A 144,179-nucleotide genomic window follows, 5' to 3' on the forward strand; every position below is an offset into this window, starting at 1 on the left:
ATGTTCGTGAATCCGATGTTAACACTTGTGCATGACGGTGGTTGGTGCCGCGATGGGAATACGGTAAGCCGAACTGATCGTCAGTTATTGATATGCGGAGAAGTAGCGCTAGTAGAACTGCTTTCGGGAGTGATTGCAGTGATCTGGGTGATATCTATCACGCTGTTAGAAATGGAGTCGAAAGCGTAACATTTGTCACCAACGTGAAGCTTGTCGAATCGAAGTTTGAAGGGGCATTTCTGTGGTCGGATAAACTGCAATAATTTTGAACGTGCCATCCGCGTGGGAGCCGCAAAGTCTTCCCTGATTGCAATTTTGCTGCCTTTTAGTTTAGTTCCACATGCAAGGATGTTTTCCTTAGTTTTGAAATGAGTGAATTTAACTATTATCGGGCGATGCTTCGATTCCGCGATATTACCTATGCGATGAGCACGCTCAATGGTTCTGGAATCAAGATGAAGATTCAGTTTGTCCGCACACAGTGTTATTATTTCTTGTTCTGAATCTTGCCATGTCTCGTCTTTGGTCTCATTTAAGCCAAGGAAAATAAGATTATTTCTGCGTAGCCTGTTGCTTGCATCAGTGCTTGCTGCTTTAAGAACGGCAATATCTTTCTTGATCTGAGCGGTAGCGCTATGTTCAGAGGTAGGTGTTGGGGAATGTGTTGCTTCTAGTGCCGCAACGCGGTTTGTTACGGACACTAGTAATTCGTTGTGGGAGGATTGTGCGGTTTTAAGCTGTTGAATTTCGTGCAGTATAGTTGACTGACTTTCTTGTAATTGTTTTATTGTTTCCATCAAAGATTCGAATTCGGCTGAACTGGGAGGGCCCGGATTAAGCTCGACATCACCAGAAATCAACAGCACCAGTTCAAGGAGTGCGGCGAGCATTTCTGCACCGCAACAAGCACGAGTAAACAACCTTCGCCACATCAAGCTGTCGGGGCACGACACCGAAATCAAGCAACGATTACTGCTGCGATATTCTTTAGAGAGGCTTAAATAACTAACCTGAAACGTGAGAAGGGCGTTCAACATTGTTCTTTGAGCGATGTCGCGCCCCAACTGGCCCATGTCGGCGAGTGGCTTAAGTAGGGAGCGCCTGCCGAGTCCCGTGACCGATGACGTAATTGAAGATTGTTGCCAGGAGAAGTGGGATCCGAGCGCCAGATCGGGAATGCAGTGCCACGGCAAGAAGTCGGATGCCGTTCGGGGAATATGGTGCGCCGGTTCGGAAGCGGGAAAGAGGCATGCGGGCGTTGATAGGTTCCGGGAAGGGCATGCGCTGACAGGTAGCCAGCATGACAGCGCCTGAAACGTGAGAAGGGCGTTCAACATTGTTCTTTGAGCGGTGTCGCGCCCCAACTGGCCCATGTCGGCGAGTGGCTTAAGTAGGGAGCGCCTGCCGAGTCCCGTGACCGATGACGTAATTGAATATTGTTGCCAGGAGAAGTGGGATCCGAGCGCCAGATCGGGAATGCAGTGCCACGGCAAGAAGTCGGATGCCGTTCGGGGAATATGGTGCGCCGGTTCGGAAGCGGGAACGAGGCATGCGGGCGTTGATAGGTTCCGGGAAGGGCATGCGCTGACAGGTAGCCAGCATGACAGCGCCTGAAACGTGAGAAGGGCGTTCAACATTGTTCTTTGAGCGGTGTCGCGCCCCCGAAGTCTTTCGAGGTGCTCTTCAAAGTTCCAGGCGAAGACAACGACGTCATCTAAATATACCAGACAAATTTTCCACTTCAGGCCTGCCAGCACTGTATCCATTACTCGCTGAAACGTCACTGGTGCGAAACAGAGACCAAATGGCATCACCTTGAACTCAGACAGCCCATCCGGAGTTATGAAGGCTGTCTTCTCGCGATCTCTTTCGTCGACCTCAATTTCCCAGTAGCCGCTCTTGAGGTCCATCGATGAGAAATATTTGGCGTTGCAGAGGCGGTCCAGTGTGTCGTCGATGCGGGGGAGGGGGTAGATGTCCATCTTTGTTATGTTGTTCAAGCGGCGGTAATCCACGCAGAAAAGAAGTACGCCGTCTTTCTTTCTCACTAGAACAACCGGTGCCGCCCATGGGTTGTTTGAAGGCTGGATGACGTCGTCGCGAAGCATTTCTTTGACTTGCTGCCGGATAGCTTGTCGTTCTCGCGGTGACACACGGTAGGGGCTTTGACGGAGAGGGCGGACGTGTTGATCCGTTATAATGCGATGCTTGGCAACTTGCGTCTGTCGCACCTTCGGCGATGTCGAAAAACACTAACTGTAGCTTTGAAGCAGATTGCGGATCTGGTCTTGTCGGTTCTGGTGCAGGGCTGGGTTGTTGTCGAAAGGGGGCAAGTACTTTTTGTCAAGCGAATCTTCTGCGGAGGGGTCGAAGAGGGCGAAGGAGTCTCGTACGTAAGATATTTCGTCGAGGAAAGCAGTCATCGTTCCTCTGTTAATGTGCCGATATTCTTCACTGAAGATAGTCACCAGTACTTCGGCCTGGCCATTGCGGAAATGTGCGATGCCTCTTGCGATGCTGATTCCTCGGTCTAGAAGCAACTGCATGTTCCCCTCGATGATGGCTTCAGCGTTAATGGCTTTCGTGGCGCCTACGGTCACGATAACGCTTGATCGGGGTGGGATGCTCACTTCTTCCTCCAGGACACTTAGGGCAACGTGATTTTCCCGAGTTCTCATCGAAGCGATGGCTTTGTCCGTCGAAAGCGTGATCTGCTTGGAGCGGAGGTCGATGATCGCCTGATGCTCATTAAGGAAATCCATACCCAATATCACTTCGCGGGAGCATTGCGGTAACATAACAAAGGTGGCAGGATAGGTATGTCTTTTGACAGTCACTCGCGCTGTGCATCGTCCTGATGGCGTAATGAGGTGGCCGTGGGCCGTCCCAAGCCGTTCTGACTTTTCTCAGCTGCGCAGCGAATGTACCATTCATCACAGAGTAATCGGCTCCTGTGTCGACTAGAGCGGTAACTTTCCAGCCGTCGACAGTCCCTTCAAAGTCGGAGGTCCTGGCTCTTGCATTGCACGTCGCTCTCGGCGTTGGGTCAAGGCTTCATCGCGTATGCGAATCGCGGGTGGGGCGTGTGGTAGAAGCTTTTCAGGGTGGCGGCGTCGTTTTGAGGGCAGTTTGCGTCGTGGTCGGGGTTGCCTATCGTGCGGCATCGGTGCAGCGAGTGTCGGTTCTTCATGCGGCGTAGCGGGTGCAGCGTCTTCATGGGGCGTGGTCGGTGGAGGATCTTCAGTGTTTCGCTCGTGAGCAACCTCACCTCCAGAGGTTGCTTCCTTTAGTTTCCCCTACGGAGGCTGGGAGACCTTCTTCGTACCGCGGCTGCGTAGCTGCGGCGTGGCGACGCAAAGCGCGAGGTTGACGGCGGTGGTGAGCGCGAAAAGCGGTTCGGCGTGTACTCCTCTCGACGCAGGTACTCGCCGATTTCCTGCGGACGTCTGCCGAAGCGTGGTCGTGGGGCGTTAACGGCAAATCCTCGAAGACCGATATGTCGGTACGGGCAGTGACGAAGAATATGGCCGGCCTCACCGCAATGAAAGCACAACAGCCGGTTGTCGGAAGTCCTCCAGGCGTCGCATTTCCTGGGGCTTGATCGTCGGTCATGGGCTAGGTGGGCGGGGGCTGGGAGGCGGCGTTGTGGAACAAGTGGCTCATTTCGGGGAAGACGTAGGGGTTGTCGTTGGGGCTGAGCAGTCCTTACTGCAGTGGCGTAGGTCATGGCCTGGGGTTCTGTGGCCGTCGTGGTTCCAAGTGCCTGTTGCACTTCTTCCCATACCACATCCATTGGATTCTCTGCTTGTGGCTGTGGGGAGGATAGCAGTAAGCGGCTTAGCTCCTCTCGGACAATTTCGCGGATAACTTCCCGCAAGCTGTCGCTGTTGGTGGCCGTCGTGTCCGATTGGATTGCACAGGCCGAGGAAGGGCGATTGTACTGCCGAGCTCGGACGTCAAGGGTCTTCTCAATCGTGCAGGCTTCTTTCATGAATTCCTCGACTGTTTTTGGCGGCTGGCGGACGAGGCTGCCAAGAGTTGTTCTTTTACGCCGTGCATTAAAAACTGAACTTTCTTTTCCTCAGTCATCCCGGGGTCGGCGCGGCGAAATAGGCGCTTCATCTCCTCGACGTAACCGCGGACGGGCTCATTCGGAAGCTGGATCCTGGACCCGAGGAGTCGTTCTCTCTTGAATAGCTCCCACGTCGTAAGGGACGACTCGTAATTTTCGTACCATGTGCGTGCGGAGCCATCCAATGATAAGAACACGTGTCCAATTTCTGCAGCATCATCCCACTTGTTGAATGACGCCACGCGCTCAAATTGATCCAACCATTCTTCAGGGTCTTTGCCTAGGGATCCATTGCAATTTGGCGGCACCGGCGGCTACTGTAGTATGATCGGTGTCGACATCTTCGGCGAGATTGCGCTGCTCGTAGCAGCGTCTTTTCGCTATCTGGTGTGGTCTGGCAGTTTCCGAACTCAGGCTCTTCTCCCTGGAGACGTCGGCTGGCTCGCTGAGCTGCTGTCTCGTCCTTGGGTGCGAAGCGCTGAGTGCTGGCTTCACGACTTGAAGGGGGCGCCCGGAACATGGAAGGCTACCCCGCATCTCCACCAGATGTCACGTAGTGGTGACGGCAGTCGAAGCAGCGATGAAGACGGACGAAAGGGTCTTCTGAAAGAGAACTGTTTTTTGGGCTGGCTTGCACCCAAAATGGACTGAATCACTCGGCGGCGGTGAAGCGACAAGCGTGCCCGGCAGTCGTCGAAGAGAATGCCCGCCGCTGTCGGCCGTGCTCAATTTAAAGCTGATAGCGAACTTTCGAGATAAAGCGTGCAAAGTTACTAGAACATTCCGGAACATAGTAGAATCAGCTCTGCCTGGCTGCAATCATTCGAGATAAACCTAGTCCCGTCTTGTGTCGCAAACAAAGCGATTAAGTGGGGTGGCGGCAGATTCGAAACACGAACAAGCACTGCAATATTCGCGGCAATATCCTCTCCTGCTCGTCCTATGCCTCCCCTTGGCCTTGCTGCTATACGCCCGTTGTTTGCGCCCTGCTTTCGACAACTTCGTCTCGCCGCCATGTGCGTGCTTTCCATTGTATCCGGTGAGCTGCTCCAGCCGTATCAGCGCTCCTTCCTTTCTCGGCTGCCCGGTCTGCCTACGTTCTATGCCAGGGACCCCGTTTTTAGACTGGCGCTGATGTACCGTACTTTCACGTTAACCACGTGTCTAGCCATGTTCTGCGCTACCAGCACGCCAGCCGCGAACTCCTACTAATGGCAAAAATTCGGTTGCCTCCTGGCGCAAGCATTTACGCCGAGCTCAAGAAGGGCCTGACCGCATACTTTAGCTACCGCCGCTTTCCTGCGCTCCTGTTCCGGACTCAGAAGCGGCGTCGCCACTCTACTCCCCACACCTGGACGAATTATCTAACCGAGCTGCTTCGGCAACGGACGCCCATCCACCAGCCCTGTGGCCAGCCAACTGTCGCGCCTACCCTTGGACCATCACCAGCAGAGCTCTCTCTCGACCCGGGCCCCAACTCGCTTACCGTCGCCTTTTCGCCTGGTACCTTATGCCCAACCACAGTGCGCCCATTAGGCCTTCCTCTCGTGAGGCATTCATGCACGCCACACCAGAGCCCTGTCGCGCATAATGCGTCACCCCAGCCACATGCCTTGGATCCCTGCCCACCTAGTGCCTTCACGAGGGACTGTGCCTCAGCGACACACGACACAGCCACCGAAGGTGGTGGCATGATTGCGACGCATTACAGCGTGCCCAATCCAACACCACCAATGGACTCAGCACTAGTGCTTCCTTCCCATTCCAACCCCTTCGTCACGAACCTGGGCCCTCTGTTCTCAGCAAGTGGTCCCACCGCCACAATGGGCTCGTTTTTGTAGACAGCCGGTAAAACCCGTCGCCCGCTTCGACTACTTGCCTACAAGGAAGCCCGTGCCCCAAGCAGCACACCGCAAGTCCAGTGGAGTCCGCCGTCGTTTCGCTGTCGCCAGCTTCCGAGGCATCGCCTTCACTTCTATTGCTGCGGCTTCCCACGCCATACCTTCGTCCGCACCGACTGGGCCAACGCACATAAGATATCGGCCGTAAATTCCCACGCGGCTGCATTTTCGGTCGTGGCATTTCCCGCCCAACTTCAAACCAACTGCCGGCCCCACCAATAGGCCATACAACTGGAGCACGCCCACCTTGCCTTCGATTCCTGGATCACTTTTCCCGCCTGTTCCTTCCGTCATCATTCTCATGTTTTGGCTGTTTTCGCCCTTTGCGAAGCAGCTAGGCTCGGCCGCCCGAGTTCGCTTACCTCGCCCGGTGGCTTTCACGAACTCTGACCTGAGCTTCACTGGCATGAAGAAACTTGTACATGGCGTTTTTTTTCCTTATTGCGCACCGCGCTACGGAGGGAGAACCTGTAGCGGCGCTGATGACGACGACGAAGCTTGGAGCGCGACGTCGTTCGCGAGGGAAGGAACGTCTCGGCAACCGGTCTAGACAGCAGCATCGACAGCCCGCACCGCCGGCTCACCAGGCGCGGCTACCGGGCCTCCTTCAATAAATGGGGATCACCTTCCACACGTCCACGTTCTGTACATCCAGAACCATGCTCAGTCTTCAGTAAACAGCCTGCTTGTAATGCAGTACCTGCTTTTTGCTATCAGCCAAATTGCAAGGGAGCCAACCTGAATTTTTCATGGCCAGACAAAGTCGTAAAGTAGCCAGTTAGGCCCAAAGCGGCTTCCAACAACAGCTCTGAACTAATGCAGGGACTTCTCGTCGGCGCTAAACGTCCTTCATTTATAGAACGCATCGATTCTGTTAGTCACTTCACGTGAATGGAAGCATGCGCAAACACGTAAGGTTGGCAAGACCACCGCACTGTCACGCTTCATCTCCGGCGTGTTTCGACATTGGTCATGGAAGCGCTCGTCCATGTCTGTTCCTTCTTTGTCCGTGTTCTTTTAGCGCTTGCGAAAAATGGTCATGGAAAGAACACATGTTCCAGAACCTTCGAGTTGTTATGCATGAAATGCGTTTATCTCCCGTTTTCCGCACGGCGCGGGTGCCCCTAGAGCCAGAGCGGAGGGAGAACACGTACCTGAAACTAAACAGACATTGGCAACAGCGTGCTGCGCTGTCACTGGAACAGCGCACGCGTCAGCAGCAGCGTCTTCGTATTACCGTGTGGGCGAAGCTAGTGTGCGGCGTGAGGGCGCCTAAGCCTTCAGCCCCAGAGGCGCACGCGCAGTCTTGGTGGCGCTTGATGAGTGAGCCATCATCGCGTAGTGCTCACACCGGTGGGCAACTAGTCCAGAACCTAAAGCACCATCCATCAGCTCTAATCTGTTTTTCGACGTGGCGGTTGACGGAGCGGCGGTGATGGCGGTGTTTAGCCGAGACGAAAATTCTAGCGTATACTGTTTAGTATACGAAGCCCTTTTTGGCACGTGGCCGCTCGAGTCACGGAGGTCACCTTATATAAAATGCGCACAGAAAGCCTGGCGCGCGGTCGGTTGTAATTAAACCTTACGTAGAAGCGAAAAGCCCATTTCGCAATCAGAAATGTTCGTGAGGAAAAGTGCTGATACGCAGTTTTTCTTTGCAGATCTTCTACATTTTATTTCTGGCTGTGCTGAGCATCGACGTTCTATGGCCTTCGTGCGGAAATAACAGGCTCGACGCGGTCTGCGTGGCGTGGATTTTCCTAATCGGCGCGGAAATCATTGACCGCGCCTACCGCTTGCATCTCGTAAGTTGTTCGCTACCGTAAACCGTATTCTCTCCAGCAGTAATTGCTCTCATTTTCTTTTTCAGACCAATGCGAATGTACCGCTCTTTTCCAAGTGTGTAGAGGCCTTTCTGATAACATTCTTCGGTGTTGCCTACATGTCTTCGAGACTGTTTGGACTCGGCCCCTTAAAAGACCCCTACAGCGGAAAAGTGCTTGTATGTGTAGCACTTCTTTACTTCTATTACCTCCAGACGCTGGTGTATTTGCCAATATCACCGCAGATTGGACCGCTTCTGTATACGATAAAGCTCATGGTAAGCTTTTTGTCGCTTTCGGGTGCCCCAAATATTTAGGCTTAATTTTTTATGGCGAGCTGTCCTCTTCTCAGAAAGTAAAGAAATGGGTGTCCTCCAGGCCTAAAAGCTGAGAACAGCGGACAGACTCTGTATACACCGACATCGTCCCTGTTCTCAGATACCTGAGGAAAACTAACAACCCGTCAGCACCAGATGCGACGAAGGTTCGCCCTTGCTGTGGCAACGCTCTCAGGCGCAGACCAACGGGGTTCGAAGCTAATGCAGAGAACCCCTTGCAAAATCGTAGTCAAATTCAAGGCCGCTGCATCAGTCACAGAATACATTTGTAATTTCTACTTGTGACGGCAAAACAATAAAACGCGCAGATAAATCCGTGCCGTCGCTAAGGAGACACGCATCTTTCGCAACATTGTGCAAAATGCAGCATGTGTCACCGAGCGGCAGGAGATTCGGCACAGAAAAAATTTTTTCACTGCAGAAAGTGCGAACCAAGGTTCGGGAACTAAAGATTCAAGCCAGGATCAGGGATATTAAGGAATCGAAGGTTTCGGAGGCTTTTGACATAAGAGAGAGAAGAAAAGGTTGTGTTAGCCATATATCTGTGATTCTTTTGAAGACCTAGATGTGGTATCTTGTTCCGTTTCAGTGATTGTGTGCGGTATTGCTTTCTGCGCATACCTTGCTTTTCGTTACATTTGCTGGTTTCTCAGTGAATAAGGTCAGATGAAGCTAGCGCTTGTCCTCCGTAGTTCTTCCGTTATGTATGCTTTTTGTAGGCGCTGTTTCTTGTCTCAACTGTGCACCATCTAGCCCACGTTGAAGTTGTTTCATTTCATTTCATTTATTTTTTCCCTTAAAGGCTCGAAGGCATTACATAAGGGGGGAGCAAAATCAAGGTCGAAAGAGAAAGAATAAATTGACAGAAGAGAACAATAACAAAACAAAAAAAGAGTATGTAACAGTTAAATGATCTTGTCACGCGTATACAATGCAAAGTAAAATTCACGGGTTTGAAACACGAGAAATATATATATATATATATATATATATATATATATATATATATATATATATATATATATATATATCGGTTCACTATATTTTTATCTGGTTTTAATTGAGGGTTTCATATATATTATATATATATATATATATATATATATATATATATATATATATATATATATATATATATATATATATATATATATATATTGTAATGGGACCGACAGGCGCAGCGCAGCGAAGAAGCGGACGAGTTCAAGCGGGACAACGAAGAAGCAGACGAAGTGCAGCTGGGTTTTTCGAACGACGCCTGTGAGTGTGCCCGTCGTGTCGCCGGTCAACCATGACCAACCGACCTGTGCTTCAAATAAACGCCTTGACACTTGGTGGAGGTGCCTCGGTTCCCGTCCCGGTCCTCATCCTGGGACTTCGAAGTGGAACGCTCCTCGTCTCCGCCACCATGCCGGAAGGTCCGAGTGAACCATCGCAGCCCATCCCTGCCACCGTACTCTGTCACGGGGTGCAGCGCCAGCGTGACCCTTCTCCATTTAGTGGCACCGATGACCAAGACGTCGACGATTGGCTGGCCTCCTATGAGCGCATCAGCACTTACAATCGGTGGGACGATTCCGTGAAACTTAGCAACGTCCTCTTCTACCTAACGGACGTTGCCAACCTATGGTTTCGCAACCATGAGGCCGATCTTCCCACCTGGTCGTCCTTTAAAACGAGCTTCGCCGACGTTTTCGGCCGCCCCGCCGTCCGGAAGCTTCGCGCCGAGCAACGTCTTCGTGCTCGATCTCAGCTCCCTTCCGAGACGTTCACAAGCTACATCGAGGACATCGTTGACCTGTGCAAGCGTGTCAATCCCTCCATGTCCGAAGGGGATAAAGTCAACCACATACTTAAAGGCATAGCCGATGACGCTTTCCAGATGCTGCTGGCGAAGAACCCCACCTCCGTCGCTACCGTCATCCAGCTGTGCCAAAGCTTCGACGAACTCCGAAAGCAACGCGCATCTACGCGGCAGTCCGGCGCGCCTGCGGGGGGTCTTGCTGGCTTGGCCCTTGGTGGCTCGTCTGCTGAGCAGTCCCTGTTCATGCAGCAGGTTAAAGACTTCATCCGCGAAGAGATCGCTCGCCAGCTTTCTCTGCTGCATCACATTCCCGACCCCGTCTGCCCTCCGCACGACCTGGCGCCATCTCTCACTCCCACTATCCGTCGTGCTATTCAGGAGCAGGTCGCTGCAGTTCTGCCATCCAGTCCCCAACCTCCTCCTGTGGCAGCGCCGCTCACCTATGCTGAAGCAGTCACCGGTACACGGCGCTCGCCCACCTCTGCCGCCTACCCTAGCAGCCTGGCCTTTTATGCTCCACCGCCGTCTATACCCCCGCCACAGGTCCCGGTTCGTCGACCCCGCCGAAACCCTACGAACCCCTGGCGTACCGAGGACAATCGACCGATATGCTATTCCTGCGGTCTTCCGGGCCATGTCGCACGCTTTTGCCGTCAGCGATCTCCTCGTTCTGGCGATTTCATGCGCAATTTCCGCTACGATTCCGGGCCGCCCTTGCCTAATGTCTCTTCTGCCTCCTCTACACATCGCTCCCAGTACCCTACTCGCCGCTCGCCTTCCCCTTGTCGACGTTCCATTTCTCCGATGCTTCGCCGCCCGGACCCTCTCCCAGAGGAAAACTGACTGCCGCAGTTCAGGAGGCAAGAACTGCGTGTTTTGCCAACTTTTTAAGTCCTCCGTGTTCTCCTGCTAACGTGATTGAGGTGTCTGTTGAAGGCGTCCCCGTTCTTGCGCTCGTCGACACGGGTGCTGCAGTGTCAGTAATTAGTGATGCTCTTCGCCGCAAACTTCATAAGGTGACAACGCCGCTGTCTGACTTTTCACTACGTACGGCCACCTCTCAGCGCATCCACCCCATCGCAGCCTGCACGGTCCGCGTTTCTATCAACGACGTCGCCTATACCATCGAGTTTGTTGTGCTGACCGCCTGCTCTCACGATGTCATCCTCGGCTGCGATTTCCTCTCGACCCACCGTGCGGTGATTGATTGTGCCCGTGCGGAACTTGAGCTTTCTCCCCTGTGTGATGTTTCGTTGTGTGACCTACCTGTGCGCTCCGCTAAGCTTCTTGTAGCTGCCGACACCGACATACCTCCCTCCTCTTCAGCCCTCGTTCCGCTCCTCCCCGACTCTTTCCTCAGCGGCCCTGTTCTTTTCAAACCTACCGCAGCAGCCACTCGCCATCAGCGCCTCCTCATTCTATTCGCCGTTGTCTCGATTTCCGATGGCCCCTGCGCCATCTATGTCACCAACCCATTTTCTTGCCCGTCGTTTGTTCTTCGCGGCGAATGCCTCGGCTCTATTGAAGAACTGGACCCTGCTCTTGCTTCCGAGTTCTCCGATACCCGTGCCTGTTCCCCAGTTACTGCCTTAGCCTGTTGTGCGACAGCGCCCGATCCGATTTCCGTCGACGTCTTTCGTCGTAACATCGCTCCCGACCTTCCGTCCGCTTACCGTGACCAAATCTTGGAACTTCTCTGCCGCTTCCGCAACTCTTTCGACCTTTCCCAGCCCTCCTTGGGGCGCGCATTGGCCGTCTCTTACACAATTGACACTGGTACCCACGCTCCCTTGCGTCAGCGACCGTACCGAGTCTCGCCGAGCGAGCGCCACGTCATCCGTGACAATGTTGACGACATGCTTCGGCGCGGCATAATAAAGCCTTCTCACAGCCCTTGGGCCTCTCCTGTTGTCTTGGTGACGAAAAAAGATGGCTCCATCAGGTTCTGTGTGGACTACCGCCGTCTTAACAAGATCACACGCAAGGATGTTTATCCTCTACCCCGAATCGACGACGCACTGGATTGCTTGCAGGGAGCGGAGTATTTTTCATCCCTCGACTTACGCTCCGGCTACTGGCAGGTCCCGATTTCAGCGAACGACCGTAAACCGCTTTCGTCACCCCAGACGGCTTGTATGAGTTCAATGTCATGCCATTCGGCCTCTGCAATGCTCCAGCCACATTCGAAAGGATGATGGACACTATTCTCAGTGGCCCCAAATGGGAAACTTGTCTGTGTTACCTAGATGACATTGTCGTTTTTTCCAAAGATTTTCCTTCCCATCTGCACCGCCTTCAGCGCGTACTCACTAGCCTTACTGACGCCGGCCTCCAACTAAACTTGAAAAAATGTTACTTCGGTGCAACGCAGCTCACAATATTAGGCCATGTCATCTCCAAAGACGGCGTTCTTCCTGACCCTGCCAAACTTCGCGCCGTCGCTGACTTCCCCAAACCAACCACCTTAAAAGAACTTCGCAGTTTTATAGGCTTATGCTCATATTTTCGCCGCTTCATCCGAAATGTTGCCAGTATCATCGCCCCTTTAACGCAGCTTCTTGCCGGCAGCCCGAACCTTTCGTCTTGGTCCCCCGCCTGCGATACCGCGTTCAGCACTTTACGTCGCCTGCTGGTCTCTCCCCCCATTCTTCGCCATTTTGATCACGCCTGTCCGACAGAAGTTCACACTGACGCGAGCGGTGTGGGCTTGGGCGCAGTTCTTGCCCAGCGAAAGCCTGGGTATCCGGAATACGTCGTCGCTTACGCCAGCCGCGCCCTCACCAAGGCGGAATCAAACTATTCTGTCACAGAAAAAGAATGTCCCGCCATCATTTGGGCAATTGTCATGTTCCGCCCTTACATTTACGGCCGGCCCTTCTATGTCGTCACAGACCACCACGCCCTATGCTGGCTATCCTCCCTCAATGATCCTTCTGGCCGACTCGCCCGCTGGGCTTTACGTCTCCAGGAGTTTAATATACACGTCATTTATCGCTCCGGCCGCAAGCACTCGGACGCCGACGCCCTTTCTCGTTCACCACTCCCATGCGAGTCAACCTCTCCCCTCGTCTGTGCCTACGAATTCTCTTCGTTCAACATCCCTGATATGCTCTCCGAACAACTGAAGGATCCTTGGATCACCTCGCTGCTAAACTTCCTGAACACTCCCTCGCCGCATCATTCGACCCGGACCCTTCGCCGCCAAGCCCACCACAGCGCCGTTCGTGATGGCCTCTTATACCGCCGTAATTACCTCCCCGACGGCCGGAAGTGGCTGTTGGTCATCCCTCGACACCTCCGTGCTACAATCTGTGCCTCTTTTCACGCCGCTCCACAATGCGGCCACGCCGGTGTACTGAAAACATATGCTCGCCTTCGTCAGCGATTCTACTGGCGAGGTATGTACCGCTACGTACGTCAGAACATTCGGTCATGCACCGCCTGCCAACGTCGCAAGAAACCTCCCCACTCCGCCGCCGCTCCTTTGCAGCCTTTACCTTGCCCTGGCCGTCCCTTTGACTGCGTCGGCATTGATCTTTATGGCCCGCTTCCAACTACTTCGGCTAATAATCGGTGGATCATCGTTGCCGTTGACCATCTCACCCGTTACGTCGAAACGTCGGCTCTCAAATCTGCTACCGCAAACGATGTCGCTCACTTCATTCTACACAGTCTTGTTCTTCGTCACGGCGCCCCGAAAGAACTTCTAAGTGACCGCGGCCGTGTTTTTCTCTCGGACGCCGTCGAGGCACTGCTCAAGCAATGCCAAATCGTTCATCGCTACACCAGCGCCTATCACCCCCAGACCAACGGCATGACTGAGCGGTTCAACCGCACTCTGAGTGACATGCTCGCCATGTACGTTGACACCGCCCACTCCAACTGGGATCAAGTGCTCCCGTTCGTCACGTACGCGTATAACACAGCTACTGAGACAACGGGGTTTTCTCCTTTCTTCCGCTTATATGGCCGGGAGCCTACATCCACCATGGACACCATCCTTCCTTATCACCCTGACCCTTCCGAGACCACCTTACTCTCCGAAGCTCACATGTATGCCGAAGAATGCCGGCAACTTGCCCGCTCTTTCACCACACAGCAACAATGGGATCAGAAGCACCGTCGGGAATCCCCGGGCCGTCCAGTGTCATACTTATCTGGCGCCCTCGTTTGGCTCTGGGTGCCTTCCTCCACTCCCGGCCTCGCCACGAAACTACTGTCTCGCTTTCACGGACCTTACCGGGTTGTCCACCAAACTTCTCCGGTGACTTATATCGTTGAGCCGCTCGTTCCCTCTTCGAACCACCGTCGCCGGGGGCGCGAAACTGTGCACGTTGAGCGCCTCAAGCCTTACTATGGCCCGCCCATCCTCTCCTCTCCGTAAGTCGCCAGGATGGCTCCTTTTTCGGAGGGAGAGTAATTGTAATGGGACCGACAGGCGCAGCGCAGCGAAGAAGCGGACGAGTTCAAGCGGGACAACGAAGAAGCAGACGAAGTGCAGCTGGGTTTTTCGAACGACGCCTGTGAGTGTGCCCGTCGTGTCGCGGTCAACCAAGACCAACCGACCTGTGCTTCAAATAAACGCCTTGACAATATATATATATATATATATATATATATATATATATATATATATATATATATATATATATATATATATATATATATATATATATATATATATATATATATGAAACCCTCAATTAAAACCAGATAAAAATATAGTGAAAAGGCGTCACACAGAAAAAAAGTAAAAATAAGTAAAAATAGTCAGCTGTTCAAAGTGCCGAATTGAATATGGCAGGAACCTTTTGCCCTCATGAAAAATAGTCGTTTAGTTTATCCTGGAATGATTTGCAGTTAGTGCATGATGCGATGGAATTTGGCAGGCCATTCCATAGAGCTATCGCGCCCGGAAAAAAATGACGACTTTAGAGATAAGGTGCGACATTTGATGCGTGCAATGCTATGGTCATGGCTTAGGCGGCTACACGTCCTGTGCGGGGGTTGCAGCTTTTCGTGTCTCGTGCGTGGGTGATAGTAGAAATGATGAAGACAGAGGCGAGATATAATGCGGCGTGACTCGAGTGATGGGATGTCCAGGGAGTCTTTCAGCGCGGTGATACTGGTTTTCCTTGAATAGCAAGATGATATAAATCGGACGGCGCGATTCTGTATGGCTTCAAGGTCAGCGGCGAGGTACGCTTGTGATGGGTGCCAAATGGATGAGGCATATTCTAGTTTTGGGCGAATGAATGTTATATATGCTAGTTTTTTTATGTTGGCGGATGCAGCATTCAAGTTACGGCGCAGGTATCCGAGTGTGAGAGAGGCTGCAGCGCAGATGTTTTGAACGTGAGTTACCCATGATAGCGATGGCGTTAGATGGAGGCCAAGATATCTGTAGGATAATGCGGGATCAATGGAAAATGAGCCAATACTGTATTGATGCAGATTCACGGTGCGTTTTCTGGTGAACGACATGGATTTGCGTTTGTTAATGTTTAAGGAGAGGAGGGATTTATCGTACCAAGAGGAAAGAGTGTCAAGATTGGACTGAAGCAAAGATGAATCGTTGGTTGCCCTAATCACTCTGTATATGTCGCAATTATCGGCAAAAAGCCGTAATTCTGATTTTATATTGCAAGGGAGGTCATTAATGCGAATTCGGAATAGTAGTGGTGACAGGCCGGCGCCCTGAGGGACTCCCGATGTCCCATTGGAAAGAGGAGACTTTCCCATTGGAAAGAGGAGAGTGGCTATCATTTGTAGAAGTGAACTGCTTGCGCCCTGAAAGAAAATTTTCGATCCAACGGATTAGGTTGACGGGTATTCCTAGTGATGAAAGTTTTTTTTTTATTTTTATTTACAGAAGACTGCTGGCTTTATTGCAAAGCCTTAAGCAGGAGTGGGTGTAAAATACACTTTGACAAAAAGAAAACCTCCCTGAGGTACACGAAACTCAGCACGCAATACCGAAAAAATTAACGACGAAAAGAAACAACATTATACAATATTAGACGACGCCTGGCGTCAAAATGAGCACTGGGGAAAAAAAAAAGGAAAATGTTGAATGCTGCAAAATTGTTACGAATTCCTAAGCGACTCCGTAAATGACTCCACAGTAGAAGCCTCTACAATATTCGCTTTGAGGACATTCCATTCCCGCACAGTAAGGGGGAAGAAAGAATTCTTGTATGTTTCAGTGCGGCATGAGTATTCCTTAAATGTAAATGATTGTGCGGGACCCGATCAAATGCTTTGGAGTAATCGAGGAATATAGCATCTATTTGGAGGTTGGCATCCATGGATTCGAGCCAATCGTGTATGAACTCAGCAAGCTGGGTTTCACAAGAAAGGTGTTTCCTAAAACCATGCTGGTGCAAATAACAAAAGTCGTTAGATTCAAGATGTGTCATTAGGTTCGTGGATATAATGTGCTCGAGTAATTTTGATGGCACACTGGTTAGAGAAATAGGACGGTAGTTGGAGGCTAATTTGCGGTCACCGGATTTCAAGACTGGGATGATTTGTGCAATTTTCCAATCATCCGGAACTTCCTCGGATTGTAAAGACTGAGTAAAGATTAATTGTATCTGAGCCGAAGTCGTTGATTTGTTTTTAGTAGTTTACTATTGATATGATCACAGCCTGCTGACGAAGACAGTTTTAGAGTAGCAATAAGGTTGCTGATACCGTTGGTATCAACCTGGATCATAGGCTTCGCCACTGATGAGGATTCTGGTGAAGTTATGGCGGTAGAGTTGCTTACAGAAGAAAACACCGAGACGAAATAGCTGTTCAAAATGCTGGCACACTGATCTGGTTCGACTGATTCTCCATCAGTTCCCATAAGCGCTTTTTGGTTCGGGCGAGACCTAGGGGATAGAATGCGTCAGAATTTGTTGGGGTTCGACTGTAGGATTCTATGTAGATCGATGGAAAAGAATTTATTTTTTTTGCAGCAGCTAAGCTTTCAATGTACGTTTTTATACATTGATAATATCGGTCCCATGTAATAGGGGAGTTAGATTTCTTTGCTGATCGATAGAGGCGCTTTTTCCTGTTTAGGAGGCGTTTCAGGCTTACGGTAAACCACTCATTGCTATGATCGGACCTACTATTTATTTTTAGAGTGTATTTGTTTCTGAGGTTTATCATTGCTGTTTTGTACAATTCCCAGTTATGATTAACTGTTCTTGATATATAAGACTCACAGAAATGTTCATAAAACCGTGTAAGTTCCGCGTTGATGGCATCGAAGTTCGCTTTATTGTAATTGAAGATTATCTTTTCAGCGGTTGATCTAACTTTCAGCAGTAGTGATATGAAAATGTATAGAAGTGCATGGTCACTGAGTCCAGGAAGAGCCGTTACACCTTTAATGTCTTCAGGACTGCTCGTCAGCAAGAGATCAAGGGTGTTATTTCCTCTCGTCGGAAGTGTTATGGCTTGATGGAGACTGAAATCAAGGGTTAGATCGAGGAATTGCTTGGGCTCACTGGTCTGCGATTTACCAGGTACGCTAAGTAGACGCCAGTTAATATGGGGGCAATTAAAATCGCGAAATAGAAAAATTGGTGATTTGGGAAAGTTATCCCTGATATACGATAAACTACGGTAGAGTGAGTTGATGAAAGATGGCCCATAATTGGGTGGCCGGTAACAATTGCCAATTATAGCTTTCACAGTTGAGGTATGAACACAAACCCATGATAATTCGAGTACGTCGTCGTGGTGCACTAAGGATGATGATAATGTATTTCTTACAGCTATTAGAACACCGCCCCCTCTACGGTTGCTGCGATCGCGACGATACGTGGTGAAGTTATAAGATTAGCTGGAAATACTTCGTTATCGAGGATATCTTCAGTTAACCAGGTTTCAGTTAGAATGATAATGTGCGCGTCAATGTCGTCGATGAAGCTAAGCTGGTCACGCTTTGGAATTGTGCTCCTTATGTTGATAAATGCGATATGGATGTCGAGGTAAGATGGAGGACGTCTGCTGTGAATATGATTCGTTGCGCGTGATTCACTACCATCAGCGTTGAGAACACGTGCCGTACATTCCATCACCGTGTCAGTAGTGGGGTTGTACGTAAAGCACGTTTTTCCAACATGCAGCTTATCAAGTCGCAGTTTGAAGGCACATTTTTGGGGGCTGATGAACTGCAGAAGTTTGGAACGAGCAAGGCGAGTTTCAGGGGCAAAGTCTTGTCTGATTGCGTAGACGGTGTCTTTCAGTTTGGGCCCACACGGCAATGTTTTCTTTAGTTTTAAAATGAGCTAATTTAATAATGATTGGGCGCTGTTTATCCGTACAGTATTTTCCTAGTCGATGCGCACGTTCTATACTACCTGTGTCTAGTTCCACACCGAGCTCAGTAGAGCAAAGGGCTCCTACCTGTTTTTAAGACTCTTCCCAACTTTCTTTCTCGCAGTCCTTAAGGCCAAAGAAAAGTAAGTTGTTTCTTCGCATACGATTGCTTGCGTCAATATTGGCGGCCTGAAGGACTGCAAGCTAACGTTTTATTTCGTTAGTTTTTTCTATTTTCGAATCTGCTAGTTCCTTTTTATGATCAAATTGTAACAAAGAAATGCGGTTGTTTAGTTCAGATATTAGCTTTTCGTGGTTGTCTTGCGTAGCCTTAAGTTCTTTTAGCTCATTTGACATGCTGACCTGTGTGTCCTCAAGGCGTTTGAGGGCTTCTAGAACGGATGAATTATCAAATAATGTCGGTGGTCCTGGGTTGAGATCCACGTCGCCTGATAGGTATAAAACCAGTTGGGATAACAGGTGGGATAATATACAGTCACAACAAATTTGCACAGCGCTACGCCACTTGATCACATAGGGGCAGGACACCGCTACAAGGCAGCGGTTGCTACTTTTGCATTCAATGGAATTGTTCAGGTAACCAACCTGTAACGTCAGCAGCGGGTTGAGCATGGTGCAGCGTGCGGTGTCGTGCCCCAGGTGATCTGCGGAGGGTCGCGGTATATATACTGCGTGGGCGGGTCCGGTGATTCATGACGTCGATGAAGGAATGGGTTGCCAGGCGAGCAGCGGTATGTGGGCTAGGTTTGGAGCGTCGTTGGGTACCGTGCCGAGCACACGGTCATTGACTGCGCACTCCGCACCGTGAACGGTTGACGGGACTTGAGGGAAGGGGCATTCAGCAGCAGACAGCCAGAACAGCAGAACCTGTAACGTCAGCAGCAGGTTGAGCATGGTGCAGCGTGCGGTGTCGTGCCCGCCAATGCATTTGTGCTTAAGCCATGAGCAATCTCAGCAAGGGACACATCTAGGGAAGGATTGGGCAGCAACCGCTCTTCGCTGTAGTTTTAGCTGCAGTGCACCTGCAGTTATCAAATAATAATGAAGAAGAGAAAGCTTAAGAAGGAATAAAATGCTTAGAACGTTATCTTTAGTACCTGGTGATGCAAACGAAAAACATTTAAAACTGGCCAATAATTAAAGGTTTTATGAAAGTCGGCTAGCTTCTGGAACCATCATATGCTGGGCAAAGCTGTCGAGGCTCCCAACTAGTCACATAAAAACCTCAGCCTTCTTCTCAGGAATGAGAGAGCGCCATAAGTCTGGTTTAAAAATGTGCTTGTTGTAATAAAAGTACTGTAATTTACTAAATCTACAATTTCTTGAAAACACCTGCTCTCTTTAAAAATTCAGGATCTTTGAAATGTGAACAAGTGCCATGTTCACCCGAGAGCACAGTTGAATGGAATGGTATGTAAATTATAAAAGAAATGGAGGACGCTTAAGCCTCGCCTTTAAGAGTGGAACGCTACAGCTTGTTGCAGCACTACCAGGGAGAACACGGAGCGCCATCACCCGTTCGGCGCGACGCTTTGCCCGTTAAATAAATCGTTCTGGTACGTGCGGTGAAACGGACGCGCGGAGCGGAAAACCACGTAGATGCGCTGCCAGGCGCCTTGCCGACACGCGCGGGACTCAAGTTGCAGTCGCCGAGCAAGGGGGGGGGGGGGGGGGGGGGGCATCTGCAGCTTGCAGGCGTTGGTGAGTGGCGACACCACAGGTTCCCGTGCATCCGCAGGGACATTCCCGCAAGGGGATTATGGTGAACGGTGCATCACCACGGACCCGAGCACCCGCGCCTAGCCGTGCGTGGCATCGCCGTGTCCGGGGAAAAGGGAACCCCTGGTGGTTGAGCCGATGCCGAGCGTTTGGACCTTTAAGGCCTCTCTGCGGAGGCAACAAACCACTTTGGCCCCAGCTTCCTGTAGACGGCACCTCCGGGCTGACCCGACCGGAGCAAATCGGCAGTCGCCTTTTCCTGCCCCTCCGTTAATCTTTCACTTTCCTATCTCTTTCTCACAACTCTCCTGTCTTCTCTCTTAATTGCTTTTTTCCTTCTTCCTGGCGGTGAGGGTTAACCCTGTGTGACCAACTACCCTTAGTTTTGTCATATTTGGTAATAGTTGAGGTGTACAGTTGGCGTGGGCAGGACTTGCTTGCAAGTTCCTGTCCCGTCCCCTCGTTGGGCTCCATGGTGAGCGGCTGGCATCATGACCGCACATGAAACACACTTTATGGCTCCACTTCCCTCACAAAATGATCACGCTCTAATAGGAGTGCGGACTGATGACGTAACTTCCCAATTCTTCCCAAAAACAAAAGAACATTTCCCTAGGTGTCATGTTGTACATAGTGAAGATGCAGAGCAAACAGCCAGAACAAGGTCTCCGTTCATTGTTTCTAAATCTCTTACTGACGTCCTAGGCATCGGCTACAAGAAGACGAAACTAGCGGGGGGACCTCCTTCTCCAAATCCGAGACAAAGCGCAATTCTCAAAACTCCCTATCTTAGAGTCCTTTGGAGACATCCGTGTATCCGTATAACTACCATCCGATCACTGAACACAGTCAAAGGAGCAATTATCTGAGCATGAGTTCCTGAACCACTCTGAAGGAGAGGTGTTAGAGGGTCTGAAAGACCAGAATGTCATCGCAGTCCATCGTATCAAAATCCGAAAAGACGACAAGGAAATCCCCGAAAAACACATAGTCCTGACCTTTGCCTACAGCCAACTTCCCGAAACCATAGAAGTAGGATATCTTAAAATAAATATAAGGCCATGCATTCAAAATCCGCGACGATGCTTCAAATTTCAAAGATTTGGCCGTGGCTCATAGACCTTTCGCGGCCGCCAAACATGAGCCAAATGTTCGCCAAACTATCATGAATCTGTGGAGTGCAACGTTGCACCACTGTGCGCGAACTGCGAAGGGTATCACTCCGCGTACTCGAGGTTGTGCCCGGCCTGGAAGAAAGAGAGGGAAATAATTACAATAAGAACAAAGAAAAACATAACATACCAAGAAGCACGAAAACGACTCCCATCAGCCTTCCAGTTCACAGTAAAAACAAATTTCGACGATATGGTGCACAGGGGCGGCACAGCACACCTAGCCTCAGCCACTGCCCAGGCAAAGCCTGAGGCAGGGCCACCCCTGCCCCCGGCAGACGCCGCGAAAGCTACCTTCCCAGCTGTGAAAAAGCGCCCGCAAGGCTGCCCCGAGTCGGGAGAGGCCCCCAAACCGCACACCCGCTGGTACACCGCAGGTGTCCCGGGCCTCTAGTGAGGCGATGGACATAACACAGATATCGCCTCCACTGGAGCAGAGGCACAGCTCCCTTGAGCGAAAAAGTAAAGAGAATACCCCAGTATTGACACTCACAAAAAGTAAAGAGAAAAATTAAAGAGAATACCCCAGTATTGACACTCACAAAAAACCGGTATCCTAAGTTATTTAACTACACTCGTCAAACGTGGCAATCCTTACACAGTGGAGCTGCCGAGGACTAATAATTAACTACGGTGACATAAAGGAGCTTTTAAACACGCTAGAAATTCTTTCCGTATATGTTGTTGCCGAGTATATAGGCTACTGTGAAACTGTGTAAGGGTAAAATCGCATATCACAGGAAAATTGTACCATGGAGGCAATGGATCTCGTCTGTGTGCAATGCTAGGTAATGTATCTAGTATGGCGAGATTGTGGTACATCTTATCCAAACGCAAGAGTAGTAGCCTGGTAGTGTGTGGTTTGTTGTTAAGGCGTGTTCTCGATGAGCGCTTTGTAACTATTTCATAACAGATATGTTTTGGTAGGGAACGAATTTTTAGAATGCATGAGCATGTAAGCATGCTTCTTCTATATGTAAGGACGGTTCGTTAGTTTCAACATAAAGACTGTTTATGGGTGACGTCCTGTATGCGCCAGTGGAAAGACGAAAACCCAAAATATGCACTGGATCTAGTCGTTTCAAGTAGGACGCGTTACTGAACCATACACTATGCAACCATAGTCTAAGCAGGATCGTAGCACAGAGCGATAAATTTGTAGAAGGCATACCCGATCGAGACCCCAGTCTTCGCGTGAAAGGACTTTCAGTATGTTGAAAGTCTGTGACGCTTTATCAGCCCGTTTATGTGAGGCAGGAAAGTAAGTTTTTTTGCCGAAAGTTGCGCCTAGGAATTTGTGTTCATTTTTTACAGGTAGTTCAGTATTGTTTAGGTTCAATGTGGGATCTGCTTGTAGGCTCCGTTTTAGAGAGAAAAGTAAGGCCACTGATTTCTGTGAAGAAAAACGGAAGCTATTTCTGTCGGCCCATGTTGCGTTTTTTTATTGTTAACTGTATTTGTCTTTCGCATGTAGATGTATTGGAGGATGTACATGCTATCTGAAGATCGTCAACATAGACAGAATGCATAATGCATAATAATAACTTTCCTAATAGAATCCATTTCAACAACGAACAGTGTTGGGCTTAAAATACATCCTTGCGGTACTCCAGTCTCTTGAATAAAATTTTTTGAAACAACTGAGCCTAGGCGTACCGGAATCGAGCGGCTAGACAAGAAGTCTTTTATGCAGTTCAACATCCTGCCACCGATGCCAAGCTCGGCAAGGTCTTGAAGTATCCCGAACCTCCATTTTGTGTCATAGGTTTTTTTCTAATAGTCTGCAAGACAGTGTTGTTTGTGCACAAAAGCTTCTCTAACAGTATTTTCTAGACGAACTAAGTGATCTGTAGTTGGGCATCCCTTTTTAAAACCACACTGGTTGATATCAAGAAGTTCACAAGCTTGAAGGACAAAAGTTACTCTTATATTGAGGACACTTTCAAAAGATTTGGCGAGGCCACTGGTAAGGGCTATGGGCCTGTAACTTCTGGGGGAGGTTGGTTCTTTCCCGGATTTAAGAAACTGTACAATATGAGCTTTTTTCCAGGCTTCAGGTATTTTCCCTGATATCCAAACTGTGTTAAAGAATCTTAAAGTGCTTCTACAGCAGGCTAAGAAAGATTGGGAAGCATTTCATAAGGTATTTAGTCGGGTCCTGGAGCAGTTTTTTTTCGGCAGACAGTACTCTATTTATTTCTTGCAGAGTAATCAAATTGTTGCATTGTTCTTTTCCACATCCACTTATAAGAAGCCTTTGATTTTCGGTTATATTTGTGTTTTTAAATGAATGCGTATTTTGTGATGAACTGGAAACTACAGCGAAGTGTTCACCCAAAATTTGTGCTTGTTCTCTTATGGTTGTTTCTGTGCCAAGTGTTGTCAGAAGAGGAACTGTGAACGGCAAGAAGTTGCCGTTTAATACCTGTGCTACACGGGCACGTTCGATTGACATCTGAGTCGAATGACATTCGGACTCGACGGACTTCCGCGGCCCTACACGACGCTTTCCAAACGCATTTGAAAATTCCTCAGCTCGTTTTAAGTGTACGATAACGACGGCGGCGGTGGTCACACTAGTGCGACAACGACAAGGTCAACAGCAGCATATATGATTGTAGTGGGACAAGTTTTTGAGGCCAACGACACCGACGAATCCGAACGGCGGACGGTCAGCCTTCATGTCCTCGGCAGGCCGGCCGCTGAGGGAAAACACGCTGATGAGGCGACGGTGTGAATATATTCGCCCTTCTACCTTATCAATATCGTTGACAAGCGAAACTAACGGGTATATTTCACATGTGCACACTCGAACAACACTCACCAGCTATAAGCGCTTGCCAATTTAATTTTAATCGATGGCGACTCCCTTCCCTTCCGCGGCGACTAGGCCTAGTGAGTCCGCAGGTTTACACCTGTGAATTTGGCGGTTGCGAAGAGCGAATTCACAAGTTTAAGCGAATGCAAATGATAAACGAGTGTAGTTTTGACAACAGTGACCAGAAATCAATTATTGCTCACATCGCAGGGCGCGCATACGATGAACGGGAAGCGCCGGTGTGACCCAGGCCGCCGAGCAGTACGGTCAGGAGCAGTCATCGCCGTTGCTATTTTGTGGACAACAAGTCATGCCTTTTCAATTACCGCCAACGGTCCCCAATCATACTTCTGAATAAAGCAGTTTAAAATAAACTACTGATCGTGTCGGAGGAAGTCGGGACAATTAGCGACAAGCGCCGGTCGTAGGCGATGTCAGCAGCCCGGCTGTCAAGTGTTTCTCAGGCGAGCGATAGTATCGGCGCTTCCTCCCAGATTGTCGCACTGCGTTAACAAGCACGGGTGAAACCGGTACACATGATATGAGCTTATTTAATAGAACTAAAGCGCGCAATGCGTTTTATGTCATGAAAACGAGTGCTAGCTGGTCGTAGGCAGCGATGTAAACAACAGTATGAGTGCAGCCGTCCTCATCGGCGCACTGCTGTAGAAATTTCATACCCATGCGGTAAATGTTCATTGGTGTACTATTACCTTCAAGCACTTACGTAGACAGAACACGAACTATTTTCTAAGCAAAGAGCAGGAAAAAGCGAGCAGTGGGTATCGATGGATGGAAAAACTTTATTTTCGTCAGAGAGCATGTGTGGACGATTCCGTGTCAGATGGCCATCAACCCATGGCTGACGGCGACCTGGGTGGCCCACTCCACGGCCCTGGTCTGGACGACCGGGTCTGAGCTGGCCAACACGGCCTCCCACTGCTCGAGGGAAGGATCACGCATAATGTCCGCCGGTGGCGGTGCTATGCTACAGCTCCATAATATGTGGTCATAGGTTGCCAATTCGTGGCACCATTTGCACTCCGGCTGAATGTCCGGGTAGATTTTGCTCAATACGTATGGGTTGAAGAAACATCTAGTCTGCAATCGTCGCCAGACGCATTCCTGCGCCTTCACCATTTGCTTGTCCGGGGGTGGGTAAATCCTCCGCTCAAGTCTGAAATGATTAGTAATGTCATGAAAGGATACCAGCCCATCTCTCGTGGACCTTCCCGGGACGTCCAGCTCACCTACTCGGCTGACGAAACCTCGAGCATTCATGTGAGCCGTCTCGTTCCCAGGGTTCCCAGAGTGTGCAGGTACCCAGACAATTTCCGTCTCCGTAATCCCTCGCTCCGTGGCCCGATTCAGCAACCGCGCCGCTGTGACAGATATTCTGCCCCTCGCCAAATTTCGGATGGCTGTTTTTGAATCGCTGAAGATCAGGTCAGCATTACTACTAGTCATAGCTAGTGCTATCGCCGCTTCCTCAGCAGTTTCTGGGGAGCGGGTTTTGACTGATCCAGAGGCGATCAAGCGTCCTCGCCCGTCCACCACCGCAATTGCAAATGCATCCTTGTCCTTATACTCGGCGACATCTACATAGACTGCCCCGTTGTACTTCCCGTACTTAGCATGTAAAGCTTTGGCTCTTGCCTTCCTGCGGTCCTTCACTTCACTTCACTTTATTACCTTAAAGACCCCACTTTGGGGGTGTTACATAAGGGGTGGGAGTACAAATATGGGTTGAATATGGTTGCTTACATGATATTTATGAAATGCATATTTAAATTGTTCACAAAACTTGATTGGCAGGTGATGGTATCAACGTCGTGGGGAAGGCCATTCCAGTCTTTAGCAGTGCGAAGAAAAAAGGATGTGGAGAAAGTGACGGTGCGGGGGCGTTGGCATGACACTTGCAGTGGATGGCCGGTGCGATGAGATATGCGAGCGGGCGGTGTGATGTAGGGTGGTTGTCCGAGGGAACTGTAAAAAAACTTATGAAACAGACTAAGAGAAGCAATGCGACGACGATGGGCAAGAGTTGATAAACCTGATTGTCGTTTAAGTGACGATACACTGATGTCGTATGAATAGGCAGAATGAATGAACCTCGTGGCGCGATTTTGGACAGATTCTAGTGAACTGATGAGATATGCTTGTTGCGGGCTCCAGATAGCAGATGCGTATTCTAGTTTTGGTCGAATGAGTGATTGGTAGGCGAGAAGTTTAATACTTTGAGGGGCGTGCCGTAGGTGACGTTTCAAAAAACCCAATGACCGGTTAGCTGATGCGACGATGTTCGTTACATGAGAGCGCCAGGAGAGATCCTGGCACAAGGTGACACCTAGGTACTTGTATGAGTATACAGATTCTAGTGGAACGTTAGCAACGGAGTAAGAGAAAATATGGGGGTTACGCCGGCGGTGAAAAGATACGAGTTTACATTTATTAGGATTAAGCGACATTAGCCAGTCATCGCACCAGGCATGCACTGTGTCAATGTCGTTTTGCAGCTGTGATTGGTCAAAGGTGTTGGAGATCGTGTGGTAAATAACGCAGTCGTCTGCAAACAGACGAACATTGCAAACCAGGTTTGAGGGTAAGTCGTTTATGTAGATTAAGAATAGGAGGGGAGCAAGTACAGAACCTTGGGGTACGCCTGATGTTACTGGAAGAGGGTTGGAACTCTGGCTATTAACGAGAACAAACTGGGAGCGCTTAGAAAGGAATTCTTCGATCCACAATAAGACGTTAGGATGCAGTTTTAGCATGGTTAGTTTTAGCATATTTAGTTTTAGCGTATTGCTTTAATTTTGCCGCACGGAAAAGGCGCTTCTTTTTATTGTCGAGTCTTTTTATCGTTTTGGTATACCATGGTTTCTGGCGGTCCGAGTGGAAGCTTATTTTGGGGATGTATCTATCGGTTAGTTCGCTAACCTTTTTCTTAAAACGGGACCAATTGTCATTTACTGAATTATCGTGAAAAGATGCTTCAAATGTTGTGAGATATTGGTTTAATTCAAGACTAAAGGCTTCATAGTTTCCTTTGTCGTAGAGGCGAATAGTTTTGTTTTGATTCTGGCGTCGTGATGGGTGGAACTCAAATGTGGCGTGGATTACTTTATGGTCGCTGATTTCGCGTAGATAAGTGATAGATGAGAGGGCTTCCGGGTGGGTAGTCAGGATTAGATCTAGGATGTTAGCACCGCGGGTCGGTTCAGATAATACTTGAGTTAAGTTAAAGTTTAGGCAGACCTCGATAAAATCATTCGCTTCCCTGTTGCCGACAGCTGTCTGTGTCTGCCAGTTGATTTCTGGAAAATTGAAGTCTCCAAAAAGAATGATATGCGCTTTTGGGTATTTCCTCGTTAATTGGCTGATCACGTCGTTAAGAATTCGAGAGAAATCGGAGTTGGTATTTGGCGCTCTATAACAAACGCCCAGCAGTACGGTTTGGGGCGCAGCGCGACAAAGTAGCCATACTATCTCAAGGTCTGATGGAATATTAATAACTGTACACGAGAACTGATTGCTAACTGCGATGAAAACGCCTCCACCTCGAGCGGATGTGCGATCTTTGCGAAGAAGGTTAAAATTCGGTAAGTCAGCAAGAACTTCAGTATCGGTGATGCCATTAGTGAGCCATGTTTCGGTAAGTATCAGCAAGTTACTAGCAGATGAACACACAAGATTGGAGATGATTTCACGTTTCGGAAGAAAACTACGTATGTTTGTGAAAATCGCCGAAAAGGAAAGATTAGGCTGGGGGGTGGTAGGTACATGAGCGGCTGGGGGCTGGCGGCGCAGCAACCGCTATGGTATCTCTTTTACAGATTGCGATGGTTCGTCGAAGATATATCGTCGGGAACCGATGAACAGGGTTTTGTATCGCAAAGAAAAACGGTTAGTCTTGCTTTTGGCAAATGTAACTAGATGTTTGCGCACATTGCGAACGCGGCGTGAAAAATCTTCACCGACGGAGTAGTCAGTGTTCTTGAATTTGCGGCCATTAGCTAGAATTTCGTCCTTCGTTTTGAAAAGTGCGAATTTGGCAATTAACGGACGGCAGCGATCAGGTTCGTGGCGCCCAAGACGGTGAGTGCGGTCTATTGTTTTGGGGTCGAGGGTGATGTCCAAAAATTCGGAGCAATGGCGAATTAGTAGCTTTTCAGAGTCGGCCCACGTTTCAGATGGGTCAGGGTCCGGAATGTTGTAGAATATGAGGTTGTTTCTTCGTGATTGGTTTTCTGCTTCGTCTATGCGATCCTCGAGATCACAGAGCTGGCGAGTTGCCTGGGTGGTGTGAGTGCTTAGGCCTTCTATCTCTGTGCGTAGTGACTGTATGGTTTGATAATGACCTTCAAGAGCGCTGATGCGCCTGCTTAGATCAGAAATAAGGTTGTCTGTTGTTAGTAACTGGTTTTTGATGTCTGTAACTTCCGCGATTAATGTCGACTGACCGGCGGACAATTTTTTAAGTTCCGTAACTACAGTTTCGAGTGAGGCAGGGCCGGGGTTAGTCTCTATGTCGCCGGACAACAAAAGCAAGGAAATAATGACATCAGAACACTCAGTGACAATGGCAAGGCAGCATTGCGGGCTCGGCAGCTGTATCAAAAAGTAATCACTAGATTTCTTAGCGTAAAGACAACATGGCTTACTAACCTGCATGGCGAAGCAGAACGGGTTAAGCGACCGCATCGTGGCACAGCCACCGAGCCCACAAAGCGACGCCGGTGGCCGAAGCTGCTTAAAAGCTGGAGCGGGAGAGGATGTTGATGGCGATGGTGTTTCCAACTGTCTGTCGAGGGTGCAGTGCACTGGTGAGGTCAGCGCACGATCGGGCGAAGCGGTGATGGCGCAAGGCTGGCACATATCGGTTCGGTTGAGAGCGGGCGTCCATTCCGGCGAGATGTCCGGTGGACAGGCAGCAAGAGGGGCGGGGAAAAGCGTGGTAATCCAGAGGGGAGCGATCACCTGCATGGCGAGGCAGAACGGGGTAAGCGACCGCATCGTGGCACAGCCACCGAGCCCACAAAGTGACGCCGGTGGCCGAAGCTGCTTAAAAGCTGGAGCGGGAGAGGATGTTGATGGCGATGGTGTTTCCAACTGTCTGTCGAGGGTGCAGTGCACTGGTGAGGTCAGCGCACGATCGGGCGAAGCGGTGATGGCGCAAGGCTGGCACATATCGGTTCGGTTGAGAGCGGGCGTCCATTCCGGCGAGATGTCCGGTGGACAGGCAGCAAGAGGAGCGGGGAAAAGCGTGGTAATCCAGAGGGGAGCGATCACCTGCATGGCGAGGCAGAACGGGGTAAGCGACCGCATCGTGGCACAGCCACCGAGCCCACCGAGCCCATGATGTATTGGATGCATGTTCTTGGGCAAAGGTTTTATGTACAAGCCCTTGTGCATTTCCCGCCTCATCTGAATTTTCGTGTCACCGGCTGGAACGTCAACTCCAATGCCGATCCTTTCCAATATGTCCCTTCCTGCTTTTGTTTTTGAAAGCCTACCGAGCTGCATCACCAAGTGCGCCTCCCGTAGTTCTTCTAGGGTGTTATGCACCCCTAATCCCAGCAGCCTTTCGGTAGACGCATTTTGAGGCAACCCAAGGGCCGCTTTATACGCCTGCCTAATCATAGCCTCCACCTTTCCTTTTTCCGCCGCGTCCAACTTCAAATAAGGCGTCGCATACACTATTCTACTGAGCACAAATGCCTGCACTAGCTTACACAAGTCTTTTTCCTTAACACCTCTCTTACGATTGGCGATTCTCCTCATTAGCCGCACGGTAGCATTGACCGTATTTTTAAGCCTTTGCAAGGACTCGCTATTCTTCCTGTTAGTCTGCAGATACATACCCAGGATCCTGATCGTTTGGACCTCAGCGACCGGTACTCCCCCCCCTTTCACCTCTAAAGGTGGTGGCGGCGTATAGTGCCTCGGATGTATCCCTCTTGGTTTATCCCTCAGAACAAAAAGCTCGGACTTGGGCTGAGAGCACGAGAGTCCTGCTTCCCCTGCTAGCTCCTCCACAATATCCACCGCCTGTTGTAGAGTTTCTTCCAACTGTGCGTCACTGCCTCTTGTTACCCATAGAATAATGTCATCCGCATAAAATGTATGTTTAAGTCCCGATATTCCTTGCAGCCTGGGTGGTATCTTGACCAAGGCGAGATTAAATAAGAAGGGCGATAATACCGACCCTTGCGGTGTCCCCCTGCCCCCCAATGGGAAGGGATCCGATTTCATTTCTCCGACTACAATCTCCGCAGTCCTACCCTCCAGAAACGATCTGATGTACCGGAAGGTTCTACCCCCCGGTCCTATGTCTGATAGGTTTCTCAATATTGCCTCATGGGTAACATTGTCAAAGGCCTTAGTGAGGTCGAGCCCCAAGATAGCCTTGGTGCCCGTGCCGTACCCAGGATCAACCACGTCTTTTTTGAGCTGTAACATGACGTCCTGCGTCGATAAATTAGCCCTGAAGCCAACCATTGTTTCAGGTATCAACTCATTGTCCTCTACATAACCCTGAAGCCTGTTCAAGACCACATGCTCCATCAATTTGGCCAAGCACGACGTTAGCGAGATGGGACGCAGATTCTCAATGCAGAGCTTCTTCCCTGGTTTAGGAATAAATGTAATCCTAGCATGTTTCCACTCTGGCGGAATCTCCCCGGCCGCCCAATATTTATTCATCAAATTCGTGAGTGCCCCCACTGACTTGAAATCCAGGTTCCGCAGCATTTTATTAGTAACCCCGTCCGGACCCGCTGCTGACGTGGTACGAAGCTGGCCCATTGCAAACTCCACTTCCGCCACCGTAAAGTCTGCATCCAATTCAAGGTTTTCCTCTCCCGAGTAATCCGGCAAGCAACCGCCCGCCTCTCTGTTTATGTAACGACTTCGGAGTTCATGTATGAATTCCCCAATCGTGCCTTGATACCGATGCACTAGCCTAGCCATTTGCCCCTTTTGCGCAGATTTGGTTGCGGCCGGGTCTAAAAGGTGCCTCAACAACTGCCATGTTTTTTTGCATCCGAATTGCCCATTCATCCGGCCACAAATCTGCCCCCACTGTTGACACTGCAACTCCAATGTGTAGGCTTCGATTTGTCGTTCTAGCTTGGCCATTTTCCTACGGAGGACACCATTATGCCTTTGTTTCCTCCACCTCCGAAGGAGACTCGCATGTGCTTCCCACATGTGTAACAATCTAGAGTCAGCCGTAAAGCCCTCCCCCTCCGTCGGAACCTCTTCTGTGGTACTCTTCACGGCCTGCTTGAGCGTGTCAATCCAGGCTCCTAAGTCCTCGATTTCCCCGTTCACTATGTCATTCCTGTATTGCCGAAATCGGTCCCAGTCCGTCACTCGAGTTCCTTTCACCGTGTCTTTGTGCTTAGCAGCACTAAATATCGTGGAAAGGATATAGTGATCACTTCCCAGTGGCTGTGCCGTGTCTACCCACTGTGCATCCCTGATACCATTCACAAATGTGAGGTCTGGAGAGGTGTCTATTCTTACGCTGTTGCCTATCCTGGTATGATCTAGCGGGTTGTTTAAGATCGTCCATCGCAGGTCCTGGGCAACCTGCCAAAGCTTATTTCCCTTCGGGCTGGCTCGGATGTAGCCCCAATCCGGATGAGGCGCATTGAAATCTCCCACCACGATGAGTTGAGACCTAGCCGCTAGCCGTTGCGTCTTTATCAGAAGGTCTGGCAGGCCCACCCCCTTATCTTTTGGAGAAGAGTATGCATTAAGAACAAATAGACTCTTATCGTCCTTTCTTTTGGGCAAAATCTCCAGCAGGACGTAGTCCTCCCTGCTGCTATCTATGGTATGCTGAATCACTGTGGTGTTGCGATGGACTAACACGGCCGTGAAGACGCTCAATACGCCCCCTCGATCAATCTCTGGTGGTGTAAATGTCTTAAATCCTGGTAATTTCACCGAGCCGCTAGCCTCCTGCAAAGCTATAATGTCCGGCTTACTATCCAGATTTTGTATGTGCAACTGCAGGTTCCCCCGCTTGCGACGGAAGCCCCTGCAGTTCCACTGCCAAACCTCAATTTGCTGGCGAGGGGCCATGGTGAAGCCCTAGGTTCACTAACATCGGTTCTTGGCCGACTACGGGAGGCAATCTAACCTCTAGCATAGCATTTAGCTGTTTAAACATGTCAATTACCTGGGTCTGGAAACCCCGCATGTCATTGGTGAAGGCGTCAAGACGCTCCTCAATGTTGCCTAGTCTAGCTTCTATCCTGTCGACCCGGCGATCCAGCCTATCCTGTCTTTCTTCCAGTTTTCTTACTCTCTCCGCAAGGGTAAGCATGTCTCTCTTAAGACAAGTGACTGTAAATACTGGCTGCGGCATGTCCGCCGCCGAAGTTTCTGCTACACTCTTTGCACGAGCTCCCTCATCTGCCGGAGGTGGCCTTTTGACCGTCCCCCGATTCTCCACTTTCTCCACTTCCATAGCTGTGTTATCGTCCACGCGAGAAGCGTTCGCCTGCGCCGCTTGCTGTGGGGCTTGGGCCAACGGCGTCTGTACCCTGTCTACTCTGCCGGTTTTAAGCGCGCGTTCCATCTCTGCTATCCTAGCTTCCATCTTTTTGATAGTTTCGGCTTGCTGCAGCACCTGCCTTTCTAGCTCCTTCTCTCGAGCAGTCTCATTTTGGGAGCCCGCGTTGGGCCAGCTCACCTTTTTCCTCGTGGCACTTGGGCTTCTTCGATGACCGGAACCTTGCCTTCCTCCTTTGCCAGGCTCGGGTCCGGGCAGTGGCGGGAAGGAAGCTGACCGGTCCCTGCTCTTGCTATCGCCTCTCGCACCGCTAGATGACCGCTTCCTGGGCCTCGAACGCCGCTCCTCCTTGCCCGTTTGGCTCTTGTCCTCGTTGCTCTGCTGCAGACCCGTCGGCTGCTGACGGGCTAGGCGAAACTTGCAGTTCCGACTTCCCGTGCTGTGCGCCCCATGACGCACGATGCAGTCCGGCGTGCAGGTCAGCGACTCTCCCTCCGGTGGTGCAGGATGTTCTTTCCCGCAGCGGCGACACAAATTAGTCTTCGGACGATAGCAAACGTCCGCCCGATGTCCCACTCGTCTGCAGTTATAGCAGGTCTCGACTAACTCTCTATATGGGATCACAGCGTACAGACAGTTCCAATAGATGACTTGCCGGGGAACGCGCTTCCCCCCGAACGTGATCTGAATCGCCTTTGACTTGCCCAAAGGTCTGGCATCCAAAATTTCCATGTCTTCATTCCTCTTCAAGAATCCTGCGCGAATTTCTGCCAGTGGGCATCCGTTGTACGCATTGTAAATTACTCCGCGCACAGAATTCTCCGGCGCCGCCACGTACGCCGAAACCGCAAGGTCACGACCGCCCAGCTTGAGCGTCTTGACATTCGCATATGCCCCACTACGATTCATACACGGCGTGCTCACCATTCATCGTGTTGTTTCTCTCATTGACCCGCACCAGGTCTTCTTCCACCGCAGTCGCGTTCGTCAGCTTCGCTGCCGCTCTCAGGGCATATCCGAGCTCCCTCGGCGTCACTATGCTCAAGTCCCAATTCTTGGGCCGGCACACAACCTTGAAATCCTTGGCTGGCATCTGAAGAAACGGTCCCCGTTTCTTCCACACCGGCGCTTTCCCCCGCTTGACTTGGGCTGCTCCGTGCGTCTGGCGCCCGTCGCTGCCCGCCTGTTTCTCGGTAGGCCTACTCTCGGTGTGGTCCCCGTACACAGTCTTCTTGAAGCGATCTTGCGCCTTCAAAACCCAGGCCCATTCTCCCGCCTCGAATTCTTCGGGCGTTATAGATTCTCCCTCAACGGAGTACTCCATCATCTTTAGCCTCGCAAAGGCCCACTACCACAAGGCACGGCCCTGGAGCCCGGCGCCGTAGGCGTCGGCTCGGCCTATAGATTAGGCCTAATTTTGCCGCACCGTGGTCGAGTACAAATCGTGAAGAAAACCGCTAAAAGGGGGAACACTTGCCAAAATATGGTGTCCACAGGTACAGGGAAACTTCCTGCAGACGATTCCACAAAAAGCAAGACCAAGGCACAGCGCGTTCCACCGAAAAACGGTCTCAAGGCGAGAGCTCATGCGGAACACGTCCGCTCAGCGTCCGCTCAGCGTCTCTCTCCCTTGTCCCAGCAGCGGGTATCGAAATGAGCAGCCACAGAGCAGAAATCAATCGCGCGGCTGTGGGCGGTGCGAAGCGATGGCGGCGGCAACGCCTATTGGCCGGTTCGTGCTGTGTTCGCGTTTCGAAGGCATTCCAAAATCTGGAATGTCTCCGCGGAGCTCCGTCGACTCGAATGGCATCTGAACCGAATGCCGCCGAAAAATTTCGTGTAGCAGCGTAAGTTCGGCAGTGGAGCCGAATGACATTAGGTTGGAAGGCATTCGAAGCGCCCGTGTAGCACGGGTATAATTTTCGAACCTGCTCCCACATTTTTTAGATGTTATTTGACTGTTTATAGATGATGCATAACTCGGCCAGGAGGCTTTCTCGGAACTGCGACGGATGTACCGAGCTTTAGTTCTTGCCTTTTTAAACTTTACGAGATTCTCATGTGTCGGATACCTGCGAAATTTACCCCAAGCTCTATTTGGTTCTTTTTTTGCTGCCTTGCAGTCTTTCGTCCACCACACTTTGTGGTTTTGTCGCACCACTCCGGAAGACTGCGGAATAGCCAATTCTGCCGCAGTTACGATACAATTGGTGACTTTTCGTTTATCTCGTCGATGCTGAGATTTTATGAGTCTATATTTTGTAAAGTGGCTTTTGCTCTAAAAAGTTGCCAGTCTGCTAGATGCAGGTTCCAGCTTCACGGTTTTGTTGATATTATTTTCGGTGGAGATGCTAAAGTGATCATCAGTATAGGGAGGTGATCGCTACCACAAGGGTTGTCAGTGATATTCCATTTAAAATCGTTAAATCAGAAATTGAACAAAAAGACCAATCTAAACAGGTCCTTTTCCCCGAGGTAGGGGAGCAAAATGTGGCCTTTTCAGTATTTAAAAGACAAAAAAATTGTGAGGATAAAATCTTCAATTATTTTGCCCCTAGAGTCACAAGGCTCGCTTCGACAAAAAGGGGAGTGAGCTTTAAAATCCCCAACTACTATCTATGGTTTTTGAAGTTCATCGATGAGTTCTTGTAGATCATGAACTGTTAATTTACAATCTAGAGGAATATATACAGAACAGATAGTAATTGTTTTATGGGTGATAATGTTGACCGCAACCGCTTAAAGATTTGTTTTGATTTTGATTTATCGATCAGGGACGCCGCTTTGAACGACAATCGCGACGCCTCTCGAGAGTATTTGCCTGCTCGGGATAGCGTCTAAAAGTGTTAGAATGTTTCAGGATATTCATATGTTGTGCACCTAGATTGGTTTCCTGAAGACATAAGGCTATGGGTAACTGTCACGGCTTCGGTGATCCCGCGAAGTTATCACCGAGTCATGGCAATAGGGGGGTTGGCCGTTCGATGCCAGGCGTAGCCGGTAAGCAAACGTAGTGAATGAGATAGAGACGTGTTGGGAGGTAACAACAACAAAACAACGTTTATCAGATCGATGATAGGAATACTACAGCTTTGACAAAAGAGTAATGAAGATTTTACAAAACAATTACCGCAGTCTTATGGAAAAAACACACATTGCAATAAGTACTATAAATTAAGTTACACATGGGATTAAGAAATAGTTAGAGATCACGGCGACAGTTGGAAAGAAAGTTCAGAAGGTGAGCGAATATACAGTCGACCGGGGAGCAGGGCGGCAGTTCATTAAGAAAGGCACAGGCTGGGCGACTTCAGGAATGCGGTGCCGCGGCTCGGGGTCCCGGGAGCACGTGTGGCAGCTTTCTCTCCGCGGAGCGCACTGAAGCTTGTCCCCATCCGACCCCTTCTTAAAGGCTTCGGTCGGTAGCGGATGAAGCACTCAGTGTTAAAAAAAAAAAGAGCACACACGAAAAACGCACCAAGTATTTCACACACAAAAAAAAAGTCACGTAGGCCCCCTGAGCGCGCCGAGGGCGCGCAGATGACGGGCGGTCAAGAATGCCAATCCTCAGATGCATTCGATCAAGAGCTGACCGCCGGACAATCAGTCCAAACGCGACCCCGGCGGGCGCGTCTGAAACACTAATCCCTTCAAACCGGGGGAGGTGAGTCAGCCCTCACTCCCTTGTAGCCATCCCAAGCATCCCGTACGCTCCCGCACCTGCAGTGCGAAGGAGTTGCACCACTACCAGAAACTACCACCGAAACGACGTGCACGTGCACGTGTTCTTTCGTAGACAGAGGCTGCATCGACATACATATTTGTAAAGAAACACGGACGCATCAATTTTATATAAACATAAGTGAAACCGATGCCGCCACTTCTGTGACAGTAACATTGATCATAAAATATTTGTTATGTCACTGTAATTTCTCAACAGGCCTCTACAGTTCCACTAAACTAAAAAAGCCATGTTTATGTTTTGGGCTGGGAACGATAAGAGGGTTACTTATGTTCTGGGCCCGTTATGAGGGCTCTGTCTATTTTTCGCTCGAGAGAGCTGTTCCGCCGATGTAAAGCAGGCGGGTAGCGGATCGGGCTAGTTGGTGCAGATTTGACATTTTCAGAAGCGCTAAAACACCGAGGACGCAGAGGGAACAGACAGGGACGAGCGCTACTTCCAACTGATTATTTCGTAAAACCGCAAGTGCTTTAAACAGTTCTCGAACGCTTTTATGACACGGCAGTAAACTACACGTGCGAGAATACACAGTATAGCTACCGAGACTAAAAGAACCAAGGAGATAAGTGCACGATTACGTTGATACCCTGAGGAAGGCAAGTTCTTTTTTTGACAATGAAATGGACGGTGAGCTTACACAAGTGTGACATTCCGTGTGTGCTACGAGGATCCACGTTCGACGGCGCGGCGTAGACGGAGACCCGTGACAGCGGCATCATCAATTACCCAGCCATGCTCTTTGAGTGACGACCAGAAAAACCGGTCCCGCCGCCGCCCCGGGGAAACAGGCTTTATCCTCCCCAATTTCCGGTTACATTCCAGGACAAGGGAGCTGTCAGCGGGCCAGAGCGCGCCGTACCACAGCCGACGCTATGCGAAACCGCGAAGACGACATTCTTTCCCTCCCCCCCCCCTTTGTCATGGGCTATCGCCGGGAAGGCACCCACAGCTTCCCAGAAGGGCCGCGACGGACACCTGTCATGGCGGACAGGCAGTACTCGCCAAGAATGTGGAAAGACAGGCGCTAGTGAATTAGCTCCGAAGAGAGAGCCTGTGTATACTCTCACTTGAGAGAGAGTGGTGGCGTTTTTGTTGTTTATTTAGTTTGTATTGTTAACAGACTCTGGGTTCGAGGCTAAGCCCAACCCAAAGGGGTGGTGCCCATCTCGCATGTTATTTTGGATTGGAGAATTGATGCTTTGGGCGGGCCACTGGAAATGACCGCCCTTAGTCCTTTGTTAATCAAGTGCTTAAAAGCACATGTAAACGGATGCAGTCCAGTCTGAGCTGGGGCTCCATGCTTAGCATGTAATGTGATGCTACTTAGGCACTAACCTGCCCGGTCGATGAGTAAAGAAGTGCAAAGTTTGTTCTGTTGTAAAATTATGCTCTGCTGTCATCATCTACAAGCTCGCCTCCTGTTCATCTTCCAAGCCGAACGACACTAGAGGAAGGGTTTGTGAACCATCCTCGAAGAAACGGACGACTATTGAAATTCTACTGCAAGCACGCTCAGGACGACATCGTTCGCCAAGAGGGCCTTCAGCGCCGAAGCCCGTCGGCGTGCAGCTTCTGCCAGCAACCGCTCGAGCCCAACTCCGGAGCCACTCCATCGCCCCCATGAAGTCGTCGGCACGTAAGCTCGGACGCCCCAGCCTCTGATGTATAATCCTAATCATGTGTAATTATTGAATATACCTGTTTGTTTAAACTGAGCCATACGGTGTCTCTTTGCCTCTCCGTCCCGTGTGGACCTGCGCATTATGGGGGTCATCGCACAAGTGCTACCCAGTGATGCTATGTTTTGTGCTTCTATAATCTCTCGGGTTAGTTGATCACGACTACGTCCGATGATGTGGCACTGATTTAACAATGGAGCACAATTGCGGCACTTACTGCAGTGAATGGCTAGGTTGCCTCCGAAGGAATTTTTAACATTGTTGTTGTGCTGGCGTAGCCGGTCATTGAGACAACAGCCCGTTTGCCCAACATACTTTTTGCCACAAGATAGAGGGATGCAGTACACAACACAGTCTACACAGTCCACGTACGCTGTTTGGTGTTTGATACCACATAATTGTTTGACAGAAGAGTAGGGTTTCGTCAGCTTGCAAAGCTTGTTTAGCTTGTTAGGGGCCGTGAAAACAACTCTAACATCTGCTTTCTGCGCTGAACGGTCGCGACGAAATCGCAAATAAGTCTAGTGAGAGAAAAAAGGTTGCTGTGCTCCCTTACGTGCACACTGTTTCACACAACCTAAAAAAGGTAGCGCAGAAAGCAGATGTTAGAGTTGTTTTCACGGCCCCTAACAAGCTAAACAAGCTTTGCAAGCTGACGAAACCCTACTCTTCTGTCAAACAATTATGTGGTATCAAACACCAAACAGCGTACGTGGACTTTGTAGACTGTGTTGTGTACTGCATCCCTCTATCTTGTGGCAAAAAGTATGTTGGGCAAACGGGCTGTTGTCTCAATGACCGGCTACGCCAGCACAACAACAATGTTAAAAATTCCTTCGGAAGCAACCTAGCCATTCACTGCAGTAAGTGCCGCAATTGTGCTCCATTGTTAAATCAGTGCCACATCATCGGACGTAGTCGTGATCAACTAACCCGAGAGATTATAGAAGCACAGAACATAGCATCACTGGGTAGCACTTGTGTAAGCTCACCGTCCATTTCATTGTCAAAAAAAGAACTCGCCTTCCTCAGGGTATCAACGTAATCGTGCACTTATCTCCTTGGTTCTTTTAGTCTCGGTAGCTATACTGTGTATTCTCGCACGTGTAGTTTACTGCCGTGTCATAAAAGCGTTCGAGAACTGTTTAAAGCACTTGCGGTTTTACGAAATAAACAGTTGGAAGTAGCGCTCGTCCCTGTCTGTTCCCTCTGCGTCCTCGGTGTTTTAGCGCTTCTGAAAATGTCAAAGCAGGCGGAGTTGTATCCATCACCTCACCAGAGGTGCTGGAGGACCGCGAAGCGGCGGATGTGTTTGTTTCAGGCCTTCCCTGGCGGGGGGGAAGTCCTGCAGGATGCCGACCCATGGGCCGGTGCTCCCTGCTTTGGAGATGGCAGAGCAGTATTCGCTGTCCCTGCCTAGGGCGCGGATGGCCCTGGCTGGGCAGATGCCGGAGTGTCCTGTGGTGCACTGCCCCTGCGCGCCACATAGGCACTGCTTGTTTTTGTAGAAACGTTGAAGCTGTTCTTTGCGTGGATGAGTCGTCGTGCTTCCTTAAATGTTATATTTTGTTTTGTCTTCATTGCGATGATCTCTTTTTTAGTTCTTCCAAGATGGGCATGGCCTTGAATAGGCTTGATGATTACCTTCGCAGTTTGTGTAGCAAAGTGCTGCTCCTTCACAGTTTTCGGAAGCATGTTTTTTTGAGGCACATTTAGCACAAGTTTTGTGGCCACGGCAGCTTTGCGACCCAGGACCGTACCGTTGGCATTTTCGGCATCGTCGCGGATTTGGTATGTAATGTCTCACGTTTATTTTGAGATAGTCGGCTTCTATAGACTCGGGGAGTGTGCTGGAGTTGAACGTCATAACCAGATGTTTTGTGGGTACCTCTTTCTCTCCCTTCCTCATTTTAATACGATGTGCATTGATGACATTTCCCTTCTTACAACACTTATTTGTTAAACCGAACCACCTCTCGGGGAGGAGGAGTGTCCTTGATGGTGAAGAATCGCCTTGTTTGTGACCAAGTGACAAATTCTTACTTGCGTTCATGAAGACTAAAAAGTTTGGTTGGTAGTTGAAAAAATATTTAATAGGCCTAGTATATCGCCCGCCAACTCGGAATGTTGAAAACTTTGTAGTGTTTCTGGAATCTTTGCTAACATTTTCAAGTGAAAATAAGCTACATGTAATCATTGGCGGTGATTTAAACATTAACATGCTTGGGGATTTGCCTATAAAACGGGAACTTGAACAATTGATAAGTGTTTACTGATGTAAGAATGATATTAAAGAACCAACAAGAGTGACTCTCACATCTTCTGCTTTGCTTGACATATAACCAACTTGCATGAAACTAATATAAAGGCCGGAACAATGTGCACACACATATATATATATATATATATATATATATATGCCGCACCGCGGTCGAAACGTTGATAAATAAAAGTGTCTTTGTAGAAGTGCCCACTTCTCTTAAATATATATATATATATATATATATATATATATATATATATATATATATATATATATATATATATATATATATATATATATATATATATATATATATATATATATATATATATATACCAAAAGTGATTTCTGGCAGCTGATTTGGTCAATATAATATAAAATCACCAAAAATTGAAGAAACATAACAGGATTTAATTCACGACGTTTGGGCTATATATATATATATATATGTGTGTGTTTAGAGAAATGAACTATGCCCAGGAAAAAGCTTGCCCCGCAATATCTTCAGGAATTTTGATGCACAGCCATGGACATGTTTAAACATCAAATTTCGTTTGTCGATTGGAGTGCTGTGCTTAACGAGACTGACGCTGAAAGTGCTTTTAATACATTTTTGCTGCAATTTCTAGAAATATACAATCAGTGTTTTCTCATTAAGATATTTTCGGAGTCAAAGAAGATACGTAAGCCGTGGGTGACGAGGGAACTTGTGCGAAAGATGGAAAGAAGGGATAAACTACATGCTAAATTTAGCGTCTCTCATAGTCTGAATCGCTTTGGGCCGTTAAACCCCCCATAAACCATAAACCCATATGCTAAATTTCTAGCTACTCGTGATTGAGATGTATTGAAAAGTTTCAAAAAATTTCGCAATAAACTGACAAAAGAGCTTAGATGTGCGAGAAATGATTACTTTTGCAATTTTTTGAGACCTCAACAGACAATACAGATGAAATTTGGAAAAAACTAAACGCACTCCTATGTCGCCGCACGACTCTAACCGTTGTTACGAAGATTAAGCGTGGCACGTAACAGATCTCGGGGGCACGTTTGGCGGACGAGTTCAATGGATATTTCGTCAATAATCCAGACAGTCCTAATGATGGCGCCCTCAGTTACATTAAAGTAGCACATCAGGAGTCACTTTTTTCGAGCCCTCTAATAGAGGCTGAAATTGTTTCAGTATTTTAAGAACTAAACAATAGTAAAAGCAGCGATGCAGACGGCATAAAAATTCAACCTGTGAAACATGTAATCGATATTATCTCACCGTGTTTGGCCTACATATTTAACCTTTGCTTATTGCGGGGAGTGTTTCCGAAACGATTACAGCTTGCGAAAGTCACAGTACTGTATAAAAAAGGTAATAAGAACGACATTGCTAATTATAGACCTGTGTCAATACTTCCAGTTTTCTCTAAGGGATTAGAAAAATTATTCTCGACAAAATAAATAACTTTTGCAACAAACACAACGTACTAACCAGGTCACAGTTTGGCTTCCGTAAACACCGAGCAGCAGAACAGGCTTTACTAGAACAAAAAGAATTCATTTTAAATGCTTTTGAGTAAAAAGAATTGTCCTTTGGTGTGTTTGTAGACTTCACAAAAGCATTCGACTTTCTTAACCATTCTCTCTTTCTTAGAAAATTAGAAGCATATGGAATACGTGGGAACGTTCTAACGCTGTTAAAATCTTATTTAAATGATCGTCAGCAGTATGTTTACCTCAATCGTTTCTCGTCGGTTGTAAAACCAATAAAATCAGGAGTACCACAGGGAAGTATACTTTGTCCCTTTTTATTTAATATCTATTTTGTTGTATCCCGTACCGTTGGGAACTGCCCGGTCCGACTGCCCGGAGCAGCCGGAGCACCACCACGTCAAGCACCCGCCACGTACAACTTCGACCAACTCCCTTTTATTCCAGTTCAATGATGATATATATACAGATGTGCGAGTCAGCTGACCAGATAGGGCGCATGCCTAGCGCCACCTAGTTTATACAAACATAACTACAGAATACAATACCACATTATTCCCCCTCAAAAGAGTTAGCAACTAACACTGGAAAAACACAATAAACACTCAATGTCTTTCATAGTCTTTAAACCATACTGGTGGTCTTCTTTGTCTCGTCGAATGCCTCAGTCCTGGAACGTCCCTTTCAACTGGCGTCTGAACAGATGGCTGCTGGGGTGGGTCGTGGTTCTCCTGCTGTGGTTCGCCAAGTGGTTTTGCTGATTCAGGCGAACAACTTTTCGGAACTGTAGGTGGTGGAACTGGTTGGGGGCAAGGTACCAGCCGACTCCGATTCCATGTGCGGCCATCATTGAGCTTGTAGGTATCTTGACCACATTGGTCCACAATGGTGAATGGACTCGAGTAGCTCAGAGCGCCCTTAGGCACGTGACCAGGCAACTTGACTCTCACCGGTTGACCTGTTGTTAATAGAGAGTACTTTGCAGCTCGTCGACGGTCAGTGTAAGTCTTACTTGCTTGTTGCCTTTGTGCTACTCTGCTGTGGATGGACTTCATCGCTGCCTGCGGATCTTGAAAAAACTCTTTACCTGGCGCTCCTACAAGATCAAGTTTTGTTCTGGGATGACGGCCGTGAAGAAGGACGGAAGGCTTCACTCCTGTGGTCGCATGCGGTGTGAAACGGTAGACTCCCAGGTATTCGGTGATAGCTTCCTTCAAAGGCCGATGTTCTTGTGCGCAGACTTGAACGTACTCTTTGAGTACTCGATTAAACCTCTCTACCTGCCCGTTAGCTTGCGGATGATAGACTGCCGAATACGTATGAGCGATGCCACGTTCTTTGAGGAAACTGTCAAACTCCAAGGCTGTAAACTGAGCACCATGATCACTCACAATCTCGTCTGGATATCCTTCCCTGCTGAAGATGCTTCGCAGAAAGGAGATGACTGTTGCAGTTGTCACCCTTGCTGAGAAACAAACCTCAGGCCACTTGCTGTAGTAATCGATGGCTGTAATGGCAAAACGGCAATCTGCCGGCACTTCGGAAAAAGGGCCCACAATATCGATGCCTAGCTTCTGCCATGGTGCAGATGGGAATGCAACTGGCTGCAGAGGTGGTGTCACGGGTTTTGCAGACTTGTCAACAGATTGGCATACCGCGCAGGATGCAATGAATTGTTCTACTTGCTTGCACATAGCAGGCCACCAGTATTGCTCACGTAGTCGCTGCTTTGTCCTCGTTATTCCCGGATGAGACTCGTGGGCTGCGTCAAGAAGCCGTGCTACGAGGGACGAAGGTACTACAAATTTGTCACCACGAAGCAGGAGGTCTCCAACGACTGAGAGCTCAGTTTGCACCCGGTAGAACGGAACTGCTTCGGCAGGCAACATCTTCACTGCGGGCCATGCCGATGTCACCCACTTTATAACCTGCTGCAGCAACGGGTCCTGCATCGTTTCAATGACAAACTCTTCATGAGTAATGCATGTTGAGACAACACAAACAGTCTCTTCTTCCTCTTCCTCCACACGACCTGGAAGGGGCATCCTTGAAAGAGCATCAGCAACAGTATTCTTGTCACCCTTGTGAAATTCAATCGTGAAGTTGTATGCCAACAGCCTGGCGTGCCACCTCGCAATCCGGAACGGTCGGCGACCTACTCCCTTTGTACTAAGGAGTGTGACCAGAGCCTGGTGATCGGTGCGTAATATGAATGAACGACCCCAAAGGTACACTCTCCAATATTCGCATGCCCACAAGCAAGCAAGGGCTTCCAATTCCCCTACAGAATACTTCTGTTCCTGTGAAGTAAGCCTGCGAGAAGCAAAAGCAATCGTCACCAGTTCATCATTCCTTGTCTGTTGCAACACTGCTCCCAAGCCAATGGATGAGGCATCCGTAGTGACAATAATGTCACCCGCAGGATCAAATAGCTGTAAACATCTTGTGGCCAGGGAACATTTCAGTTGCTCGAAACAAGCTTGTCTTGCAGGGTTCCATGTGAATGTGGCATTCTTACGTAGCAACTCTCGAAGAGGCTCGACAACCACCGCATAGTCAGGTATAAATTTGGCGTAGTAGCCTACCATGCCCAAGAATGAGCGCAGAGTACCGACATTTGTTGGGGCTGGCACAGCCTTGATGGCGTCAATGTTACTTTGTAAAGGGCGTATTCCCTTGTGACTGATCCTGTGACCAAGGAAGTCGACTTCTTGCACATTAAAAATGCATTTGTCATTCAACTTCAATCCAGCCTTTGCAATCAAGTGCAAAACTTGTTTCAAATTCTTGAAGTGCTCTTCACGTGTGCTTCCGTACACAATGACATCATCTATGTAGCACAAAGTGTTTTTGCAGTTCTGCAAAATAGTGGCCATCATTTTCTGAAACGCAGACGGTGCTGATGCAAGACCGAAACAGACGCGCTTGAATCTGTACAGTCCACTATCGGTTATGAAGGTAGTCAGTTCCCTGCTTTCAGGGCTTAGCAGAACTTGGTGATATGCAGCTGCTAAATCAATCTTTGAAAAGTAATTTGCGCCATGAAGTTTGTGCAATATTTCTTCCGTGTGCGGCAGTGGAAATTTGTCAACGACAATCGCTTTGTTTGGTTCGCGCAGATCGACACAAATTCTTATCTTGCCGTTTTTCTTTGCTACTACTACGATTGGAGACACCCATTCAGACGTGTCAATCTTTTCTATGACATCTTCTTGCTCAAGGCGCTGCAGCTCTTCGCGTACTCGGTCTCGCATTGAAAATGGCAAACGCCGCAACTTAGCAACAACAGGCGTGATTCCTTCTCTTATCTTGACCTTATGGACAAAATTTGTTGCAAGCCCTAACTTGCCATCAAACAAGTGCGGAAACTGGCAAAACAGTTCACGGTCAAGGCCTTCTGGCGCTTGCGTAATATGGGTGCATTGCAATGACGTACCGTTGATTTGCAGACGCAGCGTTTCGACAGCGTCGATGCCGAGAATGTCAGTACCGTCCTTGACGACGTAGAAGAGAATGTCGGCCTGCCGATCCTGGAAGATGACTGGCGCCGTGAAACACCCCTCGATGGTTATTCTGCGGCGAGAGAAATCGTAGAGTGACGCTGATGTTGGCTGCAAAGGGAAGCGTTTCAACCTTGAATACGTGGCGTTCGACAGAATGGAGACAGCAGAACCCGTGTCTACGAGGAAACGTATAGGAACATCTTGTACGAAGACTTCTGTGTGTATCCCTCCTTTGCACTGCCGGTCGAGAAGCAACACGTTGAGATCGCCGGATGCACTGCAGGTGTCGACTTCTCGGACAGCAAGGGCCCTTTCGTCAGGCATGCCGCTTCTACAGACACGCTGAAAATGTCCTCGTTTGCCACATTTGCTGCAAGTTTTACCCCGCGCCTTGCATGTCTTGGAATCTGCAAGATGCCCTGAAGACCCGCAACGGAAACAGGACTTCGGCTGCTGCGAACGCGGTAACTGCGTTTCTGAGCGGCATGGCATCCGATGTTTTTCGACCTTTTGAACGCTCGCAGCCGATGACTGCAGCTCAAGTGAGTATTTCGTGGCTTCTTCGATACTGTTTGCAATAGCCAATGCGCGTTCAAGAGTGAGCGAAGTGCCTTCAAGCAGTAAGCGTTCCCGAAGAACAGGGTTGCACGTTTTCGCTACAAGTTGGTCACGAATAAAATCGTCAGCCTGCTTACCGAAGTCGCAACTTAATGCCAGCTCACGCAACGCCGTGACGAACGCTGTTGCAGTCTCCCCGGGCAGTTGGGTGCGTTGTCCGAACCGATGCCGCTCCACGACGACGTTCGTTTTAGAAGTGAAGTAAGCGTCCAACGTAGCCACCGCTGCATCGTACTCGTCGCTCGTACCGCTTCCTTCCTTTCCTTCTGTAGGCGGCGTCGACGATTTCTCCTCCGGCAACGCGTAGTACAAGCGTTGGCCTTTCACACCCAAACAGTGCAGCAGCAAAGCTTTACGGCGCGCAGGTGGGTGAGCGTCGCTCCCGGACGCCAGGAGATAGTTCTTGAAAAGGCGGTGCCACTGCGTCCAAGGAATGGCGGGCTTCCCGGGCGTCGGCAGGAACTCGGGCGGTTGATGCAGGCTCATTGCTTCCGCGTTCGGTTACTTCACCACTCGTCGCCAACTGTTGTATCCCGTACCGTTGGGAACTGCCCGGTCCGACTGCCCGGAGCAGCCGGAGCACCACCACGTCAAGCACCCGCCACGTACAACTTCGACCAACTCCCTTTTATTCCAGTTCAATGATGATATATATACAGATGTGCGAGTCAGCTGACCAGATGGATGGATGGATGGATGGATGGATGGATACGGCTGAACCCTTTACATCGGGCGGTGGCTCAAGCCACCTAGCCATGTCTTGTGAAATTTTACTCCTGTCTTGCTTTTAGCCACCAATCAGATAACCTTCGCTTGGTTACTTCTAACCTCTTAAAATCCACTGGATGGATGGATGGATGGATACGGCTGAACCCTTTACATCGGGCGGTGACTCAAGCCACCTAGCCATGTCTTGTGAAATTTTACTCCTGTCTTGCTTTTAGCCACCAATCAGATAACCTTCGCTTGGTTACTTCTAACCTCTTAAAATCCACTTTCCCTTCACTATCCCTAAACCCCAATGCCTTGGGTAAGTCAGCCCCGCTGCCTTCCACTGTAGGGTGAAGCCCTTTACAGAAAAGTATCAAGTGTTCAGCCGTTTCCTCCTCCTCTCCGCACGCAATGCACAAAGTGTCTATCTCCTGGTACCTGACTCTATACTTCTTAGTCCGCAAAACTCCAGTCCTGGCCTCAAACAACAAAGAACTTCCCCTACAATTATCATAGATATTTTCTTTGACAATTTCCTGTTTAAAGGTCCGGTATGTTTCTAGTGCCGATTTCGTCAGCATCCCTGTTTTCCACAAAGCTCTCTCTGTTCCTTTAACCTTTTTCTTAACCGATAATTGCTGATTTGCCCCCTTACTGCTGTCCAGATATTTGCTTGTCAATTTTCTAGTTCGCTTTCTCCATTTCGTGTCAACATTCTTTATATACAGGTATCTGAAAACTTTCCTAGCCCACCGCTTTTCCTCCATCCTTCTCAATCGTTCCTCAAATGCTATCTTACTGCTAGCCTCTCTGCTCTCGAAAGACGCCCATCCCATATCACCCTGTACCCCCTGATTTGGTGTATTGCCATGTGCTCCCAAAGCTAACCTCCCTACTCCCCGTTGCCTAATTTCCAGCCTTGCTTGAACATCTGGCCTCATACACAGGACCGCATTCCCGAAGGTCAGGCTAGGGACCATCACCCCTTTCCAGATCCCTCTTACCACCTCATACCTATTGTAATTCCACAGTGCCCTATTTTTCATGACAGCTGCATTCCTACTAGCTTTATTCATTACATATTTTTCATGCTCTGTCAGATACTCAACACTGTTATTTATCCACACCCCAAGATACTTGTACTCATTCACTACCTTTAGCACGAACTCCTGTATTCTATGCTCGCCGCCCTCTTCATTAAATGTCATGACTGCAGATTTTTCCTTACTATACTTGAAGCCTACTCTATCTCCCTCTGTACTGCATATGTCTAACAACTTCTGCAGGTCTTCCTTGTTGTCAGCCATTATCACTATATCGTCCGCATATATTAGTCCCGGTAATGTCTGTTTAATCAATTCCCCTTGCTTGAAAAAAGATAGGTTGAAACCTAGTCCGCTCCCCTCTAGCTTGGCCTCCAAACCTTGCAGGTACTAGGGCGCATGCCTAGCGCCACCTAGTTTATACAAACATAACTACAGAATACAATACCACATATTTAAATAACATTGTCCATATCGACCCGGGCATTAAATATATAATTTATGCCGATGATACGACTAAGCTTTTTTCTGCTGCGTATCCTAATGATTTGATCACTAAAGCAAAGGACTCATTAGCACGGCTACATGATTGGGCAAAGGCTAACGCGTTAAAAATAAACACGTCTAAGACAAAGGCCATACTTTTTCGTCCCAGAAATAAGAACGTTTTTATTAATACAGATTTTTTGTTAGGTAACTCAAAAATAGAAAGGCTTCATGCTTTCAAGACTTTTGGTGTAGTTTTTAATGAAAATCTGTCTTAGGATAATCACGTCGAACATGTTGTTTCCAAGCTTTCAAGCATTGTAGGAGTTACATACATTAATAAAAAGTTGTTGCCATTGAAGGTTAAGGTCATTCTTTACAATGCATTATTTGACTCTCACATGAATTATGCTCACTTAGTTTGGGGGAGTACTACTGCTACAAGTTTAAGAAAAGTCCTTACATTGCAGAAACGAATGTTCCGACACATTTTTAATCTTCTACTGGATCACCCAATTTCGCCTTTATATGAACAATTAGGGATTATAAAAATTACTCAACTCTACCTTTACCACCTGTGCTTAATTTACAAAAAAAGATGTAAAACAAAACATAAACTTTCTTTCTTCCTTAGCTTTCTTATCAAAGAGAACACCTTCGCATGATACACGTTGTCCGGAAATTTGGAACATTGAAAGGTGCAGAACAAACTATGGAAAGCAAATAATTAAACAAAAACTGCCAGAATTATTGAATATTTGTTATACACACAACATACATCCGAAAAAGCATCAATGAAAAACCTAAAATTGTTTTTTTTAATTAAATCTTTTTTCTTGATGATCATTTACCTTTATCTTAATATACCTGAACTAATTTTTTTTATGCCTTTACAATGTTTCCTGTACTCTTCTTGTATGTAATGGCTTGTAATATATCCCTTTATACTTGTAAATATGGATTTGTAGTTTTTGTGTATGTCTAGATCCATGTGAATGCGACATATCTTCAATAGCACTACAATTGACTCAGTATGTACAAATAGGCCTGACTATTGATACTACGTTGTTTCTTTTGTTTCATGATAACTTGTTTTATTACGTGTTATTTTCATTTCTCATGATCGTTATGACTGCGCTTAGTTTTGAAATGTGTTCTGTCGTCCGCTTAGCTCTGCCTTTGTGGAAGCAGTTCTGTATTTTATATGGGAGGGCGGGAACCAGTCAAGCTGTCCAGCTTTTTTCCCCAACCTCCCCCATCATGTTGATGGAAATAGAGGATATTATTATTATTATTATTATTATTATTATTATTATTATTATTATTATTATTATTATTATTATTATTATTATTATTATTATTATTATTTTGTTCTTTTAGACCTTCAAGCATCTATTCCTCAGTGAGGTTGATGAAATCTGATTCAGAAATCACACCCCGGACGTTGTTTAGAGACTGGTCTGCCGTAATCGACACAGGAATTTCCCCAATGAACACTAGGTCGGGAAAGTTCCGTGTATTGGGCTACGCCTCTAAGTTCAAACAGCAGGACACCACTAGGCATTTTGAACAGTTTGTAGCCTGGACCCAAGGCTTCGGTTAGGTATTTTGACACTAGAAATGGAGACATTGTTTTTGCGGTTTTTTCTGTCTCTGCGCTATGAGGAACATGGTACTTTAATTTTTTTTTGTTTTTTCAAAAAACTGTGCTGTTCTACCGGTCCGCCCTGGTTTGTGAGGGCGATCGTTTTCTGGGAGGAGGGCGCCATAAAATGTATGTGTTGCTCGACTGTGGGGCCAGCCACCCACCAAGGAGCCCTACGAAGGGACGGGGCAGGAACATGCTGTAAGTCCTGCTCACGCCAACTGTACACCTCAACTATAACCCAATATGACACAACTCATGGTGATTGGCCGCAAAAGGTTAACCCTTGCCGTCAGGAAAAAAGGAAAACCAAGAAGCGAGTAGGAGACAAGAGAGTTGTGAGAAAGGGGTAGGAAAGTGAAAGATGGTGAAGGAACAGCGCTAAGTACGGGACAGGAGACAAACACGGGCGCTGTTATCGTTCTTTTACTATCGTTTCCATCAGTTTTAAACACTCAAAACGCTATTTTGCGCTATACTTTCGCATCCCGTTTAATCCTTCAGCTGTTCCCTCTTAGCGTGACGGCCCCCTACACCGTGCGGCCTTTATCGCTTTTATCCCCTTCACCCATCCGTGATTCTCAGCGTCAGGTTTTTATTGATTTTACTATTTGACGTGACTATCCACTGTTCCTCTGTGAATGCGCATGCCTCAAATGTACAGCCCCCCTTACTGCCACCTGATATATGTTTGCGCTCCGAAATAAAGACTCAGTTGACAGCGCCCGTGTTTGTGCTTCCATGTATGTCTACTGTCCCGTACTTAGCGCTATTCCTTCACCATGCAATACCAACTAGCCCGTCAACTCGCTCTTCTAAAGTGAAAGATAGAGAGGAGGATAGGAAAAGGCGACTGCCGATTTCTCCCGGTCGGGTCAAGCCGGAGGCGCTGCCTACAGGAAGCTGGGGCCAAAGTGGTGTGTTGCCTCCGCCGAGGGGCCTTCAAGTTCTAAACGCTCGACATCGGCTCAATGTCTCAAAACTCGGCGCATATTCGAAAAAAACGGCGCTGCGCGAAAGCAATCGCTAGGGAGCCTACATGTCGCGCCCCCTCCCGGCTTAGGGTGGTGACTTCCTTTGACACAGCACATGCCGCCTCCCGCTAAGACCCATGTTGCCAGCGCGTGTGTTGTCATGGTTACGGGAAGACGCCGCGCCATCTTGTTCTCCGCCGTGCATAGGCGCGCATTAGCTGCTGCAGCAGTTGCGTCTTCATCGCCGTTCATCGTTGAGTGGGACAGTCATATGTTGTCGGTTGTTGCACTAAGTGCGCCAGGAAGCTTACGCAGCAGCAATGCCCGGGTGTTGCGTTCCGCAGTGCTCGAACCACTGCAGGAAGGGCACACGGATGTTTCGTTTCCCGGCTGACTCCAACCGAAGAAAACGTTGGCTGGCACAAGTAAAGCGAGACTGCTGGGAACCCACTGCTGCTTCTCGCATATGTTCTGCGAGTACCGTACCTTTTTCTCTTTTGTTACCTGCTCGCTTGCCATGTTTGGTGTATTGTGCTTCACGTTTACGATAATTAAACCACGGCCGCCTCGAACGGCGTGCGCGGCGTGGGTTTGATAACAGGCTACGCATTGCGGGCGTGGGTGCAATCTTCTCGTTAGTTTTTAGATGCGCTGACGGCGTGTCTCGAGCACCAAGGGCGAGAAGCAACGGTTCGCATTCGCCCTCGCTGACTGTAATTCTCACGCGAGTGCACTCACGGTATATTGGCGCCCGCTTCCTTGTTTGCGCTGTAATACATGCGCCAAGACTCATGTCAGAGAACATGACTGAGGTAGTGAAGATAAATTTCTACATCTCTCTGACATTGTACGTGTTCGCTGTTTCGTGAGCGCTGTGGTCGGAGGATCTTATTTCCAGTCAGGTCTGGTTATCTAGGCACCGTTCTGCTGTACGACGCTATTCGGTAGAAAAAGATTGGAAACCCAAGATCAGACTAAAAGAACACATTTTGTATATGCTCGTTTACTGGCATGCATATGAAGCCTTTAGGAAGCCCTTATCCAGTTTTTTTAGCTTGGCACTATAGCCTGGTAAAAGACTGCATGTGAAAACATTACAGCAGGTAGAAACAGCTCTGTAGTTGTAACGCTAGTCATGTTCCGGTTTGCAGCATTTGTCACAGTTATGTGCAGGTATGAATATACTTCTTGAGGCTTATGAAGTACTTGCTGCCATTCATTTCAGGCACATTTTGAAGAAACAAGTTTCGAGCAAAACAGACAGGATGGCTTAAAGAAGCTAAGGCAAGATGCGGTTCCCACACTTTTTACTTATCGAGGTAAGCTTCTAATTTTGATCCATCTCTTAAATACAACTCTGCCTCATTCATATGAAATGTTTGCAAAGAAATTTGTCTACACGTATACGGTAGTGCTGTGGTTGCTTTGTGCAAGCTCAAAAATGTGCGCTCATCTGCTTTTAGAAGGCTGCAAAGAAAGGTTCATCACCATCAGCATTTCAAGGTCCATAGCAGGACGAAGCCTATCCTACTGACTTCCCTTTAACCGGTTCCTGTGCCATCTGTGGCCACATTATCCACACAAACTTCTTGGTCTATTGATATGGCTTTTATATCCAAGCATTCCTACAGCGCATGTTTGCATCAGCATCTAGATCCCTAGCTAGAAATTTGTTGGGATCCATGCAATTCATTTCTTGTGAAACTAAATCGCGGGCATAAAAACAATATGTATATTGCACGTTATTGTAGGATCATGCATTCGAACAGCACCTTCAAACATAAAATCACCTTAAGCCGTGTTTTAACGGCTTCTGCATTACCTCTGGCTCATTTTTCACTGTAGATTGAAAAAAATGAATGAATGACAATTGAAATCTTCCGTGTAAGCCATAAAGGTATAAAGTATGGCACTAAACAAAACTTTTGCCACCTAACTCTCTGCCTACCCCTACTATATTTGCTTTTCTTGAACACCCACTGCTTCTCTAAGGGACTACTGTTTATCTTCTCTACACATTACATGCACTCATATATATGATACTAAGATCCAAAACGTAACACACAGATATAGCCTTGTATTCAAAGAGCACAAGGCCACCTATAGTGTGTTTTATACTTTGTATAGCATCGTTTTTTCTTTATAATTCACCCGACGCCTGCGAGAAAGGGGGCGTCTAGAATCAAACAAATATCCTGTAGCAGACTGCATTCTGTGCTGTCTCATTTGTTCTATGTCACCTGGCACAGAAGCTAAAATGGCAAAATTCAGGACGATTAGTAATTCTAGTTGCATCAATGGTACCTCAGCTGCTAACACAACCTGCTGTTGAGCACAATTTTGCACGACTGAATCATTGCCAGTCGTAGCATGCTTTCCGACGCTGTTAAATATGCACTGGCGGTAAGAAATCTAAAGCCCCCCAGTACAGCTTTGGGATCTTAAAACCCAACTGATATTACTACCCCTGAAGTTTATTTGGAAGTTTTATGCAGGTACTAGGTTGCTCTTCTGTAAATGCAGAATTTCTGCAGTTCTTGAGTGTAGTGCTACCCTATTGACTGAATTTTTTATTTCAGCCATCCTGAAACACCGGAAGCCTCCGAAGAAGCGGTCTTGCTTTCGTCCGGCCACGCCAACGCAAATCCCAGTACTTGACCCCACTGGAAATGAACCATGTGGTAGTGCTGCTCTAGAGCCTGTCTTCGCATCAACAGCCGAACAAACACAAGACTCGGCTGTGAGTGACAGCATGAGTTCCCAGGACACTGTCAGTCCACTACAATGTGCTCAGGTACCAGGGTATGATCTACCTTTAACAACCACCTTGCTGCCGCCCAAAGCTGTCGACACTGTTATCTATGCAGACAGCGTTGCCCATTCCTTTCTGAGAACAGATAAAGCCAGTGGGGAAGATTCCACTGATGCAAGTCGACTTCTTCTGCCCGCAGCTTCACCCATGGAGGCCGAATCCTTAAGCGGTGAAAGGTCACAGCATAGTAATGAGTGATCAAGTAAAGAAATACCTCAAGCTGCATTCACACTTGGTTCAAGTACGCCTTCAACTGACTTGTCTCTTCAAAGACAGAATGCTGAGCTGAGAAAGAGAAGGACTTGGCCCAAAAGTACAGAAACCTACAGAGGCTTCACGAGCAAACAAAGAGAAAACTGCGCAGTCTTGTAAAGAAGTCACAGTCGCCACAACAAAAAATGATAACCTTGGAACAATTACCGTTACTCAAACACGACCAGAGAAGGGCTTTGACGGTCAAAACTACGAAGGGCCTTAAGTGGTCTGAGAAGACTATTCGAGAGGCCCTTCAAATAAAGCACGCATGTGGAACAGCATGCTATGAATTATTAAGATCATTATCATATCCACTGCCATGCAATAGGACATTAATACGAAGGCTTCAAAATAATAAATTTTTGCCTGGAGTTCTTCATGAAGTTTTTAATGTCCTGAAATCCAAAGTAGCCACAATGCAAGACATAGAAAAAGACTGTGTGCTCTTCATGGATGAGATGGAAATCTCCCAAGGATTTGACCACGATCGCTCGCTTGATTGCTTTTTTGGGAGCACTACATTGCCGGAGTCCGCTACAGATGTTGCCAACCATGCTCTTGTGTTCATGGTTGGTGGCGTGAACACGAGATGGAAACAGGTTATCGCCTATCACTTCACTGGAAGGTCGATAGATGGCTCTATTTGAAGGACATTGTGTTCCACTGGATTGAGCTTTGTTTTCAAATCTCGCTTAGAGTGCTTGTTGTCACAAGTGACATGGGAGCTGCCAACCGTGCAGTTTGGCGCCTGCTTGGCTTGTCCAACCACAGAAACTCACAGACTGTCTGCTGTATTCCGCACCCGCACCTCCGTGGCAGGCAACTATTCTTTATGGCTGACCCCACCCACGTCTTGAAGAACATCCGTGCCCAACTACTCCGAGTGGGAGAATTCACTCTGGGTGAAGAAACTGTTAAGGAACAAAGTCTTCCTTCTGGCACTGTCAAGGTGGAGCATGTTGAAGCAGTGTTGAAGTACGACTGTCAAAGTGAGCTGAAGATTGCAAATAGGCTGTCGGAAATCCACATCAGCAGTGGAAATTTCACTACCATGAAAGTGAACATTGCGGTGCAATTGTTCCGTGAGGCTCCTGCTGCTATCCGATATTTAATCCAACAAAAAATTTTGCCCCCCGAAGCAGAGGCTACAGCGTGGTTCTTTAACCTCGTGAGCAGGTGGTACACCCTTATGTCGGCAAGACATCCGGTTGTTGCTCTGAGCGATATAGATCCTTCAAAGCATAAAGAGGCCACTGCGCTTTTGGAACTGACGTGCAGCACTTTCCGTAAAATGAAAATGGGAGCAACGGCACATTGGAAGCCTTCACAAGCTGGCCTTCTGGCATCGACCACTGTTGCTCTCAGCCTGTCGCAAGACCTCTTGGACAACCAAAGCTACAAGTATGTGCTTCTTGGCCGGCTCGTACAAGATTGTCTCGAAAACATATTCTCTGTGTTGAGACTCAAGAAGCCGGTCCCTAGTGCATACGACGTTAAGTGTGCACTGAAGCTGATTTATGTTGGACAGTTCATGCACACACCTACAAATTCTAGCTACAAGGTTGATGACAGCTTGCATCTAGCTGACCTCCTTGACCCAACTATCCAGAGACATGAAGGACAAAACCAAGAGCCTGAAGAGCTAGAAAACCTGTTTGTGTGTGCTCTCACAGAAGCAGAATGTGACATTCTTGCTTATCTAGGAGGATTCCTGGTCAAGTCTGTCATGAAGTCCATTGGTAACTGTAGTGACTGCAAAAATGCCCTTGTTGGAGATGCTGCAAATCAATATAGCAATCTTATTAAGCTTAAAGAGTACGTGAAAAATTCTGAGAACCTCATTTATCCAACGCAAGCAGTGATTAATGTCCTTATAGAATGTGAGGAGCAGTTTAAGACTTTTGCAGATATGAAGGAAATCATGGTGCTCAAAACCCCATTTGCTAGCATTCTGAATGCCCTGTGCAAGGCTGTCAAGTTGAACTTAGGTTGCTGTGAAACACATCATGCTCAGGCAGGGAAGGTCCTCCTGACAAAATATGTGAGGACAAGACTGAGGATCCATCTACGACAGCAGCATGCACAGAGGGTGGATGGAATGTCTAGCAAAACATGTGCCGCAACAAACCTGGTCTGAACTCTGAGAAGGATGGTAACATCATATGCTTAGATGCTTGCAGTCAGCTAGTTAATGATTTGGCTTGCTTTCGTTGTTTTTCTATAGTTTGACACAACTCAAGAAAATAGGGGAGATGTTCTCAAAGAATTCTATCCAGCCAATGGCGCCAACCGATTTTCATGACATTATGTTTAATGCTGGGAAGTTGCATCGCTGGGAGTGGCAGATGAACGGCAGTTAACCGTGGCTTAATCGGATTGACCGCGTTGTCATGAAAATCGGTCACCGCTATTGGCTGGAGGGAAACGGTCGGGGGGCATCTGCCACTACTTCCTTGGGTTGTGTACTTTGCTCGCCTGTAAATTGTTCACGTCTTCCAGCATATTTTTATGTCACCTCTCTGTAGCAAGCTGTTGCTTGCAAATTGTGTGCACTAACCAATGAAGCTGCTTTGCTTCAGTCAGCGTTTGGAAATAGCAAACTGATTTACAGTGCGTGCCACTAGTGTGTTCATCAAAGGTGAAGTTTTTAGGAGCAAGTGTTGGAACTAGATGCAAATGTGTAAACCACTGTTTCAAGTCTTTTGTGAAGTGCGTAACAGTCTTATTTTTGTGGCTGGAGCATCACTACCATGCCTTGTATTATTTAGGGGCTGTAAAACATACGCTCCCACAGAGTCGCCGTGGTGTTTCTCATTATCATTTGGGTTGTTTGCATTACTAGTCCTGCTAATTTAGCACATTTATTGTGTCTTCTGTACTGCACTCATGCAATTTGTTCATGGCTATCAGTATATTTTGTTTTATGTAGAAGTGTTCATTGAGCAACGAAGCTGCTTTACTTCGGTCAATGTTTAAAAATAATAAGCCTGTTTGCAATTACACCATTAGTGTGCGCACCAGATATGTTTTACAGGAGTGACTGATATGTGTACAAAAATTTCACTGGTTTCACAGATGCTGATAATGGAAGAATGTAATTTCATATGCACTTTAGCTGGCTGCGGATGCTTATATATTCTGTCAGTTTGCTTGAGAAAGAATATGAGCACCTCCCCTTTAATTGACAGTTGCCAGAAGTGTGTCGGCAATAAAAGAAGCTTCTTGAATGTTTACACGAAGGCGTCTGAAAATGTCATTTGGTTTCTTGATTTTAGGTTTTCTCACTTGTCCCATTGTTTGTATTGCTCCTCTTTCTCTGATTCCATTCCAGCAAGTCTCATGTTACACTCTGAACATTTGAGCCTCCTACTGAACACCCTGTGTAAGTTAGTTTCTCAGCACACGTGGAAAAATGGTAGGCAATGTGAAATGAAGCACTGCTTTAATGTTAACTCAATGGCAATCTGTACAAAACTAAGACGCTTACAACACTCGATCTTAATTTGTTAACATCAGCCTCAAGATTCCCTAAATTTTTTTTAAGTATGTTTATACCTTTTGCTGAAGCTACAGTGTGCTAGTATGGGGTTCCATAGCTCATTGCGTAGAGCATGTGTAATTGCTCACAGAAGAGCAAAATGCACAAACTAATGGTACATTGCACACGCAAATGCCATTGTGATGTCGGTAATAGAACTACTGGGGCACTTAAGTCTCTTCCCGTGCTGGGAATGCATAAGCATTAGGTGCTACTGTTTTGCTTCTGTTGCGTGGTTTTATTTTGAACCTACATAGACCAGCGTTAGCTCGGTTTACCGTTCCATTTTCGATTCTACTCATCGAGACCTTTCAACGATATATGACGACGCTATAGCATTAGGTTCAATTTTAAATCAAATAACTAATTAATGGTAATTAAGACCTGCGATTACTCCGGTGGAATTATACTCGACATAAGCTATCCAACGATATATAGCTTGATGATGGAGCATAACGATTGATTTTTAATCACGGTTATCTAATTAATGGTCGGTAAGACAAGATTAGTTCAGTGCAATTGTACTCAACATAAGCTATCCAGCGACTTAGTGATGTAGCGTAAATATCAATTACATTACAATTAACTAATTACCGGTAATTAATTGAGACCTACAATTAGTCCGGTGCAATTATACTCGACATAAGCTATCCAACGATAGAACACTTGCGGCGATTATGCCCGACATAAGCTACACAGCCACTACGGCCACATTCTGTACAGGCCGCGCATGAACCAAGTAATTGATAAGCATTAAAAAGTGGGCCTGCGTAATCTTTTGATTACTGTCATAACATTAAATTCTGAACGCCCAACACCTAAGCTCGGTTAGTGCTCATCGTGAGGAGGAACCCTTTTTACGTAATTGATAAGCGCTGCCTTTTGGCGTGATGACGCGCGCAGAGGAGAGACCCGTGCGGAGTGTAATGCACCGTCGCTGAGAACTGCTCTATGTCGTCGGAACGGCGTCATCTGTTGGTACTAACTTCGAAAGAAACTCCGATAAACTAGAATATAAACTAATGTTGTAGATCGCCCCAGCGACCACGCCACTGAAAGCCGGGGATGCTCTCTTCAAGGGGAACAACATGGCTGCCCGTCATGTTTAGCGGCCGTTTTCGGCAACACTGGGAGAGATGTCACCACCCTAAGCCAGGCGGCATGTATGTAGGTTCCCTAGCAATCGCGCTCGCGCGCTCCTATATAAAACAAAAAAAGCGGAGAAAGATCCGCGGAGAGCGCGCAACTTTGCGTGTGCTGCTGTCCTTTCCACTCAGCTCGCCGGCGCGGCGCCCAAGGAAACATGGCCGCGCGCGCCGCCGATTTGTCTAGAATGTCTGTGTAGTTTCTACTCATCGTCGACGGAGTGGGCGTAACCTTGACCGCGTCTAAAGTCACTGGAACGGGAAAAGTACCGCAACCAGCCGCCATATTTGGTCCAGCGCCGCTGAAGCGACGGCCGCGCGCAGTGTCTACGCAGGCATGAATGTGCAAGCGTCACTGCTCGACTGGAAATGCTGTGCACGCTTATCTCGGCCCATAAGAGCAAGTGCTACGTAATGCTCCGGACGATCTGTGTGCCGGCGGCCGCGAGAAAGAAGCGAGCCGACCATTTATGGCGGGGAATGACCACGTCACCGCGGAGAACGAATCGGGAGCGCGCGCGCGCTGGCCCGCCGGCGCGGCGGCGAGCGAAAACGAATGCGGTACTTTTCCCGTTCCAGTGACTTCAACCGCGTCAGAGTGATACCCTCTTGCCGTCGCTCTTGCGTCGATGATTTCGCGTCGCGAAAAAGACTCAGATTCTTCTGGAAGGCATTCTCCGCGCTCGACAAATGGGGTCGCGCGCCCGGCGCGAGAAGGAGCTTGTGCAGTTGACGCTGTGTGTATGTGCGCGCCTGCCTTGGCGCGAAGAACAAACAGACGCGGACTGCGCCTATAAATGAGGGGCTTCAACCGCTGTCTGCTAGCACGAGCCGCCATCTAAGCTCCCGAGAAGCGCGCCCGCTCGACTCCCGGGAGAACACCACCGCCCAGCCACGGACCAGGGAGGCAACGTGCGCCGACCTACTGATCGGCCGCGTCGTGCTCCTCAGGTCGTCGGACTGTCGCAGTCCCCGGTGAACAAATTGTGTTTGTTTGCCGCTCTCCCTGTGTTAGTGCACTTTAGGTGCAAAGATTTTGTTCAATTGGTACCTCTCTCTATTGTTACTTTGCACGAGTTGCATTGTATTTGTAAATCACTGTGTACTCGTACGACTGATTGCGAAATCCTCTGTATCGTCTGTTCGCTGTATAAACTGTTTTGTTTGTTAACCTTCGGCTCAGACCCATTCTCTGGCTTACGACCGGCGAACGCTGGGCACTAAAAGACCAACCCCTTTGTCACTTGGTAGCTGGTCTCCGGCTGAGCTTGCAACGCCGAGTCGAGGGCATCTCCTTTGTGACCGAGACCGCTACCCGCACATGCTCTAAGGGTGTCTGGGAACGCGCGCAAAAGTGTGCGTAGTGTTGACACTCAACCACCAGGATCCCCCTTTCCTCGTACACGGCGATGCCACGCACGGCTAGGCGCGGGTACTCGGATCCGTGGTGATGCACTGCTCACCATCGTCCCCTTGCAGGGTTGTCTCTGCGGATGCTGTGGATCCCGTGGTGTCGCCACTCATCAACGTCTGCATGTAGCAGACGCCCCCCTGCAGGGATACTGCAGTGTAATATAGAATAATTCAATTATTTCCTTCAAATCAAACGCTCAAGAGGAGACGCTCACAGAGGAGGCATACATTGACATGCTTTGCAGTCGCGGAGATATTAACATCATTTATACATATATTGACGAGAAACGGCTCTAAATTGCTCACACTTAACCAAGCAGAAAAGAAGACACGGACAAGGTGAGGACAAGCACGGCTGCATACTCGCGACTGACTTTATTCAGAAAAGCACATATTTACACCTTCATGGCTTGAAAATCATTGCCTAAAGATCACATGCTAGCTATACAGTATGATTATACAGTATGATTGACATATCGCTTACGCAGTTATCCCCTGTACTGTCCATAAAGAAGACATCTGTCAGCTTACGTGCTGTCTGGTAACGACTGCGTCTGATGATTTTGGTTCTAACCAGCAAAGGCCGGCATGGCTTGCTAGGCGTCGCCAAAGTGCATGCGCCGCAATGGAAGGGCAAATTGGACCCTTGCCCATTCTTCATTCAAAGCTGGTGTTCCCCCTGTCGGTCGTTAATACAACGGCCCGTTTGGCATATGTATGTATGTATGTATGTATGTATGTATGTATGTATGTATGTATGTATGTATGTATGTATGTATGTATGTATGTATGTATGTATGTATGTATGTATGTATGTATGTATGTATGTATGGCGTTTGTCGAACGGCGACACGACGGACACACGCACAGGTGACAATCGAAATCCCAGCTCCACTTCGTCTACCTTGTCTACCTCTTCGCTGCCCTGCTTCAACTCCTGCCGGTCGGTCTCATTACAGTTACTTCCCCGCCGAAAAAGGAGCCATCCTGAAGACTTACGGGGAGGAAAGCATGGGCGGATCATAATAAGGCTTGAGGCGCTTGATTTGTACAGTTTCGCGCCCCCGGCGACGGTGTTCCTAAGGGGGAGCGAGCGACTCAAATGTAATTCACGGGAGAAGTTTGTTGCACAATGCAGTAAGGTCCGTGATAGCGAGAAAGCAGTTTCGTGGCGAGGCCGGGAGTGGAGGAAAGTACCCAGAGCCAAACCAGGGCGCCAGATGGGTATGACGCGGGAGGGTCCGAGGAATCCCGACGGTGCTTCTCATGCCACTGGATCTGTGTAGTGAAAGAGCGGGCAAGTTGCCGGCATTCTTCGGGATATACAAGTGAGCTTCGGAAAGTGATGTGGTCTCGGAAGGCTCGCGGCGATAGGGAAGGATGGTGTCCGTGGTTGACGTAGGCTCCCGGTCATATAAGAGAGGAAGGAGAAAACCCCGTCGTTGTCTGCGTAGCCGTATTATACGCGTACGTGACGAAAGTGAGCACTGGTGCAAGTTGCCAGTTGGAGTAGGCGTTGTCAACGTTCATGGCGAGCATGTCTATGAGTTTGCGGTTGAACCGCTGTCATGCCGTTGGTAGGGGGTGATAGGCGCTGGCGCAGCGATGAACGATTTGGCATTGCTTTAGCAGGGCCTCAACGGCGTCCGAGAGAAAAACACGTCCGCGGTCACTTAGCAGTTCTTTCGGCGCACGTGACGAAGAACAAGACTGTATAGAATGAAGCGAGCGACATCATTTGCGGGAGCAGATTTGAGAGCCGACGTTTCGACGTGACGTGCTAGGTGGTCAACAGCCACGATGACCCAGCGATTGTTAGCCGAAGTAGTTGGAAGCGGGCCATAAATAACAATGCCGACGCGGTCAAAGGGTCGGCCAGGGCAAGGTAACGGCTGCAAAGGAGCGATGGTGGAGCGGGGCGGCTTCTTACGACGTTTGCAGGCGGTGCGTTACCGAATGTACTGACGTATGTAGCGGTACATACCGCGCCAGTAATATCGCAGACGAAGGCGAGCTTATGTTTTCAGTACACCGGCATGGCCACATTGTGGATCGGCGTGGAAAGGGGCGCAGATGGCAGCACGGAGGTGTCGAGGCGTCACCAACAGCCTCTCCGCCCGTCGGAGAGGTAGTTACGGCGGTATAAGAGGCCACCACAAACGACGAAATGGTGGGCTTGGCACCGAAGGGTCCGGGACGAAGAATGCGGCGAGGGATTTTTCAGGAAGGTGAGCAGCGAGCTGATCCAAGAATTCTTTAGTTTTCCGAAGAGCGTATCAGGGACGTCGAATGAAGAGAAATCCTAGGCACAGACGAGGGCAGAGGGTGAATCGCCCGGGAGCGGTGAACTAGAAAGGGAGTCGGCGTCCGAGTGCTTCCGGCCAGAGCGATAAATAACGTGAGTATCAAACTCCAGGAGACGTACAGCCCAGCGGGCGAGTCGGCCAGAAGGATCTTTGAGGGAGGATAGCCAGCAGCAGGCGTCATGGTGTGTAACGTCACAGAAGGATCGTCCGTAAATGTAAGGTCGTAAGGGATATGTCAATCCAACTGTGTAAAAAATAAAAAAATTTCTTTGCATGTGTGGTTTAGGCAATGGTTTGGCGTTCATCAAGATATAAATATGTGTTTCTGAATAAAGTCAGTCGCGAGTATGCGCCCGTGCTTGTGCTCTTCTCGTCCGTGTCTTTTATTGCGCATTTCCCTTGCTTAAGTATGTGCCACCGGCTCGCCCAATAAGGTGCACTCTTAAACCTAAATTGCTCCGGTGTGACACCCCGCATATCAGGGACTTAATAATGAAAGCCTCTTTGTCTATCAGAACTATTGTTCTCTATGGAACAGCTATGAGTGAAATAGCTGCAGAGGCAGTCCACGGTTGCCATATTGTTGAAGGTTTTGGAGCAAGATGTTATGATTTATAAGGTCAAATGCCTTCGAGAAGTCCACAAACACACCAGCCACAAATGCCTTATTCTCGAAATGTGACAATATATTCCTCTAGCTTAAACAGTGCCAATTCTGTTGATTTATTTTTACAAAAACCATATTGGTATGGTGTGAGCAAGCTACAAGCATTAACGAATGCTGATGGTCTCAAATGCAGAATTTTCTTGGACACCTTTGTAAAATAGGCAAAATGGGCACAAGCATGTAGTTGCTGGAGTCCTTCCTGTCAACTTTTTTTTTTTTTTCAAAACACTAACCTTTCCAATTTGCATTTTATCTGGAAAATTTCCGGTAATCAAAAACGTGTTTAAATATCAGCAATAGTCAGTGCAATGACATTGGCTGTATACTTGACATGCCGCATCAGGATGCATCGATATCACAGGTGCTAAAATTGTTCACGTTTTTTAATAGGTCTATCGCTTCTTCAGCACTAGTAGGGTGAACGAAAAGCGACCTGTTGTACCTAATGTGCACGTATTTAATCGCTTCAGATAGTACTCCATTTGAAACTATATTTGTAAAGAAATCGCTAATGCATTAGCTAGTTGATTGCGACCAACAGGCATTCACGTGAAATTTCAGTGAGACAGTATGCGACTGAGCACGGCGTAACATCATGTTTAATCTAGACCACAATGCATCGTGTCGCCCATTTTTACCTGAAGGAATAATAAATGGTGGGCTGTTGGTTCAGAGCGCAGCTTTCGTGTTAATTTATTTTGAAACCGTTAAAAAATTTTTTTCAGGTCTCCAGGTTCACGCGCAAAAAAGGAATTCCTTATACGCACATTTTTTTTTCACATATTTCTTATACTACTCATGCCTATATTAAAACACCATCTGCGATTAGAGTGTATTTTTCATAACGCTATTTTTTAGCTCAAGGCACAAAAGTAGGTGGAAAGGTAGAATGAAAAACAAGCCGGGGTATTAAATGAATTAGGAAAGGTAGGGCGTTCTGATGAAGGCGAGGAGGGAGTGATGATGTGGCCCTTACGTCCAAGCAATATAGGAGGACGGGTTGTTCGGCGGAAGAACCGCTGCTTCCAGGGCTGAATTCTCTTCAGCGCGAGGCAAACCAACAACAAGTGTTAAATATCAGCCTCTGCATTTTGCGAGTTACAGACAGGACACCCTAGGCGGGAAAATAAGTTGCGAAAGTGAGGCCGCGCCCGAGTGACAATAGGGGTGAGAGCAACCCCTCCCGAACCTCGGAGGAATAGCCTCCTCTGCACGGGGGTTGTTTATTCTTTGTAATAAACTGGAAAATATGACACAAATATTAAGGAACGCCAGAACACTACCATGCGGTGGGCGGTAGCAAACAAATAGCGCTGCCTCAATAATAAACGAAATATGGTGTGGTTTATAGGGTTTTAACGTAACAAAGCGACTCAGGCTATGAGGGACGGCGTAGTGAAGAGGTCCGGAAATTTCGATCACCTGAGTTTCTGTAAAAGGGCTGTGAAAGGGGCCCTAGTAAAGTTGAGGCATGCCTGCGAGCCTAAAGGACGCCGCTTCACAAATATCCTGCTGGAAGATTTTTTTTTGATAGGCTTTGTAGAAGCTCGGCTCTCTGTATTCAAAATTTGAATTTCGGCGTTTTCGCGCTTTTTTCTCTCTTCTCGTCACATTTACACGCTGCAATTTCGGAGCTCCTCTGCCAGCACCACAGCCGGGAGTGAAGCGTCCTTTCCCGCCGGAGGTACGCCGCTTATTTGCTCCGGCCATGGTAGCTGCCTGACGTCTGATATAATCTAACCAATAGTCACTTCTCAACTTGTATATGCCGGTGCGAGCGGCGTAGGCGGGTGCGAGGACAGAAATTCGCCAGGGAGGGCTCTCCAACATTCGCGCGTGATTATGGGTTCTTTGCTGCGTCTAGAAGTGTGTTATTTGGCTCAGGTGTTGATGAGAACCCAATGAAGTGATGAAGCGAGTTGACGTGCTTTTCTGGGAATTGCTTCAGAGCTCCTTTAACGTCTATTGATATCGCACAGAACACGGGCCTCTAGAATTTCACCTGCATCGAAATTCGACCGCCGCGACCGGAATGGGACCCGCGTCTTTCGGGTCAGCAACCATAACCGCCGCGGTGGTGAATATACCGACAAATTATTTCATAGTCAGGGTAACTTTGCTAAAGCTTTCATGTAAATGGCGAGCAAAACTGTTATGAAGCAAAAGGACTGTTCCGCCTCCACGACTATTACATCGATTAAGGTAGAAAGAAATGAAACCGGGGTGCCTAAAAACGTCACGATCAGCCGTGCTCCAGGTCTCACTCACGCTGATGCAAGCAAATTGAAAAGAAAATCCAGTAAGCAATTTCTCTACCCAACACAATTTGTTCCTAACAGAACGTGTGTTTATATGAATGCATTTTAGAGACCAAGATGGAAGTTTATCAACAATTTGACTTAGTTGAGAAGGAAGCTAGTATTCCTTGGTCGTATCCGCGATAGTTGTTTACTATTAGGCCCCTACAACTTGGCAACGTCATCCTGGATTTTGATTGGCATGGCCTATGCCACTGCGCTTTTCGCACGAGGATTTTCTCATTAGTGTACCAAACTGGCATCCTTCAGGTTTAGCCCTACATTTTGTTTCCTCTGCATTTCACGGTTGCGCTTTGTGAGTTTCTCTTGAACAACGATGAGTTCTGAATAGTCCTTGGGATCGCATTTTTGTTTGAGCCATGTGTCTCTTGCCCGCTGACGTGTAAAGCGGGCTAGTATCTCGGGCACTTTGCCATCCTTAGCAGGCAGTCTGTGAACGTCTGGGATATCCGACTCTCTGAGATGGGGTACTTGCATCTAATCTGCCACCTGGTTTAAGCAGACAACGAGGACGTAATCGGGAATTACAGACATCCCGTGCACTTTGAGATATCGTCACCTGCTCCTAAATCGGAGGTCATTGACCTGCTGCTGGAGCTGGAACTGAACAGTTTTGCGTGCTGCATCCTTCTGGTGAAGCTCTGTCACAGTTTTTCTCAGTGACTTAATTTCTTTTTCCTGGGTCTCGATTTTACCCTCAATGTCGTCAAACTTCTTCGACAGAAACTAGAGAGATTTTTCTACGCTGCTAACTTTTTCGTTAAGGCTTGGCAAGTATCCCACTTCTTGATTGATTGAGGCGAGGATGAGTCTGATACACGCACTCGGTCCGCTCGGTTCACGGTAATCGACCAGTGCGACATGCTGCGCACCACAGCAATTTTTTTCCCGCCTTCATATTTTCCTCTAAAGGATTCTCTTGTTATGCCAGCGTAGTTTCCAAAATGATATTGTAGAGTATATTCACTGTATCTCACGCAACCCGCACCCGCATGGATGGATGATTTCCGTACTGCACAGTTCAAGGACATTGAGTTAAATAGCTTACAGTCAATAATGGTTCAAGGAACTGTCCTTAAAAAGCAATACGCGAGCGGTAGCAATTTAAACAAGGTCACAAAACAGAACAGGTAAAATCAGATGTCACCAACCTGTTATAATAGAGAAACTTCGGGTTGTCGTTGCGCGCTCCTTTTTCAGATTGCGCACACTAATGGGCAAGGTCCGTCAAGGCCACGGTCGCTGCGTGGACGGAAGCACCCGTCACCATAGAGCCGTCGTGACTTGAACATGTCCGTCAGAGAAGATATCGAGGTCCAGTTGCAGAGCGAAAGTAGTTTGTGCGGCAAGATTCTTGATGCGGACCTGCTGCCACCACAGTCAAATTGCCGGCGCACTGCCGCGCGTTATGTATAGCTCACAGTGCACGGGGCCACAAATTCGGAGAACCGAGAGTATTTTATTTTATTTTGTTCAATACTGGCAGCCGCCATTTGGTAGCCAAGGCAGGAATGGAACAAGCACACATCGTTGTACAACGCGATGCAACAAAGCAAACACACACAAAATAAAAATAAAAAGCGAGCACACAAGCAAGTACAAATACTCTGCGCTTCTCAAGAATACAAAAATGCAAAAAAATAAGAGCATGAGCAAACTCTGAGCCAGCGCCAGCGGAGCGTAAGTAAACGCCCGTTTCTGCAGAGCAGCCGAAGCGAAAACGGATCGGGAGCAAATTACGTCTCCCCGTCAGAGGTAATTTAATTTCCAGGATGGCAACTTCGCTCACGCCCCATCTCTACAAGAGATGCTTTAAGTTGATATTGGCGCCTTCGAATTCGCATACCGCTTACGTTGAGGGTTGCGACCTCAAATAACTGTCATCATTTATTGTAGCCTTAAGGACACTTTACAGGGTATTACATGAGGGGAGAGGGTTGACATACATCCTACAGTATATGAAACACAAAATCAAAGGTCTCGAAAAAAAAACATAAAAATCAATATAACAGTTTAAATATACAATGAGTACAATAAGTGCAATATCAATACAATACAATACAATACAATGAAATTAAAATCCACTAAACATAGAATAAAAAAGTGCAATTGAAAAGGAAGTTAAGATAGTTTTAATGCTGAAAAGAAGAGTAATCAAAGAAGAACCAAATGCGTTAGCAAAATGTAGCATTTTTCAATACCCAGATGACACGCTATTGTTGTCAACAAATGCCTCGCTGCCTCTGGCCATGGATTCTTTTGAACGGATGTGGTGCATGTTGTGGACTGGTTCTTAAATATTTCTATTTCAATTAATCAACAAAAAACTAAACTCATTTGTTTTAAAAATACCCATAAAAGCTTTACTTTGTTGAACCACTGTGTTTTTACATTCTTCGCATTGTATTTTTGTTCTTTCATTCTTATTATCTTTTCAAATAGTGTCAAGTACCATGGTATACGTTTTGAGAGAGATATGTCTTGGAATAGTCATCTTACCGTAGTATGTAACAAGCTTCGTTGTTTATCATGTGTACTATACATTGTTCGATATTTTTTACCTTTCCAGACTCGCATCCTTATTGCACATGCTCATGTTTATGGTATCCTCAGATATGGAGTCACTGTGTATTATCACTGCTCAAAGACTTGGCGAATGAAATTAAATGCTATACTAATGAACATCCTTCGAACCGCGGCATACAACGCGGATGTTTCACCTGACTGCAATTTATTTTCGTTTTTAGAACTGCCCTCTTTTGATGCCCTTTTTCATCATATAGTTATTCGTACTCACTTTTGGGAGAGTGAATTTTTGGTTTCCTTTCATTCCTGTTCGTCCTTTCCTCCAGCACCCCCAATTTACGGTACCTCGCTGCTGCACTCATTATAGCCACTTCGCTCGTAATTATTATACACCAAAAATTTTTAATTCTCTGCCTGATTCGATCTTTTCAGTTTCTTCGCTGTAACAATTAAAGCACTTCTTAAAAACCCGTATGTCGGTAACTTAAACTGTTTCTTTGTTCTTGTTTGCTTTTGGTATTAAGGCTTATCTTTGTTTGCTTGTTTTGTCACGCCTGTTTTTCAATATATTTTTCATTCACCGACTGACCTACAAGCATTCATGGCTTGGGCAGACCTGTCTTAAAGATTGTAAATATGTTTTCTGAAAATAAAGGTGTTTATTATTCTTAGCATTATTAAATTTAAAAGGGTAACGTTCTGAGGCAGCTATGAATCAGGTAATTCATTCCATTCCGGTATTGCTGTTGGTAGAAGTGATTTATTAAAAGTAGATGTTGGTCCGTGCAGACGCTGCGCACTTGAGCTGTTGAACAAACGTCGTGATGGACGCGGTGCTGGGCGAAGAAGAGACTGGCATAGAGATTGAAGACATGCTGCAACCCTTGCCATTCCTGCTGCTCACTCTGCTGAACTCCATCCGCCGGGGCGGGGATAACCGCCCGAGAGGCTTACCGGGCAATAGTCGCCCTCCATTCGAAACCACTCTTCCCGTCGCCTCAAAGTCAGATGCCATTTTCTGATCTCCGCTGTCACACGACAACTATATGCGGGACGCTTCAGTGGTGCGTTGTTGTCCATGAAGGTATCCAATGGAGTCAAGGCCTCCGCCCATGAAGTCGGGAGAACTACGTCGCCCACAGCCCCTGAGGCTGATTCCGCCAATGGCACGCCACTGCACTCCGACGGCACACCATCCACAGCCCCCTTGGGAGGAGCTTCTATTGTCTCCTTCTGGGCAAGCGCCGGCCGCAGTGCATCAGGCTCGCTATGGCCGGGATGTGGAGGTTAGAGATCAGGAGTCTTGAGTGGTGTATCTTCCGCTCTCTCGCAATGGGGAGGTACCAAAGTTTCGATGGTCGACACCCGGAACCTCATTGTTGACCTCACGAGAGGTATCCACAACCTACGAAATATCAGTGATGTGTCCAGTCACTGCATCTTCCTTTTTCCACCAATGTCCCTGCCACAACCTTACAGAGTGCGTCGTGACACAGTTGTCGACAGAGTGGCCAAAGCGACGGCATTGTGTGCATCGTGGCGTACGGCACAACCCTCAGACATGGCCAACCCTGCTGCACCGAAGACACAAAAGCGATCTGCCAGGGACAGCAATCAATGACTGGATGCGAAATACAGACAGCGCATGGCGGATACTAGAAGTTTAAACGTCATCCTTCAGCGTATGCGATACCTCACGATCCGTGACCTGACGCCGCCACTTTTCTCCTTCCAGTGAACGGACAGAGCCGTACGGCTCCAGAGCTTCCAGTATCCGGCGGTTCTCCATGCGGCGCAGAGGGCATAGAAGCTTTAACTTGATGTTCCTGGTCGCGGGTCCAACACTATATATTTCATGCCCTTGGCGAAGCTCAGCCGTGTCAAATAGCTTGTCCTCTGGAACTCTAGTTTTACATGTCAGCATCCACACGTGGCTCATCTGATATTGTCGTATACACAGAATATGCCGAAGTTCTGTAACAGTAGCAAGAGCATACCGGAAGCTCGGTACGGACTGTCCTTGAGGTCAGCATTCCAAAACACGGTGCTGAAGACAACGTTACCAGTTGGCAGGCGAAGCAGCACAATCTTATAGTCATGCATGTCATATCCAGAAGCGGCAATACCTCGGCCAGCGGCTAATGCGCTGTGTCCAGCTAAGAACATAGTTAAGCGTGGTCGTTTAGAACAGCCTCTTCTTCTTCCCTAGATAAACGCGGCAGCTGAACACGCCTCGTGTTAAGCTGCCCCACACTCGCACTGTGCACTACAGGCCGTCATCTTAATCAACTTCAATCTGCTCTGTCTGGCGGCCCTGCTCGCTGATCTTCGTCTTCAACGTAGCACAAATCCATGCATTCGCACGGATTCGAGTGTTGTAAACATTCTTTGTAGTATCCTTACAAGAACTTGGTTGGCGTTCGTTTCTCACTTAATGTGCATTACGAAGCAGACGGACCCATGTCTCAAGTTTTCGCTTGAATCATGGAGCTACGATTCGAGAAGAGACAGCAAATTATGTGAAAACGCGACACTGCAGTGACCAGCTTCGATGTTTGTTTGCTTCGGCGCGATGCACAAGGCCACGCACGGGGAGCAGGTTGTCTCGCCTGTACTCTGGTGGACGACACATGCTTGAGCCCCTAATAAATCTACCGCGGGAGATTCGCGTAAAGTGCGTGATTCGCGGAAAATCTCCTCGCATAGCTGGCACGAACTGCGGCACCACAGTGAGGTCTTCACAGCCCTCCTAGCTGAATAATCATCAGCGCCCTCCGCTGATGAGCACAGGGGTGTCCCCAGAAATGGAGTAGCACAAGTACACAGTGCCGCGTTGAAGCTATAAGTGCGGCCCATCGCAGGGCCGCTGTCTGTGGAGTGATCGCGGTGCCGCCTAAGGGAGGAGTTTTGTACCTGGTCGCTGCCACGAAAGTCATCCGAGCAGAGTACGATTGCTTTGCTCGGCTTGAACATGTCCTTCTTCACAGCAGGCACACACTGAGCTGCGAGATTTTGATCTTGCTCGAAGGTGGGGAAGACGGCATCTTGGCGGCCGTAGGTACCCGTGCACTCGAACACACAGAACGTCATGTTGGATCGGCTGCTCAAATCTCAGCTTACACGCTTTGTACGCTCACAACTCACAGAACGCGGAGAACAACGCGCGTTTAAGTCTCTGGTGGTTCGCAGTGCATCCGGCTCCTCAATGGTCGTCACATGAGCGGTAACAAATGAGGTTTCCCTCGCCGTTGTTCTCTTCTTCTGCGCTCACGGGGGACGCGGGGGATTTGAACGACGCACTGTCACGCGGCTATTTAGCCATAATCTTAAAAATAAATTCGGGGACAGATGTAATCAAATATTAGTAATTCAGAACAAACGTAGGATAGCAGATTGCAAAACCGCCTCATAACTCTTTTCAATCAATTTTAAGCGCCGCTCGACACCAAGGAACCATAACATATAAGCGGAGAACGACGACACAAAGAGCTGAACTTTTCATGCATACCTGAAAAGTGCGTAGATTTTCGCCAAATAAAAGATTTCCTAATACACGAAAATGTTGAACGCTGTGAAAAATATTTTGATCGCATTTTGCAAACTAAATTCTTGTGTCCTAAAAGGTTATATTTTGGAACCTAAATTCTCATAACCTAAGGGGTTTGAAAATCATACACATGGCAGGATATGCGAGTATATAAATTGCGGGGAGCTATCGGAAATTTTCGACTCACAAACGGCAAGCAAGAGACTTAAGATATCATCCATTAAGTGCATTTGCGATAATTATATGCCAACGCAGGACGCCTCAACTGACATGATCACCTTGGTTACATACTGGTGTCAAGCTTTCTACTGTTTATTTGCTCTGCTCAAAGCTCCCAGCACATCGCGTTATCACTGTTGGCATGAGATATGACCAGATTTATCTTGAATGACCGCTACAACCCCCAACTGCTTTTGTATAGTAGAAGATTGTTGTAGCTGCTATTCGCGCCACATCTCTAAGTACTGTTCCTGTTCTAAATTGAGCGCGGCCGAGAGCCTCGGTGATTTCATTCATCGACGACGGCAGAGCACGCGTGCTGCTGTTGCCACCGCGTATTTGTTCAGTTATTTGTGGACGCCAAACAGCCAGAGGAAAGAGTCCCTTTCAGAAGCCTTTCGGTGACTCGCTGACTGCAGTACGGCCGTCACCACTACGTATATAAGAACTTGGGTTACTGCCACGTGCAATGGTACCTGACCATAAGACCGCCACGCGGTGACAGTAAGTTGCGTTGTGCTCGCCTGTGTTTTAGAATAGTCTTTTCTGCCTCCAGGTCATCCGGGACTTCACAAACTTTATGCGCATGGCGCTACTGGCAATAATATGCGGCGGCATTGTCGTCCATGCAATACTTTACCCTGACTACCCCATCACCATAGAGCTCTTCCGGCGCATGTTTCACAAGGCATGGTTTTCCCTTTTCCTCACACCTATCGAGGACCTCGCAGGTGAGCCGAAAACCGATTTGTTCCTATTATTTTATAGAGCAAAAAATGCCCTGGGTGGTAAGGTGCCAAACAGTAATATCATACACATAATCTGAAACTAAATGCTGGGTATGTGTCCTGCACATTTTTTTTAAATTTTTCTTCGCGATTCGTTACTTTGAAGGACTCACTTTACGGACAGCTTTCCTTGGAAATGAAACTCTCACAATAACTCGGCACTGCAGGATAGGCCTTTCCACTTAAGACTTGCTGTTATTAGCGGTGTTCTGCATGAGAAAATGTAGCTAAGACGTATTAATTGGCAGACTGGCGAAGTAATTTGTACAGCGAACTTAATAACTTATAAGCTTTCCCTTCGCTTTTTTCTTTGTATTGGAAAGAAAACCAATAAACAACCACAATCACAACACAAAAGTGCTAAGTCACCTGTTATGCAGAAAATTAGTCATTGTCGGTGTTGACGTCATTGTCAATGAAAACGCAGGTGGCCTGTCTTCCACCTGCGTCATGTGACCTTGTCACGCCATCACAACCTAAACACCAGACTATGAGAAAGCTCCCGACCATGGCTGGTGGCGTCAAATTTATTTAATGTTGCTCACAGGCTCATCTTACATAGGAGGTTTATCTGAGTCGGGTAGTGCAAATGAATGTGGAAAACATTAGAGAAAAAAAACGATTGAAGAGAAACGTTATAAAATAATTAGCAGGGGATACTCAGCAGAATGCAGGTAAATTGTAAACAAAAAAGCATTACACGGGTTTCAAAATTTGACGAGATGGAAATTGAACATGATTTTTCACAGAAGTTAGCCAAAGTACAAATTCGTTCATATTATACAGGAGTAAAATTACCTTGTAGAAGCACATAAAACGAATATATTAGGCAATTATGGCCGTTATCATATCTCGAAACGTGGCAGGATTTCTGGTGTTAGTAACTTCGTCAGGAAGGCTTTTCCAAAGGCTTATCGCACGCGGTAAGGCACAGATGTTAAACGCTTTAGTACCACAAAAAGATGCCTCGAGTTGTTATGATTGCGGACACCATGTGCAGTACGACATAGCCGTGACAATGGCAGTGTCTGACTTTGAAGTCTGAAAACAATTTTACGAAATAAGCACAGGAGTGCAACTGTACGACGTGATTCTAAAGATTCAAGTGACAGCGATAACTTGATGTCGGTGACGCTGAAATGACGGTTACAATCGCGAGCGATGAATCGTGCGACACGGTTCTGTATGGATTCGAGACTACATGCTAGTTATACTTGGTGAGGTGACCAGATGGAGGAAGCATTTTAAAGTTGCGGAAGGACGTCGAATGTCAGATGGCGTACCATAAAGATTTTGTTTTAAGTATAACAGGGTTCGTGAAGCCTTAGATGCGACTATGTGCGCTGACAACTGAAGGTTTGTAGTAATGTAAATGCCGAGACATTAATATGAAGACACCGTTGTGATTTGGTGTCTTTAGAACAATAGGTGAAGGAGGAATGTCATAGTTTACGGCTGAATGTCACTAATTTACACTTATCAGTGTTCACCGTTATTTACCTTTACAGCGCCAGTTTGTTCTATGGTCCAGATCTTAGTGTGGAGCAAGATGATTGCATGGATTCAAAATTTTACGGTATATAATAGAGTCACCCGACAAACAGACGGAAGTTAGAGGTCATGTCTTTTGCCAGATTGTTAATATATATTAGAAATAGTAACGGACCGAGAACACTGCCCTGGGCAACACTAGACAAAACTTCCGAGAGGAAGGACGAGCAATTATTTACGCAGGTGAATTGCTTGGGAAATGTAAGAAAGTTTGTAATTTATAATAGTAATGACGAGTCAATCTTTAATGAGGAGAATTTGACGATTAAACAAAAATGTGCTACCCGATCGAACGCCTTCAAAGTCAATGAATACACAATCAGTCTGCCGGTTATCGTTCATGTTAGAGAGACCATAGTGAGTAAATTCCATAAAGTCTATCGCACTACCGTATTTTTTTGAAACCATATTGTCACTTAGTGGTGGCGGCAGTCGAAGCAGCGATGAAGACGGACGAAAGGGTCTTCTAAAAGAAAACTGTTTATTGGGCCGACTTGCACCCGAAATGGACTGAATCACTCGGCGGCGGCGAAGCGACAACCGTGCTCGGCGGTCGTCGAACAGAATGCCCGCCGCTGTCGGCCGTGCACAATTTAAAGCTGATAGCGAACTTTCGAGATAAAGCGTGGAAAGTTATTAGAACATTCCGGAACGACGTAGAATCAGCTCTGCCTGGTTGCGATCAATCGAGATAAATCTAGTCGCGTCTTGCATCGCAAACAAAGCGATAAAGTGGTGTGGAGGCAGATTTCAAAAACGAACAAATACTGCAAATATTCGCGGCATTACTCCCCTATCAAAGATGCATCGACCCGATGCATTAAAACAAATAATGCGACTAGTAAGAGAAAAACGCATCTTGCGAAAATAGAGCATAAAAATGCAGCGGCCTTTAGCGCGCATAATACGGCTTCAGATGGACTACATGGACAACTTCTGGTCGTGCGGGGCGTCGCTGGGATGCAGTCATTGCTTCAGGGATGACTTCATAATCCCGTTCACCTAGCCGACAAAGAACCTTGTACGGGCCGAAATAGCGGCGTAAAAGCTTTTCACTCAATCCACGGCGGCGAATGGGCGTCCACACCCAGACTTGGTCTCCTGGCTTGTATTCCGCGTTGCGTCTTCGTAGGTTGTAGCGTCTGGCGTCGGACCGCTGCTGATCTTTCATCCGTAATCGGGCAAGCCTCCAAGATTCTGCGCGCTGAAGGTAGGCGGCAACGTCGACGTTCTCTTCTTCTGTAACGTTGAGCAGCATGGCGTCTAGCGTGGTCGTGGCCTCCCTGCCATGGACGAGCCTAAAAGGCGTCATCTGTGTGGTCTCCTGCACTGCGGTGTTGTAGGCAAAGACGACGTAAGGCAGGATGACATCACAGGTTTCGTGTTCGGCATCGACATACATGGCGAGCATATCGGCGATGGTTTTGTTTAGGCGCTCGGTCAGTCCGTTGGTCTGCGGATGGTATGCAGTTGTCCTCCAGTGGCTGGTTTGGCTGTAACGCAGGATGGCTTGCGTTAGTTCCGCCGTGAATGCTGTTCCTCTGTCCGTGATGAGCACATCGGGGGCGCCGTGTTGAAGAAGAATGCACTAGCTTGGTTTGGGCTAGTTGGTAACAGTTCTTAGAAAACATAGCGCAAAAAGGACACGGACGGAATAGCGCCTGTCCCGTCCACTTCTGTGTCGTCCGTGTCCTTTTTGCGCTATGTTTTCTAAGAATGCACTCCACGAAAAATTTGGCGACTTCTGCTGCTGTTCCGTTCGGTAGGGCTTTCGCCTCGGCGTAGCGGGTCAGTTAGTCGGTCGCTATGATGATCCACTTATTTGCAGATGTTGACGTTGAAAAAGGGCCAAACAAGACCATGCCGATCTGCTGAAAGGGCCTTGAGGGAGGTTCAATGGGGTTCAGAAATCCTGCTGGTCGTGTGGGAGGGGTCTTTCGTCGCTGACAATGTCAGCAGGTTTTCACATAGTATGCGACATCGGCAGGCAGTTGGGGCCAGTATTATTTGCCTTGAATGCGGCGGAGGGTGCGAGTAAACCCGAGATGTCCGGCTGTCGGCTCGTCGTGTGAAGCCTGTAGAACTTCTTCGCAGACACAAGCAGGTACAACAATAATGTAGGCTGTTTTGCTCGCTGTAAGGACCTCATTCTGCACACAGAAGGAAGACAGTCCTCGCTTGAATGAAGCGGGGAGTGCACAAACCTTGCCTTCCAGGTACTCGACGAGGCCTTTTAGGTCGAGGTCCGAGCGTTGCTGCTGAGCAAAAGAGCTGGGGCTGATGGGTCCCAGGAAGGCGTCCTCATCGTCGTCCGGCGGCGGTGTATCTACAGGGGCTCGTGAGAGGCAATCGGCGTCAGAGTGCTTGCGTCCGGACTTGTAAACGACGGTGACGTCAAACTCCTGGAGACGCAGACTCCATCGAGCGAGTCGGCCAGAGGGGTCCTTTAAATTGGCCAACCAGCACAGTGCGTGGTGGTCGCTGACCACATTGAACGGTCGTCCGTAGACGTAGGGGCGGAATTTTGACGTAGCCCAGATGATCGCAAGGCACTCCTTCTCAGTTGTCGAATAGTTAGCCTCGGCCTTGGAATGGGAACGACTAGCGTATGCGATGACTTTCTCCAGCCTTTCGATTTTTTGAATGAGGACGGCGCCTAGGCCCACGCTGCTTGCGTCGGTATGAACTTCAGTATCGGCGTTTTCATCAAAATGCGCAAAGATCGGTGGGGACTGTAAACGACGCTGAAGTTCCATGAAGCCTTCTGCTTGCGGCGCTTCCCATTTAAACCGCACGTCTGCCTTCGTCAGTTGGGTCAGGGGCTCGGCGATGAGCGAAAAGTTTTTCACAAATCGTCGGTAATATGCGCACAGTCCGAGAAATCTGCGCACTGCTTTCTTACCGGCCGGCGGTGGAAACTGTTCAATAGCAGCTATTTTCTGCGGGTCTGGGCGTACTCCCTCCTTGCTAACGATGTGGCCTAGAAACAGCAGCTCTTCGTAGGCAAAGTGGCATTTCTCTGCTTTCAAGGTTAGGCCAGACGACTTGATTGCGTCTAGTACTGTTCGAAGTCTTTTGAGGTGCTCTTCAAAGTTCGAGGCGAAGACAACGACGTCATCTATATATACCAGACAAATTTACCACTGCAGGCCTGCCAGGACTATATCCATTACTCGCTGAAATGTCGCTGGTGTGGAACAGAGACCAAATGGCATCACCTTGAACTCAAACAGCCCATCCGGAGTGATGAATGCTGTCTTCTCGCGATATCTTTCGTCGACCTCAATTTGCAAGTAGCCGCTTCTGAGGTCTATCGATGAGAAATATTTGGCTTTGCAGAGGCGGTCCAGTGTGTCGTCGATGCGGGGGAGGGGGTAGACGTCCTTCTTTGTTGTGTTGTTCAAGCGGCGGTAATCCACGTATAATCGAAGAGTACCGTCTTTCTCACTAGAACAACCGGTGCCGCCCATGGGTGATTTGAAGGCAAGATGACGTCGTCGCGAAGCATTTCTTCGACTTGGTCCCGGATGGCTTGTTGTTCGCGCGGTGACACACTGTAGGGTCTTTGACGGAGAGGTCGGACCTGTTGATCTGTTATAATGCTATGCTTGGCAACTGGCGTTTTTCGCACCTTCGGCGATGTCGAAAAACACTCACGGTAGCTTTGAAGCAGGTTGCGGATCTGGTCTTGTCTGTTCCGGTGCAGGGCTGGGTTGATGTCGAAAGTGGGCGAGTTCTCTTCATCAAGCGAATCTTCTGCGGAGAGGTCGGAGAGGGTGAAGGAGTCTCGTCCTTCAGATATTTCGTCGAAGAAAGCAATCGTCGTTCCTCTGCTAATGTGCCGGTACTCTTCGCTGTAGTTACTAAGCAGTACTTCGGCCTGGCCATTGCGGAAAGGTGCGATGCCTCTTGCGATGCTCATTCTTCGGTCTAGAAGCAACTGCATGTTCCCCTCGATGATGGCTTCAGCGTTAATGGCTTTCGTGGCGCCTACGGTCACGATAACGCTTGATCGGGGTGGGGCGCTCACTTCTTCCTCCAGGACACTCAGGGCAACGTGATTTTCCCCAGTGCTCATCGAAGCGATGGCTTTGTCCGTCGAAAGCGTGATCTGCGTGGATCGGAGGTCGATGATCGCCTGATGCTCATTAAGGAAATCCATACCCAAGATCACTTCACGGAAGCATTGCAGTAGCACAACAATGGTGACAGGATATTTATGTCCTTTGACAGTCACTCGCGCTGTGCATCGTCCTGATGGCGTAATGAGGTGGCCCCACGCGGTGCGAATTTGTGGGCCGTCCCAAGCCGTTGTGACTTTTCTCAGATGCGCAGCTAATGTTTCATTCATCGCCTTGTAATCGGCTCCTGTGTCGACTAAAACGGTAACCTTCCGGCCGTCGATAGTCACTTCTAAGTCGGAAGTCCTGGCTCTTGCATTGCATGCCGCTCTCGGTTTCGGGTCACGGCTTCGTTGCGTATGCGAGTCGCGGGTGGGGCGTGTGGTAGAAGCTTTTCTGGGTGGCGGCGTCGTTTTGAGGGCAGTTTGCGTCGTGGTCGGTGTTGTCATTTCGTGTGGCGTCGGTGCAGCGAGTGTCGGTTCTTCATGCGGCGTCGCGGGTGCAGCGTCTTCATGGGGCGTGGTCGGTGGAGGATCTTCAGCGTTTCGCTCGTGAGCAACCTCATCTCCATAGGTTGCTGTGTTTAGTTTCCCCTACGGGGGCTGGGAGACCTTCCTCGTACCGCGTCTGCGTAGCTGCGGCGTGGCGACGCAAAGCGCGAGGTTGACGGCGATGGTGAGCGCGAAAAGCGGTTCGGCGTGTACTCCTCTCGACGCAGGTGCTCGTCGATTTCCTGCGGACGCTGTCCGAAGCGTGGTCGTGGGGCGTTAACGTCAAATCCTCGAAGACCGGATACGTCGCTACGGGCAGCTACGAAAAATATGGCCGGCCTCACCGCAATGGAAGCACAACGGCCGGTTGTCGGAAGTCCTCGAGGCGTCGCATTTCCTGGGGCTTGAGCGTCGGTCATAGGCTGGGCGGGCGGGGGCTGGGAGGCGGCGTTGTGGAACAATTGGCTCATCTCGGAGAGGACGTGGAGGTTGTCGTTGGGGCTGGGCACTCCTTACTGCAGCGGCGTAGGTCATGGCCTGGGGTTCTGTGGCCGTCGGGATGCCAAGTGCCTGTTGCACTTCTTCCCGTACCACGTCCACCAGAGTCGCGGCTTGTGGCTGTGGGGAGGATGGGAGTAATCAGCGTAGCTCCTCTCGGACGATTTCGCGGACAACTTCCCGCAAGCTGTCGCCGGTGGTGGCCGGCGTGTCCAAACGGATTGCAGAGGCAGAGGAAGGGCGGTTGTACTGCCGAGCTCGAACGTCGAGGGTCTTCTCAATCGTGCAGGCTTCTTGCATGAATTCCTCGACTGTTGTTGGCGGCTGGCGGACGCGGCTGCCAAAGAGTTGTTCTTTTACGCCGCACATTAAAAACTGAACTTTCTTTTCCTCGGTCATCCCGGGGTCGGCGCGGCGAAATAGGCGCTTCATCTCTTCGGCGTAACCATGGACGGGCTCATTGGGAAGCTGCATCCTGGACTCGAGGAGTCGTTCGGCGCTTTCTTTCCTCATGACACTGGTGAATACCTTCAATAGTTCTCTCTTGATTAGCTCCCATGTAGTAAGGGACGACTCGTAATTTTCGTACCACGCGCGTGCGGAGCCATCCAATGAGAACACATATCCAATTTTTGCCGCATCATCTCACTTGTTGAATGACGCTACGCACTCATATTGATCAAACCATTCTTCAGGTTCTTCGCCTAGGGATTTATTGAAAGTTGGCGGCACCCGCGGCTGCTGCAGTATGATCGGTGTCGACATCTTCGGCGAGGTTGCGGTGCTCGTAGCAGCGTCTTTTCGCTGTCTGGTGCGGTCCGGCAGTTTCCCGAACTCAGGCTCCTATCCCTGGAGACGTCGGCTGGCTCGCTGAGCTGCTGGCTCGTCCTCGGGTGCGAAACGCTGAGGGCTGGCTTCACGACGTGAAGGGGGCGTCCGGAACATGGAAGGCTACCCAGCAACTCCACCAGATGTCATGTAGTGGTATAATCTATAATAGTGATAACGAGTCAATCTTTAATGAGGAGAATATGACGATTAAACAACAATGTGCTACCCGATCAAACACCTTGAAAGTCAATGAATATACAATCAGTCTTCTGGTTATTTTTCATGTTAGAGATACGGTTAAGTGGAAGCCCACGGGGCCAATGCCCCCCCCCCCCCCGCACCTGTTACCAGGAGCGATCATGCCCGGGGAGGGGGGGAGTCGAGGAATGTACGTCGAGGCGTGACGCCCGCTTAGGGTGAGAGCTGCGCATTCCACTGGGCTCGCGACAGCCCACGAGGCCAATGCCCCCCCCCCCCCCGCACCTGTTACCAGGAGCGATCATGGCCGTGGCGGGCCCTGGGCCCCGCCCACTTGCACATACGGTGCCACTGCACTGCGGTTGGTTAAAATTGGGCAAGAGCTAGATTACTCAAGCTCCGCCCAATTATCGAAGGGGTTACAACCCGCGGGAAACGACGACTTGGGACGAGCGCGCCGAGTCTCAAGCTCGGCCGTTTTTAACAGCCTTTTTTAAACAGCCTTTTTTTAAACTGCCTTTTACTCACCTGCCTTTTTATGTCAGTGCCGTCTTTAATAAATAAGTTTTGCTTTGAGAAGTTGGAACTGCTGCCCCAACCGGCAACTTGTCGCCGGACGAAGACCTGAAGTACTCTTCGTACTGCTAAAAGCCGTCCCCATCCGAAGGAGGGCAGGAAAGTTTAACTGGTGCCGTGACCAGGATCGTCTGAGCGGCTTCCTGCAGAGCGGTTGAAGGCAGTACCTTCCTGAAGGTTGACGGGCACAAAATCTTGGTGAGAAGCCCCGGGGACCAAGGTCCAAGTGAGGCGATACCCTTGCGCGAGGCCTCGGAGTCAAGGCTCCACGTCAGCGCTGACAGCGAGGAAGCGGACCGACGGAGCGCCTGCGGCTGGCGACTTCTGCGGCACCCGCGGCTGGCGACTTTGAAGGCCGGGAGGATGTGAAGTGCCTGCTTCAAGCTACAGATTCCGGCCACACTTCTGCGCCTCAGGACGTGACCTGCTGCTGCCACGAAACAAGTGCCATGACCGACAGCCCGACAACGGAGTGAGTTTCCCCATTCTCACTTTACTTGCCTCGGGAGTGCTTGAGCCGTAAGGTTAGAATTACGCAAGGCACAATGGCTACATTTAGTTGGTGAAGTGGCTGTGGCTATGGGTATGAGTATGAGTATGGCGCTCAGCGCGCAGAAATGTCAGAGGCTGAGCGAGCCAGAGAAAAGGAGCGGGGCGACGCTATTATTCGAGAACTCAAGCGCCAGTTGGCGGTAGCCCAAGAGAAGCTCCGGCAGGAGAGGAAGAGAATTGAGGAGGAGGAACGCTCACGGAGAGCGGCGCGTGTACTGCCGAAGACGGCACAGGCACAGTCACACACTATCATCGCAAACGACGCTGATCAAACGCTGATCGTTGCGGCGATTAAACAGGATAGCGGCAGCGGCATTCATTCGGTGCCTATTGAGGACAGTCAGGAGGAGAACCAGGTTCCTCCAGACGGTGCAGTGATCAGTAGAGTCGAGGAGCCGCACGTTGTGCAGTCAACCACGGGTGTTGACCCACACAAACACCCCTTGATTCCCAGAGCGGAGGTGGGCTCTGCGCATGTGCCTGGGAAAAATTCGACCAGCAATCAGACCATACAGGCCGAATATTGCGAGGCAGCCGAGCATGTGGTTAGTGAGGCTAATGCCGCAGATGAGCGCAACGGCATGAACGGCTCAGCCCATGGGGTTGCCCACTCCGACCTTTTGTTACCAACGGAAGCAACAGCATGCCGGACAGGGCTTGGCGAAAGTGGAATGTGCGTTCAGACAGCATGCGCCGCACTCACAGCTGCGTTGGAGGAGCCAGCACCGCAGCTGGGTAGCCAGGGCTGTTCGGAGCCAGAAAACCCAGATTGGTGCACCGCGGTGAAAGGCTGGCCTGTATATGAGTGGAATTTGAGCCACGAAGACTGCGAGGTCCTTCCGTGCCCTGAGAAAAGCGAAGTAACAATGGCGCTTATAAGGGCGAACGGTGACGCATGCTGCGATATCCTGGCGGGTCTAGTCGACAGGCGGATCGCAAGCCTAGAGGTCGCTGGTGATGAATTGGTTCAGCGGAAGATTCCACATTCAACGAAGCCTTCTGGCTACGAGCAATTACAGCCTTTCGCGGAAGCTTGCGCCCCATATGCGCAGACTGTCGGCGGCTCCACCGAGGTAGAAGATGGGCAATGCGACCAGAGAGCAGGGCAAACGCCAGAATGGTGCACGCTGCATCAAGTAATCTTCACTTCTATGCGACCGGGCGGCGTATTCGATCCTGGTGGTTAGCGACGAACGCCTAATGAATGTATTTAGCCTTAACCCACTCTGCCACTGCCAGGCTGCGATAAGTGTGAAAACGACCTGTGGCTCGAGCACACGATGGGGCAGTGAGTGAGAGTGGGGGAACGTGAAGAGTGACTCTTAAAGTGATCGGACAGTCTCATGCCAGTGTGCTAATTATGTTCTGTGTGAACTATTTTCCGTTGCGGCGTATATGCCACTTCATGAGAACTGGAGTTGTATGTTTTCTTCATTCGATATTTAGTTCCAGTGTTGTTGCATGTATACTTTTTCTGATTTTAGCAGAGGGTTTCATTTGTGCTTGTCATCCTACAAATGAAATGTGTAAACTATGCTTGCGTCTGCATGCCTGAAGGAATCTTCCCTAGCATGTTTTTTTTTCTTCCCAATTGTTAGTAGGACGCAGAAACATTTTTTTTTGTTGGTACAGCGACCAGTGGAGGCCGGGTCCCCTGTGCTTTCGCGCGTTTTGTATGTTGTTGAAGGCCGGATTCTTTGTGCTATTGTGGGCTTCGGTATGTTGTTTGTACAGCAAGTGTCCCCCTAACATTCTTGGTGGGGAGGTGTTAAGTGGAAGCCCACGGGGCCGATGCCCCCCCCCCCACACACCTGTTACCAGGAGCGATCATGCCCGGGGAGGGGGGGGAATCGAGGAATGTACGTCGAGGCGTGACGACCGCGCTTAGGGTGAAAGGCGGCACTAATCCTTTCTGTCCCGACGCGTGGCAATCGGTGGATCGAATGCGCATGCAGCGAGCTGCGCGTTCCACTGGGCTCGGGACAGCCCACGGGGACAATGCCCCCCCCCCCCCCCCCCCCGCACCTGTTACCAGGAGCGATCATGGCCGGGGAGGGGGGGAGTCGAGGAATGTACGTCGAGGCGTGACGCCCGCTTAGGGTGAGAGCTGCGCATTCCACTGGGCTCGCGACAGCACACGGGGCCAATGCCCCCCCCCCCCCCCCCCCCGCACCTGTTACCAGGAGCGATCATGGCCGTGGCGGGCCCTGGGCCCCGCCCACTTGCACATAGGGTGCCACTGCACTGCGGTTGGTTAAAATTGGGCGAGAGCTAGATTACTCAAGCTCCGCCCAATTATCGAAGGGGTTAAAACCCGCGGGAAACGACGACTTGGGACGAGCGCGTTGAGTCTCAAGCTCGGCCGTTTTTAACAGCCTTTTTTAAACAGCCTTTTTTTAAACTGCCTTTTACTCACCTGCCTTTTTATGTCAGTGCCGTCTTTAATAAATAAGTTTTGCTTTGAGAAGTTGGAACTGCTGCCCCAACCGGCAACGTGTCGCCGGACGAAGACCTGAAGTACTCTTCGTACTGCTAAAAGCCGTTCCCATCCGAAGGAGAGCAGGGAAGTTTAACTGATACCATAGTGAGTAAATTCCTTGAGATGTCTATCACACTACCGTCCTTTTCTGAAACCATATTGTCAAGTAGTGGTGACGGCAGTCGAAGCAGCGATGAAGACGGACGAAAGGGTCTTTTAAAAGAAAACTGTTTATTGGGCTGACTTGCACCCAAAATGGACTGAATCACTCGGCGGCGGCGAAGCGACAAGCGTGCTCGGCGGTCGTCGAACAGAATGCCCGCCGCTGTCAGCCGTGCTCAATTTAAAACTGATAGCGAACTTTTGAGATATAGCGTGCAAAGTTACTAGAAAATTCCGGAAGAACGTAGAATCAGCTCTGCCTGGCTGCGATCAATCGGGATAAATCTAGTCGCGTCTTGCGTCGCAAACAAAGCGATAAACTGGTGTGGCGGCGGATTTGAAAAACGAACAAATACTGCAAATATTCGCGGCGATATTGATGAGAATAAAAAAAGCTGTTTTTTTAAGATTGCGCGCAACGTTTGAAGCAATGATATGTTTTAGTAGATTACATACAATACTTCTAGTATAAGGAAACGGCACCATGAAGGCAATGTCTAAGCCGATAATGATGCAAAAAAGACCTACAAGTGATTTCAAAGCAGCCTTGTGGTTGCCACATATCTCCATTGTTGACTAAACTCAAAATCGGGAAATTAAAGAAGTTGTATGAATTCAAGCTACTGTCAACTCTTAAATCTGAAATACGTAAAGGCGCACATACTTTGAAAACATTGCCAACTCTGGTAAGTAACACATCTTTACGCTCAATGAGGCACACAGAACTTTGGCATGTTCCAAGACCTCGCACAAATTATGAATTTAAAATGGTTCAGTCTGTAGCATTCCACGTGTTTTAAACAAATACCACTTCACTATGGGCTCCGTGCGCTGCAGTTTGGCGCGCGCGAGTGGCGCCACCTGGTTAACAGCGGTGGCGAAAGGCGGACGCTGCCAACGCAGCTCTCTGGTTCAGTTTGCAGTGAGCGAGGCGAGCGGTGAGGTGTTTCGTCCGAAGGCGAAAACAAACTTGGATAATTATGGGTGCTCTACCTACTGCTGTGTTTACTCAATGTCATAACAGCTACAAAAACACTGCAGTCAAGGTACCAATATATTTAACCGCTTTTCTTGGACATCGTGCATGCTCGCTCATGCAGAGAGGGTATGGTGGAAATGAGTGCACTGTGGAATTAAATTCATGAGAGTGAACTGGGAAAGGGTTTACATTGACTGAGGTGTTTCGAACGTGACATCATTGGTAGGAGCTGCTTTATGTCTTTATGTAGAGCGAATGAATGCGTTCAGTCAGTCACAGGAAATGGTCTACGGTGAAGTTCTTGGAGCTAGCATCTGAAGTTTAAGTCTTCGTTTGTTATGCTCATCTGTGGTTCAGCGTGTCAATTTTGTTTCTAGTTTTTTTTCGTGCGTGTGTGTATGCAATGGGAGCGACGTCGTGCTTCTGAGAGTGCTTATGTCGTTTTTCACACTGTTTCACCTAAGCTTTTGTGTATTTATTTGCATCATTTTAGTTCCTTCAGTGGTTTAAAATTTTGCGTCTTTATTTGTTGCATTTACGAGATCTCAAATTCTGTTCTAGACGAATAAAAAGAAAAAAAGACAGTGGTTCAAATTTCTCTCTATATATATTTCTTGGATTTCACAACATCACTAAACCCTTATTTCGGGAATTAATCTTTTGATTTTAACTAGGTTTACCGTCCCAATGCAATGAAGACTATAAGGGGCGCCATAGTGGAGGTTCCAGATAATTGCAACCACTTGGAGTTCTTTAACGTGCACTGACATCGCGCAGTACGCGGGCCTCTAAAATTTTGCCTTCATCGAAATGCGACCGCCGCAACCAGGATCGAACACGAGTCATTTGGGTCAGCAGCTGAGCACCATAACCACTGAGCCACCGCGGCGGCCTTTCTATAGTTAAGTATTAACCAAAAGAGAAATACGACCAAAATAATTCATGTAATTGGTGTCTTCATGAAATTCCTGAAATGAAAGTCCTTAGGAAGATACCTAGCAAGAAACCCATCGTCTTTTTGTATGCTTAGAGCTATGCTTCTCTGAGAGTGATACACAAAGTAAAGAAGTGTCGACCCTGCAGGATGTAGAGCACTATCATCTGATATATATATGTGTAGTAAGTTTGCGTTTTTCGCATTTCTAGCCGACCATTCACATAGTCGTTGCCACAGTGGATATAAATTACATAGCTGATATCGTTATTTGGGTCAGAGCCTTTTTTCTCAAACTGTAAAGGTACTTAATTAATCTCAATAAGTTCAACTGCGCTGCCAGATATTGCAGTGCCGTCAGGACTGCAACACAATCATGGTTGCTCGGAATCGGTGATCAGCCCAACCTGAAAGCAATTGAAACGAAATGCAGCAGTGGTGGCGTCAAGGCTTTCAATGCGTTGAAATCCGCAGAGAAGGCGTTTACTTAGAATGGCATCGCGGTCAGTGCGCGTCTGCTATGCGGCGCAGCGCCACCACGGCCAGTCTCGAGAGGGGCGCGCGCGCTCTCCCTTCGAGAGACCGGCCGTGACTGAGCGTCCGGTTAACGCGGCGAGTGCCACGAGGCGGTGCTGACGATGTGGTCGCTGCTGGCGCCACCATACCAGCGCACGGAGCCCATAGAGAAACTGCTCGCACTTTCTAAAATTGACTTGTATTTGCTTTTTGTACAATGCTTGCTAATATTTTGCTGTTTATTTCAATTTGCGATGTAACACGGTTTGTTGCATTCATTGTCTGTTGTTTAAAACCAGCATCGTAGTTGTGATGTTTGTTGTGCGAATCTGTCCTACTCACCTCTCTCAAAGTGTTCACGGTCAGTTATTGGGAGGTGGGGCGAGTCAGTCTTCCTATATGTAGCTTTTTCCCACCTTCCCTTACCACTAGCCGTGTATCATTTTGCTTTGTGGAAAAACAAACTTCAAACTTCGTGTTCGTCCCTTTCCGTATTTTGCTAGCGTTCACCGATACACCCAAGGTAGCAGCAATACAGCTTATTTTTGTAAGAAACCGTCCAGACTTTTTTCAAAAACAGTTATATCGGCAAAGGTGATATAAACATTTTCCTGGTAAAAAATGCTTTTGTCCAGAACTGTGGGTATGAACCGCTTTGTCACTTTTCCCGGCTAAGAACGGCGAGAGCACAAAAACATTTCTTGATTTGAAATAACTTTTTACACGGTTCCGTGAAACTGCGTCGAGACGTAGCAAGAATCGAAGGAGCTACTACTGGGGCTAGTTGGAAGTACATCCTTGAAGTATTGGTGAGCGCTAACAAAATAGAAACGAACGAACACACAGGACAGTTCTTAGAAGCGCTTCGCCCTGCGTGTTGGTCCCTTTGCGTATTTTGCGAGCGCTCATCAATACCCTCAAGGTGGCAATAGAGAATATTTTTGTATGAAATTCTCCAGATTTATTCAAAAAACATTTGTTACCAAAGGCGATACAAACACTTTCCCGCTCTAAAATGCTGATGTCCAGAATTGCTGGGTATGAACGAGCTTTGATAGTGTGTCCAGCTAAGAATGGCAAGAGGCCAGAAACATTTCTTGATTTGAATGAACTTCTCACATGACTGCGTGAAAAATGCGTGTAAATGTAGCAATATAATCAAAACAGCTACAAGTGGGGCTAGTTGGATATTGAAAACTAAACATTTTGACAGATTTACCTGTCTGGTTGGGTTTGAAGACTTATAATAAACTGCACATCTCCAACCAAAAATGTTAACTTTAACCCAACGTTTCCATTTTTTTTTTGGTTGGAGAGGTGCAGTTTATTATAAGTCTTCAAACCCAACCAGACAGGTAAATCTGTCAAAATGTTTAGTTTTCAATATCCAACTAGCCCCACTTGTAGCTGTTTTGATTATATTGCTACATTTACACGCATTTTTCACGCAGTCATGTGAGAAGTTCATTCAAATCAAGAAATGTTTTTGGCCTCTTGCCATTCTTAGCTGGACACACTATCAAAGCTCGTTCATACCCAGCAATTCTGGACATAAGCATTTTAGAGCGGGAAAGTGTTTGTATCGCCTTTGGTAACAAATTTTTTTTTGGAATAAATCTGGAGAATTTCATACAAAAATATTCTCTATTGCCACCTTGTTAACTTTAACCCAACGTTTCCGGCGGCTCGCTGCTGCAGCGTATGCGCTCGCACCCGCGCTCACGAATGGGCGCGGCGCTGCTCGAGTATGAGCAATTGACCCAAGGCCCACCACCCTACGGCTCCTGCGCGCCCTGGCCTGCTGCCTCGGAGGTACAGCGAGAGATCGTCGGCATCGCGGGAAAGCGGAGCACACCCCTCTGCGCTGTGCAGCAGCTGGCTAGAGCCATCATACACGAGGAGCTCCAGGACCATCTCCTCGTGTACACCGACGGCTCAGTGGCCCGCGACAGCTGCTCCCTTGCTGCGGCGGCCACCATCCCCGCCCTGCGACAGCACAGCCAGCAACACGCAACCTTCCTGGGCTCCTCCACCACGGCGGAGTTGATGGGGATCCGGCTCGGGCTGGACCTGCTGCTCACCCTCGGCCCTCTGCCGCCCAGGAGTGCTCTGCTGTGCGACTCCCGCGTCGCCCTCAGCCGCCTGAAATCTAACGGCCGCGGTACCCCACTAGTGCGGGAAATTCGCTCGCGCATCGAGCGCCTCGCGCAGAGAGGTTGTGCCGTGCGTGCACAGTGGGTGCCCGGTCACTGCGGCATCGCCGACAACGAAGAAGCTGACGACCTCGCGACCGCTGCACACCAACTACCTGCCAGCGATCTGCCCCTTGCGCTGGAGGACGTGCGCGCGGCCATTCACGACCATCTCCGAAAGCAGCACCCCGACCCACGCATCGCGGGAGGTGAGCGCATCGACAGTGTCACCGGCTGTCGCGCACTTACACGGTCGCAACGTGCAATGATCCTCCGCGCGCGCATTGGCTGCGTGTGGCCCGGGGAACGACGGGTGCGTCATGGAATCGCGACGAGTGATGTGTGTGACGGATGCGGTGCAGTGGAAACACTAGAACATCTGCTCCTTCGCTGCTCCGCGTTCGCCGATGCTCGTCGCGATATGCTCGCGGCCTATAGGGCGCAGGGCATACTACCAGACTCCATCAAGACGCTATTGTGGCCGCAGGGCAGTGCGCGCACTCGTGAGCGAACTTTGGTGAGCCTCTGTGCATTCCTCGAACACACGGGCTTGACGTCCCGTCTGTTCTCCGTCAGGTAGTTACACGCAGTGACCGAACGCTCCGCGAGTTCTACCTTGAACGATTAATAACTGGACGCCCCACTCCAGTTGTAACCTACACATTGCTGTGCGCGTGTGTGATTTAATTCCTCTTAAATGAACTAATCACGCGCACAACCTGGACACATTACTTATTGTGTAAATAGTTTGTACATATTACTTCTCCCCCTGTCCTCTATTCCTGTCCCCTCACCTCTTTCATTTCATTTCTCCATTCTGCCTGCTGTCCTTTATTTCCGCTGCCCCAGCTCAGGTGCTTCAGTACCGATGGCAGATGCCGGGGCTAGCAAAAATCTTTTCCTTCCTTTTTACTATTATTTTTAATAAAACCACTACCACCACCACCCAACGTTTCGAAGCCGACTCGGCTCCTTCATCAGGGGTGAATGAGGGCAGTAGCAAGCGTCTTTTAAGAATGGAGGGTAGTGGGGGGGGGGGGGGGGGGGGGTGAAAATAACGACAGCTGTGTCGCGGAAGGCGCGGGGGAGGGGGAGGGGTTTTAGGCTGTTAGTCACGCTGGCGCACTGCAGGGAGGTGCTGAAGGGCGACTTTTTTTCGTTGTGTTGAAGAGCGAAGTCCTTGAGCATATACTGGGGGCAGGTTTCGTTTTGTGCGGTTGATTTTGTTCGGGGTGGTTTGGATATGACAGGATTCCAGAAGCAGCCTCTTGTGGTAATTTGTTTCGGTTTTGAGGATGCGGGTCTCTTCAAAGTTGATTCTATGGTCGGAGTCCTCGGAATGTTCGGCTACTGGATTGCGCTCTTTTGCGAATTTGCGGATGTCGTTCTTATGTTGCCGAATTATTTCTTTGAAATTTTTGGTTTCGCTGATGCAGCTTTCGTCGCAGTCAGCGCATGGAATCTGGTAGACAATGCCTTGGGCTCTTTCTCTCGGCGGCCGGTCTTTGGGAACAGGTAGGCAAAGCGCAACAGTGTTTGTGGGCTTGTGCGCAACCTGGAGACCAGATGTTTTCAAGATTCGGGCGATGGTTACGCTGACACCTCCGACATAAGGTAAAGTGACGTATTTTGGTGGTGGCGTTGGCCTTTGTGCGCTGATTTCTTGACGAATGTTGTGTTTTTGACGTCGAATGGTTTTTTGAATAGAATCTTTTGGGTAGCCGTTCATGATGAGTTCTTTGAATATCGTGCGTTGTTCTTTTTTTCTGTGAAGTTCTGTGCTGCAGTGTGTCTCAACTCTTCTGAACAGCGTCTTCACCACTGAAGCTTTATGGACTGTCGGGTGGTTCGAAGAGAAGTGGAGATACCGGCCTGAGGATTGGTTTTCGGTATACGGAGAACTGAAGGGTATTGTCGTTTCGGGACACGAGTACGTCCAAAAACGGCAGGGAGTTTTCTTGTTCCACCTCTAGCGTGAACTGAATGTCAGGTTCTACGGAGTTTAAATGACGAAGGAAATTCTGAGTCTCAGATTTTTTTTATGGCGGCGAAGCAGTCGTTGACATACCTGAGAAAAATCTTTGGTTTCGGGTGGAATGAGTTGAGGGCTCGCTGTTCGACGTGTTCCATTGTTAAATTGGCCATGACGACAGAGATGGATGCTCCCATTGGTGTTCCTTTCACTTGTCGGTAAAATTCCCCGTTTGACGAGAAGTATGTGTTTGATAGTCAAACATATACTAGAGAGAAAGGGACGAACCGACAAAATAGAGAAAGGGACGAACCGACAGGACAGTTTTTAGAAGCGCTTCGGCCTGTGTTTGCGTCTCTTTCCGTATTTTGCTCGCTCTCACAAACATCCTCCCTCAAAGTAGCAATAGAGCATAGTTTGTATGACACTGTCCAGGTTTCTTCGAGAAAAAAATTATTACGACAAAATGATATAATCAGTTTCTCGGTCAAATATGCTTTTGTCCAGACTTGCTGAGCATGAACCGCTTTTTTGGTCCGGCTGAGAACGGCGCAAGCCCAAAAAGCATTTCTTGATTTGAATGAACTTTTTAATGTTTCTGCGAAAATGCGTCGACACGTAGCAATACAATCAAAGGAGCTACTACAGGGGCTAGTTGGAAATACATCCTTTAGGGTATTGGTGAGCGCTGCCAAAATACGGAAAGGGAGGAACCGACAGGACAGGTTTTAGAAGCGCTTCGTCCTGTGTTTGCGTCCCTTTCCGTATTTTGTTCTCACCCCCCCCCCCCCCCCCCCCCTCAAAGTAGCAATAAAGCATATTTTGTACGACACTGTTCAGGTTTCTTCGAGAAAAAAATTACTATGCCAAAATGATATAAAGATTCTCGGTCAAAAATGCTTTTGCCCAGAATTGCTGAGCATGAACCGCTTTGTTAGTTTGTCCGGCTGAGAACGGCGCAAACCCTAAAAGCATTTCTTGATTTGAATGAACTTTTTAAGTGGTTCTGCGAAAATGCGTCGACACGTAGCAATAGAATCTCCCCGCAGGGGGCGTCTCCTGCTTGCAGACGTTGGTGAGTGGCGACACCACGGGTTCCCGAGAATAGTGCATCACCACGGGCCCGTTCACCCGCGCCTCGCCGTGCGTGGCATCGCCGTGTCCAAAGAAAAGGGGATCCTGGTGGTTGAGCCGATGCCGAGCGTTTGGACCCTTAAGGCCCCTCGGCGGAGGCAACACACCACTTTGGCCCCAGCTTCCTCTAGACCAGCTTCTTCCCCTGCCTTTCCCGACCGGGGGAAATCGGCAGTCGCCTTTTCCTGTTCCCCCCCCCCCCCCCATGTGTTTCTTTACTATCTTCTTTCTGGCTACTGTCCTGTCTCCTACTCATTTCACGGTTTTTTTCTTTCTTCATGGGCGGCTAGGGCTAACCTTGTGTGGCGAACTACCCTGGATTTTATCCTATTTGATTATTGTTGAGGTGTACAGCTGGCGTGGGCAGGGCTTGTTTTCAAGTTTCTGTCCCGTCTCCTTGTTGGCCTCCGTGCTGGGTGGCTGTCACCGTGGCCGAAACACACATTTCTTATGGCTTCTGTTGTATCATATAATAATCGCGCTTTGAAAAGGGTGCGTACCGAAGAAATAACAGCACAATGCTTCCAGAAAAAACAAATTGATTTTTTTTTTCAAGGTTTCACGTCATCCACTGTGAAAAAACTGAATATCTGCCAGAAAAGTGCCCCATTCTTAGTTTCCAAATATATGAGCGATGCTTTAGGCACGGGCCACAAGTTGACAAAAATGCCCAGTGGTGATCTACTAGATATCAAAACAACGTCCAGCACACGAAACTGTCTGACATAGTATAAATAGGGGATAATCCACTCTCAGTAACTGCACACAGATCTCTAAATACATTCGAAGAGTGATATCCGAGTCCTAGTTTCTTCAGCTCACTGAAGCAGAAATGCTTGAGGGTCTTAAAGGCAAAAATGTCACAAATGTCCTGGGAATCAAAATTAGAAAAGAGAAAGAAGAAGTACCAACCACGCGCCTCGTTCTCACCTTCAACGCCAGCACACTCCCCGAATACATCGAAGTAGGTTACTTTAAAATCAAGCTCCGACACTAAGTCTCAAATCCCAGATGATGCTTTAACTGTCAGCGATATGGCCATGAGTCTCAGAGTTGCCGTGGTCGTCAAACTTGCGCGATGTGCGCCTTGCATGTGCACGTTTCAGAAAACTGTGAAACAGCAAGACTGCGCTGCGCAAACTGTGAAGGGGACCACCCCGCCTACTCCAAGTCTTTCCCAAAATTGAAGACTTAAAAAGAAACCATGACTGTCAAAACAAAAGAAAGCATGTCGTACAAAAAAGCGCGTGTGCGACTGTCACAAACAATTGGAACATTTCTTCTCCTGCGAAAAGCAACTTCGCCGATGTGGTGCCTGGGCGTGGCACACCACAGCGTCCTCCTGCACCTGGCCAGGCCACACACAGTGAGCCTGTGCCAGGGCCATCCGCGCCCCCAGGTGGAGTATCTAACACTATTCCGCCAACTCCAAAGCATATTCCGCAGCCTCATGCGTCGGCCGACCTAAAGACCTCTTCCCACAGGGCGAGGTCTTACTCGAAAGTCCACATACCTGATGCACGGTCGTCCAACGCCTCTGCGGAGGCGACGGGCACGACCCAATGCAGCCCTGTGCCGTCCACATCGGATGGACGGCAGGGCTGCTTAAATCGGTCAAAAAAAGACAGGTCACGGGCCAACAAAAACGTAGTCTAGTTCTTCCACTTTACGCACATACACTAAAATGGCTTTCATAGTACTTTGGAACTGCAGGGGACTTTTGGGCAATTTAAGCGACATAAAGGAAATCTTTGCTTCACTGTCTCCTGTCGCCATTTGCACGCAAAAAAACGAATCTAGGTGCCCAGCACACTAATGTGCTAAAGAAATAGACTGTTTTCCGCAACGACCGAGAGCAGGCTAGCAGGCTTTCGGGCGGAGTCGCCATCATAGTACAAAATGGAGTAGCAGCTCGTGAAGTACAACTCAAAGCGGGATTAGAGGCCGTAGCAGCCACGGTACTTGCATATAAAACTTCAACAGTCTGCTCCGTATACCTCGAGCCACATATGAAAGTAACTCACATTGATCTAGAAACCTTGTTGAGCAACTGCCAGAGAGTTATCTGGTAGTTAGAGACTTAAATGCACACTCCTATTTTTGGGGAAGTGGGAAAACAGATACAAGAGGTCAGATAATAGAGGATTTCGTTCTTTGCAGTAATGTTTGCTTGGTGAACTCTGGTAAACCCGCATACTGCTCCCCTACCTCGCGGAAAATGAGCTGTTTAGATCTGTCTTTTAGATCACCATCTATTTTTAGCAAATTTAAGTGGGACATTTTAGACGACCTATATGGAAGCGATCATCTCGCCGTCATAACCCAGTCATGCTCTTCGACGGTGATCCCGACGAAACCACGGCGATGGAAGCTATATTTAGCTGACTAGGAATTGTTTAGAGAAAAAGCCAGCTTAGAGAACATTGCTTTAGAAAATATCTGCATAAATGAATTAAATGAAATGTTTACAATATGTATTCTTACTGCCGCACACTTATCAATTCCAAAATCCTCAGGAGTGGTTCGCCAGAACGAAAAAGTATAGTACACACGTGAATGCAAGGAGGCAAAAAAGCAACAAAATAATGCCTGGGGAGTCTTTCGCAGATACCCAACGTACAAGAACCTTATCCCTTTTGAAAAGGCGAGGGCACAAGCCAGATATATTCGGAGCAATGCCGGAAAATTATCCTTGAAACCTTATGTGTCTTCTACAAACAGCTGAACAACATAAAAAAAATGTGGGAACAAGTTTCAAAACTTAATGGCACCTGCTCACCTCTCACAATTCCTCTTTTAACAACAACTCGTACAAAAACAAGGATAGGGCAACAGGCATACATATTGTGGGACCACTTCGCTGCGGCTTCAAGTTCTTTGCACTATAGCTAGTCAATTTTAACATACAAAAACATAGCAGAAGAACAAAGATTCCCAACGAGTGGAGGTGAAAATGATAGAAAAGGAAAATATGCAGCGCAAAAAACGCGTGGACGACACAAGAAAGACAAACACAGACATGCGTTTCTTGCGCTGCATATTTTTTTTCTGTGAAGAACCAACAGGCCAAAATTACCACCCTTCATCAGTGGAAATGTTAAACACAGTAGCCTTATTACACTCCAAGAAATCAATACTGTACTGTCTGTCGGCAAGAAAACTGCTCTAGGACTCGACCATATACACTGTCAAATGCTTGCCCATCTTTCTAAGCCTGGTGTAGAGGCACCTTTTAATTTTTTCAACATAATATTCATACAAGAAAAAATACCTGAGGAATGGAAAAAAGCCATTATAGTACCGTTCCTGAAACCTGGAAAGCACTTATGTCCGCCCGTAGCTATCAGCCTGTAGCCCTTACTAGCTGTCTCGCTAAATCATTTGGAAGTGTTGTGAACATCAGGCTGATGCTTGTTCTTCAATCTCTTGAACTTCTCGACATGCACCAATGTGGGTTTAAAAAATTTTGTCCACCTCAAAAATACAATTAGAGAAGCATTCATACATTAAAAACACTGTCTAGCACTATTCTTTGATATGGAGAAGGCTTATGATACCACCTGGAGGTTTGGGATTCTTGGCGACCTTGCAGACATAGGGATCCGTGGAAGTATGCTGAACTGTGCAAACGATTTTGCCTGAGCGCTCATTCCACGTACGAATAGGTTCCACCCTATCCAAAAAATATCTTCAGGAGAATGAGGTGCCGCAGGGGTGCATTTTAAGTACTACCCTGTTTGCCGTAAAAATGAATTTCATAGCTAGGATAATTCCAAAGTTTATTATGTATTCTGTATATGTTGATGACCTTCAAATTGCATGCACATCCTACAGCCTATCAACCTGTCAGCGACAGATACAACTAATATCAAGCAGACTTGCGGTTTGGGCAGAAAGAAATGGATATAGGTTCTCCTCGCAAAAACAGTTGCTGTTCTGTTCTCGCTTAAAAGAGGTTTACATATTGATCCCACACTGTACTAAATGAAATTATACTTCCAGTAAAACAAGAACATAAATTTTTGGGCGTAACGTTTGAGAATAAACTCACATTTGTGCACACATAAACAACACCAAAAAGAAAGCCTCCAAATCCCTAAATACATTTAAAGTACTGTCAAGGAAACAGGAAACACTTGGCATCTGATAGAACATGTCTTCTACAAATCTATAGGTCTATAGTACGCTCTACCCTAGACTATGGATGCATTGCGCATGGGTCCGCGAGGCCGTCATATATCAAGCGACTTGACCCAGTGCATAACCTTGGTTTATGTCTTGCGAATGGCGCATACAGAACATCCCCCGTAAATAGTCTCTATGTCGAAATCAATGAAACCTCCCTTAAAGACAGAAGAACTATATGCTCGGATACACATATGTCCTAACAATGCGTTCACTTCCAAAACATTTCTGTTATCCCATAGTTATCTCAATGACACTGTTCAACACCAAACCCCAGTCAGTCAGACGTTTGCTTCTCCGCTTGGCGGAAATTTGCCGAAACTTGGAAATACTGGATACCCTTCCTGATTTTGCCTCAAGGCACGACCCACTGCCCCCATGGTACAGCCTTCCCACTGTATGCGACTTCACTTTAACACACCTCCGAAAAAACGCAAACACCACACGAGCACATATTGCAGGAATACCAGGCACTGCAAGAAAAATATGTGAACTACACGGATTATTGCACTAATGGCTCAAAAAGAGCAGAACATGATGGAAGCGCAGTCGTACAAAGGTGGCAAAAAATAGGCTGCCAAACTGTGCATGCATAATCTACACAGCGTAATCTACAGAGATCCACTTAGCATGCTCACGGCATTACACTGCATAAATGCAGTCGCACAATTCGTAGGGAAGATATTACACAACATAGAAAAAGTCAGAATACAGGGACATATAATAAAAGTCTGCTGGCTACCGAGTCATGTTGGAATATATGGTAATGAAAGAGCCGACAAATGCACTTTACAAGCTCGCAGTCGTGCTCTCGAGAAAGTCAGCGTGCCCCACAGAGACTGCATGAAATTAATACACAGTAATCTCATCGGTAACTGGCAAGAAACCTGGGACAGATAAGTAAATAACAAACAGCATTTGGTAAAGCCCGTATTGGGCGAATGGAAAACCTGTAGTCAAAAGGAACGTTTGTGAAATTAATTTTATTCCGTCTCCGTATTGGGCATACACACCTTGCCCACAACATCTTACTCACAAAAGAAGACAAACCTATTTTCGAAGTTGCGGAGATGAAATTATAGTAGACCACATCTTATTCTCATGCACAGAACTTGAGCCACTGGGGAAAAAGTATTTGACTCGATTCTACAAACAACACATTCCTCTTCACCCAGCATTGTTTTTAGGTCAAGATGCATTTACTGATATCCCAAATGTTTCTAGCTTTTTAAGGGAAGCAGGTGTCCTTAAAAAGCTCTAAATTCCGACCCTGCGCCTTCCTACATACGGTGATACACCTCAACTACTTTCTCATTCCTGAGAAGGTTGAGGTTTTTTTTATTTTGAGGAATTGGGAGACGTGAGATCCTTTCCGGGGCAAGAATGAAAGCTTTCACTAATAGCCATTTTTAAAGTTTCTTTTCTTTCGCATCACTAACAAGCACAAACTAAAGTTTTAGGCCCTCTACTCCAGTGATTGGCTTTCGCGTTTGTAAAATTGAGCAGAAACAATTTTCCTACACCTTGCGCTTGGCGCATGTTAGCTTTAGATGCTTATGTGCCATTAAATCCAAAATAACACTCACAATAGAATAAAAACAGCTACTACTGGGGCCTGCTGCAGCTGCATGCTTGAGCGCATTGGTGAGCGCTACCAAAATACCGAGAGGGACGAGCACACAAGACAGTTGTTATAAGCGCTTTTTCTTCTGTGTTCGTCCCTTTCCGCATTCTGATAGCGCTCACCAATGCCCTCAAGTTAGCCAAATAGCATAAATTTGTATGAAACTGTCCAAATTTCTTCAAAAAGAAAACATTTATATCACCAAACGTGATATAAAGAGTTTCCCTATTGAAATGCTCTTGTCCAGAATTGCTGGGTCTGAAAGGCTTTTATAGTGTGTCCGGCTGAGAATGCCAAGATCCCAAAAAGCATTTCTTGATTTGACCGAGCTTTCTACATGATTCTGTGCAAATGCGTCGACGCGCAGCAATAGAATCAAAGGAGCTAATACAGGCGCGGGTTGGAAATACATCTTTGGTACTATCGGTGAGCGCTAGCAAAATACGTCAAGGGATGAACACACCAGACGAAGCGATTAATTCTAGCAACTGTCTGGTGTGTTCGTCCATTTCCGTATTTTGCTAACGCTCAGCAATACTCTCTGGGTAGCAACTGAGCATATTTTTTTTTGTGAAGCTATCCAGATATCTTCAAAACGAAAAGTACCGCCACAGGTGAGATAAACAGCTTCCCGGTAAAAAAATGCTTTTGTCCAGAATTGCTGGGTATGATCCGCTTTGATACTTTGTCCGGCTAAGAACGACGACAGCCCAAAAACATTTCTTGATTTGAATGAACTTTTTACACGGTTCTGTGAAAATGCGTCGAAACGTACCAAGAGAATCGAAGGAGCTATTAGTGGGGCTAGTTGGAAATTTTCCTTGAGAGAATTGGTTAGCGCTAGCAAAATACCGAAACGGACGAAGACGCAGGACAGTCGTTAGAAGCGCTTCGTGTGGTGTGTTCGTCCCTGTCCGTATTTTGCTATCGCTCAGTAATACCCTCAAGTTAGCAATAGAGAATAGTTTTGTATGAGACCATCGAGGTTTTTTAACAAATATTGGTTTATTGGGGTTTAGCGTCCCAAAGCAACTCAGGGTTTGAGGGACGCCGTAGTGTAGGGCTCCGGAAATTGCGACCACCTGGGGTTCTTTAACGTGCACTGACATCGCACAGTACACGTGCCTCTAGAATTTTTCCTCCATCGAAATTCGACCACCGCGGCCGGGATCGACCCCGCGTCTTTCGGGTCAGTAGCCGAGCGCCATAACCACTGAGCCACCGCGGCGGCTTCTTGAACAAAGAAAAAAAACTATATCGCCCAAGGTCATATAAACAGATTTCCGTTCAAAAATGCTTTTGTCCCGAATTGTTGCGTATCAACCGGTCGCTTAGTGTGTCAGGCTAAGAACGGCGAGATCCCGAAAACATTTCTCGATTGAATGAGCTTTCTACATGGCTCTCTGAAAATGCGTCGACCCGTAGCAATACAATCAAAGCATCTACTACAAGGGCTTGCTGAAAATACATCCTCGTGGGTATTGATGAGCGCTACCAAAATACGGAAAGGGACGAACCGACAGGACAGGTTTTAGAAGCGCTTCGTCTTGTGTTGGCGTCCCTTTCCGTATTTTGCTCGCACTCACAAACCTCCTCCCTCAAAGTAGCAATACAGCATATTTTGTATGACACTGTCCACGTTTCTTCGAGAAAAAAATTATTACGACAAAATGATATAATCAGTTTCTCGGTCAAATATGCTTTTGCCCAGAATTGCTGAGCATGAATCGCTTCGTTAGTTTGTCCGGCTGAGAACGGCGCAAACCCTAAAAGCATTTCTTGATTTGATTGAACTTCTAACTGGTTCTGCGAAAATGCGTCGACACGTAGCAATATACTCAAAAGAGCTACTACTGGGCATTCCGATTCCGTGGCACGCGTTGGGGCTGAGGCCACTCCTCAGATACACGACGGGTCGCAAACACAAGGCAAATTAAACTTTATCCAGGCATTTTACAAGTTGTAGAAACGCGGTGCTGCTACAGTTGTGTAGTGCGGTTCAAAGAACGAAAAAGTCATGAGTCACGTAACATCTAACTGCGGCAGGTAGCTTTTAGAGGGAGAAAGTAGGCAGGCGAGAGTGAAGGCACACGGGGAGAAGGAAGAAAAAGAGCGGAGAGGAGAGGAGTCCAGTGTTCGCAGATGGAGCCGACGCCTGGGCGGGACATTCCAACTGGACTCGCGACAGCACACTTCCCGTCTGGCTAGGGGATTGCCCGCTAGGGGGCCAACGGCGACGCATGTGCTTCGTTTGGGCTCCGTGTTCGAGCACTTGCTGCAAAGGAAAACACCAGGATACGCCGACGCCGACACACGGACAAGAAGCATGAGTGTATAAGGCACCTTTCAAGACCTCTTTTAAGCAAATCGGAGTTGGGGCGACCGAGCTCCGACGGTCTCAAGCCAGCGTCGCCCCGGCGCCCTAACTTACCCGAACGCCAGGCCTAGCGCGGCGCGAACGCCTCGGCGGCAGTCATGGAGTACGCCGTAGTTGGGACTAACGCCTCCCCAGTCGAATTCAATACGACCGATTGGAAAACGATTGTTTCCTACCGCAATAAGAACCCCAAAGCTAAATCATCAACAGCTCAGAAGCCAAATAAGCAGACCGAGAAGCCACTGGCGCAACCTCTCCCTCCACTGCATCCTAAGAAACCGCTTCCCCGACTCCCGGAGGACGACTATAAAATCATCTACAGACCAACGGGTGGCGTCGACTTCACGCGCTACACCGAGAAGTCTATCAGGCACGCGATCGCGACAGCGAGCGGCATCACCGCGACCGAGGCTGATAAAGACCAATCTCGAACAAATTCTGCAAAAAATGTTTTCACCATATCGACGCCGGTGCAGGCAAACGCACTACACTACGTCGCAGTCAAGCAAATCAAATTAGAAGGCAAAGGCGTCGTCATGACATCGTACACCGCCCCTCCGGACAGGGCCCTGCAAGGCACCATCTATCGGGCTTACGATGGCGAAACTCCCCAAAAAATGATGACAGAATTCCGCAAAAGAAACCCTGACATCGTACAAGCACGAACCATGGGAAGAACATCGGAGTCCCTTCTGCTCGACTTCAACGCGGACGAACTACCAGATAGCATCGTCTACTTCGGAGTCCTGTACCCAGTCTACCCCTTCATTCCGAAAGTAGAGGCGTGCACGAACTGCAGAAGAGTCGGACACAGAAGAGACTTATGTCCGGAGCCACCGCAACAACGGTGCCCGTACTGCGGCAACCAGCACCTAAAGGAAAAAATCTGCGACCCAGTTTGCATTGTCGGCGGAGGTGGGCACCGCATAGGCAAAAAGAGTTGCAAGAAACGATTTCAACGACCCCAAACGAAAACATCGGAGCACCAGTCAAGATCCAAATCCCGGACCTGCGACGACCCACCATCCACCCGAAGGAAGGACCGCTCGAGCTCCTTCCAGTCCTTGGACAGCGGACGCAGCAGCAGCCGCAGCGGATGCAGCAGCAGTCGCAGCGGAGGTGGCAACGGCACCAGCAGCCGGACTCAGAGTCCCGGACCGAAACAGGTGAGCTGGGCGGGAGTGGCCTCTCACGGAAAGGGGACGGAGCTGCAGTCATTACAGTCTAAACTCGATCAGGCACTCCACCACATTCAAATCCTCACGGACCGCATTAAACACTTGAAACAGGAAAATAGTAAACCCCCGCCGCGGTGGCTCAGTGGTTAGGGCGCTCGACTACTGATCCGGAGTTCCCGCGTTCGAACCCGACCGCGGCGGCTGCGTTTTTATGGAGGAAAAACGCTAAGGCGCCCGTGTGCTGTGCGATGTCAGTGCACGTTAAAGATCCCCAGGTGGTCGAAATTATTCCGGAGCCCTCCACTACGGACCTATTTGTTCCTCTCTTCTTTCACTCCCTCCTTTATCCCTTCCCTTACGGCGCGGTTCAGGTGTCCAACGATATATGAGACAGATACTGCGCCATTTCCTTTCCACCAAAAACCAATTATATATAAAATAGTAAACTAAAAGCCCCTGCAAAATCTAAGGACCCTCTTCCAAAACCACTCCCAATGCCGGAGGTCATAGAAATGGAAACTACTGTGGCCGCATCAGTCGAAACACCAGTAAGCGTAGTAAGCAAGAAAGGCACTAAAAAGATTGCGCGGCAATGAGAACATCGTGATCCTGCCCGCGTACAAGGGAAACGCAACGGTCGTCTTGGACAAACGAGAGTACGTGAACAAGATGACGAGCATGCTGGAAGATGAGACAACCTACTTGCCACTTAATCGGGACCCTACTTCAAAGGTGCAAAGGGACTTGCAGAAACTTTTGGCTGACGTCTTCTCCTTTGTCCCGCTACAACACAAGTCCCTCTACTACTTCCTCCTCTGCCACAATGGTTCTGCTCCCGCTCTGTATGGACTGCCAAAGATCCACAAAGAAGGCAACCCAATGCGCCCAATCGTCGATTTCACCCGCTCCCCGCTTCACAAGCTGTCGAACTATTTGCATCGTGTTATCTCCCCTTTGGTCGGTAAAAGCGAAACGCACGTGCACAACTCACACGACTTCATTGAAAAGGTTCGCAACATGGTTATAGAAGACGACGAAATTTTGATGTCATTTGACGTGAAGTCACTGTTTACGAGTGTGCCCACTGACCTGGCCGTGAAGGCTTGCACAGATGCGCTACAGGCGGATGCAACCCTACCGGAAAGAACACCCATTGCAGTTCCAGACCTCAGCAGACTTCTTCAGTTCTGTTTGTCCAACACCTACTTCACGTTCCAGGAGAGCATATATAAACAGGTTCATGGTACAGCTATGGGAGCATCAATTTCTGTCACCGCTGCGAACTTGACAATGGAGTCATTAGAGTCCCGCGCCCTTTCATGCTTCCCGCCGCGCCCGAAAGTCTTTCTTCGTTATGTGGACGACTGTTTCTGCATAATCAAGAAATCGGCTGTGAGTACATTCCTTTTGTATCTGAACAGCATGGAACCGGCCATACAGTTTACCACGGAAGAGGAAGTAGATGGCCGTCTGCCTTTTTTGGACGTTCTGGTGAAACGCGACGGCCCTGGAATATCATTCAGTGTATTCCGGAAGAACACGCACACTGGCATGTACCTCAACTTCAGTTCCGTACACCAGACCTGTCACAAGAAGTCCGTTGTTGCCTCGCTTGTCCGCCGATCGGTGAACCTCTGCTCAACGCTGGAAGAGAAAAAGACAGATCTGGACACCGTTCGCCGCGACCTGATGGCTTCGGGCTATCCCAGTTCTTTTATACGAAAATCTGAGGATCGCCTAGCTCACCCGCCGCCACAGCAACCCAAGCGAGAGAAGATTTTGTGATGTTTTGAGGCAGGCAGATTGAGAGAGACATGTATGTGCAACACACAACACGACCCCCACCATCGCCACCTCGTCCCTCCCGCCACAGACCGGCATCATCATCATAATCATTTATTTACCCTTAAAGGCCCTTGGTTTAGGGCATTACTAAGGGGGGGGGGGGGGAGTAGAGTTTTCATATACAATGGTACAACAAAAATCAATATAAAGTGCAGGGTTCTTGTTAAACATTAACATCATTACAAGCATCAACACTAATAAAGACACAGCTGCTCAAGAACAACTTGGAAAAAACAAAAAAAAAACAAAAAACAGACGCGTACACATTCAAAAACACGGCAAAATATCTCAGCCCTTAAAATGCGCTATTAATAAGTGCCTGAATTTATTAGGTTCTACTTCAGTAACTATGGAATCGGGTAAGTCATTCCACAATGTAATGGAGCTAGGTAAAAAGGATTTATTAAATGAGTTTGTGGAGCCATGTATGCGCTGCAAACTTAAAGAATTGAAAAGTCGGCGTGATGTGCGAAGCGGCAGGTGTAATACTGAATTTCTTAGCTGTGGGAAGGTATGGTACAATTTGTGAAATAGGCAAAGCTGTGAAATTTTACTCCGAAGTGCCAGGGGTTGAAGATCAAGGGATGCCTAGATAAGAGCTATACTGTGTCGTCTGTCATACTGCGATGTGATAAAACGGGCTGCGCGATTTTGGATGGCTTCAAGCTGATCGATTAGATATTTCTGATGGGGATTCCAGATCGCCGAGGCATATTCGAGTTTCGAACGGATGAATGTTACGTAGGCGAGTTGACGGATAGAACGGGGTGAAAAAGCGAGGGATCGTCTGATAAACCCAAGCAACTTGGAAGCATCTGTACAAAGTTTTGCAATGTGCTCAGACCATGTTAGTTTGTTGTTCACGATGATTCCAAGCTACCTGTATGATTCTGTTTCAGAGAGTGGTGTAGAATTTAATGAATACGGATAGCTGAGGTTATTTCGCTTTCTTGATACATGCATGAACTTACATTTGGAAATGTTCAGTTGCATAAACCATGACGTACACCAGGTTTCTATGAGATTTAGGTCGCGTTGAAGCAGAGTGTGATCATCGGGAGTAGATATGCGGCGGTAAAGGACGCAATCGTCTGCGAAGAGGCGGATACAAGATGATATGGCATTAGGAAGAGCATTTATAAATATGAGAAAAAGGAGTGGTCCCAGCACCGATCCCTGGGGGACACCAGAGATGACTGTAGTATTTTGCGATCTGTGGTTCTCTATTACTGTATATTGTGAGCGTTCGCGGAGAAAGCAGTCAATCCATGACAAGATCAAAGGGTTAATGTGGAGGCAGGACAGTTTTGCCATTAAACGCTGATGTGGAACGCGATCGAAGGCTTCGGAGAAGTCTAGGTAAATGACGTCAGTTTGGAAGGAAAAGGTCTGTGGTGAATTCAAAAAGCTGGGACTCGCAAGAATGGCCTGATCTAAAACCATGCTGTTTTTCATAAAAGAAAGCGTTATTGTCGAGGTGTGATGCGATCTGCGAATATAAAATGTGCTCCAGTAGCTTGCATGGAATAGATGTTAATGAAATTGGGTGGTAATTAGAAGGATCGGATCGATTGCCTGCCTTAAATACTGGGGTTACTTTACTAGTTTTCCAATCATTTGGTATTTCGCCGTTTGAAACAGACTGCTGAAAAATAGTGTGCAAAATACGGCTAGAAATGCTCACGGTGCCCTTCAATATTTTGGCAGTTATGTTGTCTGGCCCAGGAGCGCTTGACAACTTAAGGTTGTCGATGAGTTTAGCGATACCCTCATGGGTTATAAAAACTGGTGGCATTTGGGAAAAATAGTGGCAGGTATTGGGGGAATACCATGCAAGTGCAGGTTCGTCGGTGAACACGGAGGAGAAATATGAATTCATGACATCTGCGCGCTCAATATCAGGAACATGTAAGCCATCATGGTTAACCAAAGAAATGTTTTGAGTACGGCTTTTGCACGGGGTGACCAGATTCCAGAACTTTTGGGGGTTAACGCGCATAATGTTTTCAAGATCGTCGTGAAAAAATTTCTTTTTAGAACGTCGTAGTATGCTAATGTATTCATGTAGGCATTTGCTGTACGTTTCCCATTTACCTACAGAATTTGTGTGCTTGGCCGCGCGATAGAGGCGCTTCTTTCTGTTTGGTAACTGTCGCTAGGCGTTGTTATACCAGGGCTTGTTACAGTCACCACGTATGCAGACAAGGGGGACATAGGTTTCGACAAGAGATAAGATTTTATTTTTGTAGAGCAGCCAGTTTTGTTCTACTGATCCAATGGGTGCGGCCTGCTGGAAAAGGTGGAAAAAAGTTTCTAACTCACGGTTAATAGTGCGAAAATCTGCTTTATTGTAGTCGCGGATGTACTTTGTGGAGCGTTGCTTTGTGAGGATGGGAACGGAAAAATTGAACACAAGCACCTCGTGATCACTTAGACCAGTGATGCTTGTTAATGACTCAATTAACTCCGGTTTGGAAGTGAGAACAAGATCTAGAATGTTGTCGCCACGAGTAGGCACTTTAACTGTCTGGGTGAAGTTAAACGTGAGGACTAAGTCAATAAAATTGGTCGACGGACCGGACCGTGCTGACAAGGTTTCCCAGTCGATATCGGGAAAGTTAAAGTCTCCACAAAGTAGGAAGTTCGCGTGGACAAACCGAGAGTGCAGACCAAGTAGGACGGAGTGAAGGTCGGTAAGAAAGGAGGAGTCGCAATTAGGAGGCCGATAACAAGCAACAATAATGTTCGTACAGCTAGGAAGGGCCAGTTTAACGCAAAGTATCTCGTGAGAGGAACTAACATGGACGGATGATGTATGCAATTCTGATTTCGAGAGAACAAGAACGCCACCACCCCTTCTTCCCGCTCTGTCGCGCCTGTAAGCAATAAAAGGTTTCGTTTCGGAAAGAAGTTCTGTGTCCTCGATATCTGGAGTTAGCCAAGACTCGGTGAAAATAGCAATGTCCGCGGAACTATCTGCAAAAAGGGACACTATTGCTTCTTTCTTTGGGAGGTAACTGCGGATATTTTTCAATAATAGAGTCATGTTCTTAGAAGACCGCGCATTTCTGTCAGCAAATGATGATTGACGAGGATTGGCACGTAGTGAGCGGAAAACAGGTGGTGGTGATAGCTATGATGACGATAGCTCTGTTACAGTATCGGTTGTGTCATTGTAGACGTATTGCTTGCTACCAATAATAAGTTTGTTGAAACGTATCTTGAATGTAGCGCTAGATTGCTGAGCATACGCAAAAAGTTTTTTCCGGGCCAATCTTACACGGGCTGAATAATCTTCGCGAACGGTATACCCTGAATTTTTAAGCTGAGAGGTTGCTGAAAGTATTAAGGATTTGGTTTTGAAATGCGCAAATTTTACAATAATGGGGCGTTTCTTTGCTTCCGTGTAACGACCCATTCGGTGCGCGCGCTCAATGTCAGCCGGATCAATTGTCACAGAAAGTTTGTCGCGGCAGAAGGAAACGACATGTTCTTCAGATTGCGCCCACGTTTCTTCTTTTACATCCGAAATTCCAAAAAAGATTAGGTTCGACCTGCGGAGGCGGTTCTCCGCGTCATCACATTTTTCGGCGAGCTGTTTGATTTCAAACGTAAGCTTAGTACTGTTCTGGCTTGTATTATTGAGCGGGCAGGGGCTACTCGATTGAACATTCCCAATATTTCTTTCCAAATCATCGACACGCAGCGACAGACGATTGACAGTTTCTTCTATGTTAGACTGCGCACCACGAATAGCTGACAACTCGGCAATTATTGTGGCATGAGATTGCTCGAGGCGAGCGAAAGCTTCAGAAATATCCTCTAATGACACAGGGGGCCCAGGGTTAAGTTCAATATCACCTGACTGAACAAGCATAAAAAAAAACAAGGAATGCATTAAAGTAGTGGAAACATGACAGGCGAAGCATTCGGCGACAGCAATCAAGCATTTCAGGGGGGCACGCCACCGCGAGCAAGAACGGGTCATTTGAACGGAACGATGCCGAGGACGGCAGGTAACTAACCTGCGTAAGAAGGGGCGAAATCATGACCAAGTTCCGAGCGGTGATGTGCCCCAAGTGGCTCCAGAGCAGATGCGTCTTTTGTAGTCGATGCGTATCTCCCGCGCTGATAGTTCCGCCAGGTTGCCAGCTGTGTCGTACTTGACAAGCGGCTGGAACGGCGGTGGAAGGCAGGTTTCAAGTTCTTCGTGGACGGTGACGGAAGGGTTCCAAGGTGAGTCGATGAAATCGAAGAATCCAAGGGGATAGTTGAAGCAGGAAGGCGGTGGGGTGGTGCAGAGCAGAATAAAAGCCTGCGGAAGAAGGGGCGAAATCATGACCAAGTTCCGAGCGGTGATGTGTTTGATACGTGAGTACATTTCTTGTATATTTATTTTCATTGTCGTAGATACTGCTTCGCACATACATAATCTCACGTCACGCAATCTGCAGATTACAGGCCGTTATAAGTTAGCTCACGTAACAATTTCAGCAATTTCTAAAATGGGCTTCTTGAGCCACAAGAGCGCTTTTTCGGGCACAGCATTGTCAGTGATGTAGAACATCACAACACAGCTAAGATGTGCTAACTAGCAGGTTGGTTTAAAAATATGGAACAATTACCTTTTTCCTAAGGCTGTTAGGCTACATGAATGTTGAGGTGCGCTAACCTACAGTAATTAATATTCAAATAAATTTTTGTAGTTTCCAAAATGTACTTGCCCTCGGCGCTGTGGCCTAACACCTTTAGGCTGTTTTCGCAATTTTGGCTGAAGAAGTTGCTTTGCCTGGAAGCTTCTCGAAGGCGCGCGTAATTTGGTGCGATGTAGCCAATATTTTTTGGGCCTGGGCACCCAGGGTAACCGCGTTTTCGGAATTCAAATCCTGATATGGAGGTTACTTACCGTGGGCTACACGCCTCTCAATAATTACGAAGCTTAACAGTATAGTTAAAAACTTTACTCACTATTAGTTAAGCAGCACGCCAATTAGCTCGTTTTAACTGTAATCTAAAGATTACCACTCTCAATGTTAAGCCGAAAAAAGCGTTCTTGTAACTCAAGAAGCCTTTTTTAAAGAAACTTGCAGAAATTCAGGGGAAACACTCCGTATAGGTGAATTTTTCATCTCTATATTCTATCGCTTACTTTCCACATGATTTTGGTTAATGGCAGCAAGCGATAGGTCATTGCGCACCGGTGGACGTTACATATCATTCAAGGAATTCTTACTCGGGTGTGGTATTTCGCTTTAGATGGGATACAGCTGTCATGAACTCTTGTGTCCGCTTCAGTTTTGGTCTTTTCCCATTCATATTTCTAATGACAGCAAACCGATGGGTGTTTTCTTACTGGCGGACGGTGCCTATAATTTGTGAGCCTTACGTCTTTCGCGAAGTTCTCTCGAAGTGGCATCGCGGGTGCAGAACATGTCTTTAGCAGAGGTTTTGTGCAATGGTCGTACAGTCGAAGAAGAATTTTGAAAGGAAACAAAAGTTGGAAAATATTGGCACAAGCAATAAATTTTTTTCAACCGGACATTTCGAGACCAACTCGGGTGACTGAAGGGTGACTGAAATGCGAGTCAGTAGCAGGAGCGAACACCTTCTCTGTCGTTCTATTAACACATGACGAAGTCTATCAACGTACGTAAAGCGGATACTTTCCAGAGCTTTATTCAGTCGCCTTTGTCAGCCAGATATTCCATGACTTGACGCGGCTCCTCTTGACCGGATTGCGTCCAATTGAGGCGCTCATCTTTGAAGGTGTTCTGTGGTTGGTGCGTTCACAGTGCTCAGCGATGGTGTTGTCTTCCGAATCCATTGACCGGACGTCAGTCTTGAGTTGCCTGATTTTCTGATCGAGGCTTTTTGTCTCGAATTTTTGTGTCGCTAGATGCCTGTGATAAACAGCCAGTGGATAAGCTTCGGCGCGAATTATTGGATAGCCGCTGAGTTGGGCCGGCTGCCTATGATATATACGCCAATGAGAAAGATTGGATGGCTCATACTGAATAGCCAGGGAATGCCATTCAAACCAATCATTAATCTTGTATGCCATTAATGGGTGCTGATTGGAAAGCCAGAGGGGCACATTGGCTAAACATGGATCGAGTAGTGCCCTAGTCATATGCTATTATAGGTCTTTATTGCAGGAAATTTTCCCCGGTATTCGACCAGTTCCGGGCCATTATCGGCGTGCTGCTTGGGCTAATACATGTTATCGTGCTAAGTAAACAGCAAAATGATCTCCGATATGCAGTCAACTTCGATAAGCAAGCAAACGCTGTTGCGGTAGCGAGAGTGGCTCTTTTGTAGTGCTTGTGCTTTTCAACTTACGAGCAAAAACTCGTGGGCATAAATAATAATGAATGCGGTCTAATAAAGCGCGCAGCTTCATTTCTTCACACTAATATGCTCGCTGACCCATTGTATACTGCTTGCAGACAATCTAAAAATCTTATTTTCACCCGAAATACGTCCCTGCGGACTGTAATCCGGGCGCGGACTTCCTCACCCAGAAAATTTTATTTCCAGCCGAAATTTAGCACGGCGGGCTATACACCGGGTGCGAACTATATTATGGAAATTACAGTACATAAGTGATATGTAGAGACCTATTGAGACTGGATGTGATATGTGCAATAAGGTACATTTCACGATTGCACCGAATCTATGAGGACATCATTTATGAAATAAGCAGGAGTACTTCTGCAAGTTCTGGATAAGCGCAGAGATTTACATTTACTGATGTTCAGTTCCATTAGCCATGTTTTGCGCCACAAGGAAATAGTATTCAGGTCTGATTGAAGAGTGGTTACGTTGTCACTAAATATTATTTCCTGAAGAATCGCACAATCGTCCTAATATAAATTTGTATAAGAGGAAACAGAAGGCAAATCTATAATGTAAATTAGAAGAAGAAGGGGACAAAGTGCGGAGCCTTGTAGGGCGCCGCAATGGACAGGGTTGGAGTGAGAGTACATATTAGTAGCTGACACACCGTGCCAACGGTGACGAAGAAAACATGGGGGCCATGTTCTTGAGCTGCAGTTTAGACAGCAATAGTTTCACACTTTATCGAAAGCTTTGGAATAGTCAAGAACGTTACAATGTGCCGTTGAACGATTATCGACAATCAGGTTTAGCTGTGTGTGAAATCAGCAAGTTAAGCTTCGCATGAAGATGTTTTCCGAAAGCCATGTTGTGAGTTACAGAAGAATAAGTTTGCCTTGAGAAAGTCTGCAATTATATTCCTATTTTGCACGGGACACTTGCTAGTGAAATAGGTCGATAATTAGGTGGAGAATGCTTGCCGCCTGATTTATTTAGTGGAATCACCTTACCGAATTTCCAGTCAAGGGGCAGGTATCATGTCTGAAGTGATTGCTGAAAAATTTTTGCTGGTACAGTAGTTGCATAAACAGCCATGCTAAGCAAAAATTTCACGGTAATTATTTAACAACAGGGAGCAGAGGAGAGTCGAAAGGATTCGACCGCGATTTCAACACCACACGGTTCAATTGTAATTGGTACCATATCGTGGTAGCAGTGACAATTTGCAGTAGGTAGCAAATCATTGCAGGCTCCAGAAAAGTTCTTTGAAAATATGTCATTAAGAACGGACGTGAAATGATTACAAGGTAAACCATTTCTATAGTTTGAACAAGGACTATAGTGTCCTCGTATTTTTGGTTAAAGATGCTGCAGAATTTTTTCGTATAATTTGTTAGCGTGGACGGAAACTTGTGGCATAAAAGGTTCTTCCCCGCGTTTTTTATTGCTGATACTAATTCTCTGGAATCTAATTTGTAGGCACGGCAACGAACTTCACTCGGAGTAAATTTGGATGGCCTTTCAAATCACTTCTTTTTATTTGAGAGGCGTCGTTCGTGAGCATTATACCAAGTAGCGTTGAATTTGTTGGTTACGAGTATAGTGCGAAAAGGAATATGTACTTGTCTGTTAAGTAAGCAGGTTTTTCTACGAACATAGCCCAGTTTGTTTCTGCTATATGACTAAAAAATTCCTCAAGATCAATGTTAAGAAATGGACAAAATTTGTTATTAATTGCGTCATGGTCGGCTTTATTGTAATTACGGACAGTTAGTGGTCTTTTGACATTTTTTTCGTTGTGCGAGGACATGTGTTCTACAATGTTTTATGTAGCTTGTTTAAGTGGTCCTGATGTGAGGAAATCTAATCTGGACCTAAGATGTGCTGACCGAATTGTATACCTGTTTGAAAATAAAATCTATTGTGGAATAATTGGAACAGGAGAATTTTTCTCCGCTTTTCAAATGCACCCCAAAAGGGACTATATTTAGTGGTTGCACTGAAATACTTCCAGTAGTTAATAAAATCAACCCGTACTGCCATATTGTGTACCGTTTCAAATTTACGGACTTAAAGATACCACACATGCATATTCAAGTACAGACCTCTCAGAATTCTTGTATTATAATGCTTTTGCATCAGCATGAAATCGCGTCGTGTTTCTGAGGGTGAACCCTAAAACTCTGCACGCCTGTACACTCTGCTTTGTTTGTTGGGTATTGTAGTCTCAGCAAATTTCTTGCCACTGAATTCTGGTTTCTCGATCTCAGATGCGGGCACAACAAACATAAGAGACGTTCAAACCGCGCCTCACGTTCACGTTCACACACGTTCACACACGTTCACACTTTCGAGCCTTTGAATGCTACCACCTGCGTACGCAGCGCTATTTAAAAACATCTGAGCAAAGAACCACTGGAAGGCAGCACCCAAGCGGAGATTTAAGACGCTAGTTTCAGCTCGGTTCAAAAATATAGATTGTTTCACCAAAAACCTAACAGTTATGTTTTCACAGAAAAGGAAAATATGCAGCGCAAAAAACGCATGGACGACAGAAGAAAGACAAGCGTCTTTTTTGACCTGCGTTTTTTTTTTGCGCTGCATATTTCCCTTTTCTGTGATGAACCAACAGGCCCAAATTACCACCCTTTATCAGTTATTTTTTTCACGTTGCAGGAAGCCGGGATTGCTACCACAACCCGCCACCAGATACAACACAGGGATGCTTTGTAAGCCGATGTGAGTATTACTCCACCATACGACTTGCGTAAATGCGAGCTGTGCAGACAAACAACGATATGGAAATGAGGAGCTCGTTTTGGCATGCTTCCTTACATATGTATGAAGTCAACAGCCACTAAATCACTAAAGCATGGGGAATGGTGTTTCTTGCAGCGTTAGCGTTCATTAGCTCTTTCCTCAGTTTCGCGCTACTGGCGTTGGTGTTCGCAGAGAGGGAAATCTTTCCACCTTTAGAGGAAAGGAAGGATAGAGGCTTGTATGCAGGGGGTAGTGAAGTTAACAGATGCCAATCCCCATCTTCACTTTAGTGCACTGGAAGAAGAAGAAGAAGAAAAGTAGGAGATTGAGAGACGTTGGGAAGCAATTGGTAGCGCACTAGATTGAGCGCCGCCTCAGCTGCGGGCTGTGGTTGGTTCGAGCGCCATTGTCAGACAAGGTTGGGTATTTGCGTCCCCCTGTCCAGCGCCCGAACTCTTTTTTTTTGCGTCACACGCCAGCTAATGCTAAAAAAGTCGCATGTCGCACAATCGCAAACATCCTGTGGTTTTTCTTCTGTTTCTAACAAATTATCTTTCAGCGATAGCATGAGTACGCAATTAATATTTCCTTTATCAACTACGCAAACAAAAATACTATTCCCCTATGCTTTGCTTCCTTTCTGATGTATAAACACCAGTTGTCAACAACTGCGGACAAGCATACCAACGCTACGGTCGTCTCGGTAGCGGGAGGAAAAGAAAATTGAAAAACACTTTGTAAATTCCAAAGTGTGTTAGGCGAAAGCCTGTGCTCATTCGACTGACTATGCTAAGTTTTTCCACTTTCCTGGCCTTGGTGCCTGGTGACGCGACCAGTCGCTGTTGTCGCTTCCTTTCCGCTTCCCTGGCCACGGTGCCCGGTGACATGTTAGCCCGCCGCATGCGCATTCGCTCATTCTTCTTCTGGCGTTTGGCATCGGGGGAATCGACATTCTTGGGGCGCTTCTCCGAACTGCTTGCCGTGGAATCATTGGAATCATTTTAAGGCTTTCGCGATAAAAGCCGCCCTTCCCAGCCGGGCAGCCTGTTTTTGTAGCCACCGTCGGTGACGCATGCCTCGGTTGACGCAGCGGTGGGGTGTGTTTTATTGGTAACGTAGACCAGAGGGTGGCCATGTTACGCTGGGCTGGATGATAACAAGGCGGAGGATGCGCGGAAATATGAGCAGAGTTTGTAGCCACATCACCCCCCCCCCCTCTCGCGGAGTGGAAACCCGTCAAGGCTTGTAAAAATTTGTGCAGCGTACCCGACGTCTATGGCGTGTGGTGACTAAAGCAGGTTGTGATGTCGGGGGCCGTGGATTGACTGCTGTGGGTGCACTTGTATTTACTGGTTCGGCGGAATCGATGTAGGCTGGCTTCAGCCGGTCGATATAAACGCGGACGTCGTTCCCGTTAACGCACAGGGTGAAGGTTTTGTTGTCGCAACGGAGAACTGGATAGCGTCCGCTGTAAGGTGGCTCGAAAGGCCTGCGGACGCTGTCGTCACGGGGAAAAGTGTGCGTGCACGTTGCCAGATCCTTGAAGACGAAAGGGGCAGTTCGACAAAATGGCAGTCGAACCCGATGGTCAGCCCGAGGAGCTTGAAAAGGTGTGATTCGAACTGTGGTCATTGGTCGGTGGTGACGCGGCGAGAGGGCCCGAAGCGAGCAAGCCAGCCGGGGAATAAATCCGAGGCGACGTCTTCCGCGGTGATTCTCTCTAGGGGCCATGCCTCAGGCCATCGAGTATACCGATCGATGGCGTTGAGACACTAGCGATACGATCCAGCTGGAGGAAAGGGCCCTATGATATCAAGGTGGACGTGTTCAAACCAACCGGAGGGCTTGGGGAATGCTCCGTGATGTGCCTGGTGACCTTAGCGTGCTGGCATTGAATGCAGGAGCGTGCCCTGGTGTGAAAATACCGCTGAATGGAGGCCCAGCCATAGCAGTCGGCCACGAGGCGTGTAAGAGGCGCGTATGCCGGGATGGCTGAGATTATGCAGCTGGTTGAAGAGGCCACGGCGTTGGGAAAGAGGAACGTAAGGCCTGCTTCGTGCTTTTGACAGGTTTGTTAGATAATCGTTCTCGATCCAGGTATGGGGACTTGTTGCGGCTGTAGGGACGACCCGCCCTTAAGATGTCCTTGCAGTTCGACGTCCGTAGTCTGAGCCTCGGCGAGGACGTCAGTTGTTACCTGCGAAGAGCTGATAGCTGCCGCACGTGAAAGAGCGTCGGCGACCACGTTGCCCTGCCCGCTTACATGTTGGCTGTCGGTGTTAAACTAGGCAATATACGAGAGCTGGTTCTGCTGGACCAGCGGGAGTTCGTCGCGGCGTTGAGAGAATGCTTAGGTCAGAGGTTTATGTTGGTATAGATAGTGCAGTGCTGTGCTTGGAGAATGTGGCGAAAGTGTTGAACTGCTTCGTATATCGCCAGAAGGTGTCTGTAGTAAGCTGACGAACTCGACGGGGTGGGGGTTGTGGTTTCGTTGGTGGGATTGGCCGCCGAAGGGGTTGTTTTTCGAGCTGAGAGTTTCTTGGAGAAGAATGCCAAGGGATGGCAAGTGTTGTCAACGCTTTGCATAAAGGGGCGCCGACGGCGAAGTTATAGGCGTCTGGAACGGGATAGAAGAGAAGTGCGGTGGTGCAGGTAGCAGCTTTGAATTCTTCGAAAAGTTGCTTTAAAGCCGGTGCCCACGTGAGGGGTTGGTTTCCTCGTATACCAGCGAAAGCATCATGGAGGGGAGCCTGGTAGTCGGCGGCGTGTGGCAAGAAACGCGTGTAAAAGTTCAGCATACCGAGGAAACGGCGGTCTTTATCGGGGGGGGGGGGGGGGGGGGGTAATTTTACAGGTCTGAGATGCGTTGTTGCGAAGGTCGGGTTCCCTCTACTGAAACATCATGGCCGATGAATTTGACGACTGAAGCGCCCAGCGTGCACTTTGGGGCATTGACGAGTAGGCCGTGGTCATCGAGGCGGTGAAAAGTAGAGGAAGGTGCGTGTGGTATTCGTCGGCGTTACGGAAAAGACAATATGCGTCCGAGATAGACGAAGCAGAAGTCGAGGCCGCGGTTGACTTCCTCGATGAAGCGTGGAAAGGTTTGTACAGTGCTCCTCAGGCCAAATCTAATGAAGGGAAAATCGAACAAGCCGATAGGGGTTAATGATTGCAGTTTTCGGGACGTCGTCCGGATTGACGGGTATTTGCGTGTAGGCCTTCACCAAGTCTAGCACGGAGAAAACTTGGCAGCCATAAATACGATGGGCGAAGTCTTATATGTGGTGAACGGGGTACCTGTCGGGAATGGTGCGGGCGTTGAGGGTACGGTAGTCCCTACAGTGCCGCCAGCCTTCGATATGTTTTTGGGACAAGGTGAAGTTTGATGGTTTATGGGGGTTTAACGTCCCAAAGCGACTCAGGCTATGAGAGACACCGTAGTGAAGGGCTCCAAAAATTTCGACCACCTGGGGTTCTTTAACGTGCACTGACGTCGCTTTGTACACAGGCCTCTAGAATTTCGCCTCCATCTAAATTTGACCGTCGCTGCCGGGATCCAACCCGCGTCTTTCGGGCCTGCAGCCGAGCACCGTAACCACTTAGCCACCGCGGCAGCCAAGGTGAAGTGGCGAGGGCCATTGGCCATCGAAGCGGCGGGCGATTCCCTCACGGAGCGTGGCTTCGAACTCGGCTTTGGCTATGCGCATGCGGTCCGGGGCAAGGCGACGGGCGCAGCAGAAAACCGGGGGGACTGGGCTGGTGCATGTAGTGGACAGTGGTGTGGTGCACCTCACGTGGCAACCGGCTAGGGCGCGTCAAACCGGGAAAATCGCCGATGATGGCGTGGTACGGTGAATGATTTTCAACAACGAGTACTTTGATGCCTGGCTGGTGGGTAGTCGCTTGCTGTCCAGGCGAAGAATGTACCGTTGTCGCGTCGATGAGACGGTCGAGTTGGCAGTCCGGAAAGAGGTTGTAGTGCGCCAAAAAGTCTGAGCCGATGACTGGCTCGATGACGTCGGCAATGAAAAATTTCCAACGAAGGCCACGACCTAGGTTTTTAAGCTGGACGTGCAGGCGGAGCGAGCCGTTAAGGTACGAACACACTTGCGGCAAAACACGCGCGGCACGCCGCCGGCGGCAATTAGCTTGCCGCGAAACCTGTCGCGGCTTCCGCGCAAAGGATGGGTTGAGGAGCCATTTTCGGCGGCTTGCCGCGTGTCGCGAAGAGGGCAGAACAATGACGGGCGCCCGTATTAGTCACTTGGGGAGCATCAGTGCCGCCACCTCCTCGCTCCTAGCAAAGTTACCGTCCAGAGGCACAGCCGTTGTCGAGAGGAGCGCGAGCTACTTCGCACGGCCTCCGCGCTAAGCGCGCGGACAACGGGGTTGGTCTATGCGAGTCGTGCTCTCCGCCGCCGCTAGGGGCGCGGTGACCCTACCGTTCGGACCGTTCGCGGGCCGCTCGCGTCTGTGGCGGCTGGTAGCGTGCCCGTTTTCGCACTTCCAAGCGCTGATTAACGACAATCGGCGCCTCCGAAAAAAAAAACACAAGCAGAGGTAAAACACAGGCATGTACGTTATTGAGACACAAATACAGAGGATAATTGTTAATATAGCTGAGGCTGTTAAAAATACGAATTAGTAACCCTCCCATTTCAGGAATAAAAAAGACTATAGGGCAGGTATTGGGGAGATCAATAGCACGATTTATACTGTGATCAATTTTGTTCCCGTGGTAATCTCTTGTCGCGCATAACCAGTAGTGGTTAACCGAAGGTGGTGGTTTCAGCCAACGTAAACAAGCTCTGGAAGTACGCACACAAGAATATAGGTAGTTGTTCAATCAAATTGGTAGAAATCTTGGGCTCTTAGTGAATAATATACCTAGATCACCTTTCCAGAACAGAAATTACCGACGGATGCCTAAACAAGACACTAATATGATGTATATAGTAAAGCGGATAGGCCCGTAAATAATTTCTTAAAGCGGGCGATTTCCATAGGCTGATGATATCAGGGCAGTGATGTCACATTCAATCACATTCAGGTTTCAGAAAAGAAAACGAGTAAAGTGTAGACATTGCAGTGATAAATTGGTTAAACCCATGATTTGAACTCTGGTAAATTTATTTCGCACGGTTATCACTTGTCGCGCATTCCCAATGAAAGGGTACTGCAGATGGTAGTTAATGGCGGAGTGGATGTAAGCACGCGATAATTGGTGGATGGATACTCATCATGGCGAAATTCTAGGTTCCTCTCCAGCTGAATTATATCTACGACGTTTCTCAAAATGTGTGCGGCGTCGGAAGCTATTAACAATGAATGCGGTAGAAAGTAATGAATTCAAGTTGCATACGTGGCGTAGGCGAGACTGGCACGTAAAATCTACGTAGGTGTATGCTATAAACCACGAAGGATTTAACTGAACTTGAATTTTCTTTCTCCTCCTCGTATATTCAGTTTGCGGTCCATTTTAAGCCTATTCTGTTAAATCGGCGGTTACCTAAACGCGGTACTGATTGTTAATATTTTTTCCTAAATGCTGGTGAGACTATACAGCAGCAGTCTATATTTTTGTAGTTTCAAATTTGTCAAACAGCGCCTTCAATATTTTCTTACCTTCAATATTTCCATAAATTAGTACCTTTCCTTTTTCCAATATTCAAAACTTTTGGTCAAGAATGTTGGACATGGGTACTCGTGCTTAATGTTAAGTAACATAATTTTATATTCAACGAAGAAAGGACGGCTTTGGGCTGTGAAACTGATTACAGCTACGTGCGTTATTGTCTATTTCTGTAACACAAATAATTTATTCAGGTTTTTCGATGTTCCCAAAACCAGATGGCAGTAGTTCAATTAGTAATTTAGGTTGGAATTAAGTAGGACAGAAACCCTAGGACTTAAGTTTAAGTAGACTCAAATAAGAGGTCAGATTTAAACTAAAGTTGCTCAAATGCAAGCGAAGTTATAACACTTGGAAAGGAATATTTGTTTAATCTTGAAGTCTCTGAGCCAATATAACTGTATGATAACACTGCTTATTTTCTTTCTTGAGCCATGTTCATGGTTGCATCTCACTCTGCCAGTTAGCTTCAATTAATATTCGAACGGGCAGTAGTCGGATGGCTGCACCCGCGGAGAGGAGTGCGTGGGAGAGCGTCTCCACGCGAAGCTCTTTTCATGCCGAACCGGTCTAGGTCCCTAGTCGTGGAGGAGCGAGCGCGCGCGGCTCCGTTGCCACCTCTGGAAGGTAACTTTGCTAGGAGCCAAGAGGTGGCGACACACACGCTCCCACGTCACTAAGCCGGGCGCCCCTCAATGGTTCCCCGCTCCGCGGCGAGCGGCAAGCCGCCGAAAATGGCTCCTGGACCCATCCTCTGCGGGGCAGATCAACCCGCCGCCGCGGCAGGTTTCGCGACAAGCGGCTTGCCGCGCGCGTTCTGCCGCCAGTGTGTCCGTGCCTCAAGTCGATTGTAGACCGGTTTCGCGCGCTGAGCTCGAAACACGTAGGAGGACGGGTACTTTGAAGGTTAACTTGCGGGTAGCAGCAAATGTCGGAACCGCTGTCGACAAGGAACCGCTGCTTGTAATTTGGTCGGTGACGAAGATGCAATGGCCTCCCAATTGGAAGCTCGCAGCCGTGTCTACGAGCTGCCGTTAGCGTTTCCCTTATGTCCAGCGGAGCAGGGGGTTGACATTGTCGTGCTCTATCGCCGAAGAGTCGGTGGTAGTAGCACCGGTCGTCGCCACCAGGCTGCAGCGACGGGGTGGTGTAACGGTCACAGCTTTGCAGGTGGAGCGTCTGCAAGTGTTTATCCAGGCGTCGTGGAATGGAGCTGAGCTGTCGATTTATATTTATATTTTATTATGGCGTCCAGCGGTGCGGCGCCTTGACGTTGGGCGACAACTGCGGCAAATAGACGTCGATGACGCGATCAGCGATCCAGGCAAGTTGGTCGAGAGGTAGCGTAAGCTGACCCTGCAGAATTGCCTGGACGTGCGGTGGAAGTCGTTGAAGCCAAAGTGCTAGCAGTAAGGAATCCTGGACTTCCATGTTGCCCGTGAGAGCACGCATGTGGCGGAAGAGCAGCGAAGGTTTGCGCTCGGCAAGTTCTGCGGAATGTAGTTGTCGTACGTTCTAGTCTTCGGAGAGTGACAGGCGGCGGATGAGTTCGGTCTTGAGGCGTTCGTAAAGGTTGGCCGTTGGTAGGTTGGATGGAAGATATATATATATATATATATATATATATATATATATATATATATATATATATATATATATATATATATATATATATATATATATATATAGCAACTGCACAACTGTCATTGTCCTCCATAAAGTCAGCAATGAAATCCCAATTAGGAGGGGAGTCAGGCAAGGAGATAAGATCTCGCCAATGCTATACACCGCCAGTCTACAGGAGGTATTCCGAGGCCTTTGAACTGGGAACAGTTGAGGAGAAGAGTTAATGGAGAATGCCTAAATAATCTGCAATTCCCTGATGACATTGCCTTGCTGAGTCACTCACGAGGTTAATTGCAAAGCATGATCAATGATTTAGGCAGACAGAGGATTACGGTGGGTCTAAACATTAACCTGCAAAAAACCAAAGTAATGTTCAACAGCCTAGCAAGGAACAGCAGTTCACAATTGGAAGCGAGGTGCTGGAAGCAGTAAAGAAATACGTCTACTTAGGACAGGTAGTGATAGGTAGGTAGGTAAACTCTTTTATTGTGCCCAAAAACAGGGGACCAGTCAAAGGACCGGTTGCGCTGACTTAGAGGAGGTCGGCGGGGATCCTTTGGGATGCCGCGGCCTCCGCCGCGCGCTGGATAAGCCAGCGTTGGTCTGCTGGCTTGGAAGTACACAGGAGAGACTCCCACGTCTCTGGGGTGTTTGCGTTGTCTCTGTTGTAATGTGGACAAGTCCACACCATGTGTATGAGTGTGGCCGGAGTTGAGCAGTGTTTACACATGGGGGCTATCTGTTCCGGAAAGATCCTGCTGTATAAGAGGGGGTGTGGGAAGCTGCCAGTTTGTAGTTTGCGCCATTGGACGGCCTCGCGCCTTGTTAGATCGCGGTGTGCGGGAGGATATGTGCACCTTTGGAGTCTGTAGTGCTGGAGTATGTCCGTGTAAGTGGTGAGTAGAGATAGTGAAGCGCGTGGGATATTAGTGTCAGCGGAAGCAGGGTGGCTGATCATACTCTCGGCTCGGCAGCTGAGATCTCGAGCGAGAGTGTGTGCCTGGGCGTTTCCGCTGAGCGACTCGTGGGCTGGAGCCCAAAGAAGTAAGCGAGATGTGGAAGAGGGTGCTGTAGAACGTAGAATGTGTAACGCCTGGCAAGAGATACGGCCAGCATCGTGATTGCGAATAGCCTGTTGAGAGTCACTGATGACGACTTTGGTATTAGGGTCGGCTAGCGCGAGCGCAATGGCAACCTCCTCAGCTGCGGTGACTGTTTCTGCATTGCGAATGCTGCAGGCTGTGTACCAGCTGCGGTGAGGGGCGAGAGCTACCGCCACCATCGCTGGCCTCGATGGATGGTAAGAGGCGTCCGTATACGTGACGTCCGGACGTCCGCTGAAGCGTTTCTCGAACCGACGAGCCCGGTCGGCCCGTCTCTCGGCGTGGTGTTCCGGGTGCATCCGTTTGGGAATGGGAGGAATGCGGAGATTTAGGCGATATTCCGATGTAAGTTCAGCGTAACTTGGGGCCAATCTCGGCGGGGAGATCCCAACTTGCTGCAGTACCGCTCGGCCAGCGTGTGTGAGTGAGAGCCGCTCATACTGGGCGGTGAGGGTTGCTTCGATCAGTTCGCTCACGGTATTGGAGATTCCGAGAGCCATGAGCTTATGGGTAGCTGTGGACATGGGAAGACCTAGGGCCGTCTTGTATGCTTTTCGAAGTGACGCGTCTAGCCGTTCGCTTTCGGCACGAGTGAGACGTAAGTAGGGTCCAGAGTAGGTGATGCGGGAGCAGACGAAAGCTTGAACGAGGCGCAGGAGGTTGGACTCTCGCATGCCATGATGCTTGTTGGAGATTCGCTTAAGGAGGCGTCCGATCTGCACAACCGACTGGTCGATGCGTTGGATCGTGATGTTGTTGCTGCCGTTGGCCTGTAGATGCAAGCCCAGGATCCTGATGTTGTCGGTTCGAGGAATCGGGTTTCCTTGCACCTGGAGGTTGATGTCCGGAAGTATCTTTGAAGGGCGTCGTCCCGGGGAAGGAATGATGATATACTCGGACTTTGTCGCCGAGCACGTGAGGCCAACTGTACTTAGATAATCTCCGATCCGTTCGATCGCCGTCTGTAAAGTCTCTTCAATCCGGCCGTCACTGCCGCGCGTGATCCAAAGTGTGAGGTCGTCAGCATAAATGCTGTGATGCAGGTGGGGGATGTCGGCCAGTAGCTTCGGCAGGCCTATCAGTGCGACGTTAAAAAGCATCGGCGAAAGTACGGCGCCTTGCGGCGTGCCACGGTTTCCCGGAGAGATGATGGAAGGATCTCCCGTGCCGGCTTTAAGTTGCACTGTACGGTCGGTGAGAAAGTTTCGGATGTACGCATACATGCGATGTCCGACACCGAGAGCTTGAAGTTGAAGGTAGTGATAGCTGATCCGGATCATGAGAGGGAAATAACTATAACGATAAGAATGGTTTGGATCGCATATGGCAGGTTTTGTCAGATCATGAATAGCAGTTCACCAATATCCCTCAAGAGAAAAGTGTACGACAGCTGTATCTTGCCGATACTCACCTACGGGGCAGAAACGTGGAGGCTAACGAAAAAAGTTCAGCTTAACGACAACGCAGCGAGCCATTGAAAAAAAAATGATAGGTGTAACGTTAAGAGACCGGAAGCGGGCAGAGTGGGTGAGGGAACAAATGGGGGTTAATGACATCCTATTCGAAATCAAGAGGAACAAATGGGCTTGGGCAGGGCATGTGATGCGAAGGCAAGACAACCGCTGGTCCTTTAGGGTAACGGAGTGAGTTCCAAGAGAAGGCTAGCGTGCAGGGGGAGGCGGTGGTTAGGTGCGCGTATGAGATGAAGTTCGCAGCAATAGGGTTGGAGAAGCTGGTAAAGGACCAGGCTATTTGGAGAGACATGGGAGGTGCTCATATTTTGTACCAGCGCAAAAACGGACAACGGCTCAGGAAGGAGAAGACGACACGGGCGCTGTCTAGCAACTGAATTTTATTGAAAAACCACGTGAAATAGATAAGGTCAAAAACGCAATAAAACAAAAGACCAACAAAGATCATAGACGAGGATTACACAGCTGGTGGAAGACTCTTATCAAGGAAGGCTATCTCATTTTTGTGTAATGCCACGGATGGTTTCTCTACACACGTGTCAGTGTTCTTGGCAATGCAATAAACTTCAAAGATTTCCCTGCCTACCTGATTGCTGCTGCAGTATCGAATCTCAGTATTAGGTAAATCAGGCAGGCAAGGGTCGGTATTTTAATCTTTCAAACGCGGCAATGCTAGAGGAAGGGGATTTTTTGATGTGGAGCGCATTCTCGTGCTCGTGCTCGTGACGTTGATGCACCTTTCCGTCTGGCCTTAATAAACCTTTCCACAAGACAAAGGCACCCTATATACGACTCCTTCTTTGCAGTTCATGAATTTTTCTGTGTGTGTTACTGTGCACTGCCGAGGGTCTTTCCTGGACGTGGCTGGCTCCAGCTTCCAGCGCACTGCGGCGCATATCTTGCCAAATTTGTGCTCGGCGTTGAACACCACCTGCACATTCCGCTGCGCAGCGATCTTTTTCAGACGATGTGAGACATCGTGTAAGTACGGGATGCACGCGACCTTCCTTCTTTCCTCTTCCTGCTACCCCGGAGGAAGAGGTGCCGTCTTCACCTTCAGCTTGCACAACATTCGTGCTGGTAGCCGTGCAAGGCTCCTTTCTTTATATCCTGCTTCACGAAGTCTGGTTATCTGCCCAAGGAAACCTTCCTCGATCCGGTGGTCACATGGCATTTCAAGGGCGGTCGACAGGCATGCCACCGCTATCCCGTCCTTCACTAGTATAGAATGTTGCGAACTGAAGGAGAGAAGGGGCTTTCCGGCCTTTGGTGAATACATCTAACAAACATGATGATTGGTCAGCCACAACTCAAGGTCTGAAAATCGTAAGCACACATACTTTGGCAACTCAAAAGAAAAGTTGAGCCCTTGTCCCCTTTCCTTAAATATCTTTAGTACATCGGGTGCCATCCTAATGCTGCTCGGCTCTCTCATGAACACAAGGTAGTCGTCGACGTACCTGAAAAGAGCTGCGGTGAAAAAAGCTGCGGTGAAAAGTCCGCTTTCAGAGACCTATTCACCTTCGAGAGAAAGATGTCACTAAAGATAGGTGCGATCTGAGAACCGATGCACACACCGGACTTTTGTACGAAGACCTTGTTATCCCAGGACACGATAGTGGTAGAGAGATACGAAGAAAGAAGCTCTAGGCGGCACTCCACTGAAATGCCGCAAGCATTCCATGAATGCGACTTCATCGTCGTGCTCGATGATGCACTCTTGGACGCACTTCATAAGGTTCGCGTGCGGAAGGGAATAGAACAGGTCCCCGACGTCTACGCTAAGCACTGAACATTGTCCGTGATTATGATTCTTCAAAAACTTCACCACTGACGCTGAGCTTGGGACAAGAAAGGGGTGTTCGAACTTCAAAGTTTTCAGGAACTTCTGCAGGTAGCCAGACACTTCGCATTGCCATGTGTTTCGTTCAGAGACCCCCGCACGGAACGGAATGTCTGGCATTTGTGTTTTGGCAGTGAAAAACAGATCCAGGTGAAGCCCCTTCGCATTCTTTTCTCCTGCACACAACGTATGTATTTTTTTTTGTTCTTTAGCCGAGCAACCGCTTTCCGCTTCGACGACACTGGCTTGACTTTCACTTCTTTGAAATTTTTGAGCCCCGCCGCTGTAGGTTTTTCCTTGAAGAGATTTCAGGGACTATCACAAAGCAGCCTTGTCGGACACGAGATGCCGAAACCTATTATCAACCAGGTATTCCACGACACGTTTCAACGTTCCCTGGTACCCTAAGGCCGCCTTCCCTTTACTGATGACAACCTCAGAGCACTCCCTTTCTATTCTGGCCTTTTCTTCCTCTGGCACTTGGAAGGCGATTTCTCGGGGCAGCGTCAGTGGCTCGACCGGCTTCAATTCAGGTTTAAGACAGAACTTTGGTCCGAGCTCCGAAATTCGCATTTGCTTCTTGTCTATGGTGGTGGAAGCAAGTGTCAAGAGCTTACCCGGACGTTTACAGGTCTCCTGTCTCTTAAGAATCGTGGGCAAAACCAACTTGCCCAACACAACGTACTGACAAATGGGAGAGGCCTTCGCCCAGCAGCGGGTGTAGTCAGGCTGATAATGATGATGGTGGGTTGGCAAGGATACCCCGGACCTCGTTGGCGTAGCGGGCATCGAGGTGGGTGATGACAGAATCGTACCGGGTCCGGTCTTGCATGATGTGCTCGATGGAGAACTGGGCTTCGACTTGGCCGAACCATACGTCGGGCGAGTCGGCCCAAAACGGCGAAAGCTTGACAGCGACACGCCAGACGGCGTGCGGGGCAGCGTGCGGGATGCCGTCTGCCGGGGTTCTGACGTCCTCGGCGGAGCCGGCAGGATGCTGCTGCACGGAATTGTTGATTTGTCCGTGCCGTTCCTGAATCTGTTGCTCTTGCTCGTCCACGGCGATGCGTTATTGGCCGTTGTCCGGGTGTCCAAATGTTGGATGTCGTTTCTGCTGAAGGACGAATCCTAACATAAAAACGTAAAAAATGTTTATTGGAGGTCAGAGATGGCATCGGATGGCATCGGAACGATACGCTCGTCTCGGTAGCGGGAGGAAAAAATCCGCCCTTCCCAGCCGGGCACCCTGTTTTTGTACCCATCGTCGGTGACGCATGCCTCGGGTGACGCAGCGGTGGCGTGTGTTTTATTGGAAACGCCGTCCAGCGTGTGGCCGGGTAACGCTGAGTCGGATGATAACAAGGCGGGGGCTGCGTGGATGGACGGACGGACGGACGGACGGACGGACGGACGGACGGACGGATGGATGGATGGATGGATGGATGGATGGATGGATGGATGGATGGATGGATGGATGGACGGACGGACGGATGGATGGACGGACGGACGGACGGACGGATGGACGGACGGACGGACAGACGGACGGATGGATGGATGGATAGATGGATGGATGGATGGATGGATGGATGGATGGATACGACTGAACCCTTTAAATCGGGCGGTGGCTCAAGCCACCTAGCCATGACTTAGAAATTTTACTCTTGTCTTGGAAATATGCGCAGAGTGCACCGCCACACCAATAAACTAGTCACACAAGCAGAACTGAAAGTTGGCTCTAAAAATTTATGTGCACAAAACCGAATCATTGTTCAATAGCCTTGGAAGGAAACAGTAGTCGGTATTGAGGCACTCGGTATTGAGGCACTGGAAATGCTAAGACAATATTTTTTTCTTTAGGCAGGCAGTGAGCGTAGATCCGGATCACGTGAGTGAAACAAGGAGAATAATAATAATGGGGCGGAGCGCACTTGGCAGGTTCTTTCGGATTATGAATGGCAGTTTACCAATGTCCCTGAAGTCAAAACTAGAGAACAGCTGTATCTTCCGCGTACTCACGTATGCGGCAGAAACGTTGAAGCTAACGAAAAGGGTTAAACTGAAATTGAAGATAACCATGTGAGCTATGGAAAGTTTAAAAATTTTAACTTTAAGAGACCGTTAGGTTTGGTTTATAGGGGTTTAACATCCCAAACCGACACGGCTATGAGGGACGCCGTAGTGAAAGGCTGGGGAAATTTCGAACACCTGGTGTTATTTAACCTGCACTGACATCGGACAGCACACGGGCCTCTATAATTTCGCCTCCATCGAAATTCGACCGCCGCGGCCGGGATCGAACCCGCGCTTTTCGGGCCGGCAGCCGAGCGCCATAACTACTCAGCCACCGCGGCGGCTAAGAGACAGTTTGAGGGCAGATTTGGTCAATGAACAAACGGGGGGTAATGACCTCTTAGAAGAAATAAGAACAGCAAATGGAATTGGGCAGAGCATATAATGCGAGGGCAATATAATTGATAGTCTTTAAGGGTAACGGACTGTGTTTCATGTGAAGGCAGGCTAGCAAAGGGTGGCAGAAAGCTAGGCGAGCGGATGAGATCAAGATGTTTGCAGGGATAATATTTACACAGTTGGCACAGGAGAGCGTTAATTGGAGATATATGGGAGAGGTATTTGTACTGCATCGGGCGTAGTCCGGCTTATGATGATTAAACAAGTCGGAAGCATTGCTATTCTTGGATTTAAAATTTCCCCTTTGATTACCGCTTTGCTTGGGAATCAAGGAAAGCTTACAGATTGGGCCCATATTTCCTTGTCGTAGAGAAAAAGAGTGAGCTAGTGATGAGTGTTGCCGAGCTTTGAGTGCAGACTTCAGGTTTATGCAGCTGAAATAGATTCGCCCCATTAGATGGGAAATTGCATTGTGCTTCTACTGCACCGGCGATCCTTTGTCGGCACGGGAAAAGACCACTCCTGCTGTCTGGCCTCGGCTTCCAGCCTGTGCTCTTTTAGCATTAGCCATGGTTGGGCACATTTGTTCGTAAAGACAATTAGCGAGCAGCGCCTCAATCGGTAAGTAATTTTTCTCGATAATGGACAAGAATGGAACGGAGGTGACAACCTCAGGACGAATTTCGTCACGCATGGGCCTGTTCTTCACTCTTTCGTTGCGAAAACTGTGGTTACTGTTCTTTTAGAAGAAGTAATGGGCGATACGCCAAGAAGAGCAGTGTTAGCAGACGAGAGAGCACCAAGAGGCTGCGTGAAAAGGTTAAAACGCGCTTGGTCGCAAGAAAGAAACAATTACTTCGGGTGAGCTAACGTCCGAGGAGACAGCACAAGAAAACACCACGAGACGAGGCACAATCGCAGAGAAGCGCAGACAGTCTGCGCTTCTCTGTAGTTGTTTCTGTCTGGGCTTGCCAGTGATTGTGTTTCGTGGTGCTTTCTTGTACTGCCTGTTAGGAAGTTAGCGCACTCCTATTTAATAATGAACGACATGTTCGTCCCCTTTAAAGCAGTGCTGATGAATGAAGGCCCCGGTTTTCCTGGAAAACTATCGATATAATCCTTGTTAGGAAAGAGCCTGGTGAGCACGCTATCAGAATTGCTTCAGTGTCCCAGGCATGATGAACATATCCATGGAGTAGCATGTTCACGGCAAGAATTTAATGACTACGTTTGGTGACCCACAGCTGCAAATTACCCGTACAGCCCCATTCCCTGCTTTCCTCCTGAATTTGTGCAGCTTGCGTCAAAAAGAAGAGCAGCTGGAATAGATAAGCCTTGAAACTAGATGCCTTGTATATTGCTGAGGAATTCCGGAACCCAATACCTCCACCAGATGTCACGTTGTAGAGACAGCAGTCCGGCGGTCAGGATGATAGCAAAGAGAGCGTCTAAAATAAAATGTTTACTGGGCGAACATGCGCCCACAAAGAACAGAATCACTCGGTGGCGGGGTAGCAACAAGTCTCCTCTGCGGTTTTCGAACAGAATGCCTGCTGCTCTCGGCCGTTCTTTATTTAAAACTGACCACGAACTTTCAAGATGCAGCGTGCAAAGTAGCCACAACAATCTGGAAAAGCGTACAATCGGTTTCGCCTGGCTTCCATCTTCTGATACAAATCTAGTCTCGTGTTCTAGCACAAATAAAGCAATGATGCCGTTTGTCGGTGGCATTAAGCGTGAATAAATAAAGATTACAAAGCTTTGTTGCTCGTTGTAAAGCTATCCAAGTCGATGAACGATCATGTACGTGTCTAAGTAGCGGCGCAGATCCTTTGCACTTAGTCCGCAGCGGGGAATGGGCGTCCACTTTCATACACTGTCACCCGCCTTGCATTCCACATGGCTCAGGAGAAAAATGAAGCCTCGGGCGTCGGTGCGCTGTGGTGTTAAATTCTCAGGCAGGTCAGGCGTCGTGCTTCTTGCTCGCGCTGTAGGTGTGCGGCAAGGTCGACAACATCTTTTTCGGTAACGTTGGACAGCATACCATCGAGCGTGGTAGTGGTCTCACTTCTGTGGACCAGTCTGAAAGGCGCCATTTGGGTGGTCTCTTTCACTGCAGTGTTCCAGACAAAGACTATGTATGGCAGGATCACGTCCCAAGTCTTGTGTTCGACAGCAGTCTAAGGGGCGATTATGTCAGGGATGGTTTTGTTCAGACGCTTTGTAAGTCCGCTGGTCTCCGGATGGTATGCAGTAGTAGCGCAGGACTACTTGCGTCAGCTCTGCAGTGAACGCGCTTCCTCTGTCTGTGATGAGCATTTCGGGTGCGAAGTGACGCATAAGAATGCATTAAAAGAAATGTTTTGCTATTTTGGCTCCTGTTCCGATCGCAATGGCATTTGCATCGGCGTAGTGTGTCAGGAAATTTTCGCTGCAATACTAAAATTGTTTCCAAATGCTGACTTTGAGAAAAGGCCCAGTAGATTCATTCCGACCTGCTAGAAGGGCCTTGGTGAGGGTTCAATGGGGTTCCGGAGTCCTGGCCGGGTGAGAGGCGCAGGTTTTCACATAACAGATGACATCGGGTGATAGTCGGGGCAAGAAATACTTATCTTGAATGCTATGAAGGGCGTGAGTAAACCCCAAAAGTGCAGCTATCAGCTCATAATGTGAATCCTATATAATTTCTTCGTTAGCCCTGGAGGTACAGCTAGAAGGTAAGCGGTTATGTCCGGTGCGATGTTTTTCACGATGACATCATTCTGCACGCATAACGAAGACAATCTCCGCTTGAACGAGGGAGTGGGCGTAAAAACCTAGCCTTGGAAGCAGTCGATGAGGCATTGGAGGTCGGGGTCCGAACGTTGCTGCTATGCGAAGGTGCTCGAGTCGATAGGTCGCAGGAAGGCGCCGTAATCGTCGTCTAGCGGCCGCGCAACTGCAGGGGCTTGTGACAGGCAGTCGGCGCCAGATTGCTTGCGTCCGGAGTTGTAAATGATGGTGACATCAAACTCTTCGAGTCGTAGGCTCCATCGAGCCAGTTGGCCATGCGGGCCCTTCAAGTTGGCGAGCCAGAGAGCGCTTAATAAAAGCAGTTTTAAGTGCCTGTCGTAGAAGTACGGGTACAATTTCCAGGTGGCCCACGCTATCGCAAGGAACTTCTCTTCCGTGGAATAATTCGCTTCTGCCTTTGATAAAAAGTGCCTTTCGTAAGCCATTACTATCTCGACGCCTTCCTGCTTCTGGGCGAGAACGGCGCCTAGTTGTACGCTGCTTGCGTCTACATTAATTTCGGTGTCGGGTATTCGTCGAAGTTTCGAAGCGCGGGCGGTGACTGCAAGCAACTATCATGTGCCTGGAATGCCTCCTGTTGCGGTGCTTCTCACTGGAATAGCATATGCGATTTCATTAACTGCGTTAAGATTCCGCAATGTGCCAAAAGTTCTTTATAAACCGTCGGTAATACTTGCAAATCCCAAGTAATAAAAATTGGTGGTGCAAACTGCGCGATAGCGGTAATTTTTTGGGGTGGTCTCGTTGTTTTCTATCGTTGCTTATCATGTGGCCTAGAAACAGCTGGTGCTCGCAAGCGAAATGGCGCTTTTCTGGCTGAAGTGTAAGCTCTGATAGCATGTTTGCTTTTAGCACAGATCGAACCCTTTCTAGGTAATCGTGAAAAGTGGAGGAGCACACGACGACGTCATCTACGTATCATCTACGTCAGCTACGTATCTACGGCAAATTCGTCACTTTAGACATTCTAGAACTGCATCCATTCCACGCTGGAATATAGCTGGGGCAGAACAAACTCCAAACGGCATTTTCTTAAACTCGAAGAGGCCGTCGGGCGTTATTAAGGCAGTCTTCTCACGGTCTCTTTCGTCGACTTTGATCTGCTCATACCCAGTCTTTAGGTACATGCACAAGGAATATTTGTCAAGGCAGAGGTGGTACAGAGTTTTGTCGATTCGGGGAATCGCATAGGCATCTTTCTTGGTTAAGTTGTTCAATCGGCGGTAATTGGCACAGAATCTGAGGTTATCACCCTTCGTCTTAACGAGGACAACTAAGGGCTCTTTGATGGCTGGACGACATCGTCGTGCAGCATTTCCCCAGCATGATTCCAGATGGTTTTGCGTTCACGCGGCACACACAGTGCGGGCTTTGGTGGAGAGGGCGAGCATGCTGATCGGTTACAATGCGATATTGGCAATCGACATTTGTCGGACCTTCGGCGATGAAGAGAAGCACTCGCTGTAGCTTCGAAACAGACTGCGTATCTTGTCTTTGTTGCGGAGTCGGTCAATGTTTATGTCGGACACAGTGGTTTGATCTTGCCTCGGCGAATCTTCTGCGGTTTGATAGGATAAGGCAGAGGTGTAGCTAATTTCGGATACTTCTTCCAAGAAAGCAGTCGTGGTTCTTTTATGACGTGCCGATATTCTGCGCTGATGTTCGTCAGCAGCTCTGCAGCTTGGCTACTGCGGAAATGGGTGATGTCTCCTGCCATTCTAATTCCTCGCTTTAGAAGAAACTTCCGCTCCCCTCGATGATGGCTTCTATGTTCTTGGCTTCCCTCACACCTACGGAGACCATGAGTTGGGTGGGACACTTATTTGTTCATCCAGCATACTCAGGACATGATGTTCTAAGGTTGTCACCATAAGGTTGTCTTCGTCGGTCGAAACCGCAATGAGCTAGGATCCAAGTACGATAATCGCCTGATGCTCACTGAGAAAATACGCGTCCAACATCATGTAGCTGGAACATTGCTACAGTATTATGAAGGTCGCAGAACAGGTATGTTCATCGGCTGTCACTTTCGGTATGCATAATTCCGATGGTTTAATAAGGTGGCATCCTGCGGTGCCGATTATCGGGCCGCCCCAAGTGGTCGTGGCTTTCTTCACCGGCGTGGCGAACGTTCTATTCATCACTGAATAATCTACTTCTGTGTCTACTAGAGCGGCATTTTTACAGCCGTCAAAAGCTGCTACCAAGTCTGATGTCCGGGCTCTACCGTTGCACATCGTACTCAGCGTGGGGTCACGGCTTCTTCGGTTTTGCGAATGGTGGGTACGGCGTATACCGTCGAAGTCTTAGTGGGTAGTGAAGTGAAACGACAAGATGTTGGCGCGGAACGAACAAGCTTTATTAACAGTTAGTAGTGTCTATAGCCTCTTGGCTAGTAAAGTCATCGAGACCTCGGCCGATAACAGATAGCTTTGTGGGTGAACCTAGTGTGAGATAAGCACGGCATATATAAGTAGCGCATGCGGGTTGAAAACAATTCTTCCACCTTAAAAATTGAAGGGGTCCGGGGGCTGCAGCTTGCGTTTTCACCTACGCAGCGCCACTTCAGCGCTGTCGATCACCCGTACCTCGTTTGTACAGTCGTCGGCTTAGCCATCTGGCGGCATTTTAATGTCCGCGCCTGCTTGAGACTCTCTGTCGCTACTGCCAGGAAATTGAGGCTGCGATTCTACCGATGCGCTTGCGCTATTTTCAGCCGTTGATGTTTTTCTAGGTGCCTCGAGCATAACCTCCTTACACTTCTACACTTGTCCTCCTGGTCTTGAGCTCGTCGAGGTGACGGCGATATTGCTCCCATCTGTTGTCTTCATGGTTATCATGCGTGAGCCTTCCGTGGACTCTACCACGCCTGGTTTCCATTCATCACCCACTCCGTAGTTCTTGAACCCCATTTTCTTGTGCAGTGGTTTTCTGATGCTGCACGCTCCTGTGAAGGATAGGGTCGTGACACGACATTATACAATATAGAGCGTGGCTGACATCCGAGAATTTTGGAAGCCAGGGTTTTCCCGTTATGTGAGGGAGTATGCCGATAATGAGAAAGAATGTGGTCCTGAAGAGTTTGCAAACTACCGCGCGTATTTTTGTTTAACCTATGCTTCACAGTCCGTACCGCCCTTACTGCCAGACCGTTAGACTGTGGTTTGTCGGGAGGTGTCCGCATATGACAGATGCTATTGCTCTTCTATATGTCCTGAACTCCTCGCTAGTAAACTGCGGCCCGTTCTCCGTCACAAGTGTCCTCGGGAAGCCGAGCCGGCTGAACATAGATCTTCTGTAATGCTTCACTTGTTTTTCCCGAACTGCTAGTCTTCATTGCAGCTACCTCGACCCATTTTGTATGAGAATCCACCACAGCCATCTGCTTGTGACCTTCCAAAGCACGCGCAAAATCAACATGGATTCTTGACCACGACTCCTCTTTCCTGCAAAGGAACGGGTTGTCGGGCAGGGGGCATGCTGCCCTATTCTATGCACGTTGGACATGCTTTGACGAGCTACTGAATGTTCTGATCCAGTCTTGGGTACCTGAATACGGAACGGGTCAAGTTCTTCATAGCCGTTAGTCCAGATGCGCATCATGCAGCATACACAGCATTTGTAACCGCGCACTCATCGGAGTCAACGCTCGATGGCCCCAGTTCGATGGGTGAACGTTAGCTCGTCTTTCCAGTGCACATAAACTCGTAGCGGCTTCAGAGCAGGTATCGTGGCCAGCCATTTTTATTGTAATCGCGGACTTGCGCGAGTTGGCTACCGTACGCAGTCATCTTAGCAAAGTGGTTTGCTGATAAACGAAGGAAGTCTGAGTGATTGGTTAGAAAAATGAACTCACGATCGTTCTCTTCTGCAGCCTTAGCGTGCCGTACAGGCAAGCGGCTGAGGGTGTCAGCCGGAATCAACGGCTTCCCTGGCTTGAACTTTACTTCGGAACAGAGACCAACGATGAATTCGTGCCGCGGCCATCGCTGGAACGGCCTTGTCGGGGCTGAAAAGACTCAGGAGTGGTCTGTGATCTACGATGAGCGTGATCCGATTCCCGAGCAGATATTCGAGAAACTTTGTAATAACAAAGACAACAGCCAACGCCTCTCTTTCAACTTGCGGGTAATTTCGCTCAGCAGGTGGCAAAGTTCGCGACCTGAACGTGATTCGTAGATCTTGCCAACTTATTCTGTGGTATAGTACTGCGCCAACGACACACGAGGATGCATCGGTTTTCAAGATGAGGCGCTTGCTTGGATTGTAATGAACCAAAAAGTTCGCTCCCTTTAGCAGCCATTTGGGTGTTGAGAAAGTGTTATGTTGTCATTATGCCTACGGCCAGCGTGCGTTCTTTCTGAGCAGTTCATGCAGCGGTTGCAGAATAGTATAGTTTCCCAGAAATGCGCGGTAATAGGTTACGAAGCCCAAGAATGCTCGCAGTTCCGCTGCACAGTTTGGATGAGGCATCTGTGCTATTGCAACATGTTGTCTGCCTTAGGTAACAACCCGTCGGAACTTATACGATGTCTCACAAATTCATTTTCTGCTTTCATGAACTTACATTTCTGCGGATGGAACTTGACACCGTGCGGCCGGAAACATTGTAAAACACGCAGCGTCTCCGAGTTCCCGCGTTTCTCCGCGATTACCACATAGTCCATGTAAACTTTAACGTCCGAAATACCTCTCAGGATGCCTTCCATACGTCCCTGAAAAATAGCACGAGAAGAGGCTACACCAAAAGGAAGTCGATTGAAGGAAACCTGGCCTATAATAGTGTTTGTGTGATGAACCAGTTTCTTAAAATGGCCCTGGGTCCACACTGGGCATGAGGAGATTGATGCACAGACTCCAAAATGATTTTGAAGTGATTTAATTAAAGCATCTGGCTCGATGCCGCTTACGGGAGAGAAGCTGGGCTCGTCGTCGCCGGGGCTGAGTCAGCGTGGTGTGGCACGGGCTCGATGAATGGCTGGTTGTCTGCAGCGGCCGGGCAGGGAGTTCCTCGTGGCTGTGCTGCCCTCGTTCTCGGCTGGTCGTTGGATGAGCTGCCAGGCGTGGAGGCGCGTTGGCGAAGGTCGAACGTTAGCGACGGCTAGGCCCCGGGCTCAGGTCAATGCGCAGCCCCAGTCTTCTGCCTCGCTCCGTCACCGGCCCACTCGTCCACTCGCCCCGATCGCTCTCCCCCTTCCTCCCGTCGGCTTCCGCTTTTAAAGCCTTTGCTTCTTTCTTCAGCCGTGGCCGCGCCTTTGTCCACTCCCCCGTGGCTCTCGAGGGGTGCATAATGACGGGGACACTCAAGCGTCGTTCGACAGGGACGTCGACGGTTACCATATATGGTAATGTTTCTCCGCCACAACCAAATATGGTCATGTCTCTCCGCTGCGACCCGACGCCAGGACGGCGCGGCCAACCGTCTCCAGGAAAAGTCACTGACCGGCTCGCCGTGGCACCGGTGCATGTGCACGAATCGTCACATCCGCTCCTTCTTAAAAGGAATGTTCATTGAACATTATGAATTCGTCATACACACACGCGCGCACACACACACGCCGCGCTGTTCGGGCCAGTATCCCGCACAAGTCGCTCCTTTCTTCCCCACGAGCACCGAGCCAGAGCGGAGTTTCAGAACAATTCTTCACCGTAGATACCACTCGAGTGCACAATATAAGACCATAATTAACAGTATGTACAACATCTCAAACAACAGAACGAACAAAAAATGAAACTAAACGAAGCGCACTTGTAATGTACAAAACAAGGAAATGTAGTCTTATCGAGGTACCTCCCTGTCAACTACTCGGTTACGGAGGTAGTACCTAGCGGCTGGAATACGTCTGCCAGATTGGAATGCCTCCTCCTCGAGAAGGGCGCCTCCGAGCTGCGACTGCATGAAGTGTTCCAGTTCATCACATGGACTGAAATTTTTGTGCCGGCCGCTCTGACCACTTTTCTGCAATGCAGGGTTATTTACAATGGCGGGCTCCGTGCGAAGGTTATCCTCCCCCTCCTGTTCCCTTGAGGCAGCCGTTTCAGAAAGAGGCGAGCATGTTGGTGCTTGCTTTAACCGGTTAGCATGGACCACAGCGGTTGAGGCCCCTGCGATCTCCCGAATACGAAAATTAACCGGCGATAGCTGCTCTACTATGCGGTAAGGTCCTTTCCTGCACACACTCAAGGTATACGCGGTCTCCCACCCTGAAAGGAACCGCCCTAGCCCTAGTGTCGAACCGCCTTTTTCTTTTGTCGGCTGCTTCCTGTAATGCTTCGGCTGTTACGTCATGGGCCACTTGCAATCGAGACGTCAGTTCGGCTCGATAATCATCTAGTGACCCGTATGGCACCCGTCTCTGTCCATCAACCACCGCATTCGGTGTCTCTGGGTCGCGACCGTACAAGAGGTAGAAAGGGGAGTCACCGGAGCTCTCGTGCACCGCCGTGTTGTAAGAAAAAACAGCAAACGGTATCCAGAGGTCCCAATCCTGTTGGTCTCGCGAAACATTGTGATGACCCCCATAATGCGCAGGTCCACACGGGACGGAGAGGCAAAGAGACACCGTATGGCTCAGTTTAAACAAACAGGTATATTCAATAATTACACATGATTAAGGTGATACATCAGAGGCTGGGGCGTCCGAGCTTACGTGCCGACGACTTCATGGGGGCGATGGAGTGGCTCCGGAGTTGGGCTCGAGCGGTTGCTGGCAGAAGCTGCACGCCGTCGGGCTTCGGCGCTGAAGGCCCTCTTGGCGAACGATGTCGTCCTGAGCGTGTATGCAGTAGAATTTCAGTAGTCGTCCGTTTCTTCGAGGATGGTTCACAAACCCTTCCTCTAGTGTCGTTCGGCTTGGAAGATGAACAGGAGGCGAGCTTGTAGATGATGACAGCAGAGCATAATTTTACAACATACATATACAGAGAGTTAAACTGGAAAAAGCAGAACTGAATTTACAAAAGAACAAACTTTGCACTACTTTACTCATCGACCGGGCAGGTTAGTGCCTAAGTAGCATCACATTACATGCCAAGCATGGAGCCCCAGCTCAGACTGGACTGGACTGCATCCGTTTACATGCGCTTTTAAGCACTTGATTAACAAAGGACTAAGGGCGGTCATTTTCAGTGGCCCGCCCAAAGCATCAATTCTCCAATCCAAAATAACATGCGAGATGGGGACCACCCCTTGGGTTGGGCTTAGCCTCGAACCCAGAGTCTGTTAACAATACAAACTAAATAAACAACAAAAACGCCACCACTCTCTCTCAAGTGAGAGTATACACAGGCTCTCTCTTCGGAGCTAATTCACTAGCGCCTGTCTTTCCACATACTTGGCGAGTACTGCCTGTCCGCCATGACAGGTGTCCGTCGCGGCCCTTCTGGGAATGCGCTTTTGTTCACGAGGCACGGCGGGAAGCTGTGGGTGCCTTCCCGGCGATAGCCCACGTCGAAAGGGGAAGGAGGGAAAGAATGTTGTCTTCGCGGTAGCGCATAGCGTCGGCTGTGGTACGGCGCGCTCTGGCCCGCTGACAGCTCCCTTGTCCTGGAATGTGCCCGGAAATTGGGGAGGATAAAGCCTGTTTCCCCGCGGCGGCGGCGGCGGGTCCGGTTGTTCTGGTCGTCACTCAAAGAGCATGGCTGGGTAATTGATGATGCCGCTGTCACGGGTCTCCGTCTACGCCGCGCCGTCGAACGTGGATCCTCGTAGCACACACGGAATGTCACACTCGCTCACCCTCCAGAAGAATGTTCTCCGAACATTTGAGTCCCTGCAGCTCCCCTTGTCTTTCTGAATCGCCTCGCACAGTGCGTCCGACAAAACACTTTTCGCTGCACTCAACATCACTGCACAACACCATATGCCTCCGCTGTCATAACTGGCGTCTCCAGGGGCAGCACTGATCTTCTTTTACAGATAAACATGAAACTCAGCACCCAAGCCTCTCTTTTCTAGTCCAAACTGGACGAAATAAATTTACCACAGTTATAAAGGAGCTCCCACTTCTAGCACGATCACGGCACAGACAAAAATATAGATAACGAAAGGAAGTAGGGCAGGTTCTGCATGCGCTCCGCATGCTCTCCTGTGAAGGTGTTACTTAATGACAGAAAGGTTTAACTACCAACTCCGATAACTTAACACATAAGCACATAGCAATGTTATGAGCTGTGGCATTACACAATTCTAACCAGTTCAAAACTCCGCTCTGTTTACGCCATTAGTCCGACTTAGCTTTCCGATTTCGCAGCGGATATCGGCCTTCATGAGTCATACTAAGTAAGTCTGTGCCCCTTTGTCTGCTTTGGGACTCGCGAGGGCTCGTGGCAGGAGCCTCTCCTGGCGTTATCTGCGCGGCAACCTCGCGCGCTTCTTCTTCTAGCAATGCATGAAGTAAATCCGGTGGCATTCCGGCCGTCGCCTCGGGCGCCTGCCGAACAAATGCAGGAGAGGGCGTTTCTTGCGAACTATCTGCGCGCTCCGCTTCACTTCTGTCCCCATCAAAATCCGCGCTTTCCCTTTCCTCATTTCGTGAATACTGAACCGGTGCCGACTTGAGGCGATTTGCGTGCATCCTTATCAAACGCCGGTTCACGTCTCGGACTCTGAAGTTTACCGGAGAAAGCTTCTCGACAACCTCGCACGGTCCTCTCCACTTCGTCTGGAACTTACGAGCTAGCCCAATCTGCCTTCGGCAGTTTTCAATGTACACGCTGTCCCCCACATTAAACGGCGCGTCTCTAGCACTGCGATCGTGCACCTCCTTCCTGCGCTTCGCCGCTTTCTTTAACGACTCCTTTGCGATGTCCCTCGCCACTTGCAAGCGCGATTCTAGCTCAACCTTATAGTCGTCCAGTGAAGCGTATGGGACACGACGGGGGCCCTCTGGCACTTCACTAGGCTGGTCCGGGTCTCGGCCGTAGAGAAGAAAGAATGGCGATTCGCCCGTGCTCTCGTGTGCTGCGGAATTGTAGGCAAACATTGCATACGGGAGCCACAAATCCCAGTCCCGCTGGTCGCGCGAAACAAAATGCGACAGGAACCCGGCCACGGTTTGGTTCAGTCGCTCCACCGCGCCGTTGCAAGCCGGATGGTACGGTGTTGTCTGCTTCTTAGCGATCTTAAGCAGCTCGCAAACTCTCCTCATTAGCTGCGACACGAAGTTCGTTCCCCGATCTGTCAAGAGTTGCCACGGGGGTCCATGTCGGAGCACGATCTGTTCGACAAATGCTCTTGCAACCGTGTCTGCCTTCTGATCTGGGAGTGCTACCGCTTCCGCGTATTTTGAAAGGTGGTCGACAAATACTAAAATGTACTTGTTTCCGGAAGTGGTCGTGGGCAATGGGCCCATTATGTCCATACCTGTCCGCTCGAAGGGAGCCGAAACCTCAGGGAACGGCTGAATTGGAGCTGGTCTTCGTCCCTTGGGTGTTTTTCTTTCGAGACAGGAATGACACTTCGCACAGTAGTCTCTAACATTCCGTCGCATGCCACTCCAAAAGTACAAACGCTCCACACGCCTGCGTGTCTTCGCTACGCCAAAATGACCGGCGCATGGCGCATCGTGAAACGCGCGAAGAACCCTTTCTGTCCACGGCCGAGGTATGACGACTCTCTCCCAAGCGGTTTTCTCTGGTCTCCCTTTCCTGGTTGGCCTCGTGCGCCGACACAGGGTGCCGTCTTTGCCAATGAAATAACCTAGCTGTTCGGGGTGAGACGGTGCGCCCTCTAAGCTTTCGAATATTCGCTTCAGGTCAGGATCTTTGCACTGCTCTGTGCGTAATTCGGCGGGGTCGACTACGGGGACAAACTCATCTATAGCTGCCACGGCAGCTGTGCGGCTGAGTGCATCAGCATTCAGATGTGTCTTTCCTGACTTGTGCTCAACTTCAAAGCAGTATTCCTGCAGGTGTAGATTCCATCTAGCGAGTCGCGAGCTAGGGTCCCTGACACTCATCACCCATTTCAGAGGATGGCAGTCTGTGACTAGCTTGAATTTGCGGCCGTAAAGGTAGCATCTGAAGTGCTTTACTGCCCAGACAACGGCGAGGCACTCCCTTTCCGTAGCTCCGTACTTTTGCTCTGTGGGGCTCAGCTGCCGGCTAGCAAAAGCAACGGGATGTTCTTTGCCCTCGATAACCTGAGATAGCACGGCACCAACTGCGAACTTTGACGCATCGTTGGCCATAACGAAGGGCAAACTAAAATCCGGGTGGCGCAACAGCGGTGCACTCATTAGCTTCCTTTTCAGGGCCCCAAAAGCATTCTCCGCGTTTTCGTCCCAGCGAAAGGCGACATTTTTGGCTGTTAAGGCGGTGAGCGGCTTAGCGAGCTTGGCGAACTCCTCTATGTGCCTTCGGTAGTAACCGATCAGGCCGAGAAACTGCCGGACCTGGCGGACGCTAGTCGGGGATGGAAAATCCGAGACACACCTTAGTTTCTCAGGGTCCGGTCGCACGCCGTCAGCTGAAGCAACGTGCCCGAGGTATTTCACCTCGTTTTTGAGGAATTGGCACTTAGAGGGCTTCAGCTTGAGACCCGCTGCTCTTAGTCGCACCAAAACCTGCTCAATATCGCGCAAATGGTTATCAAAACTGTCACTGTATATGATAATGTCATCCATATACACGAAGCACAGCATCCCCAGAAGACCTGCCAGGATAACATCAGCGGTTCTCTGCCAGACAGCAGGGCTGTTGGCCAGACCCATCGGCATTCTTTTCCATTCATAGTGCCCTGAGGGCGTGTTGAATGCCGTTTTCTCGGCATCTGCCGGATCCATTGCTATCTGCCAGAATCCCGCCGCCATGTCCACTACCGTGAAGTACCTGGCAGAGCCCAGCTGAGAAAGCGTCTCCTGTATATTGGGGATGGGGTATGGATCGATGCGAGTTACGGCATTTAGTTTGCGGTAGTCCACTACCAATCGATACGAGCCATCTGGCTTTTCCACCAATAGTGCTGGTGCTCCCCAGGGTGACTTTGAGTGTTCGACAATGCCGCGATCAATCAGGTCCTGCACCTGCCGCTCCATCTCCTCACGTTGGGAGTAAGGAATCCTGTACGCACGCTGGTAAACGGGCGATGAAGTGCCGGTTTCTATCCTGTGCTTTATAACGCCACAGCAGCCCAAATCCAGGTTGGACACGGCGAATACCTCCGAGTAGTCGTTCAGCAAACCAGCCAGAGCCTCCCTCTCCCTGGATTTTACGTGAGAAAGATCGAACGACACCTTTGGAGCAGCCGAAGGACTAGCATGCTCCACAGTTGCGAGTACCGTATCGGTGGGCTCACGTTGCTCTATCGCAGAGGTGAAGAAAGCCAATGTTTTGTTCTTGGGAAGGCTCAGTGGCTGCTGGCTACAGTTAACAACCCGTACGGGAACTCTGTGGGCGTCATTAACTGTCACGAGGCACGCGGCTGCCTTCAGGCCATTGCTGAGAGAGTCGACCGGCTCAAGCACTCCCACGGCGCCGCTCTCTACATATGAAGGCACAAACGCGTACAAAATGTGCTCCGACCAAGGAAGGACGACCGCCTCCTCGACCAGCCGGACGGCAACCCGCGAATATACCTTCTCCAATGATCCCACTGTTTGACGGGTGTCAATATCGGTAATGCGAATCTCAGCCCCTCTCCTGTTCAAAAACGGAACTTTTGAGCCGCCCGCATTAACCTCTTTCTCAGAGAATGAAACTACTACCTTCCCTTTTCTCAAAAAATCCTGCCCTAATATACCTGACACTCCATTTGGCAGAGACACCGTGTCCGGGCATACGTAGCAGGGGTGCTCCAATGCAATTCCGCCGAGAGAGAAGTGTAACCGGTAGAGTCCACTTATGCCAAGAGGATCCCCCGTTATGCCTATAAATTTGGTTGCCATACCACCAGACGCTTCCAACACCTCGCGGTCCCCCTTCCTTCGAAGCGTGTTAAAACTGCTCTCCTTAAGCAATGTCACCTCTGACCCCGTATCTATCAACAATTCCATGCAACAACCATTTAACTTGCAACGCACAACAGGGCATGCCTCGTCGGCCACACAAACTACCACCACCTCATCATCCACTGCTCCCTCCCCACGCTCCTCAGGCTGGGGAGGACTAACTAGTTTTTTGACTCGGTATCTGGAGCCCCGCTGTAGGCTTGCTTAGGGCGTGTCTCGCCTGCTTCTCTTTGTGGCTCCCCACGGCGCACGTTTTGGCAGAACCTGGCGATGTGTCCGCGACCCTGGCAAGCGAAGCATACGATTTCTTCAAAATCTCGCATACCGCGCCTGTAGCTTTGTGGCGGTCTCCGGTTTCCAGCGAATGGGCGCTGTTGAGCGCGCGCTTCAACCTGGCGTTCTACCTGCTGAGATAGCAGCTGTTCCAAGCGATCTAACCGCTCTGTCAAGAGAGCAACCTCAGGGTTGAGCACCGCTCTCTCTATGACGCGTACTCTCGCTGCGGCTGTCGTTAACGCCTCATTTCGTTCCTCATCCAATGCGGCCTCCACGGCTTGGTCGAAATTGCTCGGCTTGCGCGAGAGCACGAACCGGCGCACGGGGTCTTGCAGACCAGCCACGAACAAAGCGGTCATTTCCTCTTTAAGTATATCCTCCGCGTATTTCTTCCTTAGCTGGTCTCCTTCCTCCTCCCTGCTTAACGTATCGCGTGCTAGGCGCTGAAGCCGCGACGCAAATGTTCGCACGTCCTCCCCTACCATCTGTCCGGCGTCACGGAACCTCTGTACCCGCACGTGACGTGGTTCAGTGTCGAAATGCTCAAACGCGAGCTTCTTAAATTCCGCAAATGATTTTGTGGATTTTACTTTTTCGTCTCGCCAGGCAAAATCATGAGCAGCTCCTGCCATCTTACACCTCGCCATTCCCAGCATTTGAGCATCGGACCATCCCCCCATTTTCCCAATCTCTTCTAGCATGGAAAAGAAATCGCAGATTGGAACCCCTGTCTTATCTCCCGTAAACGTCGGAATGACGCTTCCTAATGCCAGCATGCTTGCTCCGAGCGACGGCTGTGGAGTGGGAGCTCCCTCAGATACAGTCATTTTTTTTTTCAAGCCCTCCAGTGCCTCAAGCCTCTCAAATGGGGGTAAAAGTCCCACAATCAGTCCCGTGATTCCCTTTTGATTACAATTTTGAAGTCATGAATGTCACAGCATTCAGAGGACATTTGCTTTTGAGACCCCACTTCTGACACCAGTGTGATGACCCCCATAATGCGCAGGTCCACACGGGACGGAGAGGCAAAGAGACACCGTATGGCTCAGTTTAAACAAACAGGTATATTCAATAATTACACATGATTAAGGTGATACATCAGAGGCTGGGGCGTCCGAGCTTACGTGCCGACGACTTCATGGGGGCGATGGAGTGGCTCCGGAGTTGGGCTCGAGCGGTTGCTGGCAGAAGCTGCACGCCGTCGGGCATCGGTGCTGAAGGCCCTCTTGGCGAACGATGTCGTCCTGAGCGTGTATGCAGTAGAATTTCAGTAGTCGTCCGTTTTTTCGAGGATGGTTCACAAACCCTTCCTCTAGTGTCGTTCGGCTTGGAAGATGAACAGGAGGCGAGCTTGTAGATGATGACAGCAGAGCATAATTTTACAACATACATATACAGAGAGTTAAACTGGAAAAAGCAGAACTGAATTTACAAAAGAACAAACTTTGCACTACTTTACTCATCGACCGGGCAGGTTAGTGCCTAAGTAGCATCACATTACATGCCAAGCATGGAGCCCCAGCTCAGACTGGACTGGACTGCATCCGTTTACATGCGCTTTTAAGCACTTGATTAACAAAGGACTAAGGGCGGTCATTTTCAGTGGCCCGCCCAAAGCAGCAATTCTCCAATCCAAAATAACATGCGAGATGGGGACCACCCCTTGGGTTGGGCTTAGCCTCGAACCCAGAGTCTGTTAACAATACAAACTAAATAAACAACAAAAACGCCACCACTCTCTCTCAAGTGAGAGTATACACAGGCTCTCTCTTCGGAGCTAATTCACTAGCGCCTGTCTTTCCACATACTTGGCGAGTACTGCCTGTCCGCCATGACAGGTGTCCGTCGCGGCCCTTCTGGGAATGCGCTTTTGTTCACGAGGCACGGCGGGAAGCTGTGGGTGCCTTCCCGGCGATAGCCCACGTCGAAAGGGGAAGGAGGGAAAGAATGTTGTCTTCGCGGTAGCGCATAGCGTCGGCTGTGGTACGGCGCGCTCTGGCCCGCTGACAGCTCCCTTGTCCTGGAATGTGCCCGGAAATTGGGGAGGATAAAGCCTGTTTCCCCGCGGCGGCGGCGGCGGGTCCGGTTGTTCTGGTCGTCACTCAAAGAGCATGGCTGGGTAATTGATGATGCCGCTGTCACGGGTCTCCGTCTACGCCGCGCCGTCGAACGTGGATCCTCGTAGCACACACGGAATGTCACAACATAATGGGATAACAGTTTGCTTGCTGTTTGATTAAGCCTCTCCACAGCACCGTTACAATCCGGGTGGTAAGGGGTGGTCTGTCTTTTGTCAATTCCCAGAAGGTTATACACATCTTTCATCAACCTCGACACAAAGTTTGACCCTTGATCCGTTAACAACTGCCGCGGAACGCCGTGCCGCAGAACCACTGTTTCTACAAAGGCACGTGCCACAGTTTCTGCTTTTTGGTCGGGCAGTGCTGTTATCTCAGCATACTTCGTTAGGTGGTCAACGCACACCAGTACATATTTGTTTCCTGTTGTCGTAGTCGGAAGTGGGCCTAGGATATCCATGCCAACCCTCTCAAAAGGCGTCGAGACTTCCTCGAATTCCTGAAGGGGGGCCGGCCTGCGGTTTTTCGGAGTTTTTCTTTCCAGGCAAGAACGACAGTTAGCGCAGTACTCTTTAACATCTGAACGCATGCCCTGCCAATAATAGTAGCGCTCCAACCTCCTTTGCGTCTTCATTACTCCAAAATGGCCCGCGTATGGGGCATCGTGAAAAACCTTCAAGACGTGCGGCACCATTGACTTTGGTACCACCACTCTTTCCCACACCTGGCTAGCCTTCCTTCCTGACCGCGTAGGCCGGGTGCGCTTTCGTAGGGTTCCTTCGTTGTCAACAAAGTAACAATTGTCGGGATCCCGGGCGATCCCCCCAGAAATAGCATGAAATGTTTTCTCTAGCCCTTTGTCCTTTCGCTGCTCGGTGCGGAGATCGTTTGTATCTATGGCCGGACAAAACTCATTCACGGTGCGTACCAGGTTAGCTCGACTTAATGCGTCCGCGTTAGTGTGCACCTTGCTTGGCTTGTGTTCTATCTCGAAATCGTATTCCTGAAGTTGCAGATTCCAGCGCGCGAGGCGCGAGCTCGGATCCTTCACGTTTAGAAGCCACTTAAGGGGTTGGCAGTCGGTCACTAGCCTGAATCTGTGGCCATAGAGGTAGCACCGAAAGTGCCGCACGGCCCAAACCACTGCAAGACACTCCCGCTCAGTGGCACTGTACCGCTGCTCGACTGGACTGAATTGCCGGCTCGCGAACGCGATAGGGTGCTCCTTGCCGTCAAAATTCTGAGACAGCACTGCACCTGCTGCAAACTTCGAGGCGTCAGTCGCGACAATGAAAGGCTGGCTGAAGTTTGGAA

The 144,179-nt window shown here is 48.7% G+C and overlaps 2 protein-coding genes and 1 long non-coding RNA gene across 3 annotated transcripts; 2 read left to right on the forward strand and 1 right to left on the reverse strand.

Annotated features, from left to right (window-relative positions):
• The first annotated feature begins 7,849 nt into the window (after positions 1-7,849).
• On the forward strand, positions 7,850-113,604 carry LOC144127734 (protein ced-11-like). Its single transcript, XM_077660635.1, has 4 exons — positions 7,850-8,074; positions 71,963-72,137; positions 111,602-111,654; positions 113,587-113,604. The coding sequence occupies exons 1-4, from the start codon at positions 7,916-7,918 to the stop codon at positions 113,602-113,604; spliced, it is 405 nt and encodes a 134-aa protein (XP_077516761.1). The 5' UTR covers positions 7,850-7,915.
• Positions 27,240-28,984, reverse strand: LOC144127787 (uncharacterized). Its single transcript, XM_077660695.1, has one exon. The coding sequence runs from the start codon at positions 28,971-28,973 to the stop codon at positions 27,804-27,806; it is 1,170 nt and encodes a 389-aa protein (XP_077516821.1). The 5' UTR covers positions 28,974-28,984; the 3' UTR covers positions 27,240-27,803.
• LOC144127788 (uncharacterized) lies at positions 50,842-53,709 on the forward strand. Its single transcript, XR_013313565.1, has 3 exons — positions 50,842-51,133; positions 51,886-51,979; positions 53,240-53,709. It is a non-coding gene; the product is annotated as an uncharacterized LOC144127788 (long non-coding RNA).
• Positions 113,605-144,179: the final 30,575 nt, after the last annotated feature.

Source organism: Amblyomma americanum, chromosome 4 (assembly GCF_052857255.1).
Source record: "Amblyomma americanum isolate KBUSLIRL-KWMA chromosome 4, ASM5285725v1, whole genome shotgun sequence".
In the NCBI taxonomy this organism is placed as follows: domain Eukaryota; kingdom Metazoa; phylum Arthropoda; class Arachnida; order Ixodida; family Ixodidae; genus Amblyomma; species Amblyomma americanum.

Excerpts from the sequence above, each read along its gene's own strand:
- LOC144127734 (XM_077660635.1), top strand. The coding sequence starts at position 7,916 with ATGTCTTCGAGACTGTTTGGACTCGGCCCCTTAAAAGACCCCTACAGC. Across the intron at positions 8,075-71,962 it reads TGTATACGATAAAGCTCATG|GTCATCCGGGACTTCACAAA; the intron begins GTAAGCTTTTTG and ends TTCTGCCTCCAG. Across the intron at positions 72,138-111,601 it reads ACCTATCGAGGACCTCGCAG|GAAGCCGGGATTGCTACCAC; the intron begins GTGAGCCGAAAA and ends TTCACGTTGCAG.
- LOC144127787 (XM_077660695.1), bottom strand. The coding sequence starts at position 28,973 with ATGCAGGTGATCGCTCCCCTCTGGATTACCACGCTTTTCCCCGCCCCT.